General features: G+C 37.6%; 3 protein-coding genes and 1 long non-coding RNA gene across 5 annotated transcripts in view; 1 reads left to right on the forward strand and 3 right to left on the reverse strand.

Moving 5' to 3' along the window:
• Window positions 1-26,818: 26,818 nt before the first annotated feature.
• On the forward strand, window positions 26,819-28,685 carry LOC139118237 (uncharacterized). Its single transcript, XR_011548646.1, has 2 exons — window positions 26,819-27,394; window positions 28,531-28,685. It is a non-coding gene; the product is annotated as an uncharacterized lncRNA (long non-coding RNA).
• A 23,895-nt stretch (window positions 28,686-52,580) lies between these two features.
• Window positions 52,581-110,021, reverse strand: LOC139118551 (acid-sensing ion channel 2-like). 2 transcript variants are annotated; one of them, XM_070681902.1, is made up of 11 exons: window positions 70,809-70,974; window positions 67,971-68,138; window positions 66,265-66,453; window positions 64,906-65,027; window positions 62,515-62,696; window positions 59,728-59,890; window positions 58,273-58,329; window positions 57,803-57,971; window positions 56,685-57,329; window positions 55,531-55,622; window positions 52,581-53,966 (listed from the first exon to the last, which is right to left on the reverse strand). In XM_070681902.1, the coding sequence occupies exons 1-11, from the start codon at window positions 70,898-70,900 to the stop codon at window positions 53,818-53,820; spliced, it is 2,028 nt and encodes a 675-aa protein (XP_070538003.1). In that variant the 5' UTR covers window positions 70,901-70,974; the 3' UTR covers window positions 52,581-53,817. The 2 variants fall into 2 exon arrangements, with proteins under 2 accessions (XP_070538003.1, XP_070538004.1); XM_070681903.1 differs by lacking the exon at window positions 70,809-70,974 and adding an exon at window positions 109,831-110,021 and having other exon boundaries at window positions 52,582-53,966.
• On the reverse strand, window positions 80,977-103,170 carry LOC139118552 (uncharacterized). The gene is made up of 10 exons (XM_070681904.1): window positions 102,988-103,170; window positions 101,665-101,853; window positions 100,177-100,298; window positions 99,173-99,354; window positions 97,787-97,949; window positions 97,080-97,136; window positions 96,588-96,756; window positions 83,437-84,081; window positions 82,303-82,394; window positions 80,977-81,729 (listed from the first exon to the last, which is right to left on the reverse strand). The coding sequence occupies exons 1-10, from the start codon at window positions 103,029-103,031 to the stop codon at window positions 81,542-81,544; spliced, it is 1,851 nt and encodes a 616-aa protein (XP_070538005.1). The 5' UTR covers window positions 103,032-103,170; the 3' UTR covers window positions 80,977-81,541.
• Window positions 110,022-138,123: 28,102 nt separating the features above from the next.
• LOC139118238 (acid-sensing ion channel 2-like) overlaps window positions 138,124-144,179 on the reverse strand; it is an 18,738-nt gene continuing 12,682 nt past the window's right edge. The window contains exons 10-11 of the mRNA XM_070681517.1: window positions 139,595-139,686; window positions 138,124-139,036 (exon numbers count right to left, since the gene is read on the reverse strand). Coding sequence (XP_070537618.1) covers window positions 138,837-139,036; window positions 139,595-139,686 — 292 coding nt within the window. The 3' untranslated portion in view covers window positions 138,124-138,836. The remainder of the gene's footprint in view (window positions 139,037-139,594; window positions 139,687-144,179) is intronic.

The raw sequence follows: 144,179 nt of genomic DNA on the forward strand, positions 1-144,179 counted from the left end.
ACGGAACAGTTGTTGCCACGGAACTGTCAAATAGTATGTAAAGGAATGTGTGTGTCTTGTCTCGATGTATGAGCAAGACATGAACAGTAGACTTTCTTGGCAGCTTTTCTATACTTTGAGTTGCACAATAAAAAGATGACAGGATTGATTGAATTTTGAAACAGTTTTAACAAAATTGCAATAAAAAGCGTTACATACAAGGCACAATTTGTTTTCGAGGGGGAATAGAGAATCTTTATACTCGTGATCGTATTTGGAAATATACAGACAAAGTATACGACACTTGTAACAAAAACAGTCCTAAAAACTCGTCGGTTCTCTTCGACAAGTAAAACTGACTGAGGCAGAGCAGATGACCTACTCCTTCTTTTCATTTCTCTTGCGACTAAAATGTACAATATTGACACAACAATCACATTAATGAAAAGCAAAGCGGGATATAGATGAAGTAAGATATAACTCAAATTATTGGAAATAGACCCCCCAATCTTTGAGCAATACAGTATTGAACCCGATGCACCAAAAACACTAAGCAGCCATGTTATGGAGATGCTGATAACGATTCTCTGCATCTTCAAATATAAGTTTGCCTTAAAAGGATGGCACACCGCAATGAAGCGTTCAATAGCAATCAACAGAATCGCTAAGTTTGACCCCAGGTCCATGGCCAGTAAGAAGGCATATAGGCAAAAATTAACCGAATAACCATTTATATGAAGTAATTGTATTGTTATAACAAAAATATTATTAAGTATATCTGAGATGACTAAATTAATCAAGAAAATATTTGCTTTAGTTTGCATTTCCTTGGTTTTACATATTACAAGTACAAATGAACAATTGTTAAACAGCCCAACTATCGGTATTGCCAAAGTTAGGGAATCCCTAAGATGAGTCAGAACAGTGGAGTTGCTGAAATTGCACACGGAGAAGGAGTCATTTGAAAACTTGTCACCTTCATTATCTGCAAATTCAGTTTCAGTCCAGGAGAAGTCTGTAGAATTCATCCTTGTAAACACCTTTAGCGATGTATGCAATGTATATGACAAAGGAAAGCATGTCCCCTTATATTTTCTTTTCACACATGAGAACTGTTATTCCAGAAACCTAACAGTTCAGTATGTTTAGATTGGTTACAAGTAAACGTCCTTCCTATGTAGATCTGCCTCACCAATGTACACGGTATCTTGGTAACCGAGTAAACTTTTCAATGGTGCACTGAATCGTCACTCCCTGTAAACAACAGATTCAAAATAGCGCAGTTTAATGACCATTGCTCCGATTAACAGCTTTGTACATACCAAAATAATTCAATGTGGATAAATTGTCAAAAATTCGCATTTTAATTTACCTTTTATAGTATATTTTTCCATATTGTCATGAGGTTATTAGGAAAATACCATAAACGATGCTCTCCGGACATTGCGTCAATGTCCCCGTGCATCATTTGCAATATTTTCGTAATACCAACATATATTATTTAAAAATCTTACATTCATGACGGCGCCGTCGATTTGGCCTAGTCTTGACCTTCTTATACTATGTAAAAAGTTTTATTCTGTTAAATTTATTGCTACATCGCCGAGAACGTTGGGCACCTCTACTTTGTTGACGTTGGCGCCACCTACTCATACTGGGTGACTTGAATGTTGCTCCGCTTATGTTCTAGCGATGTGTCTTTCAAACTCTGACGAAAATGACACGAAATGAGTAATTTGACGCAGGTGAAGTATTATAGGTATGAATTTGGGGAGGCAGAGAATTAAACACAGTCTCTCAGGACTTAATGACGATGGTCAAAACAGTCATGTCGGCAAATAGTCGGCACAAACAAACCGCATGAGTATACGTACGAGATCAAAATTGTGGCGAGGGAGCTGTCATTATTTACCGCCTGAGGGTCGGGAGAACTACTTCCAAAAGTCGAAATCGTTGAAGAGGTCCCTATTTTTCGACAGTTTTGGCAGGGGACCTAAACATTGTCAAACGTGGCCCTAATATCTGTCCCCATGCATGTGTCCGTCCGTTTTGTCCATCCGTCCATAAAAAGATTTTGTTCAGGTTACAATCTATAAACCAGAGGTCATGGAATATGGTACGTAACATCAGCAATTGAAGATCTAGATTTGAATACATATTAGTGCATGTGGTCTGCATAATTAAATACCATTTGCATAATTAATTAATCTGTGCATTAGGCTTTACCGCCATCTAAAGAATTATTCAACTATGCAGACTCTTAAACTGTTCTGTGGCCATAATATGCTAAATGTTTGATGTGCATGTCTTACAGATTATAAGGTCATTTGCATGTTTAACAAACATCTTTGATTGGGTTAGATGTGTATCAATACTGAGTGCACTGATTATGGCGAGACTTATGCTACTTATTAATCATACTTAGGTCGACTCATGATGTGAGTTTTATTAGCAAGACGTTCTAATTTTAGCTCATTTGCATGTGTAATAGATTTTTGTAATTAGGCTGTACATCAATACTGAGATCTTCGATTGTGACTGGACCTCTGACACGTATGGATCATACATGTCTACTTCTCTTTTCAATTTTATGAACAAGAGATTCTTATTATATCTCATTTTTGCGTGATTATCGGCTTTTTGGTAATTTTGGCATACTTAACACAATATTATAGACTGCAAAGATTTTCGAGTGTCGATGCCTAGGGAAAAGAAAAACAAAAAAAGTATTTAAGTATTTTTCCTTTTCACGTGTATGCGACTTCAATTAATACCCTTCTCTTTAAGTGTAAGTATGCGTGTTCTATCCAAAGTAAATGAACATGTTTGCCCATACAATTTCTTTAGTTTGCAACAATAAAGCAACAAATCGCAGAATTTTTATTTATTGTCCAAATCTTTTGCACCACTTTTGTTACGTAGACATTGTGCTATCTAATTGAGCTCCTGCCAAACAAAAAAAACCGCAGAGTTTTCAGCAGATTGTAAAACGCGGTACAATGGATGGGATTGACCACAGCTACTTGCGCAAATATCTCTCGTGTACTGGCACTCCAGACGGATTCAAGAATATTTCTAAAAGATCGATTTTACGACATTGGTCAATGCATTGGTCTCAGTTGGCGCAGATTATCGAGTCTGGGGTAAACGTTCTCCACGATCATGACCTAATTAGATAAAACGAAAGGACAGCGGAAATAAATTATTTGTTATGCATGGAATTTTCAAAGTCTGTATTTGAATAGAGGAGAAGCACTTTTTAATTTGAAAAGCTTCTCAGACATTGATTATTTGCTATATAATTTGTGAATTTTCTGAGACTCAAAGAATCGAGTGGGGGGGGGGGGCAAAGCAAATAAATTACTTACTCTTGTCTTGTGCGATCGTAACGGATACATTGCACTTGTAAAGAAAAGAATCAGTGATACCATGGTGGCATCGATTTCATTTAGGCCTGTCTTGTTTAGTCGAAGCTCACATATTTGAGTATTTCACAATATAAACACATCCAGCATATTTCCTTGTATCCGATCTACTTGTGTCATGTTAGTCACAGTAAACATAGAGGCCGTGATAATTATGAGGGCCATCGTTCTGACTTGATAGTCACAGTGACGTGATCAGCCCTAGGAATGTGACATTTCAATTAGAAAATTCGGCGATAAACTGTGGAAATCCAGGAAAAAAACTATGGCTTGTACTTTGTAAAGGAAATTCGAAATATTTCGTAAATGAGAATACTTAAGTTTCAAAATAATAGATGAAGTGAGGTTGTGAACAATTGGTATATAACACAGTGAGGATGATATGAAAGCACTTTGGTAACACTTTTACATTCATAATTAATACAGCAATTTATCAGCAAATTCGTGAATATTTGCTTCTTACTAGGGTTCTCTAGAAAGCAAACTAAAACGGAAATTACGCTAAAAATAGATACTGCTGTTCGGATTCACTCAACACACTAGTGATCATGCTTACAAATACAATTGTCACCGAGAAGCCAAAAGGTAGGCAGTATAGACATATTTTAGTCTGGCTGCTTGGTTGCTACATTTTAGCAAACTAAACAGTTTCATGTGTGATAGATTGGACCTTTGGCATATAACAGAGACCGTACCTGACACAATACATGTATTGTGGACGGAATGTGTCTTAATTTATAAGAGAAAGATTTTATTTGAAGTCATTGAAAGGAAAAAAATACGAAAATGCTGGTTTTTTTATTTCCGTTTTCTAAGGCAGAGACAGTCGAAAATCTTTGTTTCGAGTGTCTAATCCTTTAAGTAATATATCGGCAGTCACGATGAAATGAATAGACGCAACTAGACCCCTTTTGGTAAGAGGGGTACCCTGGTTTTGTGATAACCACTTTGGAACGAGTAGCTATGTAATAAAAACGGGCTTGACTTTTGATGGAAAACATAAAAAGGTGTGCTTATCCTCTTTTTGACATTTAAATATGATGTTCAACCGTTGGTCGCGTTTTGCCATGAATTTAAGACCAACAAACAGACCAAGATAGCATTGATAATAACTCACTGATTACAATCCTAAATGAACTGAGCAATGTCGACCCTTTTATGAAAAGAAAAGAAACGCACAAGAGCAACTTAGTAATCAGTTGCTCTGAAGCGTTTACAATTTATATTTTCGCCTTGCCGACGCTGAGTGGGGTACAATTTTACGATAGTAAAACCCGAAAATTAAGAGCAGTTAACATGCAAAGCAGATACGATTAGAAAAATATGTTATTCGGTTGTTATTGTTAAAATGCAGAGCTAATACTGACAGTTATTAGCAATTGGCATTTTCCATTGTAATGTCTTCCCCGTACAATCAAAGTCGTACAACTTATTTATTTATTAATTTTCATGCTTACTTGCTTTGCGATATTTTCAAAGAATGTATTTTAGTCATTAATATTCGAGACTGATAATTATTTGCAGTATTACTTACTTATGCGTGCCGTAAATGTGCCAGGAGTATGATTTCGTCTAACACTATTTAACATGCTGTGAACTGATATTGTATTTATCATGTCATTTTTTTTCATCTTAGGAGGGAAATAATTGTGTGACATAGACCTACCAGGCGAATAGTAGAAACAAAATAATTGACGCACTATATACACAGAGACACAGATATATTAGGATAGTGACGCAAGAAATGCTACGAGTAGTTTATAAGCAAAGCCGGCAAAATTGAAAAAAAATATGCTAATTGGATGTCCTTGATAAACTGTAGTGCTTGCACTGGTGTCTAGCAATCGTAAGCTCGTGAAAACACGTAACGGGTAAAATAATCGCACTTTTCTTTGCTTATATGTAACACACAAAATGTAAGTATGGCTACTCTCTCTCTCTCTCTCTCTCTCTCTCTCTCTCTCTCTCTCTCTCTCTCTCTCTCTCTCTCTCTCTCTGGTAAACGAGAGAACAAAGGATTAACATACCAGCGATCCTGACGTTTCATTGAAAGGAATGTAGAAAATGGTAATGGGTTGTAACCACCAAAGTGCTTCCTGCTTTACCATATCAAGGAAGTTCACTGCATTGCAGAGATGCGATTGCCTGTGTCTGATAGTCAGCCGGTCATATATTTAAGCACTATTTTGTCACGTGATTGTGTCTGGAAGCCATTAATCCATGACGTCACATCAATAATATTTTAAGGCGTGTACCTCTTTTGCAATATTGATGATCAATTATGATGGCCCGAGATGCCATCTCAGAAATACAGGCAAGCCCTAACAAGTATCTCCTGTTTCAAAAAACAGTACAACACTAAGTATAGAACATTTTTATTCGAACAAACAACAGTTTCTAGTGAGTGAACTATGACCCTCTACGTATAAAATGATAGTATCGTCTGTTGTTATGAAACGTCCCTTTCAGTATTGTTAAAGAGATTCAACACATATGTACCGACATATTCGTCATAGTGACAGTTTTGAGTATGCCACCATTAAAATCTTAAATGCATACATTAGATTGGTGAATCTGATATCTTCGAACAGACGGCTACTTTTAAATTGGTAAATATCAAACCAATAAACGACACAGCCTCCAGTTGTATAGTTTTAGTTGAGTAGCAATTGCAGCAGTATTGGCCCTTTTGCATGAAACAAATGTTTTTGCAAAATATCAGAATTAAAACTTCGAAGAACGGTTGTGTATTACATTACCTACAATTAACCTACATCTAATGAACACCTTCATTTCCCTGTACATGCGTCCAATCTCACCATTGAATACAATGGTGTTAAACCTCAACACAGTGATGAACACCTTCATTTCCCTGTACATAGGTCCCAACCTCACCATTGAAAACAGGTGGGTTTAACAACAGCACAGTGGTGAACACCTTCATTTCCCTGTACGTAGGTCCAACCTCACCATTGAAAACAATGGAATTAAACCACAGCACAGTGGTGAACACCTTTATTTTCCTGTGCATAGGTCGAACCTAACCATTGAAACAATGGTGTTAAATCACAGCACAGTGGTGAACACCTTTATTTTACTATGCATCGGTAAAACCTCACCGTTGGAAACAATGGAGTTAAAAAACATAAACACGGTGGCGGGCATCCTCATTTCCCTTTACGTAGGTCAAACCTCAACATTCAAAACAATGGTGCTTATTATGTTCAACCTAATTTTGTTAACAAATATGTTAAACCTCGACAGTGTTCATCGTAATCCGTTCCCTGCAATATCAACCTGACAACTTTGAACAGAACAGGATAGCTGAAATCACCGTTGAAGTCTTGTAATTAAATTCAACATTTAAAATGGAATCGATGAGCTTAGATCACAAAGGTAGTAAAATCTTCCACTTTCCTGCACGTAGGTCCATACTCACAAGTGAAATAAATGGAGTTATTTCTTTTCTTAGTATAAGTGCCTTGTATAGACCAAAACCGACTAAGAAAAAAAACGGTACTTGAAACCCTCTTTGTGTAGCGATGAACACCTCTGCAGCTACGTTCATCGATAGATGTTTGTTTAGTTGGTTGTCAATTCAATTAAATTTTACAAAAACACACTGTTGTGGTAATCATGTTAAGATAATATAACTATTTTTCTTCCATGTGAAGCAAAACATCGGTCCTATTGATTTTGTTTATTAAATCATCAACTATGCACGGGAGTCGCTTCTCTTATTTTCACAAACGCTTGATGAAAACGAGAAAAGTAATGCACAATTGACAAAAGATTTAAAATTAAGTAGTTCAAAAATTAATTTCTGATTAAACGAATCTAGGCAACAGAAAAAATAAGAGTTACAATGAAGCAATCATGAATATTTTAGGAGTGTAAGATAAAATACCCCGTTTGTTTTTCGAAGCGTGCCGTGCAGGTATGGTTTGTATTTTGCCACACTTAGTGTTTCTGCTACATATCATGAACGACTGCGCATGCGGTATATCCCTGTACAAGGCAAGGTCCCTAGCACTTTATTTCTTTCCTAGTAAGTTGAATTTCCAAATCATTTTTTTCTCAAACAAAGCAAAACCTAAGTTGATTGAGCAATCATTGTAACATTCACAGGGCGGCTGGTACCAAGAAATGTACTAACACTCAAATTTCTCATAAATATCCGTCCATAGCTCGGGCAATGCGTCCATTGATAACACAATAATATTTATATAGGTCCTGCCAACTTGAAGAGGCCTAAACTTTTCTGGGATGTGTATTCTGGTCTTAATTTGCCACGACTTGTAAATCAATTTCGAGTGAATGGAATAGATTCATGTGGTATCGATGATTTAAGCCGGCTCTATTTTGGTGGCTTTCAAGAGGGACTTGCTCAAAGAAGAACTGCGTTACGGTATCAATATGAAAAGATACGTCTTTTATCATCACAGCAATCAGTAGTATTTAGACTCACGACGAACAGCACCCGGTCAGTCACCTTGCAACGGTGCAACAGTTAAAACCGCTTGGATAAATCCCCACTCATTAAAAAAGAGTGGTTCAATTACAAAGCTGGGTTGTTACAATTGTTCTGACTGCGACTCCTCCACTCGTCGTTGAGTTCACGAAGCATCAGCACAGACATGCTTGCTATCATGCATCGCACACAAACTTATCAAAGTGATGAATACATTGCCTAACTGGGAGGACAGTCTAAGGGACAGGTCTATCCACCAACAGATCTATCAACCAATGGTAGAAAAGATATGTATAAACCATTTGTTACCAGGCTGGGCACAATTAAAGTGAACATATACGCGTTTATCTTTATCAGAATAAAATTTTAAACGTTCGTTTTACTTGTAGTTAAATGTTAGTGCTAATTATGTCTGACCGAATTTTTGTGTAGTCGTACAAGTACATGGAACTAATGGAAGAACACCCAGATTTTATTTCCTTCATGGAACGTTACCATTGGCGATAATTTTCATTATGCTTTGCCTCAGACAGAGACACGGATGATCAAGTAGTGTACTCTTGTAGACTACCAATGGGCTATGCAAAATTTGCCGTGGCATAGGAATGCATCTAGAAATTGTATGTTTTCCTCTGAAAAAAACGCTGATGCAAAATTGCAGACTCAGCATTTTTCACAAGTTTTATATATATTTAATAGATGACATCTTTGTTATTAGATCAGTAATTACATATCTGTTGTTGATATCGGAAATACTACATGTAAAAGACGTTTTCTACAACTATATTTTTATCCACCATTACTATTGTTTTCTTTGAAAGGATCAAATTTGCGATGTCGTGTGTTGTGCTCAAAATCATTCGGTAATGTGTGACTAAATGTAAATTATCTCAAAAAGCAGAATGGGAACGCTCATTTTTCTGGCCATACATTTCATCCTCATCCTTCAAGCTACAATATATATATATATATGATTTTTAGAAGAATGACAGTATTCTTGGTATTAGGGAGACCAGCACCTTAAAATTCTTATTGTAGAGCAACAGAGGCGTTTACATGGCGTAGTCATGTTTTCAATTCCACGTTGCTTTGCTGACCCATGATGCAAATGTCGCTGCAAATTACTGCACCAACAATTTACATCAGCTTGTCAAGTTGCTGATAGACTTGACGTTAAGACGCAAGTGCAATGCAACTAGTAACAAGCTGGTAACTATTTATTCGTCATTCCGTAAGGACCTTGCAACATCGTAGAACTTGTTGGGCCGAAGACAATGTGCCAAATACACCTATGTACTCAACAATACATTTTCCACCTGTTATAATAAGATAATATCTGTTCAGTATCTGACTTTCTCAACAAACTATTCGCAAACATAGTAGTATGTTCACCTTAATAAGAATCCTCTCTCCTGACTTTACATTAAGCATATAGTAGTTGTGTGTTGTACATGAAACGTCCCAATTGTGTTTATTATGCGAATCCTCAGACTCGATACAGCGGCAATGCTTTACAAATATCAGCGTTGAAATTTCACTGACAACGACATGAGGAAAGACCATTTTATGCGTAGGGTTTGTTATTTACCAAAGGGAGAGCCACAGGGACAATATCGTGATAATTTAATTCATACATTAGATAACAAGAATTGTCACAGACGATATACTATTGAATCTTAAATTTCACATCGGATTTGACAGCAATATAGTACAGTGGAAAGAAATTGCAAATTCTACTTCAGAAAAAGTGATAAACGCTTAATACTTCTAATTATAGATATTTATTTATATTTATTCATTATTTATTTATTTAGGCCTATCTATTTATTTATTAAATTTATTTTTGCCATTTGGACCTGTTTTGAGCTTTGCTGCTCATATTATCATGCTGCGTGCTCCTTTTTGGCTTTTGTCGGTGTTTGTTTGGCAAGTCTATCCCTCGTAAGACGACTATGTGACAAAATTCGACCCATTTCATTGTAAGCCTACTCATCGATAGACAATATTCGTTGACATGATATTTCAAGGGTGAATTCGAAGACATCAAGTCTAAGACATCCTTAAATCTCCAAAAATTCACAGGTCGTGGGGTTCTGTTATTATTACATATGTTCCAAATTATGACGATCGCAACAGAAATAGAAGGCTGGCAGCGAGCTGACAGGATCACAGATCGAGACTGTGTTAAGAGCGCATTGATACAGTGTGAACGACCTTTTCTTCGGCTATGAGCTCACTGATTGGATTATTTCTTTTCGTATGCAAATTTTTCGTTGAGGTGATGTTTTTTGATGCCACTTCACTTCCTATCGCTCTCGAGGATCTCTCACAACAATAAAAAAAAGGAACGTAAACAAACGGATATCAGGACTGAAATCTGAAATATCTTTAATAAACATCAGCACCCTTGACATTTCCAGTAACAAGAACACTAACTTTCCAAATTAAACGATCAAAACTTCAAAAATCGAGTTAATCTGAGTCAGAGTCCGAGTAAATTACGGCAGACTTGCGGCGTTTGACAGCTGGTGCAGGAGTAGTGCGATTGCTCGAAGAACTGCTGCCTGCGACGTTGAACGTAAAATGAAAACTCTACCGGTGATCGTGGTATTGGAGAACATGCCAGGCAGCTGAGGAAACTGGTGTTGCGTATTTTGGGAACACAACTGCAAAGGTTGTGACGGCGACACGCTCACTGTGCTTCCGTAGGCAGATGCCGGTCCGGAAATAGATGGTACGGCTGGTACGGGTAGGCTTACCGAAGAAGTGCTTGGTCGTGGATCACACGTGTTGCGTACTCCACTCAAGATGTTGCTCATTTGTCGTTGCTGGTCTTCATTTGCCGTTGAGTATCTATTTAGACTGGTTGGATTTTTATGTGCGCTTAGCTTAGCAGCTAGCAGCTGTGACGGGAGGAACACCGGCGTCAGGCAATCGTTGCACGCATGCTTTTCTCGCGCTGTGATTGCTGAGTTTGTCCGAGAGGGCCGGCCGCGCGCGCTTTGCCATGGACTTCATGATCGTGTTTAATTTATTAACACCCATTGACTGCTTCCGAAACCATATTCCCCTTTGAAGAGTAGATGTAACATATTCTATTCCAAGATAGAATGGTGCGTCATCGAAATTCATGGCCTAAGGTCTTCGTTTCGCGTATGCCTTATAGACGGTGACGGGGCAAGTATGCGGTTTTGATGGGCTTGCGTAGGCTCTCGGGGCATGGCAAACTTACGGGCCCGGTGTTGCCGGGCTAGCCGCGTCTCGTCTTTGTCAGCCGCTCGTTATGGGGAACAGCGAGACAAAGAATGTCGATACAACAGGCTGATTAAACTCAGAGTAACATGGAAAATATGTAATATTGATATCATTGTAATCGTTCACATATGACGTCTCATTATTGTTTACATTATCTACCAAAGCTTCGAATTCGTTCGATTTCAAAATCTGCTTGCTCATTTTTCGGTGCTGAAACTACTCAGATAACCACTTACATGCCAACAAACACACAAATTGATACAAAATAATACCAGATGTCCCACTGATGGTGGTGCACTGTCTTCTTGTAGATCATCGAGATACGGGTGTGATGCGCCATGAATACGCGTTGCACTAGAAAGCCATGTCTATTCCCTTCTAATTGTTTAATTACCGTTCAGCAATTCACCTTCTTGAATATACGAGATTTTTTTCTTGAACCTAATGGTGCCATGATTCGGCAATTAAGGCGATGCTCACATCTTCTTGTGTGAATCACATTGTTCACTGTGATGATTTTGAAACAGCTTCATTTTGGTTGATATCTGAGACAGTTAAGTCAAAATCCACTGGAAATATGTTTGTTGGCCAATAAAATATTTCTTTGTAGTCGACTTGATCGTTTTACTGATCACATGTCTATTATTCAAATTCAGAGCGCCACATTGACAGTAGAATCTATACATGCCGGAACCATTGGCCATAAAGCTTGGCAAGATTACATACTGTATCATGAATTAATGTGAAACGGCCATTCTACCTGACTTTACAATCGGACGTTATATTTACACAGCATATTTTAGAAAACAAAATAAGAATGTGCGACCGGGGTTGCTACCAACTTTACAAATATACTCAGTACAACATCAGGTTAAATAGGAATTACACCTTTAATGTGACACCAATTACCAAGTAACACAACGACAACATAGTTTGAACATGGTCGAAATGGGTACACTTGACGAAGGATACAATGAAGAAAAATTCGAAACACAATGCATTGAGGGGATTCAACGACAATTTCATATATTATTTATTATTCGATTGGACTCTCTCTCTCTCTCTCTCTCTCTCTCTCTCTCTCTCTCTCTATATATATATATATATATATATATATATATATATATATATATATATGTGTGTGTGTGTGTGTGTGTGTGTTCTGTGTGTCTGTGTGTGTGTCTGTGTGTGTAATATATGTATTTATATATGAGTATACATAATTTTAAATATATATATAATCGCAATCACATTAATCCATAATCCAATAACACTAGGTCAGAATTCGTAAAAAAATAGTTGTAAACATAGACACAACACAGCACAGAACAGACATATATAAAAATTCTGTATTTTTCAGTCCTCAAAAGAACAATCATATACATGTACTATGCTGTCACAACATTGAACTGGTGGGGACTGTGTCATAGACTGATGACTTATTACATGACTACTTGTTTGTTTGAGAACACTGGACCCATAACTCTACTCTACATCTGTAGAAAAAAAATCACATATTTCTGCAGACTGGGTAACCTGTGTTGTGTTTTGTAAAATTGCCATAAAAAGTAACACTCAGTAAATTCAGACATTTATATTGATTGCAATGATAAATGACACAGTCAACAATTTAATCCAGGTCAAATTCTTACTTTGCCTTATTTTGAATAGATTACTTTCATTTTGTCTTTCGGTAAGGTCACGTGGTTAGTGGTAAATTTGGTTGTCAGAGATACATATAGCTCTTGATTAACATGATTTTCCAAGAGCTATATATAGGTATCTCTGGCAACCGAATTTACCACTAATCTCCTGACCGTACTGAAAGACAAATGAAAGTAATCTATTATGAGTTTGAACTGTTTAAACTGTAGGTTATGACAAGGACAAGGTTATTGATTACACACTGTTTTGCTACACCCCTAGGTTTCTTTTGTTTTTTTTCTATTACTTGTGGCAGTGCTTTGACATGCTTTGCAAAAGTACTTTTCACGAGGCACTCTGCCCAACAACTGTACACAGAATTGATGATACCACTTTGTGCATTTATCACACTGAATCCATGCTATTGGAGATATTTCATTAGACTCCATAATTTGACACTCATCATGCAAATCACAGGGACTTGGTATCATAGTTTAGATGTGTACATGAAGTAGTGTTTTTTATTCCCTCCACTGAAAAGCAGGCAATCTTCACGTAAACCAAGGGATGCACATGTCTGACCTGCTGTTGAAAATTCATTTGCTGGGGCTAATACACTAGAAATATCAGTTTGGTCTAAATCAATGATCAACATTTGTAACGATGGACTAGGGCAATGGCCCTTTTCAATTTCTTTTTGTAGTTGCTGGAAACCCCCATATACAACAATTTTATCCCCTAGTAGACAAGTGCTGTGATAAGATAGATACACTGGTGGTAGACCACACATACTTAAAGAAATAGTCCTGAGTGAAAATTGGTCATTTTGTGTGTCACAGTACAAAATGAGGGGAGAAGTAACTGAGATCCTATGATGAGGTTGTCTACCTAGATATGACACACCACCTATGAAAACAATAGACTTTGTAGAAGGTAAATATGTAGCACTGTGATAGGCCCTTGGGGCAATTTCTGGTAAATTTAGCGGCTGCCAAGTAAAGGTTGACGTATTAAGTAGGTAAAATGAACCATCGTCACATATCTGTGAAAATGTTTTTGAAATAGCAGGTGAGTAACGTTGGTCAAGTTGAATACCACCGTGCATCACAGCAAACTCTGTGTCTGACAAAAGAGTCAAAGTATGACCTGTTCTTGATTTAGGAACCTGCCCTAACTGTCTTTTCAGTTCATTTACTGGTTTCAAGAATCTAAATTCACACTGTTCCTTAGGATCCTTGAAAACAGAGACCTTATATCTTGAACTTGAGATTTTTCAAATAAAAATAAGTCGTTCACTGTACAAACTTCTAAAGTGTTGAATCCACCCCAAAGTATAAGCTGTTCACACGATTTACCACAGAAACCCGGTGACTGTAACGGTGGAAGAGATGCACCCCTTAAACTTGGTGTTCTCATGTCAGTGATGTTCACATCATCATCTTCTACCTTTAAAAGGACAAATATTGTGACTACTGATTAAACAATGAAAAAACTAGCTGAGAACGTCGTAAGGGGAATGCTTATCACAATCAGCACATCTCTATCTATCTTTTTGTCTGTCCAACCATCTATATGTCTGTCTGTCTGTCTGTCTGTCTATCTATCAATCTATCTATCCATTTATCTGTGTATCTAATCTAGTGTTATAGTCTCGTTAATGTCAATCGTGTATCATCTTTTTCTATGTAGCTATCTTACTCTTCTTTTCTAAATCTGCATGTCTGGCTATTTATCTACAAGTATCAACCCAATCTGTAAATCAATTCATCCTTTTCTGTCTACCTTCCTCCCTATCTCATTTATCAATTTCTCTCTCACTGTCTCAGTCTGCTTTTGTCTCTCTGTCTAGTACAGGTATGTGTCCATTTCTATGAATGTACATCTTCATCTGGGTTAGTCTGTATGTATACCTTTCTAAAAATACCTATCTTTCAGTCATTGTCTGTCCATGTCTCCTATTTAGTAAAAATACTCACAGAGAGCGTTAAGTGGAACAGTTGGTTTCAGATGACCTGAGGAGGCTCCTTCAGTAGGGTGGTCGGTCACGTGACTTACTGCGTACGAACAACGTACACAGCTGATGCATGAGCGTAAATCAACTCTTCATAAAAGTCAAAGTAAATAACCAAAATAAAAAAAATACTAGTTAGTATGAATATTTGGCTCTCGAAAATGTTATTTATGCGCCGATTTATGAGCGTAGCGCATGAAAACGCGATCTACGGCCAGAAAAACAACGGGCAGTCACGACGCTCAGTGCGAGTTGCGACCTCTGCGGTCATTACCCCTCCCTGTCAGGAATAAATTAGTTGCCGGAGTGACTGACAGTTTTGGCGGCAAATCCGCGGATTGTGATTGGTTGTAAGGACATGGCGACATCAGATTCTGAATATTTACAAGCAGGCTTCGTTTTGGTGGTAGAGGCGTTGTTCTGGACGCTGTAGATCCGATATTACACCAAAAAATCACTGTAAGTACGAGTTGTTCTCCTAAAATTTCAAAATCGGGTCAATAAAAATACTTGCCTGGCCCCCCATACGAAAATTTCGACTGTTTTTAATGATATCTTGATCATAAACTGTCCTGAAATATCGTAATAAACAACGGGATTGAATTTCTTTGCGTGCGTGTGGATCGTTGTATGTACATCCGGGCACTTTCCCCAAGCGTCGATCATTGAAATATCGTTTCCGGGTTGCAAATTTTGCATTCTTGAGAGATATCAAGCTTTTACTAAGTTGAAAATGTAGATTTGAACAATGAACGAACCCTGGTTAATTATTTTAGCAGCTAAGATACAAAATTACGGAGATAAACGTCTCTTTCCAGCTGTTTCATCTCATGATGTGGCACTGGTAAGAAATTATGCTAATTAGTCAGCTGGTGGTATACTGTGATTTTAACAGCTTGACTTCCACCAACAATATATTGCTATACCCCACTTAAGTTTATATTAGATTATAATTATTATATTATCAATGTATTATTATTATAATTAGTTGATTAATTAAATACTAATATTGATTAATAAATTAAGTTTTAAACAAAATATATGTTTTGTATAAAATATGCTTAAATCATTGAATATGGCATAAAATTATGTAACTATGCATACTATAAATCACTTGGCATTAAAAGTATATTGTAATATGTTATGGCTATGGCAATATCTGGCAAGGGGTTAAATAACTAAACTCTGATTATTCTTTGTGTGATTTGAGTTGCCTCCAAACAGTTTTGTGAAAATATTAGTTTTTGTAGTTGTTTGTTCATGTATACTGTTATGTGTTTTTGATACTCCAGACTTATTATTTTGTTTTTTCAGATGGCTGGCACTGTGTCATGGGGTGGTGTGTATGACTTTTACTCATCAGCAAAGGACCATAGCCAAACAAAGTTGCTCGACGCCTTTGCCAAAATGTGTACATTTGCTTTGTACATGACTGAGTGTCAGTGGCTGTATTGAAACTCAGCCCAAGGAAATAAACATGACTGTTTAAATGGGATCAATATCTGCATTTTTGTATATTTCTCTGCCCTATCTATTTCTTTATTTAGCCAATTTTGGCTGAGATAACAAGTCACATCACATGACCAGTCTACCACATACAGGTCATATGTCAAAAATGTGCTTCCCAGCAGCCAATTATGATCAATGCCTGGTGTATTCAACATTCAGTGGAGTCAATTCATATTCAGTTTACAGTCTTTGGTTGAATGTTCTTGGAATGAAAGTATGTTGTGGATAATAATGTTAATACTTTCAACATGTTTATTGTTATTAAAATTGATATCTTTAAGTTTCCATGGCGACAGTCAGGGGAATGTAAACACCACTTGGTAACTCAATGCTATTGTGGAAAGCACATGATATAGTAGATTAGAGAAAATTCATTCAATCATGTTACATCTTAAAACTTGCCGACGTGGAAAAAAATATTGAAGTTAAAACAGTGTTTCTTTAATGTCAAGATTATTCCAACAATGTTTGTAGAATAAATTCCACCAAATGGTTTTCTACAGTGTATTGTCATCTTCTGATTCAATATCATAAGACTCACAGTCTAAATCATCACTGTCACTGTCATAATAACCAGAAAAGTTATAATCAATGTCATCCAGAGAATCACTATCAAGAATTTGCATGATTTCCTCTAGGTTTTCTACATCCTCAAATATGTCATTAATAATAATTAAGATTTGTTTGGCATGGGTAATACTGAAAACTGGCACCAGTGTCATGACAAATATTATTACTCTTATCAAATGAATTGAAGTTCAGATGTACTTGTTTTGATAATATCAATCCTAATTATGCACATATTGCATACTGGCTGTTTTGAGCAGCTATGTTGGCATTTTATCATTATATAGTGAGTAGCATCACAGGCGACCCAATAGGTTCTGAGTTTTTCACACTGTTTTCTCTATCATTTTCTCTTCTTTCTTCATGCTCTGAATGATCGGAATAAATAAAATAAATGGTTTATATAACCTAACCTAGCCTCTGTGACTCTTTATTTATTTACACTCCATTACAAGGACGTATATCTCTCATACACACATGCTGTAATTAATTAGTCAACACAACTAATTATGCTAATCCGTGGACTTATCAGAGGTTGGTCAACATCTGAAAGATAGTGAAAAAGGAGAAGGTATGAAGATCTAGGGAAACATGTCCGAGGACGTCCGTAAACCTAGTGGACGCTTATATATTCATGATATGCGCAAACAAACACTGCTCCTTATTCAAAAATAAACGGGAAGTTAGATCGAAAGGAACGCTGGAAACGCGCATGCTTTTCGTTGCCAAGCGCCAAATTCTAACATAACTTAGCAGACATGGTCCTGCTCCGTGTAACCATGGATGTAAAAAATATTTTTTACATCCATGGTGTAACAAATGCCACCCAGAAAGTATCGACCGACCGTCAAGCAGAAAAAGATCGCCGGAGTTGCCGTTTCATGAGTTTTTCAACAAAATTATATAGATGTATGCTTCACGTCGTCGTTTTCTGCGAGTGTATATAGGGCCTACCGAGTATAATTTACAAACCGCGTCGTGATTAAGGCACAATGGTGACACATTAGCAGGAGCACACACTGGAGAATTTTGGCCAGCACTGTGAATTTTTAAAACCAGTCACCTTCATTGCTCTGCACTCGCTATTAACTCCATGTCTACCGCTTAAACATATCGTTATTTTCTGTCTCAAAGTACGTACCAGCAATAGGCCTTTGACGTTAAAGTCGGTTGTTTTCTGGTATACGGTAGCAACCAAGCTCATGATTAGAATGACTGTACGGCGTCAAAGAGTCGCCGGTTTCTTTTTTCGCATAATAAAAGAGAGTTGGTCGCTACGTGGAGCTAGTTTCTAGCTCCATGGTCGCTACTAGTCTAAGGAATTCATCGATTTTCAATCGTGTCTTATGCTCAGCAAAATTCCCGAAAGAAGCGGCGCACGGGCTGTAAAACTTCGTTTGTACTGTTAGGCTAGCTTTGGGTCCATAGCTGTGCTGTTTTCGGACGGGATTTCTGCCTTTTACGGCTGGTTTTCACTTTAACGTCACCACCACAGCCATGGGAACGTCCATGTTCTGCCCGACAGCACGCTTGTCGCAACTTTGTTTGTCGATATTTCGAAAATTTTCCAACCAAATTGCCAACACTCATCGACAACATGGTTAGGCCTATTAGGGGCCTACCACTACCAGAAATCCGCTCAAAAATCACCAAACTATCGCAGTTTTTCCAGCTTTTTCCGACATGACTACTCGCAGACCGTTCTTTTTCTGGCGTACAAGCGATTGACGAGGCTCAGAGCAGCCCGTCACTAAAGTCACCTGAGCGGTGACCTCGCAACATCGAAACACAAACTGACATCACCGATGATGTCGGCCACTACGTTAAGAAGCCTGTGAGAATTTTTACCAGCACTGTGAATTTTTTAAACCAGTCACCGCCATTTCTATTCACTCGCTATTATCTCCATGTCTGCCGGTAACATATCGTTATGGAGAAGTTTAGTTAGGCCTACACGTAATGATTACGTTCCATCATCAGCTGATCAGTGATACCATACGTCGCGTACGTGTAGAACATATACGTTCGGAACGGCAAACAGCACCTCTACACATACACCAGATATGAACTGAATATGCTCACGTGTTTTACAACAGGTTCATTAATAGTAGTGCGCTTCACAGAACAATGAACAATGAACAATGAGATATATGTTATCACTATATGTAGCAGATTTTTTTCAACTTCGCACAGTACTCTCAGAGTTTAATCACTAATTACAAAACTTCATTTAATATGCAAATACGCTGTTCATTAACTGGACACTGCTCAATGCTTCATGGGAAAATTGAATCAACATTTGTAGCACATTTTATTTAATTTAATGCTGTAATTTTAGAGTAATGTCACTAATTACAAAGTTCATTAAATATGCAAATAAACCCTAAATTAACTTGACACTGTTCAATGATTCATAGCACAATTAAATATTTATCATATCAATATCTGTAGAACGTTACAAAAAATTTTGGTGCCGAAATTTCAGAGTTATATACCTAATTACAAAGTTTATTAAATATGCAAATGAACCCTTAATTAAATTTACACTACTAAATGCTTTACAACACATTTAGATATCTGTCGTATTAGTATGTGCAGCAGTTTTCATGACATTTGATGCAGTTATTTCGGAGTTATATGACTAATAATAAGACTTCATGAAATATGCAAATGAGCTAATTATTAACTTGACACTGCTCAATGCTTCTCCGTACAATTGCATATTTATCAGATCAACATCTGTAGCAAGTTTCATCTAATTTAACGCTGTCATTTTGGAGTAATATCACTAATTACAAAGTTCAATAAATATGCAAATGAACCCTTAATTAACTTCACACACCTAAATGCTTTACACCACAATTAGATATCTGTCTGATCAGTATCTGCAGCAGATTTCATCACATTTGGTACAGTCATTTCGGAGTTATATCACTAATTACAAAACTTCATAAAATATGCAAATGACCTATTTGTTAACTTGACACTGCCAAATGCTTCTCATTACAATTAGATATTTATCAAAACAATATCTGTACCCAATTTCAAAGACTTGGGTGCCGTAATTTCAGAATTATATACCCAATTACAAAGTTCATTAAATATGCAAATGAACCCTTAATCAATTTCACACTACTTAATGCTTTACACTACAGTTAGATATCAGTCGGATCAGTATCTGCAGCAGAGTTCATCACATTTGGTGCAGTTATATCGGAGTTATATGACTAATTACAAAACTTCATAAAATATGCAAATGACGTATTTATAAACTGGACACTGCCCAATGCTTCTAATTATAATTAGATATATATCAGATCAATATTTGTTGCAAGCATCATCAAGTTTGGTGCAGTTATTTCAGAGTTATCTCACTAATAACAAAAGTTCATTAAATATGCAAATGAGAAGGTAATTGACATGACACTCATAGCATCATCATAATGTTCTGAGATTGTCATCTATGAAAAGTTTCATGAAATTTTGTGCAGTATTTCTTGATATATGTCTACACTGTCATTACCGTCTCCATAGGGAAACCATTGTATGGAAAAAACGATATTGCATAACTTCATTAATATGCAAGCCACACTAACCAAAATCTAATCAGTTCTTGCAAGTAGCATATGGTACCTGTCTACCAAATCTGACTCGAATCCGTTCAGGCGTTTTTGAGTTATCGTGTAAACAGACAGACAGACACACACACACACACACACACACACACACACACACACACACACACACACGGACAGACAGACAGACATCGCTATGACAATAGCCCACGTGTTTACACACGTGAGCTAAAAATGTAGTCATAATTACGTGTAGTATTTTTTAGATTATTCTTGATGATTTCCGCGAATTTAGACAAGAAACCTTGTAAACTATCATGGAAAACATCTTTGATATCATAATATTTCGTAGAGTTTGCACCAGCGCAAGAAGTACTTGCTATATGATTTCCTTACATGAGCGAAATGTTGTTGTCTCATTCCACTTGTTATCTGACGCCGCCCCAAAGAGTTCTCCAAACCATATAAAAAACTGTATCAAAGAAAATCGGCTGATTAATTCGAGGATACAAGCTAGAATATTCCTCATATAAAAATAATGTTTCTTAAAACTTAAACGAATTTCCAATGTTTGTGAGAAAAAATACAGCAAAATTATCGAGAACGCACAGCTAAACTGAAAGGCAGACCACCGTCCGTACACCCACGGACGGCGGGCAGACAAAGCCTTTGCAACACCATTCGATTGAGAGAACCACGCTTAACCACACGAACTTTGACCCTAGTCAAAATCAGACTTGTCCCTGGGAAATATGTTTACAAGTTTGCCCACATATAAACAACGTAAAGGTCAAAGGTTTCAACTTCCGACTTCCTGCTTTACGGACGTCCTCATGCCATGAACTGCAGGCAAGGCACTGGCAGGGTTTGCACTGTTCGCGACCATTTAAACGTTTGAAATAAGAGTAGCTGGCTCTCCTCGGCCATCGAAATACATTGGCTGCAGTAGATTTTGGATAAATGGTAATGACTGGCCGCAATTTGGTAATTTCTGGACACATTTCAGGAGAGCTTCTTACCTTCCCGTTTTAGTAACCATTCCTATCTTTCGCGATGTTGACCAACCCGTAAAATCCCTGATAAGTCCACGGATTAGCATAATTAGTTGTGTTGACTAATTAATTACAGCATGTGTGTATGAGAGATATACGTCCTTGTAATGGAGTGTAAAATAAATAAAGAGTCACAGAGGCTAGGTTAGGTTATATAAACCATTTATTTTATTTATTCCGATCATTCAGAGCATGAAGAAAGAAGAGAAAATGATAGAGAAAACAGTGTGAAAAACTCAGAACCTATTGGGTCGCCTGTGGTAGCATACAGAACTGTACTTCATACAAAGAGAAAATCATGCAAAGGTATAAAATTATTACAGGTTATGTGCCTTTACAAAGAGTAATTACTTTGCTTCCTCATAAACACCCTGCCAGAATTTAACTTTGTCCCTAATCCATTTCCACAGACTGCTGTAATTCATTTTAGACAACAAATTGCGTGGAAATCTTCTAAATGAAGTTACCTCACGGCCTCATACAAATTTACTACTGCATGCCAATCAGCAAATTGTGGTATGAGACCTTGTAGTTTCTCTTCCCTGGTATCACCATCTGTAAAAGACCATTGCACATGTCTTGCTCTTTCTTCAGTTAACTGATCTCCAGTAAAGAAAATTGGGAATTTGTCAGTCTTCCCATCCACATGTACCTCAGGGACATATTTTGACTGGACTTCATGCAGGATATCTTGCATGTCACCAGATTCGTTTTCATTTTTGAAGATTAATCCCAACGGTATCTGCGTGAAGAAAAAAAGCTGTAATTACAAGCTGAACACTGGGCAATTTAACATACTTTTCATAGGAAAACAAGAAATTGAAGTAAAACAAAGCAAAAAACAAAGACAACATCAAACTTGCAGCTACTGCCCCTGTAAGCATGATAATAAAAAACAAAACCTTACATATTCTGACTTCTTGGTCATCTCTTCACTGTATCTGTGAGGTATATGGTGGACAACCACATCAGAAAAAGTCTTGAATGCAGGTAGGTATTTCACAATCACCCTAGTGACCAAAGGAATGAAGTCCTTCCGCAGATGCTTTTGTGTTTGTAGATCTGGCAATACCTCGCTGAAAGCAAATTCACTGATAGGTTTCTGAGGCTCCATACACAGAGTAGTGAGTGGTATACGGTCTTTGACAGCATACAAATGAAACCAGTGAATTGATTTATTTCTGTTCTGCATTGTTTGCTCTCGAACTGTGATATAGAAATCCAAATTGTCTCCGACAATTTGATATGATGGAAACCTTTCTCTTTCGAGGCTGTTTATGACTTGTTGAACAAGTTCAGGTGTGATGACGGACTCTGGTGATGTAGAACTCTCTAAGATATCCCGAGCTGTATCTATAATAGTGCAAGGATATTTTTGAAATGTATTCACCATTGAGGCTCTGCCAAATACATAGATTGGGAGTTGTTGGTTGTTATCAGCTCTGTCACCAACGCTTGCATTACCCGTTTCATCATTGTACAGGAAAGACAGCCCTAGATCCTGCAGATCATTAGCATCAATAGTATCAAAATTGACAGCACATATTGGTTGTTTTGCACAGGCCTCTAGCTTAAAACCAAATGGATTGTTTTGTTGTGTATATGAAGCAAGCTCTGTATTGAACTGTAAAAGGTCATGTTTTTTGGCCAAGTTCTCTTTCCAAGTATGTACAACACTGTCAAAGTCAGAAGCCATTTCCCTCTGTTTAATTATGCCCCTGTTATGGGTGGTGGTGATACCAAACTTGCTCAGCCTTTGAAATGCGTTCTTCTTCGCATTACCATGGAGGAGAACTGTGTTGACCACGTGTGATAATGCTGACATGGCTGGGTCTCTACTTCTGAGACAAACTGATGCTGCCATACACATGGATGCTGATGACTTCATTCCACAGGCACTCTCAAGTACAGCACTGAACAACGGCGCATGTACATGTAGTTCCTCTCTCACCTTTTGTAACTGAAAGGTTTGAATATGAATTGGTTTTATTAGCTCACATTTGGTTTATCCAATGTGAGTTTATCGTATAGGCTGAAGTCGATGGCGTCTGTATGTATGTGTGTATGTATGTATGTATGTATGTATGTATGTATGTATGTATGTATGTATGTATGTACGTACAGTATGTCCGTCAACATCAAAAACACACAAACCGCTGCACGTTTCAGCTTGGTATTTGGTGTGTGGATGCATCCTAGGCTATAGATGGGATTTTGTTCAAATGAAGTCTGCATTGCCAAAATTATGCAAATGAGCTTACAAATGTGAAAATGGTTAAGCATTAATAACTCAAGAACCGCTCTTTTGATTGCTTTGAAAATGTGTGTGCAAGTACCTTAGGTGAACCTTATACAGTTTTATAAATATTGTGATAATATCCTTAATTTTGTATTTTTGCTGAATTTTTTGGTGATTTTTCTCATTTTCAGTAAAAATTCTTCTTCTCTGAAACCGCCAGCCCAATCGCTCTCAAATTTTGGTTGTCTCTTTGCAAGGGTGTAACTCTTCTAATTTGTTGAAATTATGACAAAATTGGGAAAATTACTATTTTTAGCAATTTTGTCATTTTTGGTCAAAAAATCTTAAACAGTATTTCCTTTTTAAAACCCCTGGACAGACAGCTTTCATATTTGGTACACAGACGTACAGAGATGACAATAGTTACATATGCTGAAATTGTCCTGAAATATACAAATTTGTATTTTTAAGACAATATTGTCATTTTTGGTCAAGAAAACTTTATCTCAAAATTACTTGTTTGATAGCTTTGTAATTTGGTATTAAGTCCCTTGTTTGATAGCTTTGTAATTTAGTATAACGTCCCGAAAGATGTTATTAGATAAATTTTCTGCTCAAAGTGTTGGGAAACCCCAAAATTTGTATATTTCAGGTAATTTTCTCAGTTTGTGACCTTAAATGACCTACACCAACCCTGGATATGTTGTGAGACAATTTTGAAGGCTGTGAACATAATTTTGTCATGTTTGGTATCATTCTGTAGGAAAATTTGATCCAGAAAACGAAGCTAAGGTGATTTTTTTCATTTTGGACCAATATTTGCAACTTTTCTATGTAAGACATACAAGAACTGATGAGAAATTTGGATCAAGGATAATTCCAGATGTTGTAATCACCGCCCACAGTGGAAGGCATTTCACTATCTGTTACCTTAAGTGCTGTTTACATTAGAATGATAACACTCATGGCATTAATTAAAAAATCTCCAAGGTTGTAAATGTACTTCCTGTCATTTCGTCTTATGTAATACCAAGGGGCAGAACATTTGATATTCAGGAGGGGGTAGGGTCTAGAAGATTGATGATGTAGCATGACTTTTTTACCAGATCCCTTGTGCAATTTTTGCCCACTCCCACCTTTTCTTTTTATCAAGCCTTCTCTGTTTTTTTGTTGTTGACATTTGCTTATGTAATCAGTGTATTTAGGATCTGCTTCTCCCATTGCTATAGAAGTTGATATGCATGTTCCTAAAGATGACCTCAAGTACCTAAGTTGGAGACCTTATTTGCTTTTGTCATTCTTGTTTTTCCTGGTTTAAATTTTTCTCGAATGGACCAATTCAAACCCAATGTGAGCACATAGTGTCCTTGACGGTATTTTTTTTCTCAGGATGGAGTCTTTCATTACAAGCTGTCTACACTCTTTGTTGACAATGTTTCTAACCTTTGATGCAACACTTTCTTCCAGGCTATCAATAGCAGTCACACCAAACTTGCCTTGTAATTTGGCATCTTCATGCTGTATGAAAATTGAAAAAAAAAAAACATTTAAAATACTTCTGATATATATAAAAGAGTACTTCTCAAAGTATTTCAAATATAACAAAATTGTAAGCATAAATTAAATATACATACACATGTATGCCATGAAACAGGAAGAGGCAATAATTCTGTCCTTTATTTACACTATAAAAGTGAAAATGATATGTATGTACCACTATGATAGTAAAACCAATGAGGCATTGTCTTCGTCCAGGCCTATTCTGTTGACAACATTCAATTGACCAACCTGACAAGCCGCAGGTAACTGCTGCACGTGTCATTTTCTGTTTTTTCAATGAACACTTTCCAACATAAGCGTAGTTTACTTACCGGTAAACGTATTGACTCACGCCTAAGTGACGTGCGTTTTCTGAATGGCGATAGAGCGGTCGTACCAGTACATTCATTTCGGCCTCTTTTGGAACGATCCGTTTTCATCGGTCGATTTATGTTGTTTTGCCATTCCCGTTGACGTTTGAGCGCATACTCGAGCTTTGGCAAATCTCGCCAACATTTGTCGCACATGTAGGGCGAAATGTGAATTGACTCATCCACATTGACGCCAGTGACTTTCGCCAATCTTACAGTGAGCGGCTCGTTATCTCGCCGTGCGAACACATCCCAAGTTTTGCCAATCGCTACAAAGGCGCCACAGCAACGACAGAAGTCGTGAACTTGTATTTGGACGTTTTTACCGGGGTTTTCGTCAGACACGATGTCATCTTGCAGCCACTGCAACCACTCGTGTTTTTTATTCAAATTCATTTTCATGATTTTTAAACGTCTGTTTAATTAGTTAATCAAAGAGCCGATTGTCCAGATAACATCATAGTGGCATCTTGCGGATGTCGACAAATGCCGAATCTCGCTGATAACATCAGCAGTAAACGACGTCACTTCCAAATTCTGTCCTAGCCAGCTCGTTATTCTATCGTAGTTTTGCCTTTCTATCTCGAAACATTCAAAACATATATAGGTGAGTTTGTCTGCAACACGCAACACTGTAATTCTTAATGTTGAGCGCGATAGAAAAATCGTTCAGTCGATGTTGACATGTGGTTCTGTTGACATGTGCGAAATTGCCGCGACGAAAAACTAGCCACAGACTGTGCCGTAATTGGGCAGTATGAATATTAATGAGCTCTGCCCAGCCAAGTCAAAGGCCAATCATGAATGAGAAGGTGATTGACTTGGCAAGGGACGCTAGTGACGTCACTGTCTCAGCTGGCGACCATCGACATTCAAATGAGCAGTTTTTACGATGCAGCTCGAAAAACTGCTCACGAGGCTAGAAGGCAGTGGGGACGGAGGTACGGAGGCAAGCGGACGGAAAAGGAATCTAGGCTATGGAAGTGATTGTTCACGCAAATATCCACAAACTAGTTAGCGATTTAATGAAGCCGTGCAATGTAGATGATGTTTACAAACTTCGGAGGTCAAATTGTAGCTGTTACAGTATGACTATACACAGTGGATATGGACGTCTGTTCGTTCCGTTTGCTTGTGTCTTGCACGTTGGCTATACATCACAACGAAATCAATACAATGGAGAATTTTGTGCATTTGTAGACGTGATAAAATAAATTTTGATAAATTTAAAAGGTAGGAATTTGTTTTGAGATAGCTTTTACTCCTGCAGACTCTGCCTCTTCTTGTCATTCATTTATTTTTGGCCGTGTGCCTGAGCTGAGGCAGTGCTGGAAAAGATAATGATCTGGATCATCAACACTTTAATAACTGGTAAATATATTGTCATGTTTTGTCCAGTAACAACATGACATATTAAAATATGCTGAAGCGTTAAATCTTTAAACTGTTGATTGTCATACACAAGCGTTTGAAGAAAGAGTTATTGTATTCTCTCTCAAAAATGTTCAGTTTTCTAATTTGAACTGATTTCTTGATTTCCTAATATTATTTTATGTCAATTCTTGACTTTTTTGAAAAGTTGGTTGTATTATTTGGTTTAACATTTAACTGGATTTTTTTTATTTTGTTTACTTTTTAATATTTTTTTTTGTTTTCTGGTGTATTTAGGGTTCCCTTACCTGTTCCTGCTCTGTATGTCTTTGTATGGATCCGTGTCACTGTTTGTAGTGCTGTATTGTGACTTGGCTGTTCATAAGGTAGGGCATGATCATTTAAATTTACCTAACTGAAGAAACTGTGGAAGACAACTCTACAAAGAAGTGAGATACTTTGATAGACAGTTTAAATGCTAAAACAAATCTTGGGCCTTGCACTCTACAATTTGATTGGAGTGTTTCTGAGAATTTGTCGGTCTGTTCGCATTAGCCACCTCAGCAAAATTGTTTTAGCCCAGTATCCTCCACCAAGATGGCGCCGAATGTCCATCTTCATCCGCTGATGTGACATCTCAATCCCTGAGCTGCTATGAATATTTATTCCATTGTCTCTTTTTAAGAGTTGACTTCCATGGTGAACAACAGCATGCATATAGTTGGTGTGTGACATGTGTGGTAGCTCAGTAACAATACGTTTCAACCAGTGCTTAGCTTTATCACTGAACATATCAAAGAGCTGGTCAAAAGTATGGGCATCTGTGTTGTATTGTTGTTTAATGCATGTAGATTTTGTTCAGTGAAATCAGTAATACTTATCACACTATTCAATAATCTATAATCTCTCATCAAAGATAAAATAACAGTTGCATTGTCTGTTGCACACAATAACTTTTCACAGAAAGAAATTATTTTTCGTCCATCATCCTACTACACGCTCCCCCTTCATAACCACCTCCAACTTTATTATACCCTGGCTTCGCAAATATAATTTTAATTTTATCATGACACTCAATGGTGCATTTCCTCCATACATTGTGTTCTCCACACCAGACAATTTGTCATGCACAGTCTTTTTATATTTATTTTCTAACATTCTCCTTACTACTTTCAACATCCTCAACAACTTTGCCATCACTGTCTTTTGGTGGTGCCACATATTTTACTGACCCGTTTATGTAGTTAATTATAGCATTATAGGTGTCTAATTTGTTATCATGTATAAGCTTTGCTACTTTGTGTTGTTGGAATGCATTGACATCTGCTGCCTGACCTTTCTTGCTTATTTTATTTTCAATGATTTCAAACTTCAATATGACATCTTGAAATTTATCAGGACATTTTATTTGTATATTGTTACATGGCTGTGAAGTGCCTGATAGAATACCTTCAATTGTATGTACTGCATCAAATTTCTGCTGAATTACACTTTCATCAAATTCTTTTTTTCTCTTTTGCAGATCTTTGTTGGAAAGTTTATTATGTTGGCGTTCCACATGGTTGAACACACCTGACCTTGACCTATATTGTGCATTACACAAGCCACATTCAAATATTTTTTTTATTTTTACCATCTTTGGTTTCCATTAAAGATTTAATATATCTTTCTATGCCATCATTTGTGTCAAGTGTGCAGACTTCATTTACATTGAACAAAAATGCTGTTTTAGCTGCCTCAAGCTTCATGTTCACCTTTTTAATGTGATCATGTTGTCTTGCTTCAAGCATGAGGCATTCATAGGAGTAATCTGGATCTCCATTTTCAGTTAAATTGCTCAGCTTGCCCCTCCTTAAATTTATCCACACTATACTTTGCAGTGTTTCTGGCAGTTCTGCATATTTTAACAGGTTACTCAGTTTTTTTGTCTATCAATTCTGCTTCTGCAAAAAGTTCATCAATTAATTTACCGATATTTCTTAATTTGGCATGTAGATGATCCATTGTGTACTCGACTTTGGGGTTATAATGTACAATGGGGTTAGCTGTCTGACCAAAATGATGAGATTCTGCCCATGAGTTCATGTCATCAGATGATATTGTCATGTCCCAAGTGTGGTAGGTATTATAACACTGGTCTGCAGAGACAACACACAAGTTACAAAAAAATTTTGTACTTTTTCTCTGCAAAACTAAACATTTATACTTCTCATCACCTTCAAGTTTGCGTTTGTAGATGATACCTCTGAGACCAGTGTGGGACAAGTTTTCTGTTGTCTGCAAGATGGGCAGAATGTCATCTCTAATTAAGGAATCAAACTGTGCAGCATTGATCACTGCAAATGGAATGCGGCTGTCTTCAGATTGTTGGTTTGGATCTCGCCACACTTCATTCCCCTTGTATTTAATAAGTCTTATGGCACCACTACTTGCAAATATTTTGAAATTTTGTGTAAATCCCTTGCTATCTGAAAATGTATCCCCCCTTCCCCCACAATGATTTCAATATTTTTTCGATCTTCCAGATCACTCAAATTTAATTTCAAATTATATTCCCTGATTATTTCAGACAGCTGAGTCCATATTGCATCTTCCACACATGAGATACGCCACCCTTTTTTAGTATTATTAGTTTCAGAGACTTTTTCTTGAAAACGCTTTAAATTACTTTTAACCTGTGAGCGCCTGGGAATACGTGAAACATTTTCAGTTGATCTTAGGGATTTTTCCAGGCTATCATAGTCTGCTTCGGACAAGCCACCCCCTAAGTGTATAAACATGTGCTCTGCTTCTCTCTCAGACCAAAGATGAAACCCATCCTTTCCTGCATCACCAGTTTCATCAACTCTTTTACTTTCTAACAGAGACGTTTTAACAGATTGGGGAAGGATGTCAAAATCCCTTGCAGTCATGGCTTCCTTAAAAAAATCTGGAGTCAAAGTTTTCTGGCAAGTCCTTATCAGTTTTCAGTCGCGATCTCCATAAACCGACCTCATCATTTCCAGACAGATGCACAACGATTGCTTTATGTTGGTTCAAGGTTTTGGTAGTGTATGATCTGTTTTTACTTTCCGAAAACTGTGAGCGATTGGTGCTGAATAAAACAGCCGTAGCAGCATCAACATGATCATTATTTCCACACGTTTAAGCCTAACATTCGAACAGCTGACTTCACTTGATTCGGTCCCATACCCTAATTGCATTTATGTGACTGTCTAATTCGTTTGCCATCGTAAAACGTGCCTTCATTAATTTGTATTTTCTGAAAAAGTGTTTTGGAGCATCAATATTTTTGTTTTCATGGGCTTTGTCAGAAGACTGATCAAGACCTAGCTGATTTTTCAACATATTTAGGCCTACTATGAAAAAGTCACTAGCTCCAATAGCGTAGAATCGACTACATACCATCCGAATTGAGCACATCGTTTTAACTTTCTCATATTGTTTTAATTCACTGTCATTGACATCAAAGTAACAGCAAAATCCGAAAATTCTGAGTAAAAGTTCGGAAGAAAGCTCGAGAATGTGAATAGACCGAGGTGGCGGCGGTGGTGCTGTAACCGTCGAAGTTGAAGCTTCCGAGTCCGCCGCCGTACGTACTGCTGGAAATCGAGAGCCGCTGGTTTGAGCAGCATCGATGCTCTGACGTCGCCTTTTTGAATACTTTGGCATGATTAATCACAGTGTTTGGAACAATAAAAGCTCAGAATGAAAACGGACTAACTCTGTTGGCTATAGAAACAGACACACGATCACGATGAAATGTGACGGCGACGATCGCGATCGACTGAACCGAACACTGACGAATTGCGTGTACACCCTGGCTATATATCACGTAAGTATGTTTACTTTCGATCACACAGTCTGCAGCATGCAGCAGTCGTGTCCGTGGCGCTATGGAAGATCGAATTGAGTATAGTTTCAGAGAGTTTACATAGAGAATAGAGTTTTAGATTTTAAAAAGACGGAACAAATGTGTGATAGACTACGATCGCAATTGACTAACAATTCAACAGGAACGAAAAATGCCTGGCCATATGCATGAACATGTTTATCATGCGACCACACTATGTGCGGTGCACGTACGTGTATGCATCGGGCGCCATCAGAATATAAAAGAATTAGAGTTAAAATAAACGGAATCAGAAAGCAAGAGACAGTAGATTGACAAATTTATTTAAGTTGCTGGACAATAAAACCTCGATCGGTATAAGTTTACAGAGCTAAACGTGGACGCCGGCCGTGTATGGTGCGTCGCATCGGGATCGAGATCGATCTATAAAACTACATGCGCAGAAACTTGTAATATATTATCGACTGCGCAACGCTACCTCCGAGCAAAAAAACGTGATGCATTGTGGGAAAATGTGCATACTGTGAGTTAGTGGTTGGTGACTCGACAGCATCTTGAACTAATTTCTTTAAATTAGATGTTAGGCGTTCAACACTCAGCTCTGTGCGTTTTGAGGTGTCTGCTGATTTTTCTGAGAAATTATATACTTTCGGATCACTGTGTTTCTGTTTTAGGAGATTTTTGCGGAATCTGAGCTGTGCCTTGATTGCTTTGACCTTGGTACTTTTGTTGGGAAGTGAACTGAGTGATGCTTCCACTTGTTGGACGGTTTGCCACAGTCCATAGTAAACTATCTCATTGGTTTGTTGTTCTAGTAATCGCTGGTGATTGAGTTCAGACTGACGTTGTTTGTCGAATGCTTCCTGGAGTTTGGCTTGCCTTATATGGTGAATTTCTTTTTCCCTTTCATGGAATCTAGACCATTCTTGTTTCACTTCTTTTCTCACCTTAGATACAAGATTACACTGTTCCTCGTTTGTCTTACTCTCCAACCATTCACCAGTTTTGTTAGTGAGAAACATCAAATAGGCTTCTGAAGCCAAGGTGCTAATGTGTGGCTTAACTGTCAGTAGTCGGTCTAAATAAGCAAACATGCGCTCGGGCTGCTTGTTGTGCTTTGGGACACTGCGTGTCACATCCTTCAGTGCTACTGGCATATTTGCATACTTACCCATAGATAAAAAAATCCTCAAAATCACGTTTTATAACTTCTGCCAGTGCAGATATGGTGACGCTGAGTACAACAGCTGTGTGTATATCATACAATGACGGCGGCAGCAGACACTGGAGTACAGCATCATTTTTGACTGGTACATTGGGAAATAAAATTGATTTCCCTTGCATGAAACCATCAACATCATTGACAACATCACGTGGGTAGAAATACAGTTGTGTATAATGTACATGAACTTCACTGACTGAAATGTCTGAGTCTTCTATTACATTCCACAATGGCGTTGTGATATATTTGGAGATAAGCCCTAAAGCTTTACATCCACCTAGGAAAAAGGGAGTTTTCAAGTCGCTCTCGACAGCAGACAACAGTCGCTTACCTTGACATCCCAATTTGTCCAGAAACTCTAGCATTTGGCGGTGTAACCAAAAAACATAACCTGCATTGCTGAACAAAATATTAAAGCGATTTCCCCTATATGGTGCCAATGGAAGAGACTGTACCTCCTGTTCTGCTAGGAATCCCTGTATGTAGGTTTTGAACGACCCATGGCAACCGCTCTTCTCGTCACCACGCCTGGCAAATGCCTTGCAGGCTGTTCTGATGAGACGGAGAGTACCTGGCTCATTTGGATTGCACATGTCAGGTGCTGCTGTTGGGATCTGCTCATTGAAGTGCCCTTTCTCTGCTTTAAGAAGGGATTTCTGCGTGACATCTGCGAGATGGACAAGTGTATGAAGACCGCAAAAAAAATTATTTATCTTGTCAACAGCTCCCTGACTCTCTGTGTCTAAACAGCTGTAATTGGGAATAACATCTGGAAGAACTGTTTTCCTGTAATTCTCCAAGAGTGAGTTGAACTTGGTCTCTGTTGAGGCCCTATCACTCATGGTGTTCTTGATGTTTGTGAGGATGCATTTTGATGTTGCATTGGTTGTGTCTGCTGCTATGTCATTGATGTCTTGTAGGATGTGTTGAAATGTGTCCATGGTATGCGAGGCTGATTTTGTTGCCAGTTCTCTTAAACCAAGAACCATACAGGACCCATCTTCAACCTGGGCAGCATAAGCACCATACTTATGGCCATACTTGGAGGCTTCATCAGTTTGAAGAGTTGTATTTGGCTGCTTACTAAAATCGCCAGCAAGTTGGGTCTGTTATGTTATTGACTCAAGCTAAAGCGTTGTGGAGTGCGGTAGACTTATTTTAATCCGTCTAGTCCGTCTAAACATCAACGTTTTACAGAACATCCAAAACAACAAGATGGCTGCTCCGCAAAAAGTGCGGGAACCAGAGAAACAGCTGATGATAGGAGCTTGCCATAGAGGGCGCTCTAAGTAACCAACACTGATCATAACATCCCCCTCCCTTAGTTAGATAGCAACAGTCCTAAAAGTCTTGCTAAAAGTACATTTGGAACACCAAGTCTAAAGTTCCGACTTTGAACGATTAAGAACAACTTTTGTGACATGAAAACTTTAAAACTTCTCAACTTGCAATGTTCAAACAGGTAATGATAAACTGAACCAGAAACTGCTTGCTGGTCATCTAAGAATCCTTGATATGTAATCATTTTACTATGAAATCATCATATTTTCTTGGAAGTCTGCTTTGTCGCTTTGGTCGGCCTCCAGGGGGAGGAACCTGAGTTTTCAGAGTCATGTTTGCTTCGGGTGTGCTTCCTATTTCTGGTGGGTTGTCATCTGGCTTCTCTTTCGTCGCTGTGTCCTGGTTTGGTTGATGTACAGGCTTAATGTGAATTAGGTCACGTTGATACTGGACTCCTTCAGGTGTCTGTATAGTATATCGGCGGTCAGAGGAGTGGTCCATAATTGTAGCTGGTTGCCAGGTTGATTTTGGGGTTTTCTGAAACCTACATGATGAGCCTGTCTTGAGTGGTAAACCATTGGTTTGTCCACCACCGTATGTGTGTGCTCTCTGCTCAATTCTTTCTCTATAGATGTCAGTAGCTGGTTGGTGTCCATATTGTATGAACGGCAGATTTGTCTTGATCTTTCTGCCTGGAAACATCAGTGAGAATGGAGATGGGATGTCTGCTGTGATGGGTGTATCCCGCAATGTTGTCAGGATCTCTCTCAAGGTTTCCTCACCCTTCTGAAGTGATTTCTTCAGCATGCTTTTGACTGTACCTATGTTTCTCTCTGCCCTCCCATTGGCTTGTTGATGATGGGGTGCACTGGTAGAGTAGTTTATCTCATGGGATTGGCAATACTCATGGTATTCATCGCTTGTAAGTTGTGGACCGTTATCTGATATAAGTTTTTCTGGGTAGCCGAAATTAGAGAAGATGTTGTCCAATTTACTGATAACTGATGAACTCTTTGTATTATGTAGTTTGTCCGCCCAAACAAACCCTGTGTGGTAGTCAACAGCGAGTAGGTATTTAGACGATTCAAACTCAATATGTCAATACCAATCATTTGCATGGCTTCAGAGCTGTGAATGGGCTGTACTGGAAGCTTGGTTTGGCTTCTCTGATGAGACTGGCACTGATTACAGTCACGTATCATATTTTCAATGTCTGCATTCAGCCCAGGCCAGTATACTGATTGTCGGGCTCGTAGTCTGGTTTCTCTCTACACCTTGGTGTTGTTTGTGAAGTACTTGGAGTATTTTCTGTCTCAACATTGTCGGTATGACGATTCTGTGGCCCTTCAATACTACACCATTGTGGATAGCTAGTTCTGAGCGATGCTGCCAGTATGCATGGGCCGTTTCATTGCATTGGTTTTTCTCTTGTGGCCATCCATTGGTGATGTACGTGGTTAAGGAGTGGAGAACTGGATCAGAAGTAGTAAGTTCTCTGATGCGATCAATGATGAACGGTTTCATTGTAGAGATATCATGAACATGTACATCAACATCAGGTATCTGAAATGTTGTCTGTCCAATGTCTATGCATCTGGAGAGGCAGTCGGCAAGTGGTACATCTTGACCTGGTACGTATTGGATGTCATAGTTGTATCCTTGTATTTGCAGGATAAGCCTCTGCAGTCTGGCTGGCATCTTACAGATTTGCTTCTTTGCTATGGCTTCTAGCGGTTTGTGATCAGTGTGAATGACAAAATGTCTACCGAAGACGTAGTGTTTGAAGTGCCTTGTTGCCCAGACGACAGCTAACATTTCTCGTTCTATGTTGCTGTAGTTAGACTCAGCAGGAGTTAGAGCCTTCGATGCATAGTGAATGGGTTTACCATCTTGCAGTATTACAGCACCAAGACCTTTGCTCGACGCATCACACTGAATCACGATTTCTTTGCTTGAATCGAAGTAGGCAAGTACTGGTGCTTTGGCAATGGCTTGTTTTATTCTAAGCAGTGCTTGGTCATGGCTCTCAGACCAGGTGAAGACAACATCTTTCTGAAGTAGTCTTCGGAGGGGTTCAGTCAGTTGGCTCAGTTTCACAAACTTTGATAAGTAGTTCACAAGTCCGAGGAGTGACTGCAGCTCTTGTTTGTTTTTTGGTGCTTCGAGCTTCTGGATAGCTTCCACTTTAGATGGGTCAGGCGCTATACCATCTTTGCTGAGGATGTGTCCGAACAGTTTGACTCTGTCCATGTTAAAGTGACACTTTTCGCCATTTAGTTTGACATTGTTCTGTCTGCATGCTATCATAAGATTTTGAGTTGCCAAGTCATGCTGCTTTCTGGTTTCAGCAGCTACAAGTATATCATCTTTGATGCAGTAAACGTTGTCGATCGGTCCACAGATTTGATCAAGTTCGACTTGAAACACATCTTGAGCAGATATCAAACCAAAAGGCAATCGTGTGAAGCAGTATCTGCCATAGATAGTACTGAACGTTGTGAGAAGTTGCGATTCTTTGTCGAGTGGAATGTTCCAATATCCATTCCTGAGATCAAACAATATCAAGCAATATATCATCAAGAGTTTTTGCATAGTAGTGTGGTCTTTTAATGAACTTGTTTAGCTCCCGGGGGTCAAGGCATATGCGTAGAGATCCGTTGGTTTGGTGACAAGCACGACGTTGTTGACACAGTCAGTTGGCTCGTGTACCTCTTTGATGATGCCAATTTCCATCAGTCGGTCGAGCTCATGCCTGAGGGGTTCTTTCAATGCATCTGGCGTTCTTCTGGTTGCATTAATGGTGGGTGTTGCATCATTTGCAAGTTGGATTTGTGTTCCTTTTGGATTTTTCTGACACCTTCAAATACATCAGCGTTGTCTTTGATGAGTTGCTCCTTGCTGGTGTATGATATGATCTCCTCAATGTCAAACTTCTCACAGCACTCATGCTTGTCACAAGGGAAACTGACAAGTCTTAGCTTGCAACACAAATTAGGCCAAGTAGATTGTTTCCGTGCTCTGATACGAAGAATTCAACATTCGCAGCACAAGTGTTTTGATGCTCAACAGTTGGCACTGTTACTCTTCCGTGGCACTGAAAGGGTTTGTCACCGTAACCACTAAGACGAACATCAGTTGTACTAGCCTTGTGATGTGGACCAAAAAGTGACGATATGTTGCATAATTCAGGATATTTGCTTGAGCACCGGTATCAACCTTTGCTTTTAGACGTCTTTTCCCTCTGGGTGTGGACAGCTTGATAACAGCAAACTTATCTTTCTCACCAGAGTACATTCATCAAACCCATAGTGGTCTGGGTTGTCAGAATCACACTCTGTTCTAACTTCATGTGTTTTCTTGTCATGTTGCTGAGACAGTAGCGTGCTTGAGGCTGAAGAACGACATTTTCTTGCCCAGTGGTTGCGTTTTCCACACTTCCTGCAATCTTGGCCAAAAGCTGGACATTTCCTTGGCGGGTGGTTCAGACCACAATTTCTGCATTCACCGGATGTGCTTCCCTTTGGCCTACTTGGTTTGTTTTGTGAACTTGCCTCGGCTGAGCGCACTACTTCAACTGGTGTTGATTCAGGAGCTGGCTGTCCCATGGACTTCAATGCGGATACATGTGCGTTGGCAGCTTCATAATTTCTACCAAGAGCTACGGCTTCGTCGAGTTTGTATTCCTTGGGTTTTGCTAAAAGCTCTTTCTGGAACTCTAGTATTGGTGTGGCTGCAATGATTAATTCTATAATTCTTTCTTGGAGTTCCTTTGGTTGGAATTCGCACTTCTTTGCCAGCAGTGCATTTGCTGACGAATGAGTCCAGGGATTCACCAGGTTTCTGTCGTAGAGTACTTAATTTTAGTCTGCTTATTCTGAAATTTTCTGCAGGCTCGATGGATTCTCCGAATTTCTTGAAAATTACTTCTGGGTCTTTTTTTTCGTCACTCGACAAATCCCAGCTGTTGAATTTACGCAATCCTTCCTCGCCTGTTGCTAACAAGATATTTGCAGCTTTTTCTTCACTTTTCACATTTTTAACAACGAAGTACAGCTCTATACGTTGCTTAAACAGCTTGAAAGATTCAGCTAAGTTATCCGATTCCCTGTTCATCACAGGTAGTTTATCTGCCATGGCTGCTTTGAGATTGAGAGTATTGAGTCAGGCTGCAAATATTCGGAGATGTTTTACTGTGTTAACATCAGAGACAACTTACGCCAATTTCTCCTTGTTGGTATCACTTGTCTTCTGATTTCAACGTCCGTGGTCACCATGTTATGTTATTGACTCAAGCTAAAGCGTTGTGGAGTGCGGTAGACTTATTTTAATCCGTCTAGTCCGTCTAAACATCAACGTTTACAGAACATCCAAAACAACAAGATGGCTGCTCCGCAAAAAGTGCGGGAACCAGAGAAACAGCTGATGATAGGAGCTTGCCATAGAGGGGCGCTCTAAGTAACCAACACTGATCATAACAGTGTCAGGCAAGTAAGCTTCACTCAATGTTCCCATTTGAGACAGTGGAATGTGATGGTGTTCTATTAGCTTTTTTTCCTATTAATTTCAAGCAAGCCTGTATGACAGGTCCCACATGGTTTGACGATACATGGTGCTGCAACAATTCATACACGCAAATATGGACTTCTGGTAGAAATTGCCCACTTTCCTCATTGAATAACTTGACTATCTCGTTATCTTCATTTAGGAGGCGCTCATTCTCTTTGTGTGCGATTTGGAGTTGTTTTTTTAGATCTAAAATTGTTTTCTTTAGTGCATCAGTTTCTTTTTTATGGTTGGTTTTATCAATACTTCCCTCCACTTTGGCATATTTAGCCCTCCAATAATCTTCCCTTGCTGTGACTCGTTTGAGTTCCTTGGTTTTCCTTCGAAATTTATCGTGCAAATCCATGGCTTTATGAGATACCTCTTGCATGTCGTTTTTCATTTCCATTAACATACCGTTTTGTTCTGAGCATGTTCTCTTGAGCGTGGTTATTTCATTTGCAAGAGAAGTTGCCACATTCTGGTATGTCTCCCTGGCAAACTGAGGGTCATCATCAGAGGCAAATGGCTGACTGTATGTCTTGCTCGTACCCTCAGTTGTTGTTTGGAGAGGCATCAAATAGCGACTCTGCATGAACAATTGTAGATTTGCAGCACCTTGGGCCCTTGACTTGCTCTTATTTAATTTTTTTAAATTTTTCCATAAGCCGCCCCAAAGACTTTTCAAAGGCAACTACATTTTGTGAAAAATTGAAGCCATGTGCCGAACAAATTTCACATTGACAATACTTGGTTTTGCATATTTGCTGCAACCACAAGGCTGCATGTGTTATACCAAGCTCTTTGATTTTACCTATAATGGTTTCTTAGTATTCCGCTGTGCAAATACTTACCATGGTTATGGTGAGTAAATAATACAACCCAGGACTGTATCAAAAAAGACAAAGGAATACATTTGCCAATCACACACTTCACCTTACTACATTTTTTTGACCACTGTTCAAGTGCAGATCAAATTGTGTTGCACACCTTAAAGGGACAGTACCTGCAACTTGTGATGATTTGTTCTCAGGTTTCTTTACTGTGCATTACTTAAGTAGCTTATGGAACGCCTAAAACGTGTGGAAATGTCAAATGTTCAGCAAAGCAACAAAATTTGTGTATTATAATTATCATTGTTTTTTGTTGACAAATGAATTTTAGTGTTGACCAAAATTCTAATGTCAACAACAACAAGAAACTTTACACACACACTATTTGTTCACAAGCTGAACACTTTGCATTTGAAATACTATGGGGAGTTCAACAACAAATTTTAATAAGTAAATAAACAGTCCAAAAACACTGCCATATCCTCGCAAGTTACAGCTACTGACAGTTTAAGCCTGAAACCAAAACAACATTTACTATTAACATGGATAACACATATTGCATTAGTTTTTTATGTTAACATTTTATTATTAAACAATGTTTCAAGAAAACACTAATTCTGTTTATGTTCAATTTCAGGAGCTCCAGAAATATCCGAATCAGTGTCGATAGCAGACATTCCTGAAGAGTCTGAGGCATAATTAAGAAAACCAAAATTTGATGTCAAATAAAATTTACAAAATTTAAAATAGAAAGGAGGAATGCGACAACGAACTGTGGCTTCATGAAAACTAACAAGCGAATCCAATGCATGTGCTATGTGGACAACAGAAACGTGCAAATCAGGATCCTTAAAACACTTAATTAAATGGAAATCAAATTTTGAATCAAATGAAGTGCACAATACTTTTTCAATCATATTTTCTACAATGTCACCAATACTGCTATTGAAAAAAGATTTAAATAGTGTAATAATTTGGCCTCTTTGGGCCCAGAAACTGATACTTGATTTCTATCATTCAATGCTGAAAAAAGATATGCTTTGCGAAACTTAGCAGCACCACCACCAACTTGAACATTTTTTGTGTATAAGAGAATGCTATTGGATGACATAATCCAAATCCTACAAGAAATTAAAAAGCACACACTTAGTTATTGCATTAAACTATACTTTTAGGTTTAAACAGCCCTGTGATATGTCTTTAGTAAGTTTGGATGATTTTAATGTGAACCAAATAACTGTATGTTATACTACTTACCCATATGTGTAACAGCTATTTATTGTCCTAATGTACTACCTAATGTAAATGGTATAGTATGATGGACACATATTAATAGTTTTAGGGTTCCACCCAATAATGTGAGTGCAAACCTAAAACTACCGGGTATTTGTATGTGTCAAACATACCAAATCATTTACAGGCCACTACACACATTTCACAAGCAGAACAACATACATGTAACATTATTACATTTTGCATCAAAGTAAAAGAACATTTCAAAAAGCACACTGGTTGTGCCTTTAATATGAAGTATGGTATTCTGTGCTTATGAATTTACTTTACAGACATACTGATTATACTGCAATATGATTTGACACATAATCAGTGTTTTTGTTAAGGTTGGGGAACATAGGTAAATGATATGGGAACCCTGGTAAAATTAAAGCTGTTCCATTGTATGACTGCATTGATATACTAAGGGGAACCCACATATATTGGCTGGGGAACCCTGGTAACATTTAGCTAGGTACCATCCTTAACAAAAACACTGATTATGCAGACAATTACATATAGGTAGAATGATTAAGGTGCTCAAGTTGGCCCCAGTTTGATGGTGTATTTAGCATTTTGCATTTATTCTTAATACGATTAACAATACAATGAAAATAAATATATCTTTTTGCGAGATAATATTGATTGCTAAAAAAAGGAACTTTTGAAAAGTATGTACATGTATGTATAAAAAATTAAGTAGCATTTACACTATTCAATGGACTTAGCAGTACTTGGTGGTGACATTTTAACAGGTAATATGTGATAGACAGAAATTATGATGAGACGATGAAATGATGCTTTGCAATGTGGATTCTACTTACGAAAGTAAAGTGTCCAGATGACGGCTACTATGGCACAGCAATGATAGCTTGGGGAAATCTGTGGACATAACCAAATGTCAGGAATGTTAAGTTTAAGGGACAAAGTCGCCCAGTTTCTCATGAATTTGTTTGACACGATATACTATTTATATTGTTTGACATGTTGAAAGATACTGAATGAATGGATGACCATGCATATATTCAACTCTGATTTTAGACGCGAGACATGAAACCATTACGAGAATGAATTAATGGTCATGACCATTAATTCATTTTCATGATGGTTCCATTTGATTTGTCTAAAACCGGGGTGCAATATATGCATGGTCACCCATTCATTCAGTATCTTTCAACATGATGACAGGATGAAATGATGCTTTGCAATACTTACCCAACTATAGTGTCCGGATGACGGCTGGTTCTATGGCACAGCTAATGTACTGAATGATAGCTTGGGGAAATCGGCGGACATAACCAAGTGTCAGGAACGTTAAGTTAAAGGACAAAGTCACCCACATTTTCATGAATTTGTTTGACACGATATATTGTTTGACATGTTGAAAGATACTGAATGAATGGGTGACCATGCATATATTTGACTTTGGTTTTAGACATGAAACATGAAACCAAAGCGAGAATGAATTAATGGTCATGACCATTAATCCATTTTCATGATGGTTCCATTTGATTTGTCAAAAACCGGGGTGCAATATATGCATGCATGGTCACCCATTCATTCAGTATCTTTCAACATGATGACAGGATGAAATGATACTTTGCAATACTTACCCAACTATAGGGTCCGGATGACGGCTGGTACTAAGGCACAGCAATGATAGCTTGGGGACATCGGTGAACATAACCAATTGTCAGGAACGTTGATGAGCTGTATCTTTGTGGGTTTTCCTAACCAAAAAGTATCATCAATCTTTGCATATGTTTCGGATTTGTGGTAATGACCAATATTATTTTGTAAATGTTGAAATTTCAACCTTTGCTGGTGCATTGGGTTGATAAATTTAATGCATTTATGTGTCTTCAATGGCAGTATTTTACATGTAATTTGTAGATCAATTTTATTTTATTATCTTGTCTATTAGAACAATCCTTGCTGACAAAGTCAAAATGCTGCCTCAGCAGTTTTTTGCAGTGTAGCCTAAAGTCCCCTTTAAAGTGTACCTTTACCTGATTGCTCAGCGTAATTGTTATGCAAATAGACAAGTTAGATGGTTACCAACGTACAGCGATGTTCATTTTTTTTCTTTTTTTTTCCAATTGTTCACCCTCCCCTAGTGACCAAGAAAGTATGGCTGCGCAAGAAAGCGCCAGTACAGTCGTTCGTCAGAGCACACGTAATGCAAACCTCACTTTCTCTTGTAAGAGGCTATGCCGGTCGTTATATGTCTGCCTTAGTACTTCACCTTGAAAAACAGAAAGTTTGTGTATAGTCCGAATTCAACAGTTTAACAGAGAAAAACCAACCTGCACCTCGCGAAATCACAGCTCACCTTAGAGAAGTGTACGTGGCGGTGTGGTGATATTCTGCAGCTGAGGTATTCTCGTTCAATCACGCGACACTTCCTAGCACTTCCGGTCAATTGAAAGATGGCGCTTTGAGAGGTGGTAGTATGGCAACTGCGCTCCACAACTGGGTAGGCGTACACGATTTTGCACCAATCTACAACTACTATGAATAGGGTTAGTTATTGAAAAATACCTTCGGTAACATGTTTTAGCTTGCGTTGAATATTTTGTGTACTTTTGAAGGAGGATTGCATTCGTAGATTTTGGACGTGTTTACTTATATGCGCAGAATAGGCGCAACCAATCGGTAAAAAAGCTACTAATCGCTAGGCTACGTACCCCGCCTTTTAGGCCTAAATAAGTTTTCACGATATATCAAATTGCACCATATATAGGCCGAAATGACATAATAAATGGCAACTAAACCGACCTCATTCCTTGAGTTGTTGGACAGAGTTTGCTGTAACAGCGATTTTTCTTGTTTCATCTTTCGACCAAATCCTAATCCACATCGGCTGATGCGTGGCTGCCATTTTGGAATACTAGTATTACGCCATCACATGTCGCAGTTGGAAAGTCGTAGGTCACAGTCGCAGGTCGTGACCTCTCTTCAAGAGAAAAAATGTACTTGGGCTTTACAACATTCCAACTAAAAGCATGTATTAAAGTTAACTGGTGTCTAAGCACAAGCACATAAAAATAAATATCCTGTGAAATTTTCGAAAGAAAGATTGCTAAATTCATAATTAGGCCTACCTGATCAAATGTGCATTAACATGCTTTTGCTGTGGTCACATATAGTCTTCAAGATTTCTCTTTGCATTGCTTTGATATTTGCTTTAATTAAACCAGTGATTCTTTCAGCAACTCGTATACATTTACTGAAGTATCTGTAGTCTTCACCTTTGTCTCTTTGCCAGACTTGATTTACCAGCCAAGAAGGTGTTTTGTAAGTAGATCGATACCCCATAGGTATAGGCACCTAATTTATAGTGTGCAAATGATCTGATTTTGCATCTCATGAATATTTCTTTGAAATTACAACTTATTACCTATGATACACCTACATTTTGGCTGTACTTTTATTATTGATGTATTTAGATTTTTGAGAGGTGTCATCATTGGTCTCTTGTAGGCCTATGGTAGGTAGTTGAGTCATAGATTAATGTAGGTCTATCATAGGTCATTAATAGGTGCTAGTTGTTAGTCCCCACGGACACCGTCCGGGGGGACTTATAGGTTTGGTCATGTCCGTGCGTGTGTGCGTCCGTGCGTGCGTCCGTCCGTTCACGCAGATATCTCAGAGATGCCTGAAGCGATTTCATTCAAACTTTGTACAAGGATTACTTCATATGTCATACAGATGCACATCAATTTGTTTTGTGATACGATCCAATATGGCCGCCAGGCGGCCATTTTATTACGATTTTTTCATGTACAGAGCCATAACTCAGACATGTTTCAACCGATTTTATTCAAAGTTGGTACAAGGACATTGACCAATGTCATAGATATGCATGTGATTTTGTTTTGTGATACGATCCAATATGGCCGCCAGGCGGCCATTTTATTACGATTTTTCATGTACAGAGCCATAACTCAGACATGTTTCAACCGATTTTATTCAAAGTTGGTACAAGGACATTGACCAATGTCATAGATATGCACGTCAATTTGTTTTGTGATACGATCCAATATGGCCGCCAGGCGGCCATTTTATTACGATTTTTTCATTTACAGAGCCATAACTCAGACATGTTTCAACCGATTTTATTCAAAGTTGGTACAAGGACATTGACCAATGTCATAGATATGCACGTCGATTTGTTTTGTGATACGATCCAATATGGCCGCCAGGCGGCCATTTTATTACGATTTTTTCATGTACAGAGCCATAACTCAGACATGTTTCCACCGATTTTATTCAAAGTTGGTACAAGGACATTGACCAATGTCATAGATATGCACGTCAATTTGTTTTGTGATACGATCCAATATGGCCCCCAGGCGGCCATTTTATTACGATTTTTTCATGTACAGAGCCATAACTCAGACATGTTTCAACCGATTTTATTCAAAGTTGGTACAAGGACATTGACCAATGTCATAGATATGCACGTCGATTTGTTTTGTGATACGATCCAATATGGCCGCTAGGCGGCCATTTTATTACGATTTTTTCATGTACAGAGCCATAACTCAGACATGTTTCAACCGATTTTATTCAAAGTTGGTACAAGGACATTGACCAATGTCATAGATATGCACGTCAATTTGTTTTGTGATACGATCCAATATGGCCGCCAGGCGGCCATTTTATTACGATTTTTTCATGTACAGAGCCATAACTCAGACATGTTTCAACCGATTTTATTCAAAGTTGGTACAAGGACATTGACCAATGTCATAGATATGCACGTCGATTTGTTATGTGATACGATCCAATATGGCCGCCAGGCGGCCATTTTATTACGATTTTTTCATGTACAGAGCCATAAGTCAGACATGTTTCCACCGATTTTATTCAAAGTTGGTACAGGACATTGACTAATGTCATAGATATGCACGTCATTTTGTTTTGTGATACGATCCAATATGGCTGCCTTGCGGCCATTTTATTACGATTTTTTCATGTACAGAGCCATAACTCAGACATGTTTCAACCGATTTTATTCAAAGTTGGTACAAGGACATTGACCAATGTCATAGATATGCACGTCATTTTGTTTTGTGATACGATCCAATATGGCCGCCAGGCGGCCATTTTATTACGATTTTTTCATGTACAGAGCCATAACTCAGACATGTTTCAACCGATTTTATTCAAAGTTGGTACAAGGACATTGACCAATGTCATAGATATGCACATCAATTTGTTTTGTGATACGATCCAATATGGCCGCCAGGCGGCCATTTTATTACGATTTTTTCATGTACAGAGCCATAACTCAGACATGTTGCAACTGATTTTATCAAGCGTTGGTACAAGGACATTGACCTATGTCTTACATATGTACGTCGATTTGTATGTGATACGATCCAATATGGCCGCTAGATAGGCAGCCATTTTATTACGATGTTTTCATGTACAGAGCAATAACTCAGACATGTTTCAACGGATTTTATTCAAAGTTGGTACAAGGAGATTGACTAATGTCATACATATGCATGTCAATGTGTTATGTGATACGATCCAATATGGCTGCCTTGCGGCCATTTTGTTACGATTTTTTCATGTCAAGGGCCATAATACTCTAAGGCATATCTTAACCGATTTTATTCAAAGTTGGTACAAGGACATTAACCTATGTCATACATATGTATGTCAATTTGTTTCTTGATATGATCCAATATGGCTGCATGGCAGCCATTTTGTTACAATTTTTTCGTGTCCTTAGCCAAAACTTGGGCATGTCTCAACTAATTTTATTCACCGATTTTATTCAAACTTAGTACAAGGACATTGACCTATGTCATACATATGCACATTGATTTGTTTTATGATACAATCCAATATGGCCGCCGTGTGGCCATTTTTTTCCGATTTTTTCATGTCCGGAACCATAACTCAGACATGTATCAAGCAAATTTATTCAAAGTTGGTACAAGGACATTGACTTATTTATACACATGTATGTTGATTGGTTTCACGAGATGGTCCTATATGGCCACATATGGTAGCAATTTTGTTATGGTTGTTCATGTCGAGAGCCATAACTCTGGCAAGTCTCAACTGATCTTATTCAAAGTTGGTACATGTACATTGACTTACGTCATACATATACATGTTGATCTTTTAAACAGTAAGATCAAATATCGCTGCATGGCGGTGATTTTGTTACAATTTTCAGATGTACAGAGCCATAATTCAGACATATTTCCACCAGTATCATTCAAAGTTGGTACAAGGACATTGACCTATTTCATACATATGCTCGTCAATTTGTTTCACGTCATGTAGCAGCAACATGTCAATTATTGAAGTTTCGTAAGTAGGCTTATATGTCAAGAAATACGTACTGCATCAAATTCATGAAACTTTATACAGATCTAATTGATGTTAAGTCACATTGCTTTAACATTGAAAAAGACATTTATCAGTGTCATTTAATTAATTTGTAATTGCATAAGTAATGAACTTTCCTAATTAGGATGATATAGCCACAAATTAATACAGCGTCAAATGTGATGAAACTTGATACAGATGTTGATCTCATAGTGTTGTAAATACTGCATCAAACTTTATGAAATATGGTGCCAGTGATAATCTGTCAAGTGTTAGAATTGTATGCAAAAATGTTTTGCAACATCCTGTTGATTAATTCCTAGTTGACTCATTTTATGAACTTTAGGATGGTGGCCTACGTTGGTTTTATGTTTTCATCACCATGGAACTCATTCTTGGCCATTTTATCACAGACCTAATGAATGAAGAGGACTCTATCCTCTTAGGACATGTAATCAAAGTACCCATTACCCATTAACAAGTGGGGACTGTGTCATCACGATGACTGTTTATCTGTAGGTGTGTTGCAGGTTTATTTCGGCATGTTAGTAGGTCTATCATAGGTCTGTAATAGGTACAAGGTAGGTGTTTTAGTAGGTGACCAGTAGATTTCTGTAGGTATCATGTAGGTTGAAATCATTTTTTTCCAGGTGAGGCAAGTGGTAGGTGTGCAGTGGATTTTCGTAGATATTTAAATGACCTAATTTGCATCTCATAAATATTTCGTTGAAATTACTACTTATCGCCTATGATAGACCCACTTGTTACCGAACCTTCACCTCTTTGTCACCTCTGTAAAATAGCGCTATCACCTACTAAAAATAGCGCTATGATTTTGGTAAGGGGTTACAAATTCGTATCGGGAAAAGGGCTAATTGTCTAGAGTATAAAATATCTACCAGAACTCGTAAAGGAAGTTCGAATTCCCGGCTTATATACCTAGTCGAGTTGATTTGAATTATACCTACGATCGACGTACTATTCAGATGACATTCACTGCATCGCTAATGTTATCCCGGGAATGTTTTCAAAGCCAAAATCTCAAAAATGGTTTGGTGCTGTGTGTTTCACACTGATGATCTTTTTAAAACACTTGGCCTACAAAATAAGCGTACAACTCACCGTGTAGAAACTGCAGAGACAATCCAGCTCCCGCTCCCACCACAGTTTCTTGCTACTGTAGACTTAGTAAACAGACTCACCATTAAAGGTGACCTTTAAGGTCGCCTAATCTGGGAAGAAGAGACGACCGGCTTGTCCCTCTAAATATATAGTTTCTTTATTGAGTTTGAAACCTCTGCTGATGTTTGCAGTTGTTACGCCACGCTGTATTGTGCTAATACCTACTTCTCTGTACACAGGCCAAATGGAAATGAATAGTCTAAAATACGATATTATGTTGATAATTATTAAAAATAATAAATCGTAATTATGAAATATTGATATCACATAACCTAGTCAGTATTTCATCAGGATTGAGCTTCCTTTCTGCTGAGCAGCACTTGATAAAATGACTGTATGTGTATGAGATATGTATGACTTTGGGGGCTGGCCGGGCGTCCAATATACTAGGAGTATAGAAGGGGAAGGTGGCCAGCTTACACACTGCAGTGTCTTTCCTGACTTCTTTTCTTATAGAGAAGTTGTTTTCTTAGAATATCTATTATACCAAGTCTTAAAGTATTATAAAATCAGTTTTCATAAAAGTCCCATGTGCTTATTTTTAGTAAATCAACTTGTGTTCATTCTATATACTTCAAATTTTGGATTTAGGGGTTTCAAGGGGTGCTGCATCTCATGGTGCCATTGAAAATATTGTCAAAGGTGTGGAAAATCAAAATCCCAAAATTATGCAAATTAGCAATATTTAATATGCAAATATGAATATATTTGACTGTTTCATCATCATGCTGTCACCGATATAACTCAGCCCCGATAACTGATGTATTCCAATGATTTGAGTTGAAATAAAAACCCCAAAGTGGAGCAAAGACATGTCATTATATATAATTTAGAGAGGTTGGTACTGGCTGGGTTTATACATGAGTGTATCTTCTTACCAACTTTGATACATCATCCTGTCACATTAATTGAGGCGATTCTGAATAGCCATGTTGCAGATTTTTTGCTCCGAAATATTATTTTCACAACTAAAAGTGATGTCAGCCTGAAAAGTAATAATTAACATCTTAATCGTCGCTGAAAATGTTTATTTATTGACCAAAAATATTCCATTACTTTCTCAGGCAAGGTCGACACCCAAATATTTCTAGAAAGTCTCACATATACAGAACACAAACATATCCTACCGACACAAACGTTCACGGGCTGAAAAGTGAAATGGCATGCTTCTATCATCTTAAAATGGTAAAACATAGGTAAGCTGAAAGTTTGCCGCTCATGTTTTATTGCTGGAACACATTTACAAAGAATCTTGACACTGTTGCATGGACTCTCTTATGAGTAGCACTGTACACGTCAAGTTTAATTCAACAGTACTTGTTGCAGAGCAGCACTGTACGCGTTCACCGTAGACGATGAAGCAGAACAATCACAGGGTACCCAGACATCTAGTTGTTGATGTTTATATTGTTGTTTATGCTTATTAGTCATGTTTTTGTTGACCAGTAAAATTCACAAACATGACTGTTGTGTTGTTGTTGGTTCAAACGTGATGTGGTTGTCATAAAAATTGCTACAAGGACACTATCATTATTTGACCCGATACAACTCTCTGCTCATGCATCCCAATTTCTGAGCCCTATAAAAATCTTCGAGCGATCGAGTTAAAAGTAGCATGACGAGACCTGAAATAGACACAACAAAGCTAATTTGGGGTTTACATTACCTCACATCTCGAAAATTGCTGGAAAACCGTGATTTTCACGTCGTTGTACGATGATTTTACTCGGTATGAAGGGCCCGGACGCTGGAGAGGTTCCTATGTTAATGAGCTTTTGAAATTAGCTATAGCCAATCGCGTGGTCTGTAAAGCAAACCGTGGCAAGCTATGACGTATTCATATAATAAATTCTTGACGAGGCTAGTCCCAACAAGCATTCATGTAGGTTTGCATTTGTCATGAAAGGTAAATACCCTAATCAGTTCAATTCAAGCTAGTACAATCATACTGCAATGTATATGTATCATATTATCAAAATGTATTATGTATCGGAGTCTGTGTAGACCGACTCTTGAAAATTCATACGGTGGCAGATACCAAACTCTTTCAGTGTAGACAAGTAGAAATGTACTTTGCACATTTGTTTTAAATTAAAATTAGCCCATTAGCTTTTTTCTTGTATTTTCCTTTCCATAGAAAGTAATAACCATGAAGTGTACGAGTGTAAACTAATCACAACATTCATTCTTGTAACTTACTATAGTGACAAAAGCACACAGTGCTTAACTGCATATAGCAAAAACATAAGCCATAACTTTTGCCTATATTTTATCCACTAAGGTTTCTTGTTTAACTCTCTTTAGCATTATGAGCCCATGCTTGGAATACTGAAGAGTGTCCTTCACTACTAATGTTTCTTGGTATTTTGAATCTCTGTGTATCACAGACTCAGGAACTGTCAGAAAATCCAGGGCTTGTCTTTTCTGCTGCTTAGATTTCATCTGTTCATAGACTTTCCTGTCACAGGAATACAGATGGTTCTGTACATACTTCCTTCTGTTTTCAATTTGTTTCCGTAACGTCCATCCGGCCAGGTAGCGTATCTTGCCTGTACCATCACTCCCTATCTCTTCAACATTAAGGACATGCGGCATTTCTCGTGAGTACTGTTTACTGCATGGGAAATAATACTGTTCAATTGCATATCATTAATTTTCCATAAAGTGTTTGTTGGTAGTGTGAAGTGTTCTTTCATATTTGCAACGGTTATTCCAAAGAGGGTTTCAAGCTTTTTTCATTGGTTATTTCATGGAGCATGCTAGCCATATTCCTGAAATCTGTTTGTGTCAGTGTTACTTTCTCATTCTGCTATGCTCCTTTCTTAGTAACACAGAAAATTTTCAGCTTTAGTATCTTCATTAACAAAGTGAAAACCTCTTCCGACTTTCTAATTTGTCAATCAGACTGTTCAATCGCATGTTTTCTGTGGCCTCTCAGCTAGGCGACTGATGCCGTATGTTGTGGGTTCGAATCCGATTGAAAACTATCCATGTTTTCCATACAATGTTTGTCAGTAATGTGAAGTGTTGATTGACAGGAGAGTGAATCTTTCACGCAGCAGGTGGAGAGGTTTCCTTCATATCATTTAAAAAGGTTGAAGAGCAAAAGTCACTTGGAAGCTTTTCAAGTTCTTTATGACTTTACCCATTGTGGCATAAATGTCTAGTAGGTCTACAGTAGATTCCCCAAGGTCATCATTGTAATACCAAGATTGTACATAGACCTCATCATCATCAGTTTTCACTGTGTGTAAATCGGCATCCTCCACACATATTATGTAATATTGTATTTCTTCTCTGCAAGAGGAAAGATCTTCTTGCACTACATGAGTTTTAGTTAAAAGTTTTCCATAGAATGATAAAACCTAATTATTGACAGGAAGGATCCTATGTGGGGGAAAAACCAATCAATTGAATTGCTTTTGCTGATATCTTGTCCTTGACAATGATTAGCTGTCCTGGAACAAATTCATTGCTTGCGTCAACAACAACTCTCTTCAGTGTTTGTCCTTGACATTTGTGTGCTGTCAACACAACTTCAATGGAAACTGGCAACGCTTTCCAATCCCTCAGTCATCTTTGAATATCCATGTTTGCTGTGATTAAGACATTTGTAGAAATTTGTCCTCAAATGTTAATGTAGGTTAAATTTTCCATCTTCATTGACTCCCTTGAATATGCCAATACAGCCATTGTGCAGGGTCTCACTTAAATTCTATAGCAGCATCATAGGTTCTCCAACTTCTAGTATCAGCTTCTTTGGTGCAATGGCACTTCTTTCAGTGTCATTGCCATTGCCTCCACCAAATGCTTGGAAAACATGGCTAGGTCCTGGTAAACGGTCTAGTGGGCACATACTGTGGAAGTCAACATCTATATTATGAAAAATATATATATATGTATTTCATCCTTTTGGTTTGATGAAGGCTGATTCAAGGTGTTAAGAAAATCAAATGTGTGGATATCACATTTACCAAGTCGCACATCGTTTAAAGCATGAAGTAATCCAGCCTGATTATCTTGCTGTCTGTAGATGGTTTTTAGGAGCACCTGGTGTTTGAATGTTTGTTCCCACATGGGAGACAAGAATGTATATTCTCCATCATCAAATGTATTTTGTACAGGAGGCAACTGATGGAAGTCTCCAATTCCCATCACCTGGATACTACCAAATGGTGTTCATTGTCTCTGTATTGCTGACTTATTGCTGCAATTACATTGAACAGCCATGAACTTACCATGGAAACTTCATTGATGATGAGAACTTGGCGTTCCTTGAATGTGGCGATGGACAGCCTCGGGCACAATTTTGTCCACCAGCAGAGGTATTTTTATATTGAACAGTCGAGCTAACTTCGAGCGACTCCAATGTGTCATTCGACCGTAAATAAACAGCTTTTGCTGTACAGGATTTCACTTCAATTTGACAATTAATCCGTCCCCAAGCTCTATAATCCGGAGGGATAAAACAACAGTAAGACCCATTCATTTCAGCGCATGTATAGGTATGATTAAACAAGTGAAACCGTTTCTAATGTCACATGCGACATACTGTGATTTATTCATGGTTGGGCAAAATTGTGGAACGAAACTTACTGTATTCGCTTCAGAGGCCTAGATGTCATATAACGACAAGTGGTATGGCGAATAGTTCATGCATGTACGTTAAATAATTAGATTTTGGACACCACTTTCGCGAGTTCGTTTAAATTGGAATGCTGCAAGGGACGGAAATGTTCATTACTGATACTACAAGTATTTACTCGCCTTCAGCTAACTCACTTTTGATTTACGAGTAATGGGATTTATCAGGAAATCGGTGGCGTCCTAATAAATCAAAACAATTGCTCTCACATTTGTTGTCCAATTCCAAAAGGATGCGACGTAACTGAGCAAATGAAGGCTTAGCGTAATACAAAGTTATACATGTAACTGTTACAACACGTTATGTCTTATTTCGTCGGTCTGGGGAGTTTGCTCACTGATGAGAGGCACTTCGAGATCTTGGACAGAGTAGAGACTCACAAAGTTGTTGGATGTCAGTCGATGGTGTTTTATTGCCGTGGTGTAAAGTTTACACATCAGAGATGCCCAGCTGAAGATGGTGGGTGATCATCCCTTTTTTTTAAAGAAATTGTAGCATCATAAGTAGATGAAGTTAGTTAAGTCTCCAATCACTAATCAGCTAGTATATCTTGATTGGCTAACAATGATGAAAACATTCTTCCATTGAAAAAGACATTACTAAACTTCCTCTCATTGGGCATCGATCATGTAAAATTTTACATAATCTGCATATGTTACCTCATTACGTCAAACGTTGAAATATGAAGCTCATAAAAATACTATTAAACGCTACCTATAATTATAAAAACAAACTTTCAGTGTTTTAAATGCAATTCAATTGTCCTGTATCGATATTGAGCGACTGGACACCCACCATTTGCCGTGGTGAAGAAGAAAATTAGGTGGGGCAGTGTAGTGGCGCGCAAATTATCTTGCTCCCGTCAATGTAAAGTCAACGATCGTTTTGTATACTACCTTTAACGTCATGCAAGATTGTGAAAAATGTCGTGGAGAAACAAGTCAACTACACAACACCTAAACAGGTATAATTGCCCTTTCTGCTTAAATATATCGTACATTTGTGAAATTAGTGATTGTGTTTATATTTTACTTTAAAACGTCCACTGAAGCAAATTTTAATCTTTAAAACCTGAAAAACAACAATAAAGACATTCCGAATCAATGGACAACAAAGACTAGAAATAGGCTGATATTCAGAGCGTCACACTTCTGCAATGTGAAAAGTGCGTTCCTACATTACATGTATATAATCCTTTCCGGGTCCATCCTTAACATGGCATAACTCGTATCAAGAAAGACATAAAGATCAATAGTTTAGGACATGAGTTTCTTTAACAAGTCAGTTTTATGTGAATCAATTTTCGATGAAACCATGAACGTATGCAGAATTGAATGTTGCATAGTTGGAAATTTAAATTTATCCTTCTTCTTAAATGACTGAAATGACGACAACTAACTTTTCTGATATTTGATGAACATGATGATAACGTTTAAAGTTTAAACTTAAGTCTCGTACCAATAGAATACTACCTAAGTTTGTAATTTAATGCGAATGTATTGGATCCAAAGAAGGACTTTAATATTTACAAAAAATAACAGAGTTTTTGCAATGTATCAATAATATTCTTATGAATGCGTAGTATGTGTGACATCGAAGTTCCGACAAATATCATGGCTTGTGTTCTAAGTTCCCTCGGTCTCCAATGCTATACACGGTTCGGTTTTCTGTGACGGAATCTTAGCACATCTTCGAAACAGCAAGAAATCAATAATTTCGATGACGGACAGTAAACTGGCTCCAAAGAACAGACCTAGGGTACCGCCGATGTCACCTGTTGGTGGAATTGGGATTATTATACATAATTCTATCTACCTGTCTGAGTGTTTATCTATCTATCTATCTATCTATCTATCTATCTATCTATCTATCTATCTATCATATCTATCTCTCTGTATTTGCATATATTCAGTCCCTATATCGATTTTATTATATGAGAACTGGCTGAGAGAGAGAGAGGAGAAAGAGAAGAGAGACTGGCTGAGAGAGAGAGAGAGAGAGAGAGAGAGAGAGAGAGAGGGCGATTAAAACATCTACGAATGTACATCGCAAATGTTGGATTTGTTTACTGTTCTTCAATGTTATGTGAAGGGTTTTTTATTAGAGGTCATTGACAAGTTAATGGGTTTTGGATAAGTCGATCCATGTTGAGGAATATTTTGGCGAAAGAATGACCCTTTGCTAGTGGCTCTTGCCTATACAATTTTTTGTGGAATTACCTAGGGAAGACAGAGATGGTGAGGGAAGGAGGGAGAGGGGGAACAAAATATACAGGCAGAACAAAAAGCTGTCCATGCCAATAGCCGTTTGTAGGCGACTTCTTCGATGGATAACTTTTCGTTTCTTAAGTTGATCGGGTGGGGCATGAATTCCCTAAAAAGGTGGTTAGATTTCTTTTGAAGAATGCCGAAACATTTCATAATCTTTCATACTCACTAAGATCTCACTGGTGTTCTGGGGATATATATTTTGCTTACTTTGAGAGGGAAAGGCATATGGCAATTGGATCGCAGTTTGGACACTTGTAGTCAAGAGGTGCAGTGATGAGAGGTGAAGGATTGACTTCCCGGTGGGTATGTTTGATGGAAACTAATGGGAAAAATTTGTTCAGTGGTAGGTCACATATGAAAATTTATTTCCCCTCCAAATTTTCTTTCAAAAACGTTAGCATCATGGCATATTTACATACTGTATAAAAAGCTGAGAAGGCGATATTCAATGTTTTCCGGTTACTGTCTACTTATTCTTCAAATTCATGCGATTCGAAAACTACTGAATAAAGATTAATTGAAGATTTCTGTAGGAAAAACGATTGGAACTAATTGGAACTAATTAAGGATAATCTGATGGTGAAGTGGTGTCGATTTAATCTGCAAATGTAACCTCACCCACTTTTTATGTTCAAGTTATACACTTGTTTTTATGAGTAATTTGTAATATTGCAACATTCAGCTGTTTGGCACATAACACTTTTGAGAAATTTGAAAAAATATGAAGATCCAATAATTACAAATTAGTTCCAATCGTGTTTGGATGTCGTGTATTTTGATACGTTGGTAATTTAACATTGCCGTCAGTGAGTTCAATCATTGTTACACCGGGATATAATCTTTCTTACAAAGTTCTGAGTTCGAAAGAATAAATACCGACTGGACCAAAATACTTAAGAATTTCATCGATGAGCCGAGACTGTGTGCAGTGACAACGCAGTTAAAATAAGCCTTATCACAGACACTTACATCGCCGACACGATTATTCATCTTGAAAATTAAAACTTCCATAATCAATTATAATTGAGTTGATCACAGGTGTTTACTAAGGCAAACAAATCTACTTACAGATAAGATTGAAAGGTTCATAGTATTGCTGTTGCGTTATCTTTTCTTCTCTCATTTCATTGAAGTATACTCGTAATTCTAACGTATTCTCCCTGAATTAATAAAAAAGGATGAACCGATTGGTGATGTTGTACGCGACCTGAGACAAAGGGGGTTTCATATCTGAGCTTCCAACTTTTTGTCGATGTCGCTGCTTCGTATAAATCTTACTGCAGAACCGCTTTCTTTTGTCTTGCTTCTTTAGATAGATTTGGTTGACGAGTCATATTAAACTCTAGCGTGATAAAATGAATAAACTATCAACAGCAAACCGACAGCAGTGGTAGAAATAGGTCTTTGTAAATGGCAATATTTCACATATTTTTGCACTGCACGTAGGTTTAACTGACAGTGTACAAACGGGGCATTTTCTTTTGCGTAAATTACTTATAGCGGTTCGCAAACAGCTTGTTGCTGTGTGCTTACGGTTGCATAGCAACCGCCAAGCTTCCAAGGTCACGATCAATGTCTTGATATGATTGATTTGATAAAGACTAAACTAAAGATGGACTGTAAATAACTGGCTCATATCGAAATATTAAAATTCATCTAATTTTTTGGACAGTAAAATTACATTTTGTCATCTAGCACTTTTACATAATATGCTCTTACGCTGTTCTCTTCAATTATTTTTCTGTAACGTTGAAAATAACACTTTTTTATTACAGAGTATTTTTACCGGGGCCGAAAAATATTTCTAGGATATTAAAAAACTGATGTGGTGAGGCGCTTTCTTTTGAAATTGCATTATCGTTTTTCGTTCAATTTTGCTTCTATCAGAAAAATCCATCAACCGAGTCGAGCGTTAAAATGACAAAAGAGATTTTTTAAACCGATTATAAATTCTAAGAGGCAGCAATAGATAACGATAAGATCATCAAGATCTGTAAAGTGTTTCTTTCGTGATTAGTGTATTATGCTTAATTTTGTTTTATTTGTTTGGTTATTATTGTTGGTACAAGAAGAGTTATCTTTTAGAGTTGTCTTGAAGTTGATGAAGTAATGACGTAATTGCAAGAAGATGGCCCCTCACTTTCAATGCCAAATATGTGACTCCATCCCTTTATGGAAACCAATAATGGGCTACTTGGACTTTGCTGAATGGAATGTATTACCTCATGTATTCCATGCAGATTTGATACATCGTATGGTTTTCCAGAGCAGTTATACGGTTCTCCTCGAATGTATCCAGTACGGTGGTGTAGATCAAGTCGAATATATCAGTAAACGCATCGGAGAGAGCGTATTTTGTGTCGTTCACCAGGGCTCCGTAGGAGTCAGTCACGTTCAATGCTGCCCGAAACGTTCCTTGAACAGCAAGATCTGGAGCGATCTTTTTTAAACGGCGAGCTGAAGCGCTGCTATTTATCGTCGTTTCATAAACCTTCCTGTATATATCGCCTCCTACTTCGACCGAGCTCTGTCTTTCGCTGTGAATGTAACGGTACAAGTTCGACGACAGGGGAATCGAGATTTCGGAGTAGATTTGGTCGTAATAAGACTGCAAAGCTTCGGTTAGAATTTCGTACAGCTTGCCGACAGTCAGTTGGTCATTCTCAATAGGCGAATCAGTAACGTCTACCAATGGAAGCAACCCACCTTCGGGCGCACTAGCCGTTATATCGTTAATTATTCTATCGACGGAAATGTGTGTTTCTCCTAGAAATATAGCATCCAGTAATTTGTCTTTGGTTGTTATGAGTATTTTGCTCAGGTTTGCCATGGAAAGCGAAGCAAATACATATGCTGTTATTTTTTCCCTGAAAAAAAATGAAAGAACAACATTAATGACATCGATTTCTACTTTGAAAATTCACAAAAAATCTAAATGGGACTATTTTTCATTAAATGTGATACAACAAAGGCTCGTAGTTAATCATGTTGCATGATAACACGAAAGCACAGGTTTGTCGCTGCTATTTTATGGAAGACGTCACTTGGATTAAGCGATAAGTGCATGGCTATAACAAAATTTAGCACACTTTCCATAAAACGGTGCTGCTTCCCCTTAGTCGTTGACCCACTTAATAAACCCGTCCAACTCGCTTTCCCCATCCGGTACCACCAGTTCATCCATTGGTAGTCTATCTACCAGTCAGCCAAAGTGCATTGGCCTGTCTCTGTTTCTATCTGGCAGTCTATCATGCATGCTTGTCCTTCAGTTACTATGTCCCGATTCTTTGCTAGCACCGTTTATAAGATATGACATAAATATCAGTCATTATTTTCATACTTGTAATACAAGGCCATAGCTTTCGGACATGGTTTTTCGGCTTTCTCTGCCAGCTCTTCAACCGAAGGCCCAGATGGGAATAAGGCATACGAAAGATGCTCTCCGTACGATTCCTCATAGCAGGGCGTTTTGCAGTGACTACAAAGTCCTTGGACATCAGTGAATTTTGCTGTGGGAGGAAGAAAACGGTACTGATAGGAAGGTATTGGAACTGTGGAATATAAAGTTACCAAAAACACATCCTTCCTTTTGTCTCATTTACTCTATTTTATTCTAAGGCCCTTTACTCAAAAGGTTTTTGACTGAACTTCTCTACATTCAGAGCCAAGGTAAAGAAGACAAACTTATCGTCACGGTCAAATGATCAGAATGGCTGAGACATTGGCTCCAAATTGACCTCGCATCATTTTTCAATGGCTCAGAGAGGAAACAAATGGACAAAATTAAAACTATCATAGAAAGAAACGTACCCATCTTTGGCACATAGCAATGGTGAAGCTGTATGACATTGCAAACAGGTGCATCACCTAATATTAGCGGAAACAAAAAGATAGAAAACACGTTAATTCAGTTTCTTAGCAGAGGGAAGAATTGCGGAAAGTTAAAAGGTAGACACGGGCCGCGGTATTGATGTCTATCAATAGTGTAATCAATGAGAAATCGAAGAAGCTACGTCGACTCGATAATTTTCTTTAGGAGCTGTCTCATGGGAACAACTTAGCTGTAGTGTGTCATGTTATATTAATAAATAAGAACAACCCATCTAAGATCCAGTCGGATTATGATACGGCTTTGGAAGAACTGTTTTACTCAAACATTGTGTCGACCCACTCTGCTCTGTGTTGTGTTTCCTTCGAGCATATTTAAAGGTACATGAGCTGCAACTTTCGGCATTATTTTCATGATTTTATATTTAGATTATAATATGTTCTGAGAAATTTTCTTACTCAAAGATGTTTACTCAAGGATAATTATCCACTGAGTGGGACTGCATGGGGTGGTTTCAGTAAGACATAAACGGGAGCCGCACCCAAATATGGCCGCCACCATATACAACTATCATGATAAACAGCGTAAATGTGTATGTACACATTTGAATCTTTACAGATACAACAGGGTGCAACCAACTGAAAGGATGGGAAAGAAATTCACTCCACTTTGACACAACTTTGAAAATTCTCCTCTTTTACATAACTTGGCAAGATTTTGAAAATGGCGAGAAATTTAAAAACTCTGTTCAATTTCTTGCCTATTCTGCCACAAGCAAACGTTGGTTGAGGCATAATTAATGATTATATCGTTCAATTTCTACACTACTATGAGTATTTGAGGAAACTCGAGGTGCCTTGAGGATGGAGAAATTTCCCAGAGTTGCAGCTCATGGGCCTTTAATAAAAAAGTGAAACATTATTCCCACTTATGGAGCCTTCTACAACAAAACAGCATTTGGCGAATTTCCGAAAAAGAAGATGACGACGACGACGGAGAAAGAGTGCGGGCTCAATCATGGTGATCTAAACTGAAAATATCTAACTGACACCCGTTTTTAGCGTATGACATATGAACCATAAAGGCACTATAGTATCTATGTCAAAATAAGAAAGTTTTCAGGATTTTTACCCAGTACATTTTGACGAAAATGTCACACAACAATTTTTTTTTGCTCATCAAATATAAAAGATAGTCGACGTGTAAATTTTGATTTAGAGAAGCAAATGAGCGCAATTTCGTTCGTACAGAACGTGTCCTGTATTCTATGTACTGACGGGGTAGAGAATAAATTCTCAATTTTAACAAGTACTAGAAAGTGTAAAGTAACATAATTTTTTGCGTAAGTTCTCAAGTTTACCTCCCGTTACCCTCAGAATATCTTAATTAACACTGTAACCTGTCAGTTACTCATAGAATTATCACATGTTCCAAACCTGGCATTGTGTAGTAACGACACTGGCATTCTTTTATGGCGTAGTCCGTTTCACACTCGACCTTGCATTTGGCGAGAGAGTAGTTTCCTAAAAAATAATTCAGCGCCCCTCTCGGAGAGTCGATACAATCGGTGTGTCCGAACGGTTCCTTTAAGTAGCTTGACTAGTAACGATGCAAATATATAGTACATTAGGTGACAAATCAGGCGAAATATGTTCATTGAAAATATGAATAAAGACATTATTGCTAAAGAGGAGCCATATTTTATCATTTTGCAAAATGAATTGACTAATAATGATGCTAATGGAACTGTTTGAAACTTATCCGCTTAATGATTTCATACAAGAGAAAACTTTGTAGCAAAATGGCAGTCATTTTTAGCTCACGTGCGCACACACGTGAGCTAATGTCATGTCGATGTCTGTCTGTCTGCCCTTGTGTGTGTGTATGTCTGTCTGTGTACACGATAACCCAAAAACGCCTGAACAGATTCCAGTCAGATTTGGTAGACAGGTACTATATGCTACTTGATTAGATTTTGGTTAGTGTGGCTTGCATATTAATGAAATTATGAGATGTGATTACTTTCATATAATGGTTTCCCTATTGAGACAGTAATGACAGTGTTGATATGTATCAAGAAATACTGCACAAAATTTCATGAAACTTTTCACAATCTCAGAACATTACGATGATACAGTGAGTGTCATGTCCATTGTCTGCTCATTTGCATATTTCATGAACTTTTGTAATTAGTGACATAAATCTGAAATCCCTGCACAAAGTTTGATGATACATGCAACAAATATTAATCTGATATATATCTAATTGTACTTAGAAGCATTGGGAAGTGTCTAGTTAATAGAAAGCTCATGTGCATAATTTATGAAGTTTTGTAATTAGTCATATAACCCCGAAATAACTGCACCAAATTTGATGAAATCTGCTGCAGATACCAATCCGACAGATAACAAACTGTGGTGTAAAGCATTAAGTACTGTAATGTGAATTTAATTAAAGCTTAAATTTGCATATTTGATGACTTTGTAATTAGGTATATAACTCTGAAATTCCTGCACCAAATTTTATGATACATGTAGAAAATATTGATCTGATATATATCTAATTGTACTTTAAGTATTAGGCTGTGACAAGTTAATAAATTGCTCATTTGCATTTTTTATGAAGTTTTGTAATTTGTCAGATAACTGCGAAATAACTGTACCAAATTTGGTGAAACCTGCTACAGATATTGATCATATTAATATCTAATTGTGCTATGAAACATTGAGCAGTGTCAATTAATTAAGGGTCCATTTCCATATTTAATGAACTTTGTAATTAGGTATATAACCCTGAAATTACGACACCAAATTTGGTGAAACCTGCTACAGATATCGATCTGATAAATATCTAATTGTGCTATGGAACACTGAGCAGTGTCAAGGTAATTAAGGGTTTATTTGCATATTTAATAAACTTTGTAATTAGTGATTTAACTCTGAGAGTACTGTGCAAAAGTTGATGAAACCTGCAATGTATAATGACATTTGATCTTTCTGTGAAGCGTACTACTATCAATTAACCTGTTGTAAAACACGTGAGCACATTGATTTCACATCCTTCGCAAGAAATATGAACAAGGTATAGCCGGCGACAAAATGCATGTGTATTTGATTCCAATGAAAACACATGAGTCACCGCATTGACATAGATATGTCTGTATGCACAGACTCATACACAGAAACTGCAGACAGGCCAACGTAAGTGTGGCAGCACTTCCAAGGCATTTAGCAATACATAGTACCATAGAGAAAGATAGATAGAGTGGCAACGGGTATTGTTTAAGGCGTGAAGCGGTTACGTAACCCATCCATGTTCGCCTCGCCTCAGGTTGCCGTCGCCTCTTTTTCCGAAGAGTGCCGACCATGAATCTTTCGGTAATTTTCGGATTTTCGCCAATTGTTAAGCGAAAGTATGTTCGGCAAAGTTTGTGTTGTTGTTGTAGTGTGGTGCTGAGCAGAATTGACGTGCTGGCGAAAACGGGAGTGTTTTGAGCTTCAGGAAAATGAGTTTTACCGTTTTAAAAATTCCTCTCATATTTTATGAACATATAATGAGTGTATTTGAACCAAATTTGAAAGTCTTTTATCGATACTGTCTGGTTTTACTCAATGGTTTACGGTCAGTCATACCCTCTTTTACACGTGCGTCAAGGAAGGACATGTTTATGAAACTGCTGGCGTGTTATGTTTTGATTGGCGTGAAGCAGTGTTTCTGGCCTGAGAGCTCACAAAGTAACTATGGTTGCTACGCGACTGGCAGTACGATGCCATCTCGTCGTATTTTTCGCATAATCTCGTGTAATTATCAACCACAAACAAAGCCTCCAAAAAGTTTAACACCTTTGAAGCTCATTTTAATATGAAAAGCCAATAGTCTACCGAGACGACCATGGAACAAAAGGCATGCAAGTGTTGCCACTCTGTCTATATGTTTCTCTGTGATAGTACAATGTAGCTAATAATACCCCTTACTGAAATAATTGCTTATGATCTGACGTCTTTTCCAGATAATGAAGGACAGAAACAAGAGTGTTTTGGTTTTCATCATGATTGATGAAGTAAGTTTACAACATTGCCATTATATGTAGCGAACACGAAGAGATGAATTAATCACAAAAAGCCTAAATGCCGCGATTATTACTTATGCATCTGCTTAGCATGGTGTGTAATGAGTGGAACCATGATGGCCATTGTAAAGCGATTAATACACCTGGTCCTTACCGATAATTTCTTGAGTGCCGCAGCTGTATATGTTCCAGGTGCTACATTGAAACCTTTGTCTTTCATATTCGGTTTATCGTCTTGATCATGAACAATGACTCTGAACCCAACAAAATTTTGCCAATTGTCGACGTACTCCTGACTTTCCACGTCGAGATACACTGTTAGACCGTACCTTTCTCCTAAACGAATACAGAAATATATAAACAATAGATATCTGATGTTAAAACCCCTGTAGCTGTAACTCTTGAAATTTGTTGACCTGAAAAAGGCTTTGTATTTTCTCGGTTTTTTTTAAATTCTACAAATTTAAAGGATGTTGTCTTTTAATGCTGAAAAATTGGACAAGTAAATTTAAATTTTGATTTCCCGCCATTTTTAAAAACTTGTACTATTACAAAGAAAGCAAGTATACGATGTCCCAGTGGAAAACATTCAGCACTCCGCATTATATTGGACTACTTTGTCGTTTCTGTGAAGATTCCAATGCATATATGCACGACGTTCAGTGTTTTTGCATTATTTGTATGAGGGCGCAATTTTATGTTTGGGCAAATGTTTATTATTCATTTTGCTAAAGATTGCACATGCAGTACCAGTGGACAGTTTATCATACTTGTATAAACACCGCTCAATGAGTACATTCCCATGAACTTGTTTTACTGTGGAAGTAAAATCACAAAAACAATGCTAAAAGATACAGCTATTGGGCCTGTAATTAGTATCACATAACTCACGGGACGTATATTTTTACTTCAAATGAATATCATTTACTTCAAATGGAAGATGCAAAATGGAGGTTGAAGTACAAATTCAAGCGTTTAAGGATAAAATCAGCGAAATTTGCTCATATCAAAGAACAACTTCACCCACCGAGGCACAATGTCGAACCTACCAATGCGCTGATGCGAATTAGTAGAAACAAACTTTGGTGGGCCGGGCTATCAATAGCGTAATTGACAGCGGTATGGCAAGGCTACAAATGGCTTTTCGACAGCCAATCATGTTACTCTTTCCTACTGCACATTACACTTCGAAATGATAACAGTTTTTATAGTGACCGCGAGGAGCAGGTCACCGGCGATTTTTTACCGTCAATACTTTGACTAACATTCAAAGTAAAGAGCAAATTTGATTTTGCTTTTAAAGAAGAACGATGTCAATATTACAAGCATAATTGATGGGGATGCAGTGTACATTATGCCTTCACCCACCGAGGCACAATGTCGAACCTACCAATGCACTGATGCGAATAAGTAATCTTTAACTTTATTATGAATGGGTATTATAGAAATCAATCAATGTCACTGAGAAACAACGATGCTACCAATGAGAAAGGCAAGTAAATCAAATTACTGATACTAATCAGTTTAATCTGTAAGGTGTCTGGCCTGGGTGTCTGGCGAGAGTTTGCAGTCAAAACGAGCCAGCGGAAAATTGAAACATTTTACGGCTAAGGTTGAATGCACATTTCGATCCAGCAGTGCATCGCACTCTATCCAAAGTTCACATAACACTAACTCATAAACTATTAAGAGCAAAGTGTGTGTTGTATCACTAGCAAACTTTAAGACATACGTAACGTTAGATGTTGCCTTCATTTAACTACACTTCTCTTTACAGCTAGAAATTATCATAGTAGCTCTGATTGTCATCAAGATTCAAAGCTCGTGTCAAGATGCTTCAGAAATTATCTTGAGAATTCACGCAGGGATTGGTTAGGGAAACCATGCTACGTTGACCTAACAAACCCATGCGGAGCCGACGATGGTATCGACACCATGTTACGCCGCTCTAACCAAGCCAAGAGGACGGAACGATGATCAAAGATTTGATTAAATTAGCCATGTTCGGCATGAATGGAGGAAAACGTGGTTCCCACCAAACCTCATCTTTATATCATGCATTACCTCGGTGAATATCTTTAACACTTATGTACCAAGAGTGCCTTTTTCATATATCCTGTTTTTGAAAGCTATGGCAAAATTATTAATTAGATTTTAAGCCGAAAAAACTACTTGTTATAATCAAGGATACCATAAGATAATAATAGATACTTCTCCAAAAAATGACAAATTCTAATATCCAAACCACTGAGAACGGTAAGTGATGTGTGTAGATATGAGATAGACAGACAGACAGACAGACAGAAACGTTAAGAAAGACAGGGTCACAGAGATAGACAGACGCTTGAAGACAGATAGTGAGACAGACACAGACATTTACAATTTCAAAGTTACTGATAATGAAGTATCTTGTTCTGACGAGGTACTAGACTGCTAAACAACGCAACAAAACTTTACCAACCCAGGCTTTCCCGATTTTTTATTTGTATAAAGATAGCGCCATCAAAGCTATACATCTAGTATAAGCTTTCCTAAGAAAACTAACCTCCGTTTGCTTGCTCGATAATGTCTCCGCTTTCACCCGAGTTAAATGTTACACATATAGAATCACTCGCATAAGTCGTTGTAAAGTTATCTGCACTGCATTGACGACCTGGCCATTTACATCTGTAGAAAAAAATTACGTGTGTTATTATACCATCAAAGTATATCTGATGATATTACCATATTGCCATATCGTATCGTATCTTTCATATCCTATCATGTATTAATCATATCATATTATATCATATCATATTACGTGTCACGTCAAGTCACATCACGTGACGACATAATAAGCACGTCACATCATCTACATAGCCTAATATCTCTACATATCATATCATATCATATCATATCATATCATATCATATCATATCCTGTCATTTCATATAATGTCAAATCATTCTATCCCTTCTTATCTGCTGTCCTGTTCTACCTTCCTCTGTAATACTTACCGTATCATATTATACCACATCTTTACGATGTCGTCTAATATGGCATTATACTGTATCACATCACATCATATTATCATATCATATCATATCATATCATATCATATCATATCATATCATATCATATCGTATTGTATCGTATCGTATTGTATCGTATCATATGATTCTTTCCCGTTTCGTTTCATCTCGTCTCCTTACAAGTTCTGCAGTGGCCTGTAATGCCATAAACGTCATATCATACTATGTAATGTCATGTAATGCAATGTCATATAATATCGTATCGTATTATATCGGGCTTATTACATGAAAATTGGTCAATACCGTTTTCGAGTGATTTGCCCGTGATTTTGACGAGTTGCTCGGCAATTAGTAAAATTGCGGACACATCATTGTCTTTTATCACCGGCTGCATAATACTTCCGTTTTCTTTTAAGAATTTTTGACATGCAAACAGGGATATCAAGGATAGCTGTACTAGTGAGTATTTAACCCCCAAAAAGGACATGACGAGAGGGTTCTGAAATGACGCGCGCGGTGATGACCAGAGACATTCTTTTTTGGCCTTAACATTTTAAAATACGGGCTCATATCAGGACCATTTATAGGAGAATGGCAATACAGGCATAGCATGTATGGTAATACAGTTATATCATGTCATATAATATCAGATCATAATATCATCATACAGCACCTCAAGTCAACTAAAAGGGACATGCGTGTACCCTGCCCGGGCCCCGAACAGGGTTTTAAGACTTTGTTCTTTCCTTTCGGTAATATGATTGCAGGGATGAAAATTGAAACAAGTCGAAACATTCTTCCAACCTACCGAGCGGGGCCAAAATGTATGAAGTTTGGTCACCTTAACTACAGAAAAAAATCAAAGGGAACGTGATGCGATATTCATCTCATACCTCATAATCATTTCATCTTTTTTATGTCCCACTGTTGTCATGAGGTATTCGAAGTCATAGTTAGCATTCAGGCCGACGAGATTAACATCCTGATCCATCGTTTCAGGGGACGGTGACATAATGGCATGCGCAGTCTTGATGACGTCATCGCCGTGGGAGTAGCCAAAGGCTTCCAGTAAGCCAGTCTTCCTGTACGTAATAGCAAGCACAGTAGTTTTGCATGTGTGAACTACTCAAGGCATTAAATTCGTAAAATACTTTTCGAAAGTGAAATAAAAACTTAGCCTTCTGCTCAAACCTTCCTCATCAAAACTTTCAACCATATCCTTCCCAAGTCGAGGATAAAAAGGGTCACCGTCCAGGGTTTGTTACTAGAGAAATAAGTTATCTGATATTTGTCGGTATTCGTAATTCAATGTGGTCGCTATCTCTGTCTTAAATCTGTAGGGTTAATTAAAGTTTCCCGTCTCTGAAAAAACTCAGAGGGTAAAAATTTTCTTACTCCAAGACCTTTTCAAGAAGCTCCAACAAATGGTAGATAAATTAAAGGAACTGTAAATATTTGAGAGTCTGAATATCTGTCCCTGAGGTGCAGATAGAATGATACATTCTGCATTTCGAATCTCACTACAAAAATGTACAGTGCATTTGTTTAAGGTGAATTACGAAAACGATTGTTCTAATAACATTCGTAAAGTAGGGAGTAGCAAGTTCCATTTCTATTCTTTCAACTACGAAGTATTTTACACCTTCCAAAGCAGTGCTATTTTGAAAATTACTGGGCACAAAATGTCTGATGCACGTGAGGAAAACATAGGTCAGATAGGTGAACACACTCTTATCTCTTTCTCATTATACTTCCACTGGGCAAAATGCTTGATACACAACAATATATTAAATATTATTGCCTGGATAAATGGGTTTATGTGCCCGAAAGCAGGTGACAATTTGCCCGACGCCAGGAGGGCAAAAATACCCCCTGCTACGAGGGCACATAAACCCATGTATTCAGGCAATAATATTTTTATTACGTGCCTCTTCATAGTTAATGCTATTTGATATTTAGTTACATGCATGGCATTTTTCAAACAATTTAACCATTATCGACCAGCATCAAACAGATTTTAACGAAAGTCAAAATAGCAGTGCCTGTATGGATATTATACATCTAGCTACTCTTACTCGAAGGTTTCACCGGACCGGGTAACCATGGAAACCGGTCAGTACATCGTTCATCGGCCCGCTAACTCCCAGGATGTTCCTATTCAATTAGTGCACTGATTTGCATGCACATCGAGGCATGTAATAAATACATATACTGATTCTGTATACATGTGTCAAATACGTCAAGTAAACACGTACGTATACTAATAAAACGCAAAACTAAAGTGTACACTTGGTGTGCAAAGATCTGCATTACGTACACTCATGCATAGATATACGCTACGCATATCAACGTATTTGAATGTTCCATATATAAGATATACGTTGCGTATGCAATTAATATTGTGTTCCATATACGTCAATATACGTAAATATACTAAACGAATATCAAGCATTTTGTCTAGTGTTCAATATTCAGAGATGCTTGAGGAAATCGTAGCTAAAACACGTGGTTTTAATTCATGCTTTACTTAGGATGCCCTTCATGATCTCACGAATCACGGTGAATTGCAATATGCAATTTGCAATGTTTATATGTTTACCTGATTTGATTGTAGTTGCAGATGGTGACTGCTGGGAATTTCATCTGTCCCATAGGTATATACTCACGATTCACGCTGACAGGCCGAGCAATGTACGCTGTACATATGTTCACAATCTGAAATGTAAGTGCGCCCAAAGCTGTACACACGACCAGGAACCAGAAAAATCTGGAATGAAAATGGCATAATTTGAATAGATTTTTCAAATTCGCTTAAGGGCACAACTGTCTCAATCTCACTCCCCTCATTTGCATACAACGAGCCAATTGCTGTAATTTTTAGTTTGTTTTCATTTAGTTTGTTGTCTATGTCAATTTTATATTCTTATACTACAAGACTTGTTAACACAGCCTCGTTTAAGAGTAAACGCCGCGTTATCCTTCATATTGAAGTCTAGTCCGGACCAGAATTCTCTTGTCAAAATAATAATGTTGCATGTCTACACATGTACAGTGCATGATGTTTCGGAGAGAAGAACCGGAAACCACAGCTAACATTGATGTTCACTAACGTGAGCTTAGGGACCGTTTCAGATTGTCACATAAATTCAAAAAACGAAATTCCTTCGTTATGATCAAACCCCCCTCCCCTAAATGAAAGTTCAAAAATGCGAAATGTAGATGTCTGCCTGAGAGAACAATGTGCTGAGAATTATGCGTCCTGTGAATACTGCAGTATTCAGTGCTGTTTCGTCAACACGGTGAGAGTGATATGACCAGGTGTGGTTAGAGCACATTTTAAAACGATACTATTCATCTTTATAGACTTGATTATTGGAGACACTGTGGTGATATGACATTCATGAAAGTCGTTTTGCATTTTTACATTATATAGTTACTGATATGCATATTTAACTAACTTTCCCAATTAGCGACATATGACTGGAAGGACTTTACCAAAAGCTTTTGAAACCCACTATGGATATTATTGAAAGATGATCATTTTTATGTCAACTAATTGATAATTTGCACTATTAATGAACCTTTTAAATTAGACACTGTACCGCTGAAAAGTGCCGTGTTGGTTGATTAGAAATTTGTATATTTAATGAACTATTCAAAATAAGTAATAACTCGAGGAAATTGACCAACAGAAAGTGCTATGTATATTGATGCTAAAGCTATATAAGTGTAACGAGAGACATTTTGCCCTTTCACAAACATCTAATTTATAATTTGTATATTCAATGGCATTTCATTAGTCTGGCATATAGCTCTTAAAGGACTTGACTAAAGGCAAATTGCACTTTCTTTGTAAAATGGTTATACAATGACAAAAGTCAAAGAAATTGCAATGAGCATTTTCATTTCGACTGGTGACATATTTGTATATTTAATGAGTTAAGAACTAAAATGTGGTGATGTTTTTCCTGATGATCATCTTATCAAATTCAGTGAAGTTCCCTGCTTGCGGCAAAGAAATTCAGTATTCAGTCAACTGCAATATATACTGAAACAATGGAGCTTTTCCAGTTCACGTGCTGCCTATATCCCTTTCCTCAGTCGATAATAATTGAGTTTCAGTGTCCGCCCAACCTATACTGTGCTTCACATGTACTTGTGAGTGACTAGTTTCAATAATGGAAAGAGTAAACTGATCTTTGCATAGTAACTGATGACAAGCAAAAGTGTTACACTCCTGTTAAGATTGTGAATTTGAATCTTCCTTGATTGTAGATAGTGTGAAACAAATTCTGAGACTCAGTCATTACATAAGACAATATATATAACCTTTCGTATTTTTTCGGTCAACAAAGTTTGACGCAAGGGGATTATTTGTCCAACATTAGAGTATATATAATGCAGGCATGAAATTTCACTGGACAATGTACATGTTGTAAAATTTACGTTCTAATTTAACATTCCATTACGCGTGTATCATGCTTTAGAGAAAACCAATCCATTGAGCTAGTAATAATTAATAATTTTAAACAAATTAGTCAAAATTTCCTTCATTGCACAGTGCCCCTGGCAAATAATAGTTATCATGAGAGAAGAAAATAATTTATGAGTTCGGCCTGTACTGGTTGCCCCCTTAGTTTGGCTTAATGTTAAGCCTTCTAAATAGCGAAAGCAACTATAATCGGATAATTTATATTTTTAGAGGCAGTAAAACGCAACAGCCTTGATCGAATAAAAATGATCAAGTGTATTCAAAGTCCCCTAGCAATGACTGTAAAAAATGCTGAAACTGCACGGAGATTCCCCAATAGTGGAACGCTACGAAAAACATGCGGAGAAACAATGTTTTGATAGGCAGGGATGGGGCAGTGAAACACGGAATGTTTTTAAGTTGGGCGTATTCACTGATATTTCAAAATGTGTGCCAAAGGATTATCGCCGTTCTCGCACACTGTCACTGCAGCTATGACATATGAAGTACATCATTGAAAATATATGATGTTAAAAGCTCTGAGGCCCATATCTTTTTTGACAAAGGACTATGATATCACAAATTTTGACCTTCCCATGCCATGGTGTATGTCATTAACAGTAAACCATGACCTCAAATAACGTTGATCATGCATAATACGAGAATCTCAGATAAAACTTCGCCGTGACACAAGCCGAGGTTTACAGATAATTCCAGTTCACGCCGGTTACCGTTACCGTACATTTCAAAACGATAACAGACAGAATGACGTCTAATCCAATTTATCTTCAGGTTTTTTCGATTACAACAACCTGTTCTAGGCAAACCATTTAGGTGAAATTGTAACTAGAGAAAGCGTCCTTCCTTATTTTATAACTCATTTCCCGTTAATAAGCTTTGACTGTAACAAGTAATTCGCAAAAACTGTGTAGTCTAAGTGTGACAGTGCAAACAAAACCGCCTCACCTTCGAAGGTTTCTAGATGACACATCGGTGACGTATTTGACACCGCCGATACTTGTCTCCTGGCCGAATTCTGTCAGCGACTTTCCCGCCATCACGCCGTACCTGAAGTGAATATGTCGAACGTCACACAAACTGGATATCTGGGTTTCTCGCGCGGGGAAACTTGTTCGGTCACGTGAGCTCAATCACCCGATGAATCCGAATGGAGCTGATCTGCCGCTAGGGATACTCACTGATTGGCTAGGCTATTTTCCCACTCGTAGAGAGGTGTAATCGGGGAGTTTCCCGCCATTTTTACTGTATACCATGTGAACTTTACAATTCAGCGTTGGGATTGCAATGATGCAGCTGTATGATAGACATTAAACGAGTGACTCAGCCGTAAAACTCAGTGCAATCATTTTATAAAATTACACATATGATGATCGATACTTTCAGAGGGCGTAATTATAAATTCTTCAGAGTTGTAAAGGACTACAATTTCAACGTTACAAGTTTGGCAAAGGGTTTTCAAAACACTAAATGTACGCTGCATTGCTCTTTGTTTTTATTAATGTACGATTTTTTTCAAAAAATGACCATGAAACTCTGCTTTGAAGCGCCGTTTTGAAAGCAAACAATAAAAACTCTAAACTAACAAACAAATATCTTGCAATACGCAATATTGAACTTTGGAAAGGGACTAAATTATTCCATTCTTTTTTTACATAGAGAGTCAAGCAATATCTTAAATAACTTATTAATAAACAATACCATATATAATAAACTCAGTGCAAAATGCATGTTTACCAGCGTAGATTCATCAACTTTAATCATTGAAGTGTATCCTTTGTATGTACAAAGATTAAGTAATAAGGTAGACCATATTGTACAGGTTTCAATTAGAAGTTAATAGGGTGAGCCGGAACTTCTTCAACAAATATTAAAAGTAATAAACTAATGACGTTTAAGGGAGCTAGATACGAAAGAGACACTTTCAGATTTTTATTTTTTTCTCTGTTATAGAAGTCCCAAACCCCAATAAAGTGTTATTTTCTGAAAGCCCTGATATTTGGGAATCCGCCCGTGCATAGAACACAGTCATTATTTGCATAATAGTCACGTGACAGGGGTTTGCTGAACCTTCCAAAATTAAACGGTTTTCCTCCCTTTAGCGAACACGCTGCAAGATTTCCGTTGGAAATTTGTGCATTTATAAGCCTTGTTAATATCCTTAAAATCCGTGTCTGGGATATGCTTTTTTGTTATGCACTATTGAAGTTTTTAGACTAAGGTGCTTTTCAAGGAATTGTAATTGTCACGCCATAAGCTTATAATCGGAATGGAGACCAGATTTAAACGGTATGAATATGATGGAATTGTATGTAACTATCATATTTAAGTCAAAAGTGGGAAGAAGATAAGTAAAACATTTATATATATTGTCATGGGGACTAAAAGTTGCAGTTACACTTTTTTCATAGGGTGCTCTCTAAGAATAATGTTCATGTAGACTTTTAAAAACAAGAGCAGAATCGACGTCCTTGAAATACGCACACACAATTATTGTGCCAGGCTCTATCATCTTAACCAGTGGATCAACAAATATATTTTACTGGGGGATTTAGATAATTTTACTAAACGGGGAATCATCGTGAAGGTTCTCTGCCGCAACATGAAAATTCACCCTCTTATTCCGATTTCCCTTTCTTTTTCAGTATACCGAGGCCGCAATCGTAGACTCACGATCCCTTCCCCATTAGAATCATGTGATTTTGTGAAGGTCGAAAAGTGAATTCACTGTATAACGTTGGCGTCATTGAGTATTTAAGACCATTACTGTCAGTTTTAATGCGTTTTCAATACTCAAATACGAAAAAGAGTTTCCTTTTATACGACATCCAAAATTGCAGGAAGTTCCTGATGTTGTTAAGCTTGTCAATGCGGTTTGTACAAATTGTATAACATGAAATGTCACTGATTAACAACTGGACACGTGATTCATTGTCAAAGCTAACACGACTAACATTTCTTATTTCTTTGAAAGGCCAATGCTTTGCATTTAAATAAAAAATAGGGAGAAAAATCGAAGAAGAAAACGTCAACTGTTTTCCTGAATTCATTTATGATAAAAGCTTCAACAAAATATCCGACGTGTAACTTTTAACGTGTCTTTATTTTCATTTGGGATTTCAACAACCGTTTGATCATGATTTTGTCAAGTGTGTCGATATCAAATTGAAAGTCAAATCATCAGAGAAAAGTAATTTATAGTAAAACAATGCCAGAAATTGTATTTAATTATCATTATATTAAACAGACGCACTACCTTCCACCGACTCTTTATCGTTCGAGAATAAATAAATATATTTTGCTGTACATGGTTACACAGTGCTACAATTAAAATTTAATGCGTTCCCAAACTCTTTATTTAGGCGGATTAAAAAGATTAAAACCAATTAGCTCCAACTCATGTTAAGGTATGATGAAGCAAGCGAAATCGTTTATAATGTCACAGGTGACATATGGTGGTCTACGCTGTTTATAGTTCGCTGAAAAGTATTGTCTTTACTTCAGGGACCGTGGATATCATATAGACAACAAACGGTATCGAAAAGAGTTCACGAATGCCCGTTTGATATTCAAATTTCTGACAGCAGTTTTACGGGTTTGATAATTGGAATGCTGGAGCGGACGGAGAGTCAATCACTGACAGTACAAGTGTTTTTGTCGCATATAGCTATTCTGAGTTCTGATTTATGTCGCGACGGCTAATGGGATTGTCAGGAAACTTTTCATCATCGGAGGCCTTGAAATAGATCAAACCAGTTGCTGTCATATTTGTTGTCCAATTTCAATTTAGATGCCACCTCACTGAACAAATAAATGCTCAGCGTCATCCAGAGTTATACGCAAAACCAATATCAAGGGATTGGATATAACGTAAAGTTCCAGAATATATGTTTATAGTCTTGTAGATTCACCCACGTTGCAGGCGAACAATGTTTTGTGTCGCAAAAATTCGACCGGTTATTGAAAGTGAGCAATACATTCTCCGTTTTAATGGATATTAAAATTTAATGAGATTAATGTACGTGACGTAGTATGTATTAATTCGTTTGAAGTCAACTGCATTCTCTGACATTAATTTTGGCGTCATATCCTTCGTTGAGTCTTCCTATGAATGGATATCAGGAACGTGACACAAGATATTGGCTGATTTATTAGTTTTTACTCGGTTTTGTGTCAGACCTATCCTGTTACATCTCTAATGCATCATTTAAACCCTCATCATTCCATTGTTAACTGTTCACTGTGTCATTTGTATGTCATGCATGCGCAATGACGCAGGTGTCATTAAAAATTGAATCGATCAGAATGATCGCAGGACTTAATTTATCAAATTAGGCTTTCGCCGGTGTTTGCTATGAGCAATGATGAGGAAAATGAAAATATTCTCTGAAGGATGTATTTTGAAAGTGTTGACATCGATGTGGCAAGGGTAGACTGAGTTGTTCATGAGAAGGGGCGGCGACCGTAAAAAGTCCATCCCGGTATGTGAGGACTTTAAGACAGACAGACAAGCAGACAGACAGACAAACATACTACATAACATACATACATACATACATACATACATACATACATATGTACGTATGCACATACGTACGTACAGAAGAACTTGGTAATTGTTATTTTGAAGCGGGGTAATATCAATATACTTAATAGTAAATAAATCATCGTCAGCATAATCGTCAAAGCAGTCATCAACATAATCATCATCGTCGTATTCGTCATCACAATCATTATCATCTATTGCCTTATTGGTGCGAGCAAGAACTACGCTCTTCCAAGCTACTACTACTACTATTATTATTATTATTATTATTATTATTATTACACTTTATTTATAGTGCGTATTCTGATTACAGTAAAGTAAATGTTATTTCCATCAGAGCCCTCATGAATAAAGAGGCAAAATACATAAACAAATCATCGAATAAACAAAAACATATGGAATAGGCGAACAGAAGATGTCGAAGACAAAAGACAAACAGGCTAGTCTATGTCAGAGCCTTCATTACAATATTTCATGAAAAGATGCCCATGTAATTTTGATTTAAACGCCGACAAGGCTTCACAGTCACGGATAGTTGGGGGAATGAAATTCCAGATTTTGGTAGCTCGATATACAAATGATCTTTGACCCATGACTGTTATAAACATTGGTGGGTAAAGGTTACCATTACTAGAACTACGAGTATTTAAACGATCCATTTCTGAGAGAGGTCGGAATAGTTCACTAATATAGCTTGGTGCGAGGCCATATAAAGCTTTGAAAGTCATAACAGCAGTAAAGTATTCAATACTTAAATATACAGGCAACCAATGCAAACTGACAAAAACTGTTCTAGGAGGAAAAGTTGTGTCAACTCCGAGAATTCTGTGAAATACTTGTAAACTGAGCTCGAAACCCTAGTAAAGTGTACATTTACTGAAAGCCTCAATATTTTCAAGTACTGTGATTTTTATTTTTAATGATTGATTGATTGCTTTTTTCGATAGGTTATTCAAACTTATTTACTGTCACTTGATCCGCATGTAAACAATCCTTACAAAATACAAAGCACACTGAGCATTTGCAAATAAATAGCTATGCTTTCAGAAAATTTATACTTTAATAGGCTTAGGAGTTCACTTTTTTCAGGGAATTCATTTTTAGGGCCAAATTTTTGTCCAGGAACAATAAATACTTCAGATGATTAAATTCAGTCAAGTTGATACATTTATAAATCAATAATTATTTTTCGACCTACATGTAAATTGTATGAGTAATTACTGTTGACTCGCCTCTTCAACCATATGAATGTATATGCAAATTATGAGTGAGTGATTTTAATGATTAAGGGCTCCCTAAGTACTGTGTTATTCTTTCATTGGCAGCAGAGACCTTTGCGACAAACAGTTCTTTATGTACTCATTGTCAAGATGCATGTGACCTTGTATCCTATGATGTGTCGCTCTCCTATCAATCCTTCCCGTCATTCCCAGTGGTACGAGACCTGAACAGAAATGGCGCTTTGGTGTGTTGCAATACTTTCGCCGACTATTTCAGGTTAGTATTCTGACCAGCCTTGCAAGTCTTTTTGTGTAACCGGATAGGCAGAGATATTCAGTTAGTATCGCGTTATTAACTGTTACATTTGAGTCGCAAAGAAAGGAAACGGCCATTACTTTGAGCCTCATTATACCACCTTTGTAAATCCATAATGACCTATACTTTAGTCATATAACAAGTGTAATTATTACCTAGAGTTGCATCTCTAGTCCAAACCATGTTATTATAAAATTAAGCAATGACCCCTGCCGAGATTTTAATAGGTACAATGCGTCACATACAGCACGAGCCGATAGGCGAGTGCTTTATGGAGCGAATTGTACCAAAATCTCGTGTATAGCCTCCTGAGGCGGGGTTAAGGGAGTCTTCAGTAATTACAGAGGGGGGGATGGGCCGGGGTAATTTTGCTCATACCTGTACCGTAAAATGTGACCCTAACCCTATCCTTCTGTCTTAAATGTGACCCTCCCCCTTGTCCGACATTCTAAAACTTGACCCTCCCCCCAAACACTGCGGTATTCTCCCAAGGAATAACTAAAACAGTATCAGCTAATTTACATAACTATTAGTTCAATTGTTATGTTAGGGACAAATTACAGAGGGGAGGGCTGGTGTTTTTTGGAGGGACAGTCACAATTTATCGCGCAAGAATTTTTGAAGAGATATGGTATTTCATACATTTGAGGGAGGGTCACCATATTTTGTGCAACTATAAGAAGGCAAGATATGGCTGATTTAGTGCTTCATCAAAAAATATCAAATCATAATATATGGAGTCTATCAGGCAAATTATTGACTATTTACCCCCACAAAACATGCTATATCTGTATATTATATATGTTTGATAATGTATTTAAATGTTCTTTGCTTTAACAGGGAAGTAAAATGTGCATTTGTATACAAGAAATTGATTTCTGAATTTCGTCTAAAAAGTTGGTTCACTATCCATGGTGTCTATGATGAAATCATGAATAGTTTTTTCCAATACAAAAATAGTTTAATCTGTGCATTTGTGTACTCTTGATTATTGATATTAATGTTTTTGATTAGACTAGAGTGGTTACAAGTCTATGGTTGTGTTAGAAATTTTATTTTGGAATTTCACTGAAATGTTGATTCACTATGCATAGCGGTCTATGATGAAACTATGAATAATTTTTTCAGTACAAAATTAGATAATTCTGTGCATTTATGTGTGCTTGATTATTCACATTATTGTTCTTGATTAGACTAGAGACAAGTCCATTGTGCAAGAAATTTGATTTTGGAATTTCATTGAAATGTCGATTCACTATGCATGGCGGTCTATGATGAAACTATGAATAATTTTTTTTTCAGTACAAAAATTAGATAAATATTTGCATTTATGTGTGCTTGATTATTCACATTATTGTTCTTGATTAGACTAGAGACAAGTCCATGATTGTAAAAGAAATTTGATTTTTGAATTTCACCGAAATGTCAATTCATTACGCATGGCGATCTATAATGATGTACGTATTTTGTTGGTGATTTCCTATTCAGGAAATATCACATGGACAATCAAAGTTTTGGCCATAAAATCAGCTTCTGTCAAAAGTGACCCTCCCCCCAAGATAGGTTTATAAAAAGTGACCCTCCCCCTTGAACTATTTTCTAAAAAGTGACCCTCCCCCCAATTCCCCCTGCCCACCCCCTGTAATTACTGAAGGCTCCCTTATTGCTATTATATTATATCAGCTTGTGTGTCTTTGTTGTCTTGGTTGGGTATTTTCGTCACTTTAAGCCCCAAATGCAGAAAACGGACGTATGAGATATCGAACGTCGGAAATTCGGCGCCCGAGACTGAGCATTTTTATAAGTTTGGATTACGTTGACAACAGAGGCACACAGTATCCTACAATAACTACACAACATAAACTGTGATATCGCAGCGGTACTTGTGCTTAAAGCTTGTGGCGCCATCGAACGCGATCGGGTCATTTGGGTCATCGCCACAGTCCCGATGGCGACGACCTCAATGACCCGAGCGCGTTCGATACACGCCACAAGTACCGCTGCGATATCACAGCTAACACAACATTGCATTTTATTCAAATGCGACGCGAACACTAACTTGCGACCTGCTGCAGACCAAGAAAAGGGGTCAAGAGTTCAAATGACAAGAAAAAGTAACAATCTTTTTCGTAAATTTACATAAGAACAATAGTCCTTGCTGTATTTACATACTAAAAATAGACTGGATATCTCATTTTGTACGGATGCGTCGACCATCGCAACATTCAGTCTTGGTACAGTGAGGTTACAGGCGCTATTTTGAATGATGGATAATTTGGACGTACAAGTGAACAAGTAGTTTTGAAATAATCCAGACTTGGGATGACAGCAACTATGATCAATAGTTTTGCAGAGTGTGTTGCCCGATTCAGCAAGAGCTGGACCGCTGACAATGATTGTTGCATTTGATGTCAACTTTTAGCGCAGTCACCAGGAGTAATCCCATTGTTATTTTGGACTTGTTGATCTACATCGTTAAAATATCCTTGTCTATTACAACCCAAACTTTGGCAAAGAATATCTGACACACCGTTACTGTGAGGAAGTGTCAATCTATTTGTATATGAACGAATACTAGCTTCATTTAGACGCAACACACAGCTCCTAAAGTTTTTAAGAGCTGAGTGTTGCGTCTCGACTCCCGCTGAATCAAGCAAACGTGCAGGGTGCGCCATTGCCCTAATGCAATGATCGATTTGTGTACATCAAACCCAAATGTGCTGCTTCAGAGGTGTCTTTCATCATTGACCCCAACTTATTTTCGCCAAGAGGTGAGTTACAGACCAATACTTTTATCTGTGTATCGAAATTCGGACTTCGGTCTTTGAAACAAAGCGGACTGTTTTTGATTAAGTTTAGATCGGTAACCTTACGTTCAAATTCACCGACTGTGAAATTTTCGAAAATGTTGGTTTAGGTGCCCGTTTTTACCACTGCTAAAAACAGTATTTTAGCTCTCGTCCAATCAGAATGGCGCAATGTAGCATGATTTAATATAAAAAGTGTTTTAAATCTAAATGCAGCACTATAACTGAACAAATAATTACGATTTAAAACTGTTATCCCCCTCTTACCCGGTAGTTTCCCAGTCTTCCCAATACCTATAAAGCTCCTCATACTCTTCTCCGGATTCCTGCCGCGTGATTTTACCCTTCCTTTTGCAAGCCTAGCAAATAGTCGAGTTCTGTTTCCGTTCATCGGGAAGCTGAACTCGTTGGTCTGGGACATTTTATTGGCTTGCTAAGCGAAAAACAAAAGCCAATAAAACAAGCCAATAAAATGTACTTTTATACTTTCACTTTTTCACAGAATAGCTCTAGCGGATGATCATTATATACCGTGCCTACTGGCCACTTATTTGCAGTCTGTTCATGATGGTATGCCAGCCCGTTTCCTGCGCGCTGATATTGCTCGCCTTTCTGCTAAAAAGCACCTGTGGAAACCTAAAACCTTTAAGGCAAACAGCTTCGTTCTGTGTCTTCTCTATTTTTACGCCATGGTGGTCCTGTCCACGACGAGGAGTCTACCTCATACATCTTTACAAGTCGAGTTCACAATACGAACATTGCATTGTAAGCTTATTGCATCGTATCAGAGTGGAATCGCAAAACTCTAGACAGTGAACATATTGGAGAAATAAAAAATTGTTGCATGTAGGCGTAATTATAAACCAAACAAGAAACTATGTAACTTTCACTTTGTCACAGAATGGCTATAGCGGATGATCATTACATACCGTGCCTACTGGCCACTGATTTGCAGTCTATTCTAACACTTTTATCGACACAGCTGAGATACTACGAACATAATGCTTCAAAGGACATCCAATACGAACATATGGGAGGACTACTGAATGCCACCCTGCTTGTATTTTATGAGAAGATATACTATGAACTCAATCTCATCGTTACACTTAGCATGTACCAGAACGCCTACGATATGGTGAACGAAAACAACACCAGCAACCTCACAGTTGGCGGTGAGATCTACAGCCGTACTTACAATGCTGCATATGAGCATCTCATACATCAAAAGTGGTATGAAATTCATCTCAACAGGAGCATTCTGACTACGATTGAAGACTCGCTGTTGTTTCACGGTAACAAGACGATAGGCAGCACCGCCGGCAGAGGAATTTTACTTGTCACTTTCATGAAAGCCTACGATTAAATTTTTGACTCGATTTACGATTCTTACAGAAACTGTTTCGAGGAGAGATTTACAAGTCTGCACATATTTATTTGCTTTGTGATGCAAAATCCTCACCCTGCGTACCGGAGAAAGTGTTTCCTCACGTCCTTTTCACTAAAGTGTGCATTTGGAGATCACATGACATTCCGCAATGACCGCCCTCAGCCTGGCCTGTAGCATTAAAATACATCCACTTGCAGTTCAATACATATCGAATGCTGTCAGACAAGATACATTGGCCAATCTTTCTAATGCATACAGTGGCCTTCGCTGTGTATCGAACCACAAGCCACTGCATTTTCAATGCTACGAGCTAGGCTGGGGCGGGCATATTTTGACTGTCATGTGATCTCTACACATGCGCTTTAGTCAAAAAGAGTGAGGAAAATAACTTTTTCCAGCGCACACGGTAAGGAATTCGCCTCTCGAGGCAAAACAATATCGAACATGTTGAATATTTTGCTCAACGGCTAGAGAGGAAAAACTTTAAAAAAAACCCGCGCACTAGAGTAAAATGGTTGAGCAAACAACCTCGAATGAAATTTTGCTCAGCGATTTTTTTCTCTTGTGTGGCGGGCTTTATTTTAGCACCTTTATGCAGTGCATAAAGGTATATATGCAGGAAGTCAGCATTGGTGCCCATATGTACTTGCATAAAAGGGTTTAATGGCTCATCAAATTTATGCACCTTTATGCATTCTGAAAAAGTTGCATAATGTTACGTCACTGTGTGTTACAGAGTGTGAATAAACCACACCGAGGATCATAACTGGCCTTAAGAAAATATCTACAAATGAGAGAGGGAAATGTTTTCAAGAATGGCTGGATATAAAGTGAGGCACATCTAGTCACTTCTTTTATTATTAGAGAACTGGAACTAAGTTTTGAAAGCTCAACAACAATGATAAACACATAAAACAGACAACATACACACAAAGTGACTGATTTAAAAATTTCGCAGTTCTGCAATGTGAGCAGTAAATCTCAACCTCATTCAACGTACTGTTCTACGAGATACCATGTATCCAAAAAAAAATAGTTGAGGACATAAGTTTCTGGTAGGTCAGTTTTGTATGACCCAGTTTTCATTGAATCATGAAGGCTACAGAAAGTAATGTTGTATGATGAGAATTTTCAATCTATTCTTTCTTCTACGATGACGATTCAAAGACAACAACTAAATCAACATTCTTTTATGGTTCATTTAGTTGACGAAAACGTTGAAATTATAAACATAGGTCATGTACATATAGATTGAGTGCTATGAAAGGTTCTAATTTTATCTTTATGTATTCGATTCAATGACTGAGGATGGTTATACTGTTTACGAAAAATATTTAACACACTTATTACAATGTCAAAATGATATTCATGTAAATGTCAAGTTTGTGTGACATTTCTAAAAAAATTAAGTCTTGTGTTCTTCATTTGGAGATGTAGCACTCTTCTCGGATCCCCTGTTCTCCAACGCAATACTTGATTCATTTTTCTGCGACTCAACCTTATTACATCTTCGAAACAGCAAGAAATCAATAATTTCGATTACGGACAGTAAGCTGGCTCCAAAGAACAGACCTAATGTACCGCCGATGTCACCTGTTGGTGGAATTCAGATATTATACATATATATATCTATTATTCAATCTATCTGATATTTGTACTAGAATGTGTTGAAATAACAGTGGTAGGTCACTATTTTCCTCTCCACATTTTCTTCGAAAACTACAGAATCATGGCATATTGACATGTAAAAAGAGGTCTGATTACAAATCTTGACATTTGCTCTTTGGCTTAATATGAAATTGAGTCATGTATAATAGTGGGCACAAGGTTGCGAAGGCGATATTCGTTGTTTTCGGTCTACTTCATTCTACATGGTTAGGAAGTTCGAAAACTACTGCAATGAAGATTAAGTGAAGATTTCAAAAGGATTTGGTGTATTTTGATACAGTCCTAATTATCACAATAGACTTTGTCGGCGCAATCATTGTTGCGCATAGTCGGACCTACAAAATTCAAGCAAAATTAACTCCAACTGGGCCCAATAACATGTACTTTCGAATGTAAAACCGGGAAACAATTGTCATGGAAATGGCCCACATATGTAAAATGACAATGCAGTAAATTAAACGTTAAAGAAGAGAACATCTGAGACATGATTCTACTTACAGACAAGGTTGAAGGGCTCATAGTGTTGCTGTTGCGTCATCTTTTCTTCCCTCATTTCATTGAAGTATACTCGTAATTCCAACGTATTTTTCCTGAATAAATAACGGACAGGTTGAGCGGATGATAACACAAGCAACCTGAGACACGAGCATGCTTATTTTAAAGTTTCCTAACTGTGAATCGCTGTCTCTTTGCTTCGCAAATATCTTACAACAGTACCGCTTTCCGTTGTCTCACTGTTATAAATAGATGGAGTCGACATATTTATACCATCATTGCAAATCGACAGCAGTGATATTTGGTCGGTGACAAGATGTCACATATTTGTTTTCATTACACATAGGTTTAACTGTATACACATGACATTAAATTACTTATAATGGTTCTGAATCACTTAATATCTTGTTGCTCAATGCTGACAGTTACATAGATAATAACTTCAATCGGCTGTCAAGGTCACAATGCAAATCTTAATATCATTAATTGGCGAGACACTGCATAAGACTGCAAGAAAATACATTTCTCGCCCAAATCTGTAACATAATATCAAACCATGGTTCAGATATACATATTCATAAAAATTACACTAATTTGTCTATCAGTGGCATGTGTTATTGAGTAGCATTTTATATCCTAAACAATTTCATTAACGTAATCTGACACGATTTTTTTCTTAAAAAGTTGAAAATAACGCTGGTATAAATGGGTCCATAGGCCTTATTTCGTCTTGGCAAAGAAATTGCAGGATCTCAAAAAATGATGTGGCTAGAGGCATTCTTGTAAAATTGCATTATTGCATTGTGTACAACTTTGCTTCTGTCTGCTAGCAAGCTCTATCAATGTTAAAATGGCAAAAATGAGTGATTTTCACATTCAGCGTAAATTCTGAAAGGTAGCAAGATAAGATCATTACTCTGAAGACCTCTTCAGGTAATTTTTCTCTTGTAATTGGCACATGTTATTCTCTACTGTAATTTTGTTATATTTGTACCATTGTGGGTACAAGTAGTGTTTTGTTTTATGACGTAATAATGCAAAATAAAGAAAGATCACCCCTCACTTTCAGTGCCAAATATGTGACGTTATCCCGGCATGGGGTACAGTAATGGGCTACTTGGAAATGGAATGTATTACCTCATGTATTCCATGCAGATTTGATACATCGTACGGTTTTCCAGAGCGGTTATACGATTCTCTTCGAACGTATCCAGTATAGTAGTGTAGATCATGTCGAATATATCCATAAACTCATTGGAAACAGCATGTTTTGTAGTATTCACCAGGGCTCCGTAGGAGTAGCTCATGTTCAATGCTGCCCGAAACTCTCCATTAACAACAAGATCTGGCGCGATCGTTCGTAAAAGGCGAGCTGAAGCGCTGCTATTCATTGTAGCTTCAAAGACCTTCCTGTATCTATCGCTTCCTATGTCGACTGAGCTCTGTCCCTCGCTGTGAATGTAACGATACAAGTTCAATGACAGGGGAATCGTTATTTCAGCGTATATTTGTTCATAATAGGACTGCAAAGCTTTGCGTAGAATTTCTGAAAGCTGGCCGACAGTCAGTTGGTGAATCTTCACAGGTGAATCGTGAACGTCTATCAATGGAAGCAACCCAGCTTCGGGCATACTTGCCGTGATATTCTCAACAATTCTATGTACGGAAATGTTTGTTTCCCCTGGAAATATAATATCCAATACTTTGTCTTGGGTAGTTATGTGTATTTCATCCAAGTTTACGATGGAAAGCGAAGCAAATACATATGGTGTTATTTTTTTCCTGAAAATGAAAAATACATATTTATGACATTGTCGTTCACGATGGAAATTCACGATATCATCTCAGATGCAGTGATTTTTCATTAAATGGGCATGACAAGGCCTTGTGTTGTATCGCAGTTTATCGTGTTGTATAATGACACCGAAGCACATATGATTGTTGACGATTTCCCAAATGCGATATGATAAGCTGAGCATGGAGGGGAGAGTCTCATCCCTGTCAAACAAGTAGAGGTCGCTACCCGATATCTTTGTTCCTGTGTTTTATCAGTAAGAGTGTCATTAGTTGCTGCGTCAGACACGACGCAAAGTCGAGTGTCGGTGCATCACAAATGACACGAATGCTGGTATGTCACAATGAGCAGGCGTATTTTGTAATTCCCCAATTATCCAATTATCGCATACTCATGCCTAGAAATTTCAAAATTCGACGCATGGGTTTGTGATAATCCGGGAATTATGTTCAAGGTGGGTGTATGTGATAATTCTGGAATCGCCAGATACGCTTGTTCCTTGTGACAGGCGTATTTGGTAATTCCCGAATTATCACATACCCATGCCTAGAATTTTTAAAATGAAGATGAAATCCTAATATTTGGGGCTTTCCTTTTATTCCGTCATGCAGAAACATAGAGAAAGTTATATATATATATATATATATATATATATATATATATATATATATATATATATATATATATATATATATATATATATATATATATATATAGTTCGTGTCGTGCAATGTTTAGTAGTCAAATTTGATCGATTTCTTGACGATGTAATGTGCTTAGTCGATACATATTTTCAGTAGCTATAGCGAAATGCTACATTGTACTCCCAGGTCGACATCAACATTTCACACGTTTGAACTTTCGTTAATGGGCCTATATGTAAACGAAGGAAATCCAGGTTCGTTTCTTGAACTTATGCGACAATCTGAGACTGTCCCTAACTCGTTGCAGGTAGGCGACCATGCTGTGCAAAACCGTAAAGTGTGGCACTCATCCCCAGAGGTACTCTCCCCACCAGTCTAGCCAAGGCCTGCAATTCTACCCAGCTGTTGATTCTCTTTGGACTTGTGATGATCTGATGATATTGGGGCAGAATATCTTTGGGAAACCGCACTAACATTGAACGATTGTTAAACCTGTTTCCGCATTCTTTATATATTAATTCAACAAAACTTTTCCAAATCGTGGTTGTGTCCGAAAAGAATGGTACCTGGAAAATGTAAGAAATAGAAGTTTTTGTTTGTTGATAAGATGAATTAAGGCATGCATGCATAAAAATAGTATGATGAGCAGAAAAACTTAAAAACAACCCGGAATTTGGTATATCTAAACACAATAACACGTTATGGTATTCTTTGTTCTCATAATGTCAATTTAAAAGTAATATCTCAAGCATGATTTCTTTCACCAGGATATTGGCGGCTAAAATTTTCTATTTGGATGATTGTACTTCAACAACGTTTCAAAGAGTAATATTAGGATTGAGTAACAGTAAAGGAAGTATATGTACCTACGTACCCTTTTATCACACAGTTGCTGAATAAGACATGGTGGGTACAATTCTTATAATTGGAAAACATCTAACTGCAGAAAAGAATGTTTTATCATTTATTTGTCAATTGGAAAATAGATTTTCTTGCATTACCTTTAGATAACAGACTTTTAATATTTATCACTATGACTGTTATGTCGTTAACAAATAGTTTTACCGTGTTATGCACAATATTTATATTCAGGTTATGTTTACCACTCACTTTGCACAGCATTCATGACAGACAATTGACATATCAGCTTGTGACACAACTTCCGAAACATAATAAGTAACTGGTACAAATGTAGCATGCATCCAGGTGCCACAGTCAACAGCCCTCTCTTCACACAAGCCCTCTCTTCACACAAAACCCCTTTGGATTGATCTTCTGTGAATGTTCCTTGTAAACAGATTTTGCATGTATTATCATCAACAATTTCATGCATGGTATGCCGCTTCTCTTTACTTTTCCTTTCGGTTTTGATATTCTTATTTTTCGCTTTCATACGTTTCTCTTGAACTTTCAGTGCCCCTTTACTCTTGCATTTTTTCTCGCTTGCCTCCCTGTTTTTTTTCTTTAGAAATTTATCTTCTTTCTTTTATTCCTTCTTTCTTCCCGTTTTCTCAGTCGCTCCTGTTTCTCCCATGAAGTCTCTTACTTTCTCCAATTCACGTTCTTTCATTATCTTCATACAGACAGTACCAGTCTAGAAATTTGGTACCTCAGATGTTCTCTTCCCATTTCTCCTTTGGATGCTTGCAAAGGATGTCTTAGGATTTCTTTTAGAACAGGTGACACTGTTAGATATCAATAAAGACCCGGATGTTCCACTCTTGGGAAGTCCTTGGCTTTCTTGAATCTTGTTGCTGTATCTTGTCTCAATATATGATGTTCTGTTTGTTACAGCTCCCAACCTTCTTCTAAAGTGAAACGTTGAACTGTCATCCAAATCATAGTTTTCCTCAATACGTTCCGTTCTGTATACTTTACTTTTGTTGGTTTTGAGAAATACTTTCCATCATATCAAATAATGCAATAGCTTTCAATGTTTTTGAGTAACAGAGTGTGGTCACAGGGGTGACAGATATATTTTGGGATTTCTTTTAGTTGTCTTGGATCAAGTCAATAGTTATCTCGCGCTGTGATGGAGAATCCGTGCAGTCTTCATTCTCTTGGCAAACTTCAGCTGCAAGCAGTGCATCATCTAGTATAATAGATCGATTTAATGGAAAGACATAAAGTGCCCAAGGGTTTCTATATTTAAAGTTCCTGGTTCCACCTTTTATGGCAATGTATCTGCTAATTTCTCCTTGGTCAATGGTCATTCCTTGCAATGGTGCATTGTTGTTACCCAACCTAAACTTATTGGGACTTCGTTTATTTTACAACGACGACAGTCAAGCCGCCTTTCAACTGATACAATCGGGACAAGTGTTAGATATTTCTATAGGAATGGTAAACCTGTATATTTTGGTAAATCAACTATGACCACATGTGGCAAAGTGTCTTCAGAAAATGTCCTTCTTGATAAATGATATCAATGACCTTGCCTATATATATGCGCTGAACAAACCAAATGCAACATTCAGATTGACAGTGAGCATGTCTCGTGCACCTTTGCATATGTACAAAGTGCATACTGATTCATCCGACTTATCACTTGAGGAAGAGTGGGGGTGGAAAACTTGCTTCAAAGCATCTCTTTTTGCAACAGAAAAAATGCATTTGCAATCAGGGGCTGTGATTTATTATGGTGCCATTCTTCTTCATAGTTTGGAAATACAAACAACCCATGCTGAGTAACACGATCAAGTAAACTTTGCCTATGACTTTTTTTGAGATTTAGCCATTTTAATTGCTGAAGCCACTTAGATTGTTCAAGTGTAGTTGAGTAATTTCTGAGAGAAAGTCAAACACTTCTTAGTTGTTGTTGATCATCCATTTGCCTTACAATTGTTGGTAATTTAACCAAAGTTTTGAATGCCTTCCAGACAAGTTCTCCACCCACCCACATCTGCAGAGAACTCCACCCACCCAGGTGGTCTACAACCAATTAATGATCTCTTATCTATCAACAAACAAAGCATATCTTCACAGTTTTAACATTTCAACAATACATCCTTAGGTGGAGACATATCTTTCATCGATTTTTATCCAATTGGTACTTTTAGGAAGCTGTGTAATGTTACGACGCATGTGAAGTTTGCTCTGTTTCCAGAAGGGCAAGACAGTTTATCAGGTAAGAGTTTCCTGATCCAGCAGCACCTGCTAAAATAAGTTGCAAGGGCTCAAAACTAACATTTCTTTTAAAACATCTGTCCATAGGATCCGTGACTAGGTTGTAAGCAAATTTCTTTGTTCATAGTTTGTGATTGTACATTTGGAATTAAACTCATCTGATGCATTTGATGAGGCCATTTCTGTCACACCATCTAACCGTTATGTACATTCTCTGCATACTGGTGGGTTGTTAATGTCCAGTCGTGATCAGGTCTGTCATAAAAAAAAATCAACTCTGATGTACAGTTATCATAAATTGCATTAGGTAGTATAACTTTCATCCATTTATGCTATTTTACGGCAATGTCTTCATTTTAGGCCCCAAATCCACTTCACTGTGGTCATCACAATATTTGGATTTGGCTCGTTTTACGTCTTCTTTCACAAAGCATGGACAGTTCTCGGATTTCAAAAACTCCTCCATTTTGTTCTTCCGGTCACTCTCCTCGCATATGTATTTTATTGAATTCCTTTTAGGCCAGTGAAGCAGCAGAATTGTTCTGCAGTATTCTTTATTACTTGGCCAGGTTAGTTTGATTACATTTCCAGCAATCCCAGGGGCTTTTTTACTTTTACAAAGGAATTTAACCGTGAAGAAGTATCGTGTTCTTCCCGGCTCAAATATTTGTCCAAAAGAGTTCTGTTTGTGATAATTAGTTCCAGAGACCAGCTCTGGAGCTGTTAGTTTTTGCTCACTTTCCTTCTTTCTTTCTTTCTTTCTTTCCGGTATTACTATCATAGAACATGCTATACACAAATTTTACCTTAATTACCCAGAATGCATTGCGACACGCTTATGACGTCATCGCTCAGCTCGGACGGGTTTTCCGGGCATTTCTTGTGTGTTTATTTATTTATTTTTTATTTTGCATTGCTCAACTATCATATTGCGTTCAGCTATTAATAATTCTAGCTTTCTTACGCTTTGTTTTTTGTTGCTTTTTGATTTTATTTTTCTCTAAATACTCGCCGTGCATGGCGCTATACTGTTTCGCCAGAATGGTAATGAGATAACAATGGCGGCGGTACGATCGCTTCGCTCGCATAGAGAGAGAAAAGTAGGCTTTCCTTAAGTTTACAAGCGCGGCTGGGCACATCGTGTACCTAGGCGAAGTGGGTGTGCTCGAAAACGAAGATCAATGCAAAATTTGGATTCAAAATCGGCTGTTTTGGCGGAGAAACTGCCCGCCGTATTTCTGAGGAGCCACCAGCGGTTTTTCCTATATCAGTCTGCGAGGCCGTTTAACGCCGGTAACACAGCCCTGCCATGCTAGGCATTCATCTGTTCATAGTGAACTGTCTGTCACCGCACCGGCATGCGTTGGCTGCACGTAAAAGCAACTCAACTTTCCAAGATCAAACGGTCAGTATCTTGTGAAAACAGCGACATAGCAATGAAAATTGTTTTAGTCTGTGCTTTTAATCAAATGAAAATGCATGTGGCCTCGGTTTTCAATTTCAACGGCCGAGGTCCGATGTTTCCTCTCGTCTGATCATCGTCGTAAACCACGCGCCTCTTTACGGCAACAACTCAGCGCTACCCGTCAAGCGATTGATTTTTGCGTAGGTCAGCGGAGCGAAAATAATTGCTCTGGCTCGCGAGAATGTCGTCTGATATACATTTCCGTGCGTTGTCGCCCCCGTATGTATCTGTTGCGTTTTTTACCGTAGGGGCCTACATGTAGGCATTTGTAATCTGTGTACTGTAATTCCCCGGACTGCCTTGCTTTTAGTTGTCTTATGGTGTTTACTGAATATTAAAATCCAAAGCACTCTTTCATTCTGCACCTATCTTTGTCACACATTCTCTTGTTTCTTCCGCTGCTCTGGTCTCTGGAACTTCGCTTTTGCTTGCAAATGCTTTCTAGTTGAACCTGTATGCTCAAGAAACCCTCGATCCTGATAAGCTTATATATTGAAAATTGTGGCGCTTCCACTCCAGAAATGTCTCTCTTTATTGTGTTCATGAGCAACTTTGAGCAGATTGATTTTGCAGTAGCTCTTGTTGTTTCATCATTATTATTCACCATGTCCCTGAAGAGATCGGCAACAACCCCCTGGTTCTTTTCCTTAGGATGATCTCTTACCATTACGATGCATTTCTGTCGTAAACAGTTGCATGTAAAGTTATAATCTTTTTGCCAGGACTGCTCTTTATACGGAAACCCATTCTGCATATTTTCTCCCCGTCTTTATTTCACCTGACATGTGTTTCTATCAATCTTGTTAAGCAGGAAATGGTCTTCCAATAATAATCCCTGGTATTTACTGAAATCCATCAATAGTTTTACAAGATGATTTTTCCTCTGGTAGTGGCGGAGCTAGCTGATCCTCCATGTAGTTGTCAGTCTTTTTTTCTTGGTTTTTATTTTGATCTTTCCCAGCTGGATGGCAAGCAGTCATTCAGAATACATTTTTGCCCTGTTTGACAATGTTTTTCCTGTTTCATCATCTGTCTTCTCAGGATATTATGAACAATGAAGTTGAAGAACTGATGGTGAGCAAAGCTTCCATCTTTATACCATAAAATATGTTCTGCCCATTGGCTACTAAACTGACTTGGTTATTTTCTTTTAAACAAAGTTGGCAAAAAGCATTTTGACTCATTTTCAATTATAAGCGCAGCTCTCGACAAACGATACATGATGGAAATTACACGATATTTGTTCATGTTAATATGTTTGTGTAGCATCCAGGTCAAGATCCGATAGTTGATCTGCATCCTGATGATGTTTCTGCTTTAATTATTAATTTTCTTCCTTTTTTTCTTTCTTTGGGTGTTTCGTAACAATTTTCATTTGTCTGTTGTAATGTTACATATTTCTGATTTCTCCCACGTAGCGAAGCTTAGTGCTTTCTCCTTATGCTGTTTTTGACGGAGTAAATGCATTTTCATTTTCTGTTCTATTGAACGCTAATACCTGGAAACAATTTCCGTCCCATACCACACATGTGTGACGTTCACTATTTTCTGCGAAATTAAAAGCCTCTCTTGTGTTTATAGCCATCATACAGCCAGATTGTGAGTATCATCTGTTACCTCTGATTGTGAATTTCCGATTTGAAAAGAATTGCTGCAGCTGTACCTTCACGTCAGGTTGTTGCCATTCCTTTCTAACCATCTCTATCCAATATTTTTGTTTGGTTTTTATTTGTAAATCACAACAAAAATATACAGATTCTCTCCAGTCATCCCTGGGATCATAAATAAATTTACACATTCATGGGTTTTCTGAAAATGTAGTCTCAAAGAAGTCCTCATTATAACCAGACTTAAACAGTGAAAAATCAATCTCCATCACCAGATACAGTGAAAGTATGAAGTGTTGGTCATCAACAGTTGCTGTTGCCTCTCCAGAGAGATGACAAAAATCTGCCAGACTTGCTGAATGGTCTACGCCGCATGTACCTAGTTTAGATTTGTTGGATATTAGCGACAGTTTACAGTATATGTGATCCCTATAAGCAAAAGTAGAAGTTATAGTGTTTTCTATTGAGATATTATAAGAAGAAGTACTATAAGTAGAATTATATGGCTTTGCGTATGTGTGATCCATTTTGGTAAGTATGTGTTTCTAGTTCTTCATATTAATGAGCCTGTGGAAAAATGAAGAAACACAAGACATTACTGATATTGCCAGTTTCATTTCCAATCTGTAATTGTTGTCATGATAATCTTTGTCCTTGCTTTGATGGACTGAAAAATTTCAAAATCATGACTGTTTAAGATGGTTATTTATTTAATCACATAGTCACAGGTAATCACTTTCGTCTCAAAAAATGTTAATTTATTTGCTATTTCAAATCAAAAAACGCTTATCTATTTTGCTTTTTCAAATTAAACTCTAAAAAACTGTTCCACTATTTGTTGTATACTTATCACACTCTAGTCAAACATTTCTAACGTAAGCCTTTCGAAATGCATTTCGGAAAGATAATGTTGCGTCGGGGAAAAGAATAGCATGATACAGCATAGAAAAGTTGACTTGAGCAACCTAGACTACCGAAAATGTCTAGGAATTCTAACCTCAGAGTATTGAAACAAGTTTATTTAAGAGGCTTTGTTTTAAAAATTACAGCTCACATGCTTTTTTGTCACCTTGTTAGTAACTATTATTGGTGTCATTTCCAATATTCAATCCTACGGAAAATGATTTTGAAAATTAAAAAAAAAACAACAAAGAAAAAATTATCAATTTGAAAAATGTAAAGAAGTGATTTCAAAATTGTGTTATTCAGTCTTGTTAATTATTCATTAACGTCTTTTTAGCACCATTTAGCACTAGGACCATCCAAATGTCAGCAAATGCAGAACTAACAGTATTGAAACAGGCATTTTTAAAAACACAGGCGGTGTGAAAACAAATTACAACTTACATGCCCTATAAGTCTTATAAGCAATAACCCCCGCCGCAGGAGGGTATACACGAGATTTTGTTACAATGCGCGACATATAGCACGAGCCGATAGGCGAGTGCTATATGGAGAGCATTGTACCAAAATCGAGTGGATACCCGACTGCGGAGGGGGTTATTGCTATTATATTATATCAACTTTGTGTCTTTGTTGTCCTACTTGGGTATTTTCACCACTTTAAAGCGCCAAATGCAGAAAACGGACGTCAGAGAGATCGAACGTCGGAAATTCTGCGCCCGAGACCGAGCATTTTTATAAGTTGGCATTACGTACACGTACACAGTATCCTACGATAAATACGCATTACGTTCATCAACATTGCATTTTATTCGCATGCAACATGAACACTATACTTGTTAATACGGATAGTTTTCAATCGGATTCGAACCCACAACATACGGCATCAGTCGCCTAGCTGAGAGGCCACAGACAGAACCACTCGGCTAAATCTCCACTCCCAAAAAAGAGTGGTTCAATAGCCGGCTAAGTTGTTACATTTTTCTGACTGAGACCGCTCAACACGTTGTAGAGTTCGTGAAGCACTCACGCACGCATGCTCACTATCATACATCGCACATACACACTTTATCGAAGCGAAGAAACGAATTTCATCGCTTTAACTGGGCGAACGATAACCTCGGGGGACAATTCTGTCCACCAGCAGTGTTACCAACCCAGGGTAGAAAATACGGATAGTTTTCAATCGGATTCGAACCCACAGGTGCCTGGGTTGCCGGTGTACATGCATAGAGAGAGATGGGAAGGTTTGACACGATTTTGCCCTCCGGAATGAAAATCCAATAAAATACGGGGTTTACAGTCAAATAAAAGGTCTACACCGATATCGAAATACCTCTTGCCTTTAACGCTCAAGTTTCAAGAGGGCAAACTAGCATTTAGTCTCAATATCGGCCCAAAACTCTCTGGTAACCCCGTTCATCAGGCTGTTACGTACGGCAGCCATTTTGATAACTATATTCTTTCCCATAGTGCAGTGCGGGTTCATTTGCATTGCACAGGAACCCGTGACCCGCAACTGCTAAATTTAAATCCACTATCAAACAGGCTACAAGTATTGGTGCACACAACGTCCAGCCTTGAGTTTTGCACAAACTCAAGTCATGGGAAAGTTTACCATTGTTACGTTTGTTTTGATCGTGCGAAGGTCACGAGTTCATCACTTATGCGCGCTGAATCATGGGTAATTTGTCCCGTTCAAAATGGCTGACGTACGTAACACCCTGAGGATGTACGTAACCAGGACTTTAGGGCCAAAAGAGAGACTAAATAACGATTAACACGTCTCAGGGTTGGACATTAAACGTCAAAGGTATTTATCTGTCGGAGGAAGGTAGTTTTTTGACTGCATGCGTTGATATGCGTGGATTTTTATTGTCTACAGGATTCCGGAGGGCAAAATCGTGTCAAACCTTCCCATCTCTCTCTATGCATGTACACCGGCAACCCAGGCACCTGTGTTCGAACCCACAACATACGGCATCAGTCGCCTAGCTGAGAGGCCACAGACAGAACCACTCGGCTAAATCTCCACTCCCAAAAAAGAGTGGTTCAATAGCCGGCTAAGTTGTTACATTTTTCTGACTGAGACCGCTCAACACGTTGTGGAGTTCGTGAAGCACTCACGCACGCATGCTCACTATCATACATCGCACATACACATATCTGCTCAGACACAGAAAACGGGTCAAAGTTCAAAAGAAAAAGTAACAATTTTTGCGTAAATTTACATGAGAACAATAGCCCTGGCTTTTTGGCACACTAAAAATAGATTTGTCTCATTTCTGTACCGCATACACGTATCGACTGTCGTCGCGGCATTCAGAAGTGGAACAGGGAAGTTACAGGATCTATTTTTGATGGATAATTTGGGCGTTAATTGTACCAGAAAACAAGCAGTTTTGAAATAATCCAGACTAGACGTGCGATGACTGCAGCTGTGATCATAACAGTTGTGCAGGTTGTGTTGAGGACAAGTTGCTCGGATGCAGCGAGAGCTGGACGCTGACACTGCTCGTTATTGTCAAATTTCGTCGCAGTCGCTAGTAGTCATCCCATTGTTATTTTGAACTTCTTGGTTTACATCGTTAGGACACCCAGGTCTGATACAGCCCAAACTTTGATAAAGAATATCTGACATACCGTTACTGTGAGGAAGTGTCAATTTATTAGTGTATGAACAATACTAGCTTCATTTTAAAGAGAGGTAGGATATATCACGTCTCGACTCACGTAAAGTGCACGGTGCATGCGCTGTCGCCCTAATGCAATAATTTGTGTACGTACATCACACCCAAATGTGCTGCTTCAGAGATGTCTTTCATCATCAATCTCAACTTATTTTCACCAAGAGGTGAGTTACAGACCCACACTTTCTTCGGTCTTTGAAAAAAAGCGGACTGTTTCGGTTTATCTCGAGGGTCTATGGTTTAGATCGGTACGTTCAAATACACCGACTGGGCAATTTTCGAAAATGCTGGTTTAGGGGCCCGTTTTACCACCGCTATCAGTGACAAAACAGTGTTTTAGCATCGCTGGAATGAGCTCTCGTTCAATCAGAATGGCGTATTGTAGCATGATATAATATAATTTTCCTTTTCGAATAGGAATTGTTTGTCTTATTTACTTCAACCCTTGCAGTCTTGCAGAAAAAGTAAATATGTTCAAAAAATACTGTAGAAGGTTTTAAACAGTGTTATTCATTATTAATAATTACTCAAGAACAATTTTGTTTTGGCTTCTTCTAGCAATAAATTAGGAAATAACATCAGTTAAAAAGCAAAAAAAAAAACCAAAACCTGGTTTAATTTGTGTTCGGAAAATATTGTAAAAGTGCCAATTCATTCAAATTACATTTTAAAACTTCGGTAATTTACTCACCTTTTCGGCGATGTATTGCGTGTCTACGGCAGTGTCTGAAATGTCGCCCCAACCAATGATAATTGTTGAGCTATTCGCACCTACAGGTTCAATTATTGCCGTTGGTGGCGCTCTGCAACGATTTTTATTCTTGCATGAGTTATTCTTGCATGCTTCAACTTAATCTAATGTGAATTGGCTTGTTCCAAAAAGGCGGCGCACAGGGAGAATGGAACGTGACATAATATTCTTTAACGAAATTTCCGATTGTCTTTGGAACAGAGGGCTTCCCTTGTCAGGAAAAAAATGGTCGAGAAGGATTTATGGTTGATGACGAAATAGTCAAAAGACCGTTAAGACTGGAAGTGGAAGAAGACCACTGATTTAATTCTGGGTTTGTTACCCAAGGAAGATAGTTCAGGTGAAAAATAGTGCCGGCCTTTAAGTTTTGATACCTGCTAGTTTGGTTTCAATTTTAATTTGAAGAATATTTGTAAAGATAATTGCCTGTTTGAATCACGATGCTGACTGTCGCGTATGATAGTATAAGGCCCATGAAAATCATGTCAATGAGCCTGAATTTGGGCAAAAATACCACCGAGGACGCTATTATCATCACAAATTTTCCATGGACTTGCCAACGCGAAAAATTCATAAGGTCAAGCTGACATTGACCTCACCCCTGTCAAAAGGATTCGTGCTATTGAGTGATTTAACATAGGAATATTGAGCTCAACACTACTGTGAAGGCCAATGGGAAATTTACTATTGGTTTTGTGGCAAGTTCGCGCTTGTCAAACTGGAAGGTATAGAGATTCATTTCCATTCCAACTGTGTACACATAATCTTCGGCCGCTATCGCTGAACTCGCTATTAATCTTGAAATTAGCCACCCGAAATATTCCTGTTCGCTAAAGCCCTTCAATTTTGTTGTCGTTAACAAAGCATTGTACTCGGAGAGCAGCCGCAATTTTGTTTAATTTGTTTACTTGCAAGTTGTCAATGTTAGCTCTGAAACACTAAAAAACTAAGTTTATCGTCCATATCTCGACTTTTACCACAAAAATCACGGATAATATTTTACGGTAAACATGGCCAGGATGGAGCAATGTTGGCATGGATATACGATAACAAAATTAGGAACACTATCAATAAATGTGCGCTGCTTCTCGTCGGTCATTGCCACTTTTCTAAACCCGTCCAACTCTTTCTGCCCATCTGTTCGCCAATTGCAAGTGTATCTAACATTCAGACATTAGTAACATTCGGCAATCTTTGGGGGGTTTTTGGCAGTCTGTTATGCAAGCCTGTCGTTTAGTTACTATCTCCTTATTCTTCGCTGTCAACCTTACAAGATATGACAAATATAGCAATCATTATTTTCATACTTGTAATGCAAAGCCATAGCTTTCGGACATGGTTTTTCGGCTTTCTTTGCCAGCTCTTCAACCAAAGGCCCAGATGGGAATAAAGCATACGAAAGATGTTCAGTGAATGATTCTTCATAGCAGGGCTGTTTGCAGTAACTACAAACTCCTTGAACATCAGTGAATTTTGCTGTTGGAGGAAAGAAAACGGTACTGGTAGAAAATATCGGCACTGTGGAATATAAGTGTATTAAGGTCACCATGAAATAATGTTACCTCTGATCCTGCCAACTCTATTTTATACCGAGACCCTATGCTGAAGGTTTTCGACCGACCTACCCTATGTTCAGAGCCATGGCACAGAAGACAAACTTGTCCTCATGGCCTTATAATCATGATCAAAGTGGCTTTGATGTTGGCCCCAAATTGACCTCATGTCATTTCTCGACGGTATATGGTGGCAACTGTAAATTGAATAAAGCAAAAAACGTTGTAGCATAGCGAGAAACTTACCCATCTTCGGCACGTAGCAATTATGAAGCTGCATTACATTACAAATAGGTGCATCACCTGATATGAGGGGAAATGAAAAGATAGAACACATGTTAATTCATTTCTTTGAAGCAGACGGGAAGGATTACGGAAGGCGAAAATGTCGATAAGGGCCGCGGTACAGATGTTAATCAATAATATAATCAATGACGAATCGAAGAACCTTTTTCAGGAATTTTCTTTGGGCACAGTCTGATGGGCGCAAACTTCGTAATTGAGACGATCGGCCTGTACAAGAGTGTTTCCGATACATTAATGAATAGAAATACTCCCACTATGATCCAGCTAAATTGTAATACTGTGACGGAAGGACAGGAAGGTGACGGACAATGAGGGCGTGCTAAATAGTGGTGATTGAGACTTTGTGTTTTAAAATACCTGACTGAAGATTGATTTTTGGGTATTAAATATGAAATGAAATCATGAAGTTACAAGTAAATATCTCACTACAGAATTTTTTACACACAACAATTTATAGAAAAAATTCCAACAATCATCTTGCTCACCAAGAGTAAAGCCCAATCGGTTGCCATGCAAGTTTTGAATTTCACATTCTGGAGCAAATAAGATCAGTTTAATTCCTTAATTTTGCCTGCCTTGAACCTCAGAATATGTTTCACTTTGAATGAAGAACTATCATGCATAGAGAATTGTCACATGTTCCAAACCTGGCATTGTGTAGTAGCGACACTGGCATTGTTTTATGGCGTAGTCCGTTTCACACTCGACCTTGCATTTGGCCAGGGAGTAGTTTCCATGGAAATAATGAAGTGTTCCTCTAGGAGAGTCGATACAATCGGTATGTCCGACAGGTTCCTTTAAGTAGCTTGACTAGCAACAAAGCAGAGAGGTTATACATTAGGTTGTACATCAGGCGAAACATGTTGATTTAAAGAGAACGGAGCAAAGACGCAAAATTATAAAAAGGAAATGGTTACCAGATTCAACTGATATGAGGTAACAGTCATACAGATCAATAAACAAATGATAATTTTGTCAATCATTGTCGAATAGGTGTAGTATAATTTAAAATGCTTGCTGCAATACGGTTAACCATATGTGTGTAAATCTTGCAATAAATCGTAGGCCGATGGGAACTGAATATGCCCCCGTGTTCAGGGAAGAAGATGCACTATTTCAGCGATTACCAACAGTTTTATGTTTTCCCAGATATTCATTTTCCGCTCGCTAATTTGTAAAATAAAAGTTGAGGCATATTTAGGAGCTAGTATCAGACTTGAAAAATGAAACAGCCTGGCCGCCGAGCAGCTATACTTTATCATATCACAAAACAAGTTGACCTGAATAATGATATCAGAGCACTATATTTGAAACCGATGACACACATCTAGGTAATTGTGTCATACCTGAGAAAACGTCGTAACAAAATGGCCAACTGGCAGCCATTTTTGTCAATCCCTAAGACTAGTTTGCAGATCATATTGGTTAATCATTTTTGCACAGGGTTTGAATCAAACAAATCATCTTAAGCAAAAAAGGGCGCAAACATGAAAACAATTGCGATAAATTGGCTCCCTTTAGCAGTCATATGGACGTGTCATATCACAGAACAAATTGACATTCAGATGATGGTATGTTATTGTTATGCGAATCTTTAATGAAATAGGTACATGTACGTCTGTTAGTTTGATTTCGTTGCAATCAAGTCGCTCTCTAGACAGACATACTCTAAGCTGACATCAATACATAGAAACAGGCAGCAGACAGATCAACGTATAAGTGCGACAGCATTTCCAAGGCATTTAGCACATATTTAGTAGCTATTATCCTTACTGAAATTGCTTATGATCTGGCATCTTTTCCAAATCATGGAAGACAAAAAAGAAAGTCGTGGCTTTCGTCATGGTTGATCAAGTAAATTACGATATTTCGATTGTGTGTACTGAGCAAGAGGAGATGAAAAGCTGAAATACACCAATTAATGCTTTAATCCAGTAATCCAAATATCAATGTGTTGAGGTATAGCATCAGATTTGCACAGAGTGTATTGGTTTGAACCATGATGGTAACGGGGTTATACACCTTGTCCTTACCGATGATTTCTTAAGCGCCGCGGCGGTATATGCTCCTGGTGCTACATTGAAACCTCTGTCTTTCGTATTTGGTATATCATCTTGATCATGAACAATGACTCTAAATCCAACATAATGTTGCCTACTGTTGACATACTCATGACTTTCCACGTCAAGGTAAACTGTTAACCCGTACCTTTCTCCTAAATGATATTAAAGGATTACAGGAATAAATACGGAAATAGAAATCTTATGTTAATTAGTATCACATAATTCACGGGTATTCTTTTGCTTAAAATGGCTGTAATTTACTGTTATTGTAAGGCGTTAAAAGACCATCAAAGTACAAAAATCACACGTTGGAGAATAAAATCTACTGAAATCTGCTCATATATCGAAGAATTGAGAACATTAACCATGCTCGGCACTAATTGGTGAAGTTAGAACGAACCTCATCTTTACGTATTGGCTCTCTATTATATTTGAAGTTTATGTACCCTAAGTACATTTTCCTGTCTTCAGTTTTTTGAAATCTGTCGTCAAATTGTACACTTAATTTTTAAACCGAAACAGGACAAACATAGTTGACTGTGTAGTTGTCATAATCAAGGATACTATAGGATAATATATACTTAGCAAAAAATGACAAATTCTAATACCTAAACCATGAGAGACATTGGGAGATAGAGACACAGACAGACCGACAGAAAGACAGACAGACAGAAAGACAGACAGACAGACGGACGAACGGACAGAGAGAGAAAAAGAAAGACACAGAAAGACAGTGATAGACAGAATCAGAGACACAGAGACAAACACAAACACAGAGATAGCGAGACAGACAGGCAAAAACAATGTCAACGTGGCTGAAAAGGAAATGTTTTGTTCTAGCGATATACTAAAACTGCAAGATAGCTGTACAACTCCAATGTAAAATGCCGCAAATTTTCACCCACCCTGACTTTTCTTAGTATAATCAGAGCTCTATCAAAGCTATACATCAAAGCTTTCCTATTCAAACTAACCTCCATTTAATTGCTCTACAATGTCTCCCCTTTCACCCAAGTTATACGTTACGCATACTGAATCACTGGCATAAGTCGTTGTGAAGTTATCCGCACTGCATTGATGACCTGGCCATTTACATCTGCAGAGAAAAAAAATCTCGTGTCATTACAATATCATATCATATCATATCATATCATATCATATCATATCATATCATATCATATCATATCATATCATATCATGTCATATCATGTCTTATCATGATATCATTCCATCCCTTCTCCTTTACTGTCCTGTCCTTTTCTGCCTTGCCATGTCATACCATACCATACCACGATTATGCACCGTACCATATCATATCATTATGGGACCACCATGTGGGATCGTATCATATATCTTATCATATCATATCATATCATATCATATCATATCATATCATATCATATCATATCATATCATACATCCTATCATTTGGTATTGTATCTTATCCTATCCTATCCTATCCTATCCTATCATATCATATCTCACATTATATCCAGCTGTTGTAATAACATCATATTATGTAATGTTATGTTATGTCATGTCATGTCATGTCATGCAATTTCTATTCATATCATATCGTATCGTATCGTATCAGATCACATCATACCATAAATATCGCCGCAAAGAAGCTCACGTGACATACAACAGACATTATCCTGAACATTTTTACAGGAGTATGAAATTACTAGGTTAACACCTAAAAGTAAGGGTATTTTATAAAATTTTAAAGAATGCCTGACATTCAACAAGATCAAAGTGTCTTTTTACTTTACGGTGTGCCTGTTTACTTCAGATCAAATATCAATATCGTCATGTTGTCTGTTGTAATCTGCACTATATGGAGTAAGCTGACAGACAAGTTCTGCAACTCTCTTTTCGTAATCAGATGAATCACGTTGTTAATGATCGACTACGCCGTAGACCTGACCCTCATTAATGCTCCAAATGACATGACAGCATTTTGACATTCAACCAATGACCGCTTAATAAAATCATGATACGTTTCCTGAAAAAATAACGACGGAAACGGACAGCTTCGCGACATCACCCGAAAACATTATAATGATGCGAAAGCCCTAGCCTTTGTGAGGTTAATTTTACTTTATTTTGGTAAGGTCAAATATTTCTTGCAGGTTTATTGCTCGCCTAGTCTTGACGGTCACGTCCATCGTAGTATGTCGTGAAATTCATTCATTTCGTAAAATCGCCTCGGTATATGGATGAAAATGGACACTAGTCGAAAATCAAGTCAAATAAAACGGACATGCGTGTACCCTGCCCTGAACAGGTTTTCAAGACTTTGTTCTTTCCTTTCCTTTCGGTAATATTGATTGCAGGGATGAAAATTGAAACAAGTCGAAAAATTCTTCCAACCTATCGAGCGGGGCCAAAATGTATGAAGTTTGGTCACCTTAACTACAGAAAAAAATCGAAGGGAACGTGATGCAATATTCATCTCCTACCTCATAATCATTTCATCTTTTTTATGTCCCACTGTTGTCATGAGGTATTCGAAGTCATAGTTAGCATTCACGCCGACGAGATTAACATCCTGATCCATCGTTTCAGTGGACGGTGACAAGATGGCATGCGCAGTCTTGATGACGTCATCGCCGTGGGAGTAGCCAAAGGCTTCGAGTAAGCCTGTCTTCCTGCACGTAATAGCAAGCACAGTAGTTTTGCATGTGTGAACTACAAGAGGCATTAAATCTTTTAGGTAGTACGCTGCTCGAAAGTGAAAGACCTTTGCCCAAACTTTTGTAGGTGAAACTTTCCAGAATACTCTTACCAAACCAAGAATTAAAAAAATCAGGGGTCATCGTTGAGAGTTCGTTACTATAGAAATATATTACCTGACATTTACCGGTGTTTGAAATTTAAATGGCCGCTATTTCTGTGTTAACTATATTGGGAAAAATAAAATTTTCAATTGTCGAAAAACTAAGACGGTAAAATATTTTCTTGCTCCAAGAGCTTTACAATTAGCCCATACAAGTTGAAGATCAGAAAAGAATTTTAAAATTTGAGAGTCCGACCATCTTTCCCTGAGGCGCATTCTACAAGCAATGACCTGAGTCTAATCATTCTCCTCAATGCCCTTGAATTCAATTAATGATGTTTAGAACTTTTCTGGAAATTCAATTAGTCATGTTTACTACAAGTGAAGATATTTTTAGAATAGCTATTAACATATCAATTGAAGTTCTAGATTCTTCTTATATTTCTAGAAAGAATCATAGAGTATAAATAGAGGACGGCACAGTTTTTCAGTAGGACAGTTAGGATCGTGCCACTGGCGTTTTTACTTCAAGACATTGGGATCGTTTCCGCAGTGTTAGTTTCAAGACCTTCACAGCCATATAGTAGTTTGCAGTGAATTCGTTTAATACAAAAATATGAACGGCGATTGTATCGGAGAAACATTCGTAAAGTAGGGAGTTGCGAGGTCTCTTTCAATTCTTTCAACAACAAATCGCCTCGCACTTTCCAAAGCGTCGCTATTTTACAAATTACTCAGCACAAAATCTCTGGCCCTTACAAATATACAAACAAACTTTCACGACGCACATGAGGAAATAACATGTGTCATTATTTTGTCCTAGTTATACTTCAATAATGATTTTAGAGATGCCTTATGAAAACGGAGCTGAATTCTGTGAATGTAAGTGTACTTTACTTAGGGTGCCATTCATAAAACTAAAAAAGGCCCTGAAGAATAGTGGTGAATGTCAATGTGGCCTAGCGCTTTCAAATGATACTACAGTGTTTCTGGTTCATTTGCTTACCTAATTTGATTGTAGTTGCATATGGTGACTGCTGGGAATTTCATCCGTCCCAGAGGTATGTACTCAAGATTCACTCTTACAGGCCGAGCAATGAACGCTGTACATATGTTCACTATCTGAAATGTAAGTGCGCCCAAAGCTAAACAAACCACCAGGAACCAGAAAATCTGCAATGAAAGTGGCAAAATTTTGAATCCATCTTTCAAACATCACTTATGCTCAAGACTGTCTCAACCCCTCTTCGCTCATTTGCATACAAGGGGCCAATAACTGTAACTTTAAAGTATTTTTTCGCTAAGTATGTTTCGTAAGTCAATTGTAAGTGCTTGTTCTACTCTTGTTAACACAGGGTCTTTAAGCGTTAATGCTAGATAGATAGATAGATAGATAGATAGATAGATAGATAGATAGATAGATAGATTTATTGTATTTCTAGGCCTCCGGCCCCTATACAAAGGAGTTTTACTTGGATTATAATCTCAGCAGGAATTCACTTGTCAAAAAGCAATGCTGTCTACACATGTCTGTGTACATATACGTATTAACTAGAGTGTACCATTAATGAAGGATAGGATATATCAGCCGTAAAAGATACAAGGTAGTGACTTTTACGTTTATTGTTAACTTGCATATTTGATGAACTTTCCTAAAGAGTAATAGGGACATATATGTTGATTGAATTGATCAAAGTTGATCAAACTTGCTATATAAATTGAGGGTTACCGTACTATAATATGACAATTTGAAAGATATTTAGCATTTTTACTTCAGCTTATTTCTAATTTGCATATTTAACGAACTGTATAATAATGGATGTATATCTGGATTCACTTGATCATTGTAGATAATATGATAGATTATTCATGGAAGTCGTTTTACGTTTTTACGTCATATAGTTACTTAATTGCATATTTAACAAACATAATATAATAATATAATAATTACTTAATTGCCATATGCATACAAAGCATTGGAAATTGCCTTTCCACATGCGCTCATAAAAGACAAGACAAACCGAACATACAAGTAAAATTATACATACTAAAAATGCTGTCAAAAACGCTGATGAAAAATACAATTATTGAGCAAAACCTTAAAAACAATGGCGCACAAAGCTAGGATTGATTTAAAATGCGTATTGCAGATGGATAAAAACTATTATTAAAGCGGGCCGTTCTCGTTTTGATACTCCGATATTGCCTACCAGAGGGTAACAATGTGAAAAAATTGTGGGCGGGATGACTCGAGTCATTGATTATTGCCTCAGCTTTGCGGATAGATCTTGAGTGATAGATGGATTGTAAAGATGGCAATTCTGCCCCAATGATTGTTTGTAATACACATACAACACGTTCAAGAGCATTCAATTCGTTCTTGGTGATATTGTTGAACGAGATAGTGATGCCATATGTTAAAATACTTTCTATTACAGAACGATAAAAATTGACCAGGATAGAGCGATTCATACCAAATTTCTTTATACGTCTGAGAAAATAGAGACGCTGCTTTGCTTTCTTTACTAGGTTTTCTATATTTTCGTGCTATGACAAGCCATATGAAAGGTGAACACCAAGAAACTTGAAAACAGTGACGATTTCAACTGCACTCCCATTTATGGTAATTGGGGTATGGGTAAAATGTACTTTCCTAAAATCGATAATTATTTCCTTGGTTTTGTTTACATTGAGTTCAAGATTGTTCACTTTGCACCAATCAGTTAAATTTGCAATTTCACTTATTTATGCAGACTCGTCATTTTCAGTTATTAAACCTATGGCTGTTGTGTCATCAGCAACCTTCACAATAAAATTATTAGCATACAAATGAGAACAATCATAGGTAAAAAGAGAGTACAGCAAAGGCCTCAAAACGCATCCCTGGGGAGCTCCCGTATTGAGAACTATCGACGAGTTATTAATTTTAACAACCTGTGGTCTATTGCTCAGAAAGTTTAAAATCCACCTGCACATGGAAGTACCAACTCTAAGATCGACTAATTTACTGACAAGCTTAGAAGGAATAATTGTATTAAATGCAGAACTGAAGTCGGTGAAGAGCATACGTGCAAACTTTCCCATTGGTGACATGAGACAGGAAGGACTTGAACGAAATTTGTGAAACCTGCTATGGATAATGGTGATACAATCATATTGCATTAATGAAAGTCATTTTGCATTTCATATCAGCTCATTGATAATTTGCACTTTTAATGAACATTCCAAATTAGGCACTGTAAACTGGAAGAACTTAACCCAACATGATGAAAGCTGCTCTGTAAGCTGATTGGTAATTTTATGAGGTTATCCCACGATATCAGCGCTTGGTTGGGACGTATTGCCACGAGTGAGGGTGCGAGCCGAATCACACGAGTCGAAGACGAGTGTGATGCGGCGCGCACCCTCATGAGTGGCAATACGTCCCAACCAAGCGCTGATATCGTGGGATAACCGATTTATCATAAGCCCATGACCGTATATTTATGTAAAAGGTATTAAAAATGAAGAAATTTTATTAGTTTTTGTCAGTCTTTCGAAGGGACTATGTTTTTATATTTTGCCGCTGGTCTGAGCGCATTGATACACGTTTGTTTACAACAGCTGATCAAGTCGTCGATCGCATCGTGTCGAGTGTATACAGTCTAAACAGGATTATTTCAGCGCAATTTACCGCAGTTCAGAAAAGGAATGGAGCCAATTTACTTATTCTGGTCACTATCCCGGTGTTCTGGTGGATAATTATTACACGGACAATATTGTAAGTTTGAATTCACTTTAATAACTCTTGCTGAAACATGGCTGACGTGAACAGGAACGACAAAGTAGCGCGAAATACAACAGATTGTGAACATCAACTTTATCACATATATTTTCTACAACAACCTGTCCTGTAACTCTCTTTAGATCTGAAATAAAGGAACGTTAAATTCATATGTACTAGTAATATGTTTTGTTTTATATTGGTAAATTTTGATTGAAGTGAAAAAGATGGATTTGATCGTTAAATGCAAGATGAACATCATAACATCAAATTCAATCATGACCAAAAATCATTCCAAACAAATCATCAGAAATTGTCAATCTTGAATGTTGCTGAATACATAGCATGTATGAGTTCTACTCTTGTCCGAGCTAGACGTGTCATAAATGACTGCCCTACGACGTTTTTTTGGTGGAGACTTTGGCTGACAATTACCAGTCGCTACGTTGATCGTGAAAGAGCCGCCGTAGATGACCGCGCCACTGAAAATGCCAGCTGTTGCCGCAACCTGCGTTTGGAAAGTATTTTCCGCTAACGATGTTGTTACGACGTGAGGCGGGGTGGTGAGACGAGGGCCTGGTGTGTAGTGTGATAGTTGAGAGGTATTTGAGTTGCAGAGCATATTCGACATTTCTTGTTGTTGTTCAAGCGATGGTATTGCGTAATTGTTGACGCTCTGTACATTGATGTGACCGGAGAGCTGCTGGACTCGCGTTGGTGGAACACCGGCGTGAAGGAGGTTAGTGATGGCCGTTTTCCTCATACTGTGATTTGTTTTCTTGCCAGAAATGCCTGCTTTACTGGTCATTGATCTTACAACACTGACAAGTCTATTCTGCCTCATCGGAATTTTTTTGTACCAGATGTCGTTTACGGGAACGTAGTTGATGGCGAGGTAAAACTGACTTTCTGGTGTGCTCATTTCCGTTGATCGGCGACTGGCGAACTGGCGGTACGTTTCGATCGGACACGAATCCTTATTGTCGGGAGTCGCAAATATCTTTGGATTGAAAGGTCTTGTTGGACCACCTGCCTGACCCCATCGTGTTTTAGTTTCTCTCTCATTAAATTCAAGATATTCCAGCCCTCCTGCAGTTGTTTTGAGCACAATATCTCCCCACTTCAACTGTCTGTTTTCTTGTCCGCCGCGAAACCCAAGCATCTTCGTGTTGTTTGTCCACATGGCATTGAACAGAGACTCGGGGGTTGATTATCCGATGATACCTTGCTCAGTAAGTATTTTTATTTTATTTCGGCAGCATTTGGTTTATTACCTTTTCCCTGCTTTTTCAGAGAAACGCGTTTGGCTGCAAGACATTTACGCGATTTTTCAAATTCCTTGTCACGGATGATCGAATGTCCGTATCCACTGTCTTGCAGAAAGCGGTCGATACCTCGCTGGTAGTTTGTCAGAGTGTCGGGTTTATATTCACTCTCATCTTTTTGCCTTGCTCCGAGAAAGTAGGATGCCAAGTACTCATCAAGTTCGGCAGGTGGAATATCAGAGATTGGGCGGTTTTCAGTTTGTCGCATTGCTTTCAACCATTGCTCGAACTGCTTCACTGCTGTGTTGGTATTTCTAACGGTATTTCGTTTCTTTTGTTGTTCAATGAACTCGGCTTGGTCAAGGGCAGAATAATCAACATACCGTTGCTGGTCAGGTTGCTGCAGTGGTAGACTTGGCCCGGGAGGCAAATTCTGAAATATTTCTTCGTCAGATAGCATTTGAAAGAGGAGGAACAGCTCTTGCAGATTTTCGTCGGCAGACATGATGAAAAGCAGCATTGCGTTGCCAGGGAAACATTTTTGCGGGATAGTTTTCGACACAAATTTTGTTGTTTTCTAGAAAGTTGCATCGAAAAATAAATATTTTCCATTCAGATCAACATTTACAACGAGCAGCTCTGAACAAACTATTGAACATCGCTCGTGTATGAATGCCCACATGCTTGTAGCAGCGATAAAAATTGCATATGAGCACATTTGATTTAATAGACTAAGTGTAACCCCACATTTCCCTCTGCTTCAAAGCCCTCCCACTTTTCGGGCTCGGACAGAACATCGTAGGCAAAGCTTTGTTGTCATACAGAGGTCGCAATTTTGGAAAAAAAGTCCCCGGAAATAAACAACAATTGATGACGTATAACGTGCCGTATCAGACTGATGTTTTACGTTCCACGTCACGACGCGGCGTCAGAGGAGACACGGATACGGTCATGGGTATATGATAAGTATATTTATTGAACTCTTCAAAATAAGTGATAGCCCAAGGGACTTGACCAAATTGATGAAAGTGCTATGTAAATTGATGACAGTAACAGTAACGAAGGAAAGTTTACCAGTATTGAAGGACAATTTGCATTTTCGCATCAGCTAATTTATAATTTGCATATTTAATAACATTTCAGTCTGGCATATACTTCTCGAAAGGCTTGACCAAAGGCAATTACACTCACAATGTAAAGTCGTGATATAATGACAAACGTCAAAGAAATTGAGTATTTTCTTTTGCGCTAATTGAAATATTTATATACTATGGGTGTAGGAATCAATCGATTGTGAATTATGTTCACGATGTTGATTATAACAATTTCAGTGAAGTCTAAGACTTGTGGCAAAAACATTCAACAGACAACAACTGCAATATGTACCGAAACATGGGAGTGGTTTCAGTGCAGATATAGTCTGTCTTCGTTTCTGAAGTTGATAATAATCGAGTAATTCTAGTGTCTGTCCAAATTCAATACTGTGCCACATTTGTATCCAAAAAAGAAAAGAATACATCAAACTCTGCATTGTGACTGATGTTGCACGATAAATTGAAAGTACCAGTTTTACACTGCTTCTGTTAAAATTGCAAAAACTAAATCTTCATTGATCGAAGATTCAATGATAAACTAAACTATGAGTCAGTCATAACATTAGACAATATATTTATAGTTGTTCATGTTTGCTACGTCAACAACGTTTGATGCAAAAGGTGTTTTATTAGTCCGACATTAGAGATATAAAAAGCGAGCATCAGTTTACATTGAACAATATACATGTTGTTAAATTTATGTTTTAATTTATCTTTCCATCACGCGAGGTGGCATGCTCTCAAGAAGACTAATCTGTGGAGAAAGTAATTACAGTATTAACCATTTCATGTAAATTATTCAATATTTCCCCTATCTCACAGTGTCCTCGGGTAAATGCCAGTCATTTTTAAAGAGGAAAATAATTCATGAGTTAAGCCTGTATTGGCTTGCCCGGTCAGTTTGCTTTGGAGTCCAGCCTTCTATTTTGCAAAATGAATGAACTATAATTGGATATGTTTGATTTTTAGAGGGCAGCAAAACGCAGCTGTTTTCATCGGATATAAATAATCGGGAGAATGCAAAGTCCCCTGGCAATGACTGCCTGAGTTCTGAAACTGTACGGAATAACAAAATATTAGATGCTCCAACGGTCACGAAAACCATTCGGGAATCAACGATTAGATAAAGAGACGGGGGCAGTGAAACATAGGATTTTTAAAATGGACGTATTCACTGATATTTGAATAAGTTTGCCAAATGGTTCTCGCTGTTCTCGCATATAGTTACTTTAGCTTTGACACACGAAGTACATCGTTAAACATGTTACGTTTTAATCTCAGAGGCCGATAGCTTTTGCAAAGGTCAATGATATCACCATTTTGGATCTCTTTGTATGCCATGACAAAGGTTATTAACATTGAACCAAGAACTCAAACAACATTGATCGGACGTAATACGAAGGTCACATATAAAACTTTGCTGTGGCACAAGCCGAAATTTACAGTTTATTTGAGTTCACGCTGGTTATCATTACTATACATTTCTAAAAGATAGAAGAAATTGCGTCATCAAATCGATGATTTTTGATCCATTTTGTCTTTACGTATTTTTTTCACTACAATACCTATGTTAGACAACATCGTTTACTTAAAATAACAACTGAAGAAAGCGTTCTTCCTCAATTTATGACTCATTTTCCCTTAATAAGCTGCGATTGGAAGAAATAATTCGCAATTATTGAAAGTGGAAAACTCTAAGTTAGAGAGTGCAAACAAAACCATCTCACCTTCGGAGGTTTCTGGAAGATACATCGGTGACGTATCGGACACCGCCGATACTAGTCTCTTGGCCGAATTCTGTCAATGAGCTTCCCGCCATCGCACTGTTCGTGGCGTGAAAATGTCGAACGTCACACAAACTGGATTTCTGGGTTTCTAGCGAAACTTGATCGGTTTTTACATGAGCTCCATCACCCTATGAAAGTTGAAACCAAATATAGCTGATCTGCCGCGAGGGATGCTAACTGATTGGATAGGTTATTTTCCGCTCGTGGAGAGGTCAAACGATGTCAAACAATTCAGCGTTAGTATGGTAATGATGCAACAGCATAATTTACATTAAACGAATGACTCCGCTGCATACGTCCGCTTGTCCTTTGTCCAACACATTCCACAAACATTAGACTCGTGTAAGATCTCGCAAAGTCTCGTTGTGTTGGACGTTAGTCGCTATGTCATAGGCCCGGGTAGACATACTCGAAGTCTGTGGGCATACTAATGTCAAAACAGCATAGGAGCGTTCATTTATTGTGGCCGGGGTGTGCCGACAAATTGTTCCTGTGTATCAGTTAAAATAAGTTAACCCCCACCCATTGCCTCCCCCAGGGTAGAGTAAATATTGATCTAATTTTGAATGATAACACTAGCCATTACTGATGCATAGATACAATATAACATTAGTGAAAAAGATATTTTTTCCGTGGTCCTACTACCCTTCCAGATCTCGTATGATTGATTGATTGATTGATTGATTGATTGATTGATTGATTGATTGATTGATTGATTGATTGATTGATTGATTTATATAGCACTTAAAAAATAACCATACAGTACAAACAAGAAAAAAGACAAAGACAGAAGTGCTGGGATAACACAGAAAAGTTAAAAACTTATTTCCACTGTGGTCCCACGAAAAATAAAATCACAAGCAAATCGGCACGACAACAATTAATAAAAAATAAAATCATTTTGCTCACGTTGAATCATTGCTTCATAAAAATACTTCTTTAACTTTCTTTTAAACAGAGAATTTGAAGTAATACTCTGTATATTTCTTGGAACTTTGTTCCATTCAACACTAGCTGTATATACAAAACTATTCTGATAAAACCGAGCCCCACCTTGAATAAAAATAGAATAGGGTCCGGATCTCGTTCTATGGACATGACTGTTAAAAACAAAATTATCAGACAAATATTTCGGTGCTAATCCTAATGTAACTCTATGAACATGATTGAGTTTTATATATACGACTCTGTGGATAACAGGTAGCCATCCCATTTGTTTGAAGTGAACCGATTCAAGGTGTGCTCTTGCTGACATACCGAGGGCAAACCGTATAACTTTATTTTGGGAAGTTTGAAGTTTTTGTTTGCTTTTTAAAGTCAAGGCACTATACCAGTAAGAGCTTGCATAATCAAAATGGCATTGTATCAAACAGTTAGCCAACAGTTTTCTCGTATGAAAATCAAAAAACTTCTTATTACGATATAAAAACTTGAGACGAGAGCATGTCTTTTTAAAAACCTTAGATGCTACTGTTTCACCAGACAAGGATTGATCCAAGTCAGTACCAAGATATTGCACACACCGTTTTGCAGCGATGTTGACATCCCCACACAGAACCTGCATTTCCGAACACTGTTTTAATTTTCGACTATAACCAAACAGGATAGATTCTGTTTTACCGACATGAAGAGACAATTTATTATCAACTAGCCATTCATTGAGATAACCCAATTCCTTACTAAGTTTTGTTTGCATATACAGTATGCACTGTATACTATGTCTACAGATCTCGATAGCATTTGAACCATTACCACGCTTTCATATTTTAATTTGTTTGCGGAAGTTTTCTTTAATCATTTTATGAAACCAAAGTTAAGATGTTATCGATGCCTTCAGCAAGCATAATTATAAATTATTCAGACTTTTACAGGATGACAAGTAAGTTAATTTGGACGTAAAATTAAATTATCCGATTCTCTACTACATCTACAGTCAGTAATATATTATACAACTTAATAAACGATAACATATATATATATATATATATATATATATATATATATATATATATATATATATACGAAAATGGATTGCTTGTCAATGCAGGCAAAGTATAGTGCTCAATGCATTTCTGCATTAATCATCAGGAGACCATATGATGATTGCTTAGCGCATGAAACAGCCTGTAGAGTGACAACTACAAGTTCCTAGATTCTCAGTATATATATATATATATATATATATATATATATATATATATATATATATATATATATATATATATATTATATATATATAATAATGACACAAATTACTTTAAGTACAAAGTAATAACATCTGTTACTAAAGTTACATTTATCCGCATCCTGCATCCATCAGACAGAAGTGAAAGGATTCCTGCGTTACACTTCTTAAATCTTTAATGCCGCTTGTATAAAAAAGTTTGGTTCTGCAACCATGTTGAGCTGAAACTGAATCGCTTCAGTAGTATATTGTTTAATTGTGTGTGACAAACATAATTAAAGTGGAAGTGGTAGCTCTGTGGTCAGTTACCCAGGAAAAAACATTTTCATCATTTATAACTCGCGCGATTTTTCACAAAAAACGATAAAAATAGCACAGGAAGTTGCCCATGTAACTTGAATCATGGGAAAAAAGCTCCAAGCTTGGAACATGCATCATGTGATATGGAAGGGACCATCTTCGGACGGGTATGGCCCCCACATTGTCCACTAACAGTAACACAGTAGTAAACAGCAACACAAAATCTGACAGTGGACAGTTTATTATAAGTGATTCATCGTTTATGCAAGGATAGTCAGTATAAACAAAAGTTATGTAAATACGCACAGCCTGATGTAAGCATGGGTGAGTGGACAATGCCATACCCATGGGAAAATGGTCCCTTCCATATACATTATGCAAGCTCCAGGCTTGGCGCTTTTTCCCATGATTCAAATTACATGGGCAACTTCCTGTACTATTTCTATCTGTTTTTGTAAAAAATCGCGCGAGTTATAAATGGCAAAAAAAGCTTTTCTGGGGTAAGTGACCACAAAGCAAGCACATATGTACAAATCATCCTTGGTGAACTTCCCCTTTAAGTCAAATTGGGAAGAAGATCGGTAAAACATTGATATATTTGCAATGATAAGGACCGAACGTCGCTTATTGTAGTTTTTCATAGGGACCTTCAAAAACGGTGTTAGGGTAAACGTTAATAAAATAATTACGGAATCGATATCCTGGAAATACGCACATTGCACAGATATCAGCGGTAATCTTTGATACACTTCCGTTTTGATATTTCTTGTGTTGTAATTCGCAATGTCGAAATACCTTCACGTAACTCATCGACACTGCTTGTTGTCTGCAATGTCCCCTGTCTCTGCTGGGAACTGAATGTCGATCGCGACTAGAATTAATTTGTCAATTGTAACATGGATAATAAATATCACGCGATGTACAAGCAAGGCTAAAACTTTGTATTTCTACGAACTTCCGGGAGAAGAAAGAGGATTTGCATTCGTTTCGTGGAAAATAACACCAGAAGTTAGCTGTATTAAAAAATGTCAGAACTCGCACAGAAAAATGACAAAATGGCAACTGTGCAATTATACTGCATGAAAATATTTAGTTCAAAAACGAATCCCGTAATTCGTGCAGGCAGAGTATAGGGGTAAGAATAAATATGGGCACTGCTTTTGAAAAAAATTTGCAATTGATAGTTCAGTTTGTGTTGCATGTTTTCCTTCCCTTTGCGCGTCTGTGTTGCGTCTGTGCATTTCATAACAAGGCAATCATCGTTATGGTTTTCTGTCGCAACATGAAAATTCACACTGTTATTCCGAATTCTGTTTTTCAGTCTACTATTATTGCCGCGTCGCAGACTCATGCAAACAATTTCGACAAACAATCCCGATCAATGGTGGATTTCCCCCAGAATCATGTCAACATCTGAAAGTTGAAAAGTGAATTCACCGTATAACATTGGCGACATGAAAATATTTAAGGCACTAGTAGCTAACACTTTTAATGTATATTCCACAGTGACATCAATTGTAGCGTTATATAAAATAGAGTTTCCTTTCCTACAATGTCCAAAGATCTTGATGGCGTTAAGCTCGGCAATGCAGGTTGTCACGGTGTAATATCAAATGTCACTGATGACAACTGAATTCTAGTGATTACAAGGGATTCATTGTCAAAATTAATATAAGTAACATTCCTAATTTCTTTGTGAGGCCTTGCATTTCAACAAAAATAGGGAGAATGATCGAAGAAATAAACGTGAATAATTTCCCCGAACTATAATAAACGTTTGTTCAAACTATATACGGCTTGTGACTTTGATAAGTTTATGTTTGTTTGCATTCAGGATTCGAACAATTTCTTTCGAATCATTGAAGAAAGCTAACCTATCATAAACCACTGACGAAAATTGTTTCAGTGATCATAAAATTGAACAGATGAACTTCCTTCCATCGACTCTAATGTGCCATTCGAGAGTGAGTAAAATGATTTTGCCGTTTAGTACAAGATTACACCTAACATTTATCATTCGATCCGTCACCCTGCCAATTAAGCGGGTTCCATATAATAGCATTTAGACGAGATGAACTACTTTCCACCGACTCTGAACGTGTCATTCGAGAATGTATACAAGATGTTTTGCTGTGCACTGTTTCACTACGATTTATCATTTAATCCGTTACCCAGCGCTTAAATCTGGCGGGATAAAACAATACTTGGAGCCATCCACTTCAACTCATGTTTAGGTGTGATCAATCAAGCGAAAGCGTATCACAGGCGACATATGGTCACCGTGGTTTATTCTATTTATAGTTTGACAAAATTATCAAACGAAACTAATTGTATTTGCTTCAGGGACCCTGGATTTCGTAAACAACAATAGGTATCGAGAAGTGTTCACGCATGTACGTTAAAATATTCAAAGCACTTTTGCGGGTTTGAAAATTGGAATGCTGCAACGGATAAAAGAGTCCATTACTGATACTCCAAGTGTTTAAATCGGTTTTAGCTTACTCACGTCTGATTTACGCCACTACGACTAATGGGCTTACTTAGAAGTAAACTTACTTAGAATATGAGAGGGTTGACAACAGTAGAACAGAATGTATGTTTGTAGTCTTGTAGATTCACCCATATTGCAGGCATATTCACAAATGCTCTACAGCGGATATCAACATGATGAAGCCAATGACGTCTTGTTTTGTGTCCCCATTAGATTCGACCATTTTTTGAAAGTGAGCAAAACATTTGCAGTGTAAATGGATAAGTGAACTTTGATGAGATGAATGTTCATAGAGTATACAGTGATTCGTGTCGAGTCAAATACACTCCAGCCTCTTGCATTAATCTTGGTGTCATATATCCTTTGTTAAATATTTTAGTTTTCACATGAATGAATATCAGAAACGTGATATAATATCTTGTCTGATTCCTTAGTTTTTACTAGGTTTCGTTCCAAGCTTGTTGCATCTCTCAAAGTGTGTACTATTTACACCGTCACCATTCCTCTGTGAACTGTTCCTATAATTTACAATGACCTGAAATGATACAGGTGACAAAGCTTCATTTCTGTGTGTGGTAGTATTTTTATATCTTTATATCTTTTTATATATAAAATTACAACAATCAAAAACAAATCCATAGCGTTAAAAAACCAGTTCCTGAACATCAATATTAAATTGCTGACACAATTGCAACATCCAAACGTGGTCATCGCCATTACTCAGCAGTAGGTATACATACATACATACATACATACATACATACATACATACATACATACATACATACATACATACATACATACAGACACAATAAGACAGATAGACAGATGGACAAACAGTCAGAAATATGGGAAACTTACTTTATTCATCTTTCTTCTTGTTTAGTTGGTGTCTTCGAATTTACAACAGTAGAAAATAAAATCGATTATGTATTAATCTCTGTATGAATTTTCCAGCTTTTACTGTATACATGTTATTAATGTAAATGGCATGCATAAGTAGTAAATGCAAGACCAAGTGTCACTGCATATGTGTAGCCCAGTTGAACTATAATTTTTGTAATAGCTAAAGTGACTTCTGTCAGTGTTTGGTGTATGCCTGCTTGAGAGGTCATGAGCATCGATTTTGGTAAAAAAGCAGCCTTTCTTTGTTGCTTTTAGCTTGCAGGCATAGCTCCATTTTTTGCAACTCTTTTGTAAATGGTTCTACCTAATTTTGATCTATGTATTGACTGAAGTTTCTTGTTCATTCAAATGCAAACAACTTACCTTCTTCTTAAAAAGAAATGTGCCATGAGAAAAGGCTTGGGCAGACAGAGATACCTTAGCTTTGAGTGAATTGAAACAAGCTGAGCTTCAAAACAAGATCTAAAATAGAAAGTAGATGGTAAGAATGAGAGCTTGGTGAGTAACCATGGATATATGAGCCCTAGGGAATAGAAAAAGTGGACCGCGTGCACAGTTTTTTACAGAAAGCAGATGAAGAGGACAAGAAGAAGAACAGAAAATCCACATATAAGAGAAACACAAGAAAGAGAAAATTGATAAAATTTGTGTCTAATTGATGCATCGAATGGCATGTATGCTGTATAATAATGTACACATACATTTGATATCCCAGTCGAAACGCACAAAAATATAAGCAATTAAGAGAACGGACGGCGGCGAAGAACAATTTCAGGCTAATTACAAACCGAGTTCTCTTTGGGAGTAGGTTAGTTAGCCCTTCTACACATGGTCAATCCCTAATATCACATTTGATTTCACAAACATAAAGGTGCTAAACATCCGTAGCCTACACGATGCAAATGAAGACAAACGATCAAATCATGTATATCATTAAAAAGCCTAAACTCGGCTCTTTCTAACGATATATTGGATTATATTTTAGTGAAAGAAATTAAGGTGATTGGAAAGGCTATTTTTGCACCAATTCTTTTCTCAGAGTTAATGTCAAGTTTCAAGTATTAAAATCAAGATATTTAGTTCAAATTTTCAGGATAACTCCCTTAGTTAATATTTTCTCCAAAGAATATAAAAATTGTATATTTGCAGCCATGATTTTGAAATATGACACCAGTAAATATTAAAATTTAATTTTTCATATATTTTTTACATATTTGAATTTAATAATAATTGGATAGTATTAATATTACCAAATTAGTTATAAATATGTTGACACTATTTATTGTAAGATTTGTACGGCAGGATTTGTAAATAAAATTTGTTTTTATGATTTTACATGGGTTTATATATCAAAAAATTATTAAAAAGGAAAATTGTGCCGTACAAATCTTATCTGTAACCTTGTTAATAGGCTGTAAAAATTCCATGTCCATATCTCATTTCAAAGTTGGATTAATTTGGTATACAATTATGTAGGAAAACTGTTATTCTGTCAAAAATGTTGAAAACAAGCCATATTTGCACCCCTCTTTTGAAGTCATAGAGCAGTTTTTTTGGTTAATGTCACTTTTGACACCTCTTTGATACTCAAAGAATCTAAAAATGCATTTACAATAGCAGCCACTCACTCTGAATGCCAGCACCGCCTTGTCAAACTTTCCTGAAAAACAGCAAATAATGACTTTCCCTTTTCAAACATTTTATTAAAAGCTAGGGGACCTCTACCATAGTTAATACACTAAGGACTCCCCAACTTCTTCTTATTTGGTCAGTTTTTCAGAAGTTTTAACAGGCTATAACTCTGCAATGCCTTTGTGCCCAAATGTCTAGTTTTTTTTATTCCACAGAGAATGTTGACTACTTTTATATTTTAATAGTTTTGTTGAAATTTATAACTGACGCTCTAGCCTTTCCAACCACCTTAAGAAATTAAGAAAACTCCTGAAACGACATGCAATATGTCGACATGTCTTCTAATCAAGAGTTTTAAATGACTTTCCCAAAAGGGGAGGAGCCGAAGATTTCTATGAGAAAGGGGAAGATGGCGAGCGGAAAAAAAATATTCTTTCACGTAGCCCATCCAAAGTTCGAGAGGGAAAAAAATCTATTCATGCAATTGCTGGTCCACCTACCGTACATAGCCTCTTCAACGTTGGAAATGGCAAAAAAGATGTTATATCGATTGCGCGACCAGCCGCGGTAGCCAGCCCCTCTGAAGTTCGAAAGGGCAAAAAATGTGATCATGCGATTGCTGCTCCACCTTCCGTACGTTGCCTCTCCAAGGTTGGAAATGGCAAAAAAGATGTTATATCAATTGCGTGCCCATCTAGGTTAGCTAACTCCTCCAAGGTTTGTATGGGGAAAAAATCTGTTCATGCAATTGCTGGTCCACCTACCGTACGTAGACTCTCCAAGCTTGGAAATGGCAAAAAAGATATTATAAATAAATCACTGACAGCTACAGTACCCAGGAAATTAACAGTTACATATATTTTGGAGAATACGCCAGAGATGTCTCCTCAACTGGCCTCCATATAAGTCACAAGACTAACACTCAGCCTACTTACTACGCGCTGACAGGCGGCATAGCTAAGTCCGCAAAAGCGACAGCAACAAAATGTAAGATCGGAACTGAAATTGTTGCTAAAGCCAAAAGACGGGAGTATAAAGCCAGAAGAAAGGGTAAGAGCAGTGCTGTTGAAAAACAAGACAGTGTCAGTGGCTCAATTTCACAGCAGAACCGAACTAACATTGTTTCTAAAGCTAACAGAAGATAGGGTAAAGGTAACAGAAGAAAGAGGAGCAATGTTGTTGAAACACAAGGCAGTGACAGTGACTCAAGTTCAGGAGTCATACCGCCAAGCATTGAGGACGAAAGGCTACCCTACCCATTGATATTATTGTGACACAATTTCGACAGAAGGGACAAAGAGTAAAAGATTCAATTGAAGTAAAGCCGCTGGCAGGGAGTGTACACCGACTTGAAGGAAGTGTGACAGATAAAGGAGTAGAGGAGATCGACGAGAAGCAATGTGTAAAAGGGAAAGGACCAAGGGAAGTAGACACACAGGCAGGCAGTTTAGTCCGACACGAAGGACTTGTGACAGAGGACAAAGCAGAGGAGATATACAAGGAGTGCAATGTAGAAGCGATAGAACCAGGGGAAGTAGACACACAGGCATGAAGAACAGCAGACAGCAGAAGAAACAGAGCAGATAGACGAGGGGAGCAGTGATGATAAGTATACCTCTATTTCAATCGCTGATAGTACCTCCAGAATAAGTGACTCATGCTCATTGGAAGAGACTGATCATTCTAAAGACCACACGTGGTGCTTTCAGATGTTGTCCCTCTCTTCCAATGACGAGGAGCCCTAGGAAGGAAGTTTCAGAGAAGCACCGTAGAGCAGCCCAAAGTTGTTCCCCTCAGACACCGAGACTAGTTCCCTATTTGGTAGCCAGGTAAGCAAATTCATATTCAGATGTAGAAATCTCATTTATCTTCTGTAGAAAAAAAATGTGTTGACAACAAAAATGTTGGAAATTTCAGCATGACATACAGATTAGGGTTAGGCACGGTGGTTGATATGCAGAAGCCCAAAACTGAAACATTGGACAAACAAAACATTACAGCTTATGTCTCATTAATTGAGAGATTCACTGTATTGCCACATATTAGAAGTTTCAAACTGGCAAGTTGATTTTTTTATATGTGCCTATATACTATTCTTACTGCAGTTGAAACCCTTGTCGATAGAGGAGCTCTGAAGTGGGAATACTACAAACCATTGGAGTATCTTTTAACTTCAGAGAAGACATTAATGACAGTAAAGAACTTGAGGAGACGGAAGAAGAATGCATGGAAAGAAATGCTTGGCGAGTAGCATAGGAAGTGAAACTAAGAATTGATGGGGAGCCTGGTCCTGCTAAAGACTACATGAAGGCATTTGTCTGCTGTCGAGCTGGTTTATAGTTTCTCATTCAACGTTGTTTTCCTGTAAATGAAAGTGATGATCAATAAAGTATCTGCATTTTGATTTCTTCTCAAAACTAACATTTTGTGGATGTTTTCACTGAAATTGTTCCTGTTATGAGACATATGTAAAGTGCACACAATTAATGACAATATAATGTGTTCATGACAACCTACTCTGTACATGTTGATGTACGTTCAATACTTCTCTTTGATGTTATAGACCAGCAGCTCTTTTTCAATACAAAGTATCTCACCCAGTATACAAGCACTCAGTCACAAGCCAAGAGGTAAGGAATTCCAGGTCATGCATATTTTGCAAACATTGAAGCCTTCATGATGAATCACTGTAATCTTGGAGAGATGTACTTGGAGTATCTGAAAGGAGGCTGTGTCAGTGTAACTGGTGAATGCAGAGCAGTTTAAAGTACACTTTACTTGGAATTTAGAGGTATACTTTTTTTAAAACTATAACGAAAGATATTCAAACCATTACCATAAATTGATATGTATTTGGTATGGGCAATCTCAACAAAAACATTGTCAAGTGTATTTTAAAAATAATATGTAATATATTTGTTTCTGACATCGGGGGGGGGGGGTTAACATGTCTGATAGAAGCCACCAATTCAACTGGATTCACTCTCTGCAAAGTACACATTTTTAGGTTTTTCTTTTCTTTGTGTTATAGGTGAAATGTGTTAATTTTGTGAACAAGCAGAATATAGCATTCCAAACATAGAAAGAGGTCACACACTAGTGCCAGATAGGGCAAAGAAACCTAGATTCCACTACTTAACACCTAGTGAATCCCCAAATTGCAATGATGAGGGAACACCCTTCGAAATAGGTGAATTTCAGCCAAAAGTCAAGTTAAATAGACTCTTTTGAAAAAAGGTATTTTGTATCTTTAATACTCAATTACATATTACACACAATTTTGCTCACTATTTGTAATAGTTTTGAAATGGTATTAATCTAGTTCATCTTGTGAATTGCTATATTTAAGTTATATCACTTGCACTATTTTTCAGGGGAAATATCTTATTGGAATACAGAAGACATTGGTGCAATTTCTGTTAAGTATATTACTCCTACCTCCCTATTCACGAGATATATTCAGTATCTTGAGTAAATGAAACTAAAAAGAGAGAAACGGGCAGAAGAAAGACGACAACAAAGTGCACTAGACAGTTGGAAGGTATATGAAGACTTTGACTGGCATAAGATGTATGAGAATTACACAATCGCTAAACAGAAGGTCTCTGTCCTAGACAAGCATGTTCAGCACAACAGACTGAATTCATAAGGTTTGATAAAAGGCAGATAAAATTAGACTGATTGTAAAGCCCATATCGCTAAGTCTTACATTGAGGACAATGATACAAGTCAGCATGAGGAGGAGGACAAACAGACTACTGATCAAGACAGTGATGACAATGAGGATGTAATTGCAGAATTTTCAGAATCAGTCTTCAACATCAGATTTACTTTCATATGATGGGTCCAAAGAAAGCACTGTTTCTGAGGATGATTCACAACCATAAGAAGTGACCAGATCTGGTCGTACAGTGACAACATACCGAAGCAGACTGTTCTTTGGCAATATGGATTAAAAGAATGTTTTATCATAGATTTAAATTTATAAACCAGTTTTTACCAATCAATTCTTATTATTGAATTATTTAATGCTGTATTGTTTATCATAGAGTCACAGCATGAATTTCAATGTTTGCCAGAAAATGTATTACTTTCATGCTTCAAATTACTCTTTCTTGTGAACCAGTTTGTGTATCAAAGTCACAGTATGTACCACTTTAATAGCACAAAGATTACTGTAGAAACCATACCAGAGCACAGACACCTGTAGATCTGTATTTTTTGTCATTTGTAACATTGGTTATTTCATCAGTATGTCTTATGTACATCCTGTCAAACTCTACAAAGTTTAGACATCCGTAATCAATGGTATAATTTATCAACGCTTTACAGAATTCGAGGAATGTATTTTTGAAACAGGGGGAGGGTCACAAATTTTTCACCCCACCTCAGGAGAGGGTCATAAATTTTTGGACAACATGTCAGGGGAGGGTCAAGATTTTCTGAGCACCGTCGTTCCGAATCCCCACGGCCCTCCCCCTGCTAGTTTACGTCCAGTCCCTAACCACGCAAAGGCTTTTTGAAAATATAAGAAACAAAAACGAAACGACTCCGACTTCCGTGACGTAGGGTGATATTGAGGGGTTTGGGTACGGAATTTTCCGAATTTCGGCGACGTGCCAAGGAAAATGCTAGCGTTTAATCGGTTTTGTAATAAATGTCCAAGCATTCAATACATCTTCGGAAATCGCACATTTCAGGCTTTCTAACGATGTATCTGGTTTCTGACAAATGTTAGAAATTAAAGAAAAACGACTCCGATTTCCATGATATAGGGTGATATTTTTCGGCTATAGGGGTTTACCTAATTATTTATATGAAGATATTTGCATAGGTAATTGGAAAAGTTGGCGTATTTTATGAACAATTTGGCACAGCGCAAAGCGTTTTTGCATGTTAGATATAAGAAAATTGATATAAATGAGTTGTAATAGACCGTAACTTTGGCTGGCGACTAGGGTTAACCCCGCTAACCTTTATTTCAATTTGAAAATGCAGCGAGCTCATGTTCAAGTCCAGAACCGTAGATAATTTTATGTACTCATAGGTTATGTATGGGTTTCTCGTACGTTATTATTCTTTTCTACGCATTTTTGATCTCAAGTCAAGACTTTTTTGGTGAGAATTTTTCTCTAAGTCCCTGGATCTTCCGGTCATTTGTTGCGGTCACAAGCTTTCCCCAACACAGGGTATAGAAGCCAAAGTGTGCTTCGTCTGTGTAATTCTGAAACCAGATTTTCTTTTTGAAACGCCTTTCACTTAAAAGATCTGACTTCACTAATAAAATTATAAAGTTAGTGTTCCAAACTCAGCTAAAACGGCCCATAGGAATACATGCATGTTATGGTTAGGGATATACTAAATTCAGTGACGGGCCCTGTAAAATGCTAGCGTTTCATAGGCTTTCTAACAAATATCAAAATATCCAATATACTGTTGGAAAGCGTATAATTTAGGCTCTCTAACCGCGTATAAGGTTTCTGACATATATCAGAACTTTTGATTTTTTCGCTCATTTTGTTTCGATAAGTGAATAGCCAAGACGAGCTTTCCCCAGTATAGGCACAGAGAAACATGAACAGAGTCGCAACGGGTATTGTTTAAGGTGTGAAGCGGTTACGTAACCCATCCATGTTCGCCTGGCCTCAAGTTGCTCTCGTCTCTCTTTTCCGAAGAATGCCAACCATGCATCCTTCGGTAATGTTTTTGATTTTCGGCAATTGTTAAGCGAAAGTATGTTCGACAAAGTTTGTGTTGTTGTTGTCGTGTGGTGCTGAGCGGAATTGACTTGCTGGCGAAAACGGGGGTGTTTTGAGCTTCAGGAAAGTGAGTTTTACCGTTTTAAAAAATCCTCTCATATTTTTATGAATATATAATGAGTGTGTTTGAACCAAATTTGAAAGTCTTTTATCGATACTGTCTGGTTTTACTCAATGGTTTACGGTCAGTCATACCATCTTTTACACGTGCGTCAAGGAAGGACATGTTTGTGAAACTGCTGGCGTGTTATGTTTTGATTGGCGTGAAGCAGTGTTTCTGGCCTGAGAGCTCACAAAGTAACTATGGTTGCTACGCGACTGGCAGTACGATGCCATCTCGTCGTATTTTTCGCATAATCTTGTGTATCTATCAACCACAAAGAAAGCCTCCAAAAAGTTTAACACCTTCGAAGCTCATTTTAATATGAAAAGCCAATAGTCTACCGAGACGACCATGGAACAAAAGGCATGCAAGCGTTGCGACTCTGTCTATGTTTCTCTGTGGTACAGGCTAGAAGCCAATGTGTGCGTCTTTGTGCATTTCCAGTGTGTTCTTATGTCACCGTATTTTCTTTTCCACTTGCACCAATAACAGCTTCAATTCACTGTATTGTTAAAATCCAACATGTCGGATCAAATATTTATAAGTTCTGGGTCATCATGTGATGACTCCAATTATGATTCAACTTACCAGCCAGGTCTCTCAGATAGTTGCGAGTCCTCTGATTTAGAGTTCGACATCAGTTTCCCAAAAGGGAAATAGCCATAGATTTCAATGAGAAAGGGTAAGATGGCGAGCGGAAAAAATATTCTTTCACCTAGTCCCTCCAAAGTTCGAAAGGGAAAACTGCGTTCATGCAATTGCTGGTCCATCTAAGGTACATAGCCTCTCCAAAGAAGAAGCAGAGGAAATAAACGAGGAGAGCAGTGATGATGAGTATACTTCTGTTTCAATCGGTTATAGTACCTCAAGAATGAGTGACTCATGCTCATTGGAAGAGACTGATCATTCTAAAGAAGACCACACGTGGTGCTTTCAGATGTTCTCCCTCTCCACCGATGACGAGGAGCCCCAGGAAGGAAGTTTTAAAGAAGCACCGCAGAGCAGCCCAAAATTGTTCCCGTCAGACACTGTGACCAGTTCACTATTTGGTAGCCAAGTAAGTAAATTCATATTCAGATTTAGAAAACTTAATTATCTTCTCTAGAAAACTTTACATATGATAAAAATATTATGTATACATTAATTATTGCAAGTTATAACTAACTGTTAATCATCAACATTCTATATCATTTTATATTTGTTGTCCTGCAGGGGTGAAACCACATAAACACCAGGATTGTGAAAAAAAGTTGGCAGAAAGTGAATGTCTACGTGACACTATGGAAGGGATAACTGTGAAACAGATAGTAGATAGGCTGAGGTGTATTCTAAAGAAATAAAAGTAGTGGCTGTTGTTTCATGTTTCTTTGTTGATGGTTTTTTAAAAGGACATGAATGTAATAATATACTGATTTCAAAATGCACACCGTAACTTGAAAGGCACTGTTATGGGAGGGATATCAGTGATACAGACAATAGTTAGGTAGAAGTGTATTTTCAGAAAAAAATGCAATTTTTGATGTTTCATGCTACTTTGTTGTCATTTAAAAAACAGATGAATGTAATAAAGTACAAGTGCTGTCCAATTACCACTAATTTTAAATTGCTAAGTACATTTTAAACTCAGCGCTTGAAAGGGGCAGTTGTTGAAACATGCACCAATGATGCAAATGCACAAATGATGCAAAAGGCATCATGAAGTATTTCGGATGAATAATGAACGTTAAAGACATACATACATAGGTAAACAAGATAAAAATATTGATAAATGGAATGTATCAGATAAGGAAATCACGTTTTACTACTTAGAACCAATACCCACAAGGCTGCGTTCAAAAAAATGGTGGGGGCCCCTGGAGGAATTCAGGTTGGGGATTTGAAATTTCTTTGGGTAGTTGAGCGGGTATTTCAAAATTTTCCATAGGGTGTAGGGGGATCTGAAAATATTTGGTACCCAATTCCTTTTACATTTCCAGATTCCACAGCTTGGTAAGAAATTCATTGAAAAATGGATAAAATTGTTATGTCAGCCCATTGCTACGGCTACTTGCACAAAGTCTCAAATCATCTTGTAGATACTGCTGGCAGATTGTAATTGAAATGATTGGCATAAATGTTAATGATCTCTGATAAATAGATGAAATACAACACAGGTGGATACTTTGGAAAATTCTCCATATATAACTTTGCACACTCCCTAAACATTGCCTGGTAATTGGCCGATACCAAGCAATGATGTAAAATCAATTAAATGAATGACCTGGACTGCTGTAATTTTTTCCATGGTCAAAACACTAGTCTGTGTGAAAACATTTGATAAATGATCTGATGATTCGAAATTGTCAACACCTTGAAATTAAAGTTTTAAACTGTGATAAATTACTCCAAGAAAAATCTGTAAAAACACAAGTCTAATGTAAGAGACTAAGACTATCTGAATAAAAAACACTAGTTTGACTCTTAATGGCGATGTCAACTCAACATGAACTGAGAAGTACTTTGATAATGTTTATACAAACTTAAATATTCGAAACACCTGACACCACTTCTTGGTCTTCTGACCAGAGGTCCTTATATGTTTCTTTCATGAATATGACTTTGTTTGTGTATCGTCTATTTACTGTCTGTTCTTTGCTGTTTGTGTCTATGTTTAAAACTGTAGTCTTACGAATTCTGACCTAATGCCGTTGGATTATGGATAGGTATTATTACGATTATTAGCACTTTAGAATTGAAAAAGACAACATGTTCAGGTGAAGGTAAAGTAACTTTGTATGTCTTTCCTATTTTGAATGTTGTCTTTTGTATCTTTTACATATCACTACCCTCCTTTATGTTTTCAGAGTCATCTTCCTCATTGAGGCTAGCTTTATCCTCTTCCTCCTCCATGCTGTTGTCATCATCAGTGTCCTCAACATCACTTTCCTCACTTTTATCGACATTGTCATCCTTTTTCTCCTCCTCAATCTCTTCATTATCATCATCATTTTCATCACAATCACCATCACTTGGAGTATTATTGCTTGAAATACCTGCACCTTTATTTCTAAAATGCTCTCTCTCGAATTATTGTCAGGAATTGATTAAACTGCACTTCAGCATCCTCAGAAAAGCATTCGATGGCAAGAAAATATTATATTCCCTTCTTGTGAAATTTTGGTCTAAGCTTAAACCCTTGTAAGTTTACGTCACCAACGTTCAGTTTTATTTCAGATTTCTGCAGATATTTGCAGGATGTAATGAATTCTGGTACAAGTTTATGTACTTTCTCTTTCTCTTCATTTGTCAACACTGAATGTAGAATTCTTGATGCTTGTATCATTTCAACCTTCTTCTTTCTCTGCCTGACCTTCTTGCGTTGCTCTTACTTTTACTTCTTCTCTCGGCTACATTAACAGGTGTTGAGGGAACCCGTTTACAAAGAACTATTGCTGAGTTTGAAATCTTATCCTCCAGACTGTGTGTACTTCTTCTGCTCATGTAAAGCTGACATATGCCCATCAATGAATTTTCACTCATTGTTCGCCCAACTGTATAGATGATGATCTTCGTTGAACAACTGCTTTCTCCGATTAGCTGTTCGTTCTAGCACTGCCTCAATTTTCAGAGAGATTTGATGAACTTCCTTTGCAGTGTTTTCAGCCTTCTTTGCATCTGCCAGCTTTGGAGTTTTTGGTACACTGGAGTACTGATTTACATTGACAGCTATACCACTGCTGCCCTTTAGTTGCCTATCCACTGTAGTGATTATATTTTGAATATCCAGAGTGACCTCCCACCTGAATTTTCTTTGAAGTATCAAGTAGTTTTTGAAGTTCTAAACTTCTGAGCGAACTTCTTCATAGAGCTCCTTGCTAACTTCATTGAAAGTTTTAATCGTAGGCTGAAGGTATTCGGTATGCCATACTTCTTCATCCATTCAGGTTCCTTTTGTGTTGATACAAAAACAAATCTTCCACCTTGTAAACGCATTTCTGCAATTAAAAAGTCAACAATAAAATATCAGAAATCAGAAAGCATAGTATTAAAATGTTAAGTTTGATTTGTTCTTGTTCTACAACACTATGCTACTGTTACACTCTGATATAGTTTCAACATTACTCTTGTAAAATCATGGCTTTGTATGAAAATCGTCTGAACATACTTCAGCTGAAATAGCCAAAAACACATAAATAAACACTTCACTATAACGAACACACTTGCAAAAAATCAGTCCCTTCTCCTTAAAACTACATCAATTTGACTTCCAAATTGTACGCAATCCATATTTTGGCATATGAAAATGTCAATAGGGTGATATTACTGAGGTCATATATTTTAAATACTTGATAAAACATTGAAATACATACCTTTCTGAACTCTGTTTGCATTTGAGGTTGATGAACTCTGAGCCACAGTACTCGGGTTACATGAAGTGCCTGGCCTGGCCATTTCCAAAGCATTGTGAAACCTTAGCTTGTACCCATTTTTCAATGCTAGACCAGTGACCACCAAAAGTTGATTGATTTCTGAACTTTTCACTGATTTTAGCTGGTCTAAATCGTCGTAGCTGTGATCTTTAAATTTAGAAATGTACTGAGCCAAGTTGTTCGATCTGAGCCAGCTCGACACAGCATTGCTTTGTTCAGCCATGATTTTGGCGATGTCAACTCACTCAACTCATGGTGAATATGTACTTCCGGACCCCGGGTCGGGGGTCAAGGATCAAATATCCCATGAGTCCAGGTTATCAAATATGGCAGCTAACCAGTACAGCTGGCACATGTACGTCGTTCATTCTCAGAGTCAGGCAGCCTCCACGTACAGAAAATTTAAAAATATGTGTCAAATTTCAGTCATCAGGAAACAGCCATTGGCAGGCGATCATTGGCAGCGAAGTATTGGAGAATCCTAAGTCAGATGAGTGATATAATATATAATTCAAAGATCCCATTGCCTTCCCCTGAAATGAATGTTGTGTTGAAACAATGAATGTATAAAACAATGTACTGAAGCTGTGCATATTGTATTTCATCAATTTCAAGTAAAAACAAGTCATTTTGCCAGTGTTTGCTGCAATATATTAAATGTTGCGCAGGGATTCAGAAGTAAACACTTCACAGCAACAAGAGATTTGTTTTGAACTTTGTATGAATTTCAGTAGTAACTCCAGGTGAGCGGATGAGCCAATATTTATTTTATTTTATGCCAACGTTGTTATGTAATCACATTCACAGTGTGCCACAGAAGTCTTGTTTTGTCAATGGTAAAGTTTAAATCATCGGGAAGGGGACTGTGGTTAAATTGTAACTAGTTGAACAAATCAAGGGCAAATACTGCGTCAAATATTAGACGTTAAGTACGCGTATACACATGTTACAATCCCGAGAATTTTATATTGAACTACATTAAAATTCTTATTAAAGAACATCAGAAAAATAAAAAGCACAGGCACATATCGTTTTTGTATTTCAGGTAAATATGGACGTCATTAGCACAAGGATTGACACCTATGAAACCAATGGCTTCCACACAAAGCCAAGAAGAGGCAGAAGACACAACCCGATCATGTACACCAACAGACAAGTTAAAGTCCGTGACCTCAAAGGCATAGCAAACTTCACACTGAAGCAGCAGGGGAAACATTTAATTCGGTCTGCATGCGTCAACAGTTTGGCATAGGAGTGCACCAAGAAACAAGAGGAAAATACTATAAGTATAAGGCACTGTTCTGTACCCAAAAGGCCCCTAAAGCTGATGACAAAGACAATGAAAACACTCATCATCAGCGAGCCCACGTCAGACACATTCAGAAGTTCTTCTGGTCAAATAAGACTAGGGAAAACAGAAAGTATGTCTGTGGAAAAAGCATGGATGATAAAGCTTACTTGCGTCCAAGGACGGACAAGTGAAGGCTTCAGCAAAGCAATAAACATCAAAATTCTTGCTTCAAGTGATTACCGAAAATACAGAAAACTGCCAAAGTATGACTTTCCAGAGAGTACCATGTATATTACTCCAAGCACACACCGTGCCTTACACAAAGAAGTTGTTAATGATGGCAGTGAAAAACTCGTCTCCACTGGTGATAGACACTTTGTATTCATTAGACCAAAGTTTGCTGTTGATTCATCATGGGACAACATGGTCTAATGAAAGTGTTGATCTTGATCATGAGTACTATGATGAGTTTATTGTATCAGGAACAGGGACAAACTACCCAAAAGGAGCAACCTGCTTTATGAAGAGAGTCAAAGACCATTGTCATACGTTCTGTCAAATGACATTACCAGATGACTACAAACAGGTGGTACCAGGTGATCCAGAGTGTCAGTATGCAAAATACGAGTCATTGAAAAGTGCAACTGAAAAACTGAAGACAGTACCAATACCAGACGATGAACAAAGGGTCATTGGTAGACTATTTCCTCACATTGATAAAGTGTCAGCATAATTGCACACCTGTGTCAGTGTCATCAATTCATCCCAAAGCAAGTATGAAGACATTGATGCAGCTTTCAAAGAATGTGTCGGCCTGTGCATTTCTGTCATTGATGTTGTGAGTGACATGAATCTGCCCAAAATAAAACCAAGATGGGCAGAATTCACAGATGCCGTCCCTGTTGTTGGTGTAAGTAATCATGAAGTACATTTCAGGTGTGCAGAACTCTGTAAGCAATTTGACCTTGATTACTACGTAAGGGTGAATCGTTCAAGAGGACACTCTGGACAGAATGAAGCACAGAGAACCTACAGTGTTATAGGTGATGCAATGGTTGATGGAGGCACATTGGAATGGGAACACTATCCTATGTTCAATGGTATAACTGATGAAGAAACTCAATCAATGACTGTAGAGCAACATATACACAATGAAGTAAAGCGTTACAAAAATGCATGGAAAATAGCAGAACAGGTTGTTGATCGCATTGATGGAGCTCCGGTGTTGGGAGAACACAAAGAAGCAAAGCTGACACATGATACGGAATAATCTTTCTTCTGTAACAAAGATAATCTGAAATCATACTTTAAAGCCACCTCCCATGTGATGAAACAGGCCAACCTGGATGCCAGTATATCACAAAAACTCTGCAGTTCTTCACAACACATTTTGTTATTGGAGAACTGTACATGGAGTTCATTCGAAATTCATGTGAGGACAAAGCATGTTCAAGTAAGGATGTTTGCGATTTCTGTGCAAATGGATGGTCAAGACCTGTCATGTCGAGGATCCAATGTCCTATGCCCGACCCGGAAAGCCTGGCCACAATATGGATGTTTTTTTAACGCCAGAAACCAGGGATAATGGCAGTGACAGATTACTGGATGATTTCCAACCAAGGGCCCAGCTAAAATAAAACTGTTTCAAGGTAGCAACCTTTCAAGTAAAGACGTAACAAAACTCTCTGAACTGAGTGAAACTCTTTATGTAAAGTTTACTATCCTTAAGGTAGTATGCACCTCGAAAGTGAAAGACTTAAACTTTTGCTCTAATTTCCTCAAGGGATCTTTCAATCATTCTCTTTCAAAATCAAGAATAAAAATAGGCGGTTATCGTGCAAATTTTGGTACTAGAGAAACAAATTACCCACGATTTACCGATATTAGAAATTCAAAATGGCCGCCATCCCTGAATTAACTTTAAGGAGAAAAATAAAAATTTTCGAATTTTGAAAAATTAAGTTTTCTTTCACCAAGAGCTTTAAAGTGAACCCCCATATGTGGTATATCAGAATAGAATTGTAAAAGTTTGAGAGTCCGAATGTCCGTCCCCGAGGTGCGTTCTACCTTAAGGAAGCTGTCATCCATATGGAGCAGCAAGCAATGGTGGCAGCCATGAAGGGCGTCAGAGGCAGGAGAGGAAAAAAGAGGAGGCAGAGAAACCATATGAGAGTTATGACTGGGGTGACCTAGTAAGGAGTGGCAACATAATGAAACTGAAAGTTAAAGAGCTGGACAAGTATCTGCAAAATCACAGCATAACAACAGCAGGACTAACAAAAGGGGACAAAGTCGAAACGATTCGCTGTCACTTTTATCAAGGACAGGGCAAAGAGAGCTCTAGTGATTCTTCAAGTGACAGTGATAGTGGGAGTAACAGAGATAGCTCTGACTCTGATTTAGTTGAGGAAGAGTTCGATTCATCTGATGCCAGTGATAGTCAAATATATACAACAAGATCAGGCAGAAGAGCAACAACATGGAAGACCAGGAGACATGACAGTTTATATCAATAAACAAGGCCCAAGGGGACAATAATTTGTATTATAACACGCCACATGCTCATTCCGTGTCGCGATTAGCTAGAATACATCACGTGACGAGAAAATAGATACGTCTAGTCCCCATCGGATCGACAAAAGTGACGTCAGAGGGTATGTTTTGTAAAGCTATTTCCATAGGGAAATAGTCCTGACCAAATTTGGAAAAGTGTCTGGTCACCTGACCGTAGTGTCGTCTGCAGCTTTGCAACAATGGCGGGCGACTGGAACGTGATGTGCGTCCAGGATACGTGACGACACATTCTCTAAAACAGATTTTCCAACATTTCCCGACATTCCAACAGCGTAGGAACTTGAACAGCTTATCGACGGAAAAGATTAAAGTGCAACTAAGGATGTCGCCAGGTATGCTTAGAATATATTTTGAAAGAAAGTGATACTACCACGTACAACTGAAACCGCTGAGGAAACATCGCCCAGTAAACTTGTTACAATGGATTGTTGTGAATTCAGTGTTCCCTCTAAGTTTTGAGAGGGTGCGCAACAGTGTTCTCCCAGGATTTTTTGAGAAGATGGCGAAGACGTGGTGCGAAGCACCACAAGCGACCGCGTCAGCGGTCGCGGGGGAGGTCAGGAGGGGGTGTCCCCCCTCCTGCCGTTGGACCTTTTGAAAAACAGCGATTAAACTGGTGTCATTTGGTGGCACTTGGGGAGTATTTTTTCAGATTTTTTTCGTATAAAAAACTCAAAGGAAAGGAGATCTGAGACAGTGTACCATAACTTTTATTACAGTTCACTGATTTCAATTATGAAGATTTCATTTTTTGAAAACGAAAACGTACGAGAGACATACATTTATTCATCGATGTCAAAATTATCACCATAACACTCAGGTTTGGGGAGCATTTTTTCAGATTTTTTTCGTACAAAAAACTCAAAGGAAAGAGATCTGAAACAGTGTTCCATAACTTTTATTACAAACGAAAACATAGCGAGTCTAGAGACATACATTTATTCATCGATGGCAAAATTATCACCATAACACTCACGTGTTCTCATCCTGATACAAGTCCGACCGAGCCTAAAATTAGGTTGTTTTGCTTTTGGAAGGAATACACAAACGAAATTCTAACCTCCTATAAAAACTTCAGTGTACTCTGCTGTCCTTGGTTACCCTCAAGCTCCTTGCCATGTTTACTCAGCTAAGTCGGTTACCTAATGCACGGTCCCTATGGAGGGACCGTGGCTAACGTAACGTTACGGACTGAGCCATGCAAATATGGCTGCCTTCGATGAGTTGCACATGGCTTATGATCTCGGATGACATCACAAATCGCGAGATTTGCAAGATCGATGAGAATTACGTTTGCAGTCTGCAGGATCGACGCTCACGCTCGCATTTTGCTTGTAAATCACTGTCAACTTTTTTTCCCCGTACATTTTATTGTTTTATTTTTCAAAAAAATAAATCTTTTTCATTTCTGGCAAGGGGGCGCTCGGAATTTACAAGAGGGCGCCACGCCCCTGTTACCTTATTCAGGGAGAACACTGCGCAACTTGAGATACGCCTGAGTGATTGCCTCACAGGTAGGTCCATTCATTTATATGCTAATTTATTGAGGCACGTCACACCGTACAATGAACGTTGGTGGCAACTGCGCCGCAAATGGGCGCTAAACTCGAAACACGGAAGTAAAATCTACGCTGAGATCGCACATTTCGCCCCGAGTTATCGTTTCCAAAACTAATACCGATCGAAATGACTGAGACTAATGTTGCGCAAAACATGAAATTTCACTGCGAGAGCAGTCGGAGACACTGCGCAAGTAGCGCGCAAATAAGCCTTAGCGGGAACACTGGTTGTGATGCAAAATATCAAAACACATTAAAAACTATATAACAATACAACATGAGCATGTGATGTGTTATAAAACACCTATCGCCTGGTCTTTATTCGGGCTATAGCGCTCGTCTATAACCCCTCGTGGCCGTGTGTTACCAGAAGCACATCGCTATACCCCTCGGCCTACGGCTCGGGGAATAGCGATGTGTTTCTGGTAACACACGGCCCCTCGGGGTAATAGACGGGCGCTATAGCCCTCATGACCAGGCAATAGGTGTTTACTATATCATTGTTTACAAAATAGTATTGACTTTGGAACACATTGGATATACAGTGCATCTTCTTGTTTGTCGATACGTTTACATCAGCCTAATTCTATTAAACACATTTAGAGTAACTAAGATGAGAATAATCAGCAGCAATACATTTAACTTCATATCTTTTCAGAACCTTTTTGTAGTGTACCAACACAATCATTTTCTTGTACTTTAAATCTTTTAAATCATGTTGAAATATTTAATGCTTGTTAACATCCCATGAGTATAAATCTGCATCAATGTTTCACGTATTAACATTTCAATTGTTTACTGGACTGAAATGCAATGCACAGCAGTAAGTGTTCATAACACATTTGCAGGCTGTGTTGATATTTAAAGCTGAATACTGAGTATTTCAACATGAGGTGTGAAACAGGACATTGGAGTTCATACAAAGAGCAATAGTACTGAAACCAGGATATGAACTTCATTGATTTAATAGTACATGTAATATTTTTCATTTAACAAATGTTCGACCATATCAAAGTTTGGGGGACTTGAAAATTTTTTATCATATGGAGGGGGGATTTGAAATTTTTAGGGGGTATTGAGGGGGGATCTGAAAAACAATTAAATTTCAATCATCATTCCTCCATCCCCCCCCCCCACCATTTTTTGAACGCTGCCCGAGACGTCACATTAATAACAAATTAAGGTAAGTGCGGTGACAAGTTAAAGTAACAAACGACATCCATAGCTACAAAAGATACATAGGAACATAGATACATAAGAACATACATACATACATACATACATACATACATACATACATACAAACATACATACATTCATACATACATACATACGTACGTACGTACATACGTACGTACGTACATACATACATACATACATACATACATACATACATACATACATACATACATACATACATACATACATACAAATAAACTGAATTGCATCTACACGTCCTAATTTAAATACCATTCTTGGAAGAGGTTTCAATTTGTTTGTTGTCAGTTACTAAAAGTAGTGCAACTGGTAAGACATGCTTCCGTAAAACAGTCAACCCGTTAATAAGGTCACAGCTTACCGGATGATACCTATAGTATCTGTTGGTATTCTATAAAGTACGTTTTTAGTTCGGTGTGTACTGACGGGCTGCTATTAGTTACGTCTTTCTTGCTGTCATGCATTTCAACAAAGTTCAATCATATACATATTTAGGGTTATTCAGTTTTCAGCTCCAATGAGCTTTGGTAGATGAACATTCAGAGTTTGGTCTTGATGATTATGTTTGCAAGCAGTGAGGTCGAGTTTTCAAAAATGCAACAACCCAAGTCTTCATAAAATATGTCACATACCTTCTTATCTTTTGCACATGTCTTTGTATTGTTGATAAACGAAAACAGAGTTACTTAGATGAATATGAACTATGATCATTGGAATGTAAAGCAAGATGGTAAAACCGATGCAGCTATTTGCATTCGAACTTTTCCCCTCACAGAAACTGGCCAGATTGGGATAATAACACATGCAAAATACTATTGTTCTAGATGTTTATCTACAAATGTTAGATCAGCCCTAAGTTTTGACACCTTTCATGAAGCGCGTATGTGATTGGATAAAATGGCTGTTCTGAGTATTTGTAATTACCCCTAGGCCTAGGTACTGGTCAGACATTATGTTGCCTATATAATGGTAGTTCTAAACAAAACGACATCAAATTATTCAAATTGGTGACGGTCATATCAGTTCAGTAAAGATAAAAATAGAATAAAAAATACAATCAAATTTGCGACACACGTGGTTGGGCTAACTAAATTTCATCGTGTCCCACCAATCCACAGACGGTAGTTGATCCATGGAGTAAAATACTACTATGTCCCCTACATCACCCTCAAGGTCTGTGCTTACATGGATTGTTAATACTAGAAGAAATTATACAGGGTCAGTTTGTGTTCTCTAAAAAGTTGCAACAAGCTTTAACTAGGTGATAATTGTATGCATTCAATCCGGCCCTCTCTAAAGAGAAAAAAATCTCATGTTTTTCTGATGCACCATAGGCACGATGCTGTGTGGACCTTTGTGTACATGTTCCGTTCACTGTTACCCTGCACCACAAAAGAGGGAAACACTGTGGACGAACACAAATCACCATACACAGACTTATCGCTGCAAAGCTTGCAATGATCAAAGACCACATGTACAATAAAAAAGGGCCTCGGCTACTTCCTTGGCGTCAACACACGCGCTCATCCGCTCTGCGTGGCAGGTCTAAAATACGGCTACGGCGTAGTCGTAGCCGAGTACTCTCGACTCATACCGACTGTAGGGTTAATAGCTGACCATCGCACATCAGTTTATACCATGACAGAAAATTACTTTAATAGTAACCTCCATGACTATATTTTTAGGTCATACATATGTCAGTCCAAGGAGGTAAAAAGTTCTCTTCTACCTTCTTGGTTAGTCATGGAGCCAGAAGCGGAGCTAGTACCTCCATTCTTATACGGCAAGTATTGTGGAGGTCATTGCATGCTCACTGTGTTTCGAATGTCATTACACATGGCTTTGCTTGGTCTACATAGTTTTCCTTGTTTCATGAACGTTAGTATTGTAATTGGAGGGAAATTAGTGAAACCAACAAATTTGTTTTGCCTTACTCGGAATCGCAACTGTCTTACAAAGAGCATGGTGCTAGCTCGACCATACACAGAGTAATCTGAATTCGCTGCCCACATGTGGGGTTGATATAATAGCCATTCCCCAGATTTCCATCGATAAAGTGTGTGCGTAAACAAGAAAAGTAAACTCATGAATTTTAATAGACGTGGTGGGTATGGCCGATTTAGCCCGAATAGGCCATAGCCACCATGTCTAAATGTGGGGGGGGGGAGCTGTCATGTGCATTTTAAAAGGCATTCAGAGACGCATGCACAATTAGGTAAAATACAGCTACTGAAGCACATATTGTATTAAGGTTCCAAGACAAGAAATTGACATTTCTAAGCTAAAAATTCTCTAGTGGTTAATATACGGTGGCTTAATGAGGCCACAGTGTATTTTTATTTCATTCCTGAATTTTTTTTATTTATACCTGTAATTTTATTTCATGCCTGTAATTTTTTTTATGCCTGTAATTTTTTTTCATGCCTGTAATTTTTTTATACCTGTTTTTTTATACCTGTAATTTTTATTTCATACCTGTAATTTTTTTTATACCTGTAATATTTATTTCATGCCTGTAATTTTTTTATGCCTGTAATTTGTTTTTCATACCTGTATATTTTTTTAGTTTTGTGATCTTTAAACTTGCCGGTACTGTTTGCTCTCAGCCTGGGTCAAAAGCCTACTTTTGCCTTAAATATTGCATTGTTGAAACCAGAAAATATCCCTATTTACATTCTCTACTCAGTTTCCTTCAGAAAAAAAATTACAAGCATGAAATAAAAATTACAGGTATGAAACAAAATACAGGTATGAAAAAAAATTATAGGCATTAAAAACAAAATTACAGGTAAAAAAATTACAGGTATAATAAAATTACAGGTATGAAATAAAAAAAAATACACGTAAGAAATAAAAAATGACACCTGTGGCCTCATTAAGCCACCGTATTAATAAGCTTAGAACCCCCGTAAATTATATATTTTCGGAGAGCCTAGATATATTGGAACATATTGGTTACCATAGTGTACCATTGTTTAAATAACTATCACTTGAGAGGTAATTTTGCATAACCTTTCAAAGATTGGTTTTTCCTATGCTTTGTTTCAATGCTTTGAGATAAAAGGCTGAAATTTGTGTGAGTGCAAGCTGTCCTAAGGATCTTCCAAAAAGTGTCTCAGATGTTTTTAAAAACCTTCTAAAACAATTTTTATGCCAGAAAAACTTCAAGAGCGGTGAATTTAATCCTAGTTGATTTCTTTAAAATTGTGCTCAAAAAAAATCTAGGTAAGATATAAAAAATCTGAGACACACTTTTGAAGAGCCTTGTGACAGCTTGCATTTCAGAAAGTTTGAGTCAGATATTTTGAAGAATTGAGACATAACATAGGGAAAACTGATTTTTGACAATTTCCTGTCACGTGATAGTTATGTAAACAATGGTGACACTGTTGTTACCAAAATGTTTTCCTTTATCTAGGCTTTCAGAAAATATACAATTTACGGGGGTTCTGAGCTTATTAACCACCAGAAAATTGTTAGATTAAAACGGTGAATTTCTTGTCTTGGAACCGTAATTGTCATACTGTCACGTTAAAACTGTCATACGAAATCAATGAACTAACCATAAAATTAGAGTAGTGGTTTCAGCGGCAAGACAAGGCACTTCCGCCTAAGAACTTACAGCATTTACACTGTGATTGGAAACCAGATTGGAAACGGGATTCAAATCGAGCTGGGAAAAACAGAACTACGCATGTTTTATGATAACTTTCCTAACACCAACTGTGATACTACAATAAAGATTTCGTCTGACTGTCGAAATCTTTAAGGACTTGTAGATCATATAGAAAGCAGTCAGACGGTTTGGACTCGAAATATTTATTTGAAATATAAGTTCAAATGAATAAAATAAAACAAATAAACCTTTTAAAAAAGAACCCCACCCTCTCACAGCCCAGGGGACTGACACCTTTTCCCTGTCATTGTACCATTCTTTAGTACCATTCTTTTCCGATTCTTTTTTGACAGTAAAAAATAACGCACTGTGAAATTTTTTATGTGAGTGTGTGGGGGTTCGAATCCCGTTTGGGATATAGTAAAATTTATATTACATTCTTATTGCTTATTACAATGATTCCAGAGAGCTTGGGTAATGTGCTCATTGACGTTGAACAAAGCATCTTTATTTGCTTCTTGTGTCTGTCAGTAAGTGTCCTACGTATTCATCACTATAAAACACATATTAAGTAGTCGATTCATGGACTAAAACTTTGAGCAGAATGAAAATGTCTCAACATTGGTATAGATTGAAAATAATTGAAATCAATTATGAATTTCGATAATGATTTTAATTTGATAAACTAAGTTGTCTCGGTCGATCGACAACTTTTGTGAATGATCGACCGATTTATCAATGGAATATTCAAGAAAAGGATATAAAATTACGCAAAATGTTTATAATAAGTAAGTGACAGAGGATGGTTGTAATCAATACACTTTGTAAACGTTGTAGAGATTTTCTTGTAAAAGTAATGTACTAGTAGCATAAAATAAGAAGTCTGTCCCCTTGTGAAAAACATCATGCTTTGTGTCCAGAAATTGAATCTTCGGCATTCCTTTCCGATCCCGAAGTCTCCCAGGCTACACGTCGTTCAGTATTTTTTGACTCGACCAATGCAGTGTCCTTTCTACATCTTCGAAACAGCAAGAAATCGAGAATTTCGACGACAGAAATTAAGCTGGCCCCAAAGAACAGACCCAAGGTACCACCGATGTCACCTGATTGAGAGCGAAAGAGAGAGAGAGGTCAGACAGACAGAAAGACAGAAACAGAGACAAGGAGCACTTTATTTATTACTGTCCAATGCTAGATTTTAATTTTCATGTATAATACTTCTGGTTACAATCCCTCAAAGCTGGCTGGTTGGCTGTCCATGAAATCAGTCACAAAATGTAAATTGTTCACAAAAACAGCAGCGAGTGCTTACGCTATATGCAATGTTGCTGTTTATATTTACTCTCAGATGACCCAAAGTCAGATAACACACTCATGCTACTTTTTTTGATTTGAAATATAATATTACAATGACAACACGTGGAGGGAACGCCATGTTCTGGCTTTGATTGGATATAGTATACTTTGATACCATGGTTATTGTCATAGTACCATCTAGTGGTGACATCATTTGGTATGCGTAATGGTACCCGAGGATTGCCAACAGAGCAACCAACACGTACACATCGGTGATTAACTCATTGTGAGAAAACCTACTTCAAAATCACATGTACCTAAGTCGATAGAGTATTGTGTTTATAATTGCAATCAAACCAACTTACAAACAAGATTGAAGACTTCATAGTCACGCTGCTGGGTTATCTTTTCTTCCCTCATCTCATTAAAGTATACTCGTAATTCTAACGTATTCTCCCTACATGAATAAGAAACAAAGATGAGACTGGAAGGAACGCTCAGTCATCCTCAGGAAAAGATGTAACTTCCTGTATGTATGAGCGCTTATTCTGAGCTCTGTTTCTCGCCGCAAATGTGTCTGTCTATGGAACCATATATAGTGTTGACACATTTGACATATTTACTGCTAGTGTTATTAAATATGTAACCAAATAGCAAAAGGAATAAAAGAAAATCATGCCATCAGTGGCACTGGTAATGGGTCCTTGACACGACGCATTACGGTATTTGCACTATCCACAGGTTTTAAGAAACACATGGCATTTACTCTCGTTCAAATTACTTATCGGTTCGGCAGTAGTCTGTTGGTGTGCACAGACAGTTGTATCTACCTTGAGAAGCCTCACAGAACACAAGTGAAATATTTTAATGTGTATAATTGGCCGAGTACCATACGTAAGGTGAACTGCACGGGAAAATCAATCCTCGACTTACTGTATAAATTAAAACATGTAAAAGCTTGTCCCATGTGCATGTGTTCATATAATTTTAATTTTTTGCAGGAGCGGTAGGTTTTGTGGCGGTAGGTTTTGTTGAGTAACATTACAGTAACTTAAAAATCTAGATTTATCATAGTTTTACCGTTCTAGGACATTTTCCACCCGGACAAATACCCTCTGGACAATCATCACCAGACATTTAACCCCGGCTAATTAACACCAACCATTTACCACCAAAGACAGTTACCATCCGGATATTTATCCTGTAACACTATTTATAACGACAATATTGCTTTGTCGAAAATGATGTCAATTGGGAAATACTGCATAAAGAAAGTTCCCGAACAATCGCGAAGATTGCGTGTGCATCTTTTCTAGTGATGTCTCCTGCTGGATGCCACATGACTTACCTTTTACTATGTCTAGCAAGTGTTACTTTACATTCTAAACTTAACCCTATGACTATCAGGAAATCGAAATCGAACTAAAGACCCTAACTCTAACCACTACGCCACGTGGAATTGTCTGCGGCTGTTGGTTGAAATGTTAACCTTGAACCTGACAATGTATGTCTAACCATACATTATATGATAAATGAATACTATAAATGACATTAAAATAACTATATGGTGTAACGGACTAAAAATAGTAAAATAATGTCTCTATACGAATCATTTTATTGGCTTACCCTAAACCTAACCTTGACCCAATTTGTCACTTTTTCCATTTTTGTCTTTTTTAGTCAAAACCGGATTGCATCGAAAGTTACGTCTTCATTTTCATGTTTTATGGGTAGAATGTGTGTTAGATGTTTCATAAAATATTTACTAATTCCTTCATCATCAACATATAAAATATACTCCATACGGCTGTTTTAATCATAGACAGTGTGTCTATGCTATGTCAAACCAAAGTTGAAACTGTTTGAGAATAAAGATATTGAATTAAAGCTGCAAGCAGCGTTGGCGGGGCCCAAGCGGATAACATGGTTGCAAGATCTTGCACTAATGATATTATGTGCAAAATTCGATCTTGCAAAAGTATGATTTTGAACATCATCTCATAGTTACTGTATGTGTCAGTGGAAATGCATGTTTTACGTAAAATCCAATATGGCGGCCAAACCACGTGACCGATCAAAATGCCTTCACAAACTTGTAAGAGATCACACTTAAGATGTTACATGTCAAAATTCAGTTGAATCGGTGTGTTGGTTCTGCAGAAGAAGATTTTTAAAGATTAAATAATGATTTTCGCAAAAATCGAATATGGCGGCCAGACCACGTGACCGATCAAAACGCTTTTCGCAAACTTGAAAAAGATCAAACTTAAGATGTTACATGTCAAATTTCAGTCGAATTGGGGTGTTGGTTCTGGAGAAGAAGATTTTTGAAGATTATAATCACGATTTTCTCAAAATCCAATATGGCGGCCAAACCAAGTGACCGATCAAAACGCCTTTCGCAAACTTGAAAGAGATCACACTTAAGATGTTACATGTGAAATTTCAGTCGAATCAGTGCTTTGGTTCTGGAGAAGAAGATTTTTAAAGATTAAATAACGATTTTCGCAAAAATCCAATATGGCGGCCAGACCATGTGACTGATCAAAACGCCTTTCGCAAACTTGAAAGAGATCACACTAAAGATGTTACATGTCAAATTTCAGTTGAATCAGGGTGTTGGTTCTAGAGAAGAAGATTTTTGAAGATTAAATCATGATTTTCTCAAAATCCAATATGGCGGCCAAACCACGTGACCGATCAAAACGCCTTTCGCAAACTTGAAAGAGATCACACTTAAGATGTTACATGTGAAATTTCAGTCCAATCGGTGTTTTGGTTCTGGAGAAGAAGATTTTTAAAGATTAAATTGGTATTTTTCAAAAATCCAATATGGCGGCCAAGGTCACGTGACCGCATGCGATTTTATTGGCAAATTCTGAAGACCTTGGGCCATGCTTGCTATACAAAAAATTTCAAATCGACTAGACCCCTGGGTCTTCTGGAGAAGCCGTTTTTAGGTTTTTGGAAAATCCAATATGGCCGCCAGGTCATGTGACCAATCGAAATTTGTATACCCAGGTGCACGAGATCTCATAGGTACCTATTAGCCCTGCAAGTTTCAGAAGTTTTCGGTAAGCGGTGTTTGAGTTCTAGGTCGACAAAAAAGAGCGGAAGAAGAAGAAGAAGTAGAAAGAAGAAAGTTGAACTCCTATAAAACCAATAGGGGCCCAGCCGGTTGGCTTGGGCCCCTAATTAGACGTCCTTCAAATTAATTTTTATGAGACGGGTAACTGTCCGAGTGGTAAGTGTCCGGTGGTAAATAGCATGGGGGTAGATGGCAAATGTCCGGGGACTAAATGTCCCGGGGGTAACTGTCCTGTTACCGCTTTACCCAGGCTCAAAATATTTTTTTTGTTTCTCATCCTAAGTCTCTCACAAAATTGATATGGTGAGATGCAGTTTTTAGCTGATATTTGGTATACCAATGTGAGGTTATCGTATAAGCTGAATCAGTTCATTTACATCCGATTCGCATGTATGTATGTATGTATGTATGTATGTATGTATGTATGTATGTATGTATGTATGTACGTACGCATGTATGTATGTATGTACGTATGTATGTCCGTCCACGTCAAAAACACCTACACCGCAGCACCTACTGTCTTAGTATTTGGTGTACAGGTGCACCTAGGGGTGGAGATGTGAATTTGTTCAAATGAACTTGTCAGTGTCAAAAATATGCAAATGAGGAGAAAAAAGAACAAAACATGCAAATTGCTAAAACGCTGTAACCGTTGGTCACATTGGGTTGAAACTTGGTATGCAGGTTCCTTTAAGTATTCTAAATTAGGTGTTTAAAATTTGGGATGAAATTTGCATGTTTCTATTTTTGGGGTAATTTTTTTCAGTTTTTAGTCAAAAAATGTTTTTCTCTGAAACCACTCATCTGATTGCTTTGAAAGTTGGTATACATGTTCCTCAGGATGACCTCAGTCAAGTTTATACACATTGAATTATAATTTTCATAATTTGTAATTTTGGGGCTATTTTCCGAATTTTTGGTCAAAATATTTTTAATCCATAACTACTAATTTGATAGCTTTGATATTTGGTATACAGGTTCCGAAGGTTGATAAAAATTTAATTTTACAAATATCTTGAAGATATCTCGAATTTTGTATTTTTGCTGAATTTTTTGGTTATTTTTCTCACTGTAAGTAAAATTTCTTCTTCTCTGAAACCGCTAGCCCGATTGCTCTCAAATTTGGATTGGATGTTTGCAAGGGTGTTGCCCTCTTAATTGTTGAAATTAGGACAAAATTGGAAATATCACTGTTTTGGGGCAATTTTTGTAATTTTAGTCAAAAAATCTTAAAAAATATTTTCTTTTCAAAGCCCCTGGACAGGCAGCTTTTATATTTGGTGTACAGATGTCCAGGGATGACAATAGTTAGATATGTGGAAATTGTCCTGAAATATACAAATTTGTATATTTGAGACAATTTTAAGACAATTTTGGTCAAGAAAATTTGTTCTCTAAATTACTTGTCTGATAGCTTTGTAATTTGGTGCAAAAGTCCCAAGGGATGTTATTAGATAAATGTTCTACTCAAAGTGTTTGGAAACCCCCAAATTTTTATATTTAGGTAATTTTCTCAGTTTGTGACCTTAAATTACCTACACCAACCCCGGATATGTTGTGAGAGAGTTTCGAAGGCTATGAAAATAATTTTGTCATATTTAATATCAATTTGTAGTAAAATTTGATCCAGAAAACAAAGCTGAGGTAAATTTTTTCATTGCGAACCAATTTTTGCAACTTCTGCATGTAAGACACACAAGAACTGATGATAAATTTGGATCCAGGATAATTCCAGATGTCATATCCCCCCCCCCACAGTGGAAGGCATTTCACTATCTGTAACTGATTTAAGTGCTGTTTACATTCGAATAGCACTCATAGCATTAATAAAACATCCCCAACGTTGTAAATACATTTCCTGC

The sequence above is a fragment of the Ptychodera flava genome, chromosome 19 (assembly GCF_041260155.1).
Source record: "Ptychodera flava strain L36383 chromosome 19, AS_Pfla_20210202, whole genome shotgun sequence".
Classification (NCBI taxonomy): domain Eukaryota; kingdom Metazoa; phylum Hemichordata; class Enteropneusta; family Ptychoderidae; genus Ptychodera; species Ptychodera flava.

Bases quoted from the DNA above. Each gene is read 5' to 3' on its own strand.
- LOC139118551 (XM_070681902.1), bottom strand. From the start codon at position 70,900: ATGGCGGGAAAGTCGCTGACAGAATTCGGCCAGGAGACAAGTATCGGC. The intron at 59,891-62,514 runs GTAAGGACCAGG...CATCGTTACTAG, and splicing joins CGGCACTCAAGAAATTATCG to TCAAGCTACTTAAAGGAACC. The intron at 53,967-55,530 runs GTAAGTAGATTT...TTCCACCAACAG, and splicing joins TGAACCTTTCAATCTTATCT to GTGACATCGGCGGTACCCTA.
- LOC139118552 (XM_070681904.1), bottom strand. From the start codon at position 103,031: ATGAAATTCCCAGCAGTCACCATATGCAACTACAATCAAATTAG. The intron at 82,395-83,436 runs GTAATACATTCC...TTATTTATTCAG, and splicing joins ATCTGCATGGAATACATGAG to GAAAAATACGTTGGAATTAC. The intron at 81,730-82,302 runs GTAAGTAGAATC...TTCCACCAACAG, and splicing joins TGAGCCCTTCAACCTTGTCT to GTGACATCGGCGGTACATTA.